The sequence below is a fragment of the Pristiophorus japonicus genome, chromosome 9 (assembly GCF_044704955.1).
Source record: "Pristiophorus japonicus isolate sPriJap1 chromosome 9, sPriJap1.hap1, whole genome shotgun sequence".
In the NCBI taxonomy this organism is placed as follows: Eukaryota; Metazoa; Chordata; class Chondrichthyes; family Pristiophoridae; genus Pristiophorus; species Pristiophorus japonicus.
In genome coordinates, this window is record NC_091985.1 from 60,940,883 (window position 1) to 61,085,061 (window position 144,179).

Below are 144,179 nucleotides of genomic sequence, written 5' to 3' on the forward strand. Positions count from 1 at the left end.
AATTTATCCTGACTCTCTGCTTTCTGTTCGCCAGCCAATTCTCTATCCATGCTAATACATTTTCTCTGACTCCATGTACCTTTATCTTCTGCAGTAACCTTTTGTGTGGCACCTTATCGAATGCCTTTTGGAAATCTAAATACACCACATCCATCGGTACACCTCTATCCACCATGCTCGTTATATCCTCAAAGAATTCCAGTAAATTAGTTAAACATGATTTCCTCTTCATGAATCCATGTTGCGCCTGCTTGATTGCACTATTCCTATCTAGATGTCCCGCTATTTCTTCCTTAATGATAGCTTCAAGCATTTTCCCCACTACAGATGTTAAACTAACCTGCCTTTTGTCTGCCCCTTTTTTTAAACAGAGGCGTTACATTAGCTGCTTTCCAATCCGCTGGTACCTCCCCAGAGTCCAGAGAATTTTGGTAGATTATAACGAATGCATCTGCTATAACTTCTGCCATCTCTTTTAATACCCTGGGATGCATTTCATCAGGACCAGGGGACTTGTCTGCCTTGAGATCCATTAGCCTGTCCAGCACTACCCCTCTAGTGACAGTGATTGTCTCAAAGTCCTCCCTTCCCACATTCTCGTGACCAGCAATTTTTGGCATCGTTTTTGTGTCTTTCACTGTGAAGACCAAAGCAAAATAATTGTTTAAGGTCTCAGCCATTTCCACATTTCCCATTATTAAATCCCCCTTCTCATCTTCTAAGGGACCAACATTTACTTTAGTCAGTCTTTTCCATTTTATAGATCGGGAAAAGCTTTTACTGTCTGTTTTTATGTTTTGCACAAGTTTACTTTCGTAATCTATCTTTCCTTTCTTTATTGCTTTCTTAGTCATTCTTTGCTGTTGTTTAAAATTTTCCCAATCTTCTAGTTTCTCACTAACCTTGGCCACCTTATACGCATTGGTTTTTAATTTGATACTTTCCTTTATTTCCTTGGTTATCCACGGCTGGTTATCCCTTCTCTTACCGCCCTTCTTTTTCACTGGAATATATTTTTGAGCACTATGAAAGAGCTCCTTAAAAGTCCTCCACTGTTCCTCAATTGTGCCACCATTTAGTCTGTGTTCCCAGTCTACTTTAGCCAACTCTGCCCTCATCCCACTGTAGTCCCCTTTGTTTAAGCATAGTACGCTCATTTGAGACACTACTTCCTCACCCTCAATCTGTATTACAAATTCAACCATACTGTGATCACTCATTCCGAGAGGATCTTTTACTAGAAGATCGTTTATTATTCCTGTCTCATTACACAGGACCAGATCTAAGATAGCTTGCTCCCTTGTAGGTTCTATAACATACTGTTCTAAGAAACAATCCCGTATGCATTCAATGAATTCCTCCTCAAGGCTACCCCATGCAATTTGATTTGATCAATCGATATGTAGGTTAAAATCCATGATTACTGCCGTTCCTTTTTCACATGCCTCCATTATTCCCTTGATTATTGTCCGCCCCACCGTGAAGTTATTATTTGGGGGCCTATGAACTACGCCCACCAGTGACTTTTTCCCCTGTGTGTGCTGTGGTGATCCAAGATGAACGTCTCCCTGCCCTTTTTGGGTAGCACTATGCAGTTACCCCACAACAGGCAGTCTGCCTGAATGGACAGCTCGTCCTTTCGCTGCTGGAACGGCTTGATTAGCTCTTGCATTTCCTGGTGGTGACTATGCTACAGGAAGATCAAGGCATGAAATTGTGTAATTGATGGTGTAGGTCGCAGGTCGCGTTGTTCCAGGAAATTCTGGGCCAGATGCACCCGGGTGGAGGTATCGATGTTGGCATGTAGGAGTGAGAAAGCAAGTGATGTGGGGGTGGATTTGAGGTGTAGGGGTCAGGTTCATGCTCCAGGGACTGCCCTCTGATTTGGTCCTAATCATCCTCTACCTCATCATTATCATCATCATTGCTGATGAGGAAGCAATTTATTTTCTGCTGCTCCTCCTCCTCCTCCTCTTCATCTTCTTGTCCCTGTATCTCCCATCTCCCATCTGCAGGAAAGGAGGGTACAATGAGTGAGCATTACCCACTTGGGATTAAAGAGGCAGAAAAAGGGCTGGAAGCTTGTGAATACGCGGTGCCATGTGACATTGTGGAAGTTCGGTTAATCATCTGGCACTTTTCCTAATCTGCCGCCATTCAGATAATATTCTGCCTTCATGTTTTTGCCACCAAAGTAGATAACCTCACATTTATCCACATTATACTGCATCTACCATGCATTTGCCCACTCACTTAACCTGTCCAGGTTACCCTGATGCCTCTTAGCATCCTCCTCACAGCTCACACCACCAGCCAGCTTAGTGTCATTTGCAAACTTGGAGATATTACACTCTATTCTTTCATCTAAATCATTGATGTATATTGTAAATAGCTGGGGTCCCAGCACTGAGTCCTGCGTTACCCCACTAGTCACTGCCTGCCATTCTGAAAAGGACCCGTTTATCCCGACTCACTGCTTCCTGTCTGCCAACCAGTTCTCTATCCACATCAACACATTACCCCCAATACAATGTGCTTTAATTTTGCACACCAATCTCTTGTGTAGGAGAGATTGGTGTGCAAAAGCATTTTGAAAGTCAAAATACACCACATCCACTGGTTCTCCCTTGTCCACTCTACTAATTACATCCTCAAAAAATTCTAGAAGATTTGTCAAGCATGATTTCCCTTTCATAAATACATGCTGACTTGGTCCAATCCTGTCACTGCTTTCCAAATGCGCTGCTATTTCATCTTTAATAATTGATTCCAACATTTTCCCCACTACTGATGTCAGGCTTGATATATCCTTATTATACAGTACAAATGCACACGAGGCCCATACTAGAGAGAAGGTCACTCTGTGACCAGTCCTTTATTAGCCAGCACTGAAGTGATGAAGGTGGGTGGAGCTTCCCCTTTTATACCTGAAAGTCCAGGTTAGGAGTGTCTCCCACAAGTTCACCACCTAGTGGTCAGTGTTCTCAAGGTGTACAACTTCGGTCAGTTTATATATGGATTACAATGACAGTTGAATACATGACATCACCTCCCCCCCCAAAGTCTTATTGGGATCACAGGTTAAGTCTCTCTGGTGGTTTACACTCCCTTGTAGAGCACCTGAGTTGGGGCTCCGATTGTTGGGCGCTGGTGAGTGTCTGCTGTTTGCGGTGCCTCAGGCCTGTCCGGACTGCCCACAGTGACTGGGCTCTCCTCCACTTGGTTCCGATGCTCGGTCACCTGTGGTGGAGTGAACACTACATCGTGTTCTTCCTCTGTTTCTTCTATGGGGTTGCTGAACCTCCTTTTTGTTTGATCCACGTGTTTGCGGCAGGTTTGTCCATTGGTAAGTTTAACTACCAGAATCCTCTTCCCCTCTTTGGCAATCACGTGCCTGCGAGCCATTTGGACCCTGCAGCGTAGTTGAGGACAAAGACAGGGTCATTGACAGAAATACATCGCGCCCTCGCATTCCTGTCACTGTAGTCACATTGTGAGCGGCACCTGCTCTCAACAATTTCTTTCATGATGGGGTGTATAAGGGATAACCTGGTTTTGGGCATCCTTTTCATTAGCAGCTCTGCGGCTGGAATCTCTGAGAGTGAGTGTGGTCGGGATCTATTGACCAACAGGAGCCGTGATAAGCGGCTTTGTAGGGAACCCCCTTGGATTCTGAGCATCCCCTGTTTGATTATCTGCACTGCTCGTTCCGCCTGGCCATTTGAGGCCGACTTGAATGGTGCCGTTCTGACATGGTTGATACCATTTCCTGCCATGAAGTCCTGGAATTCAATGCGTGTAAACACACGCCATTGTCGCTGACCAAGACATCCGGTAGACCATGGGCGGCGAATGTTGCCCATGGACTTTCTACCGTGAATTGAGAATGTCACACTCGATCCATTTGCAATAGGCGTCTACTACAACCAAAAACATTTTTCCCATGAAAGGACCTGCGTAGTCCACATGGATGCGTGACCAAGGCTTGGCGGGTCAAGACCAGGGGCTAAGGGGGGCTTCCCTGGGCGCATTGCCCAGCTGGGCACACGTGTTGCACCTGAGAACACAAAGTTCCAGGTCTCCATCTATCCCTGGCCACCAAACGTGTGACCTGGCAATTGCCTTCATCATGACAATGCCCGGGTGCTCATTGTGGAGTTCTCGGATGAACGCCTCTCTGCCCATCTGGGGCATGACTACTCGCTTTCCCCACAGTAGGCAATCGGCCTGAATCGAGAGTTCATCCTTGCGCCTGTGAAATGGTTTATATTCCTCAGGGCATGCCCCGTACGTGGCTACCAGTCCCCATTCAGAACACATTTCTTGACTAAAGACAGTAGCGGGTCTCTATTTGTCCAGACTTTGATCTGACGGGCTGTCACGGGTGAGCATTCGCTTTTGAAAGCTTCAACATGCTCGGTTGTCCCCTCGGTGGTGGCTTGCGGGAGCCTGCTGAGTGCATTGGCGCAGTTTTCAGTGCCCGGTCTGTGCTGAATTATATAGTCATAGGCGGCTATAATGAGTGCCCTCCTCTGTATGCGGGCCGACGCATTTGCATTTATGGCCTTGTTGTCAGCCAAAAGGGACGTTAGGGGTTTGTGATCTGTCTCCAGTTCAAATTTCCTCCCAAACAGATACTGGTGCATTTTTTTTTACTGCAAATACACATGCAAGCGCTTCCTTTTCTACCATCCCGTAGCCTCTTTCTGCCTGGGACAGACTTCTGGAGGCATAAGCTACCGGTTGTAACTGACCCTTGGCATGCTGCAACACACACCCGACCCCATAGGACGATGCATCGCACGTTAAAACAAGTTTCTTACATGGGTCATATAGCGTTAACAGATTGTTGGAGCCGAACAAATAGCGTGCTCTATCAAAAGCCCTTTCCTGGCTGTCCCCCCAGACCCATTCGCGACCTTTGCATAGGAGCACGTGTAGCAGCTCTAACAGCGTGCTCAATTTGGGAAGAAAGTTACCAAAATAGTTCAGGAGCCCCAGGAACGAATGCAGCTCTGTCGTGTCGTGTTACGGGGTCTGGTGCTCTCTGGATCGCTTCCATTTTGGACGCAGTAGGTCTGATCCCGTCTGCTGCTACCCTCATCCCCAGGAATTCTACCTCTGGAGCTAGGAAGACGCACTTCGCCTTTTTCAGTCGCAGACCTACCCGGTCCAGTCTGCGTAACACCTCCTCCAGGTTGTGGAGGTGTTCTTCAGTATCGCAACCCGTGATGAGGATGTCGTCTTGAAATCGACTTGAGGAGACTTTCCATGTTTCGTTGAAAGATCGCGGCGGCCGAGCGAATCCGGAACGGACATCTGTTGTACTCAAACAACCCCTTGTGTGTCGTGATGGTGGTCAGCTTCTTCGACTCACTCGCCAGCTGGTGGGTCATGTAAGCTGAGGTCAGGTCCAATTTTGAAAAAAGTTTGCCACCGGATAGCGTCGCAAAGAGGTCCTCCACTCTCGGTAGCGGGTACTGGTCTTGGAGTGACACCCGATTGATGGTGGCCTTGTAATCACCACGTATCCTAACCGACCCATCCGCCTTGAGCACCGGCACAATCGGGCTTGCCCAGTCACTGAATTCGACTGGTGAGATGATGCCTTCCCTCAGCAGGCGGTCCAATTTGCCATCTATCTTTTCCCGCATCACGTACGGCATCGCTCTGGCCTTGTGGTGTACTGGCCTGGTGTCCGTGTTTATGTGAATCACTACCTTGGTCCCTATGAAAGTGCCAATGCCGGGTTGAAATAGTGAGTCAAATTTATCCAGGACCTGCGAGCATGATATTCGCTCCACAGAAGAAATTGCATTGACATCGCCCTATTTCCAGTTCATGACAGCAAGCCAACTCCTCCCCAGCAGTGCGGGACTGTCCCCCGGGACAATCCAGAGTGGCAACCTCTTCTCCGAATCTTTGTGGGTCACGACTACCGTGGCGCTGCCTAGCACCGGATTGATCTCCTTTGTATATGTCCGTAGCTGTGCGTCAATTGGCAATAATTTTGGCCTCCTGGCCTTGGACGCCCACAACTTGTCGATCTGTTTGATACTCATCAGGGACTGACTGGCCACCGTGTCTAGCTCCATTGATACTGGGATGCCATTGAGGAGTACTTTCATCATTATCGGTGGCGTCCTGGTGTATGAACTGTATATTGGCTCCACATGAACTCGCTGAACTTCAGCTCCAGCGATTGCCCCCAGTGTCCATTTGGCCTCGTAGGGCTTACATCGGGCCCGTCCTCCTCGTACATCAACCTGGTTGCAGGCTTCCTGCACATACGTGCCAAGTGACTGCTGACGTTGCAGTTTCTGCAGGTATATTGCTGATACCTGAAAGCTCTGGCTGGGTGTTTGCCTCCACACCGCCAACATGAGCCATTGTTGGAAACAAAAGGTCCATTATCAGTCGATCATCTCTGACTGTCTCTGTAACTGCCCTTAAACGCACCATTAACAGGCGTTGATGGCCCCATTACTGGCCACATTGTCCCTTGCGATGGCATGAATCACCGTTCAGCTAGTCATTGTCTCTGTTGAATTCCCCCTTTGGGTTCGACTACATGCTCGCGCATATCCAATTGCCCCTGTCTGCCTGGACAACTGTGTGCCGCGTTAACAATGTTGACTCCCTGTCCATTTGCTGCATTTAAACCAAGATTTTTGTCAAACATCATTCTGGTCGCTTCTTCCCCTGAGATAAATGTCTGGGCCATCAAAGCCGCTGTTTCCAGGGTCAAGTCTTTGGTCTCAATCAGTTTCCTGAAAACCCCAGCGTGCCCGATGCCCTCAATAAAAAAGTTTCGCAGCATCTCCGCTCTGCATGCATCTGGGAACTTACATAGGCTCGCCAGTCGCCGGAGGTCTGCCACGAAGTCTGGAACACTTTTCCCTTCTCGCCGCCGGTGCGTGTAAAACCAGTGTCTCGCCATGTGCATGCTGCTAGCCGGTTTAAAGTGTGCCCTGATCAACTTACTGAGCTGTTCGAACGCCTTGTCCGCCGGCTTCTCTGGCACTAGAAGGTCCTTCATCAGGGAGTACGTCCTGGATCTCCAAACCGTCAGGAGATGAGCCCTGCGTTTGTCGGCCGAATCCTGTCCCAGCCATTCCTTAGTGATGAAACTTTGCTGTAGTCTCTCAATAAAATCGTCCCAATCATCACCAACACAGTATCTCTCATCTGTGCTGCTAGTGGCCATGCTCGCATGGTTTAAATCCCAGTTTCTCTTCGCCAATGATATGTCCTTACTATACAGTACAAATGCACACGAGGCCCATACTTGAGAGAAGGTCACTCTGTGACCAGTCCTTTATTAGCCAGCACTGAAGTGATGAAGGTGGGTGGAGCTTACCCTTTTATACCTGAAAGTCCAGGTTAGGAGCGTCTCCCACAAGTTCACCACCTAGTGGTCAGTGTTCTCATGGTGTACAACTTAGATCAGTTTATACATGGATTACAATGACAGTTGAATACACGACAAGGCTAACCGGTCTATAATTCCCCGTTTTCTCTCTCCCTCCTTTTTTAAAAACTGGTGTTACATTAACTACTCTCCAGTCCATAGGAACTGATCCAGAGTCGGAATAACTCCACAAGACTATATTGTAAGCTCAAACTGTTGTGACCTTGGTCTCTTTAATGCAACTCCAGAGTGAGGAAGCAGCATGGTAGACTGCCTTTTATATCTGCTTGCCCAGGGTGTGCAGGTGAACCTTGGGTCTCCCACAGGTGCACCCCCTGGTGGCAAGTCTTACATTTGGTAATGTTTATATACATTACATGATTTCCCCCCCCCCCAATCATAGTCTTAGATACAAGTTATTTACAAGTTGAGGCAATCCGGGGCTCTGCGTTCCCGGGTTGATCGCCTGAGTTGAAGTCCTGACATGGGTGAGTTAGTCAGATCATTGCTGCACTGTGGTGTGGCTGGTCTGATTGGACTGTCAGGCATGGTGGGCTCATCCTCATGGTTGATCACGAGGTCGACTGCTGGTTGGGTGTGTGTGGGTGGATCACTGATGGTAATGTCCTCTTCAAACTGTTCTTGGTTGTCAGTGAACCGTAGTTTGGTCTGATCCAAGTGCTTTCTGCATGTTTGTCCATTCAAAAGTTTGACAACGAACACACTATTCCCCTCCTTGGCTAACACAGTGCCAGCAACTCATTTGGGACCATGACCATAATTAAGAACAACCTCAACCTCGTGGTATATGTTATGCCGGTGACGCCGGGTTTCTACATGATTATTGAGATCCGGGTGGACTAAGGAGAGCCTGGTTTTGAGTGCTCTCTTCATTAACAATTCTGCAGGGGGAACCCTGGTAAGTGAGTAATGTCCGTGTGGTAGCTGAGCAGAATCCGAGATAACCGGGTCTGCAATGAACCGTCCGTCACACGTGTCAAGCTCTACTTGATGATTTGAACTGCCCGTTCCGCTTGACCATTGGATGCGGGCTTAAATGGCGCAGACCTGACATGCTTGATGCCATTGCGGGTCATGAACTCATTGAATTCTGAGCTGGTGAAACACGGTCCATTGTCACTAACAAGGATGTCGGGCAACCCATGGGTGGCGAACATAGCCCGGAGGCTTTCAATGGTAGTAATGGACGTACATGACAACATTATTATACATTCAATCCATTTAGAATAAGCGTCCACTGCTACTAGGATCTTTCCTAGAAAGGGGCCAGCGAAATCTACGTGGACCCTGGACCACGGTTTGGAGGGCCATGACCACAGACTCAGTGGAGCCTCCCTTGGTGCATTGCTCAACTATGAGCAAGTGTTACATTGGTGTACGCATGACTCCAATTCCAAGTCAATGCTGAGCCACCAAACGTGCGACCTGGCGATAGCCTTCATCATGACTATGCCTGGGTGGGTACTGTGAAGGTTGCGTATAAACGGTTCCCTGCCCTTTTTTTGCCAGAACTACTTGATTCCCCCATAGGAGACGATCCGAATGGATGGACATTTTATCCTTGCGTCAGTGGAACGGCTTAATTTCGTCTTGCATTTCCCCTGGAACCGCCGACCAGCTCCTATTGAGGACACAGCTTTTTACTAGTGATAGCACCGGGTCCTGGCTAGTCCAGGTCCTGATCTGGTGAGTCGTGACGGGTGACCCCTTGCTCTCAAAAGCATCCATTACAAGAAGCAAGTCTGCGGGTTGCGCCATTTCCACCCCGGTGGTGGGCAATGGTAGCCGACTGAGGGCATCAGTACAGTTCTCAGCGCCTGGTCTGTGGCGGATTACATAGTCATACGCAGATAACATTAGTGCCCATCTTTGGATGTGAGACGAAGCATTGGTGTTAATACCTTTGCTTTCTGAGAACAGCGAAATGAGCAGCTTGTGGTCAGTTTCGAGCTCGAACCGGAATCCAAATAGTTATTGGTGCATTTTCTTAACCCCGTATACGCATGCTAATGTTTCTTTCTCAACCATACTGTAGGCTCTTTCAGCCTTAGATAAGCTTCTGGACGCATATGCAACCGGTTGCAGTTTGCTTGACACATTGGCTTGCTGTAACACACAACCGACCCTGTACGAAGATGCATCACAAGCTAGTACTAAACGTTTACACGGATCATACAATACAAGTAGCTTGTTAGAACATAGCAGGTTTCTGGCCTTGTTAAAGGCTGTCTCTTGAGATTTACTCCAAACCCAGTCGTCATCTTTGCATAGCAATAAATGCAATGGTTCCAGCAAAGTGCTCAACCCCGGTAGAAAGTTACCAAAATAGTTGAGGAGTCCCAGGAACGAACGCAGCTCCGTCACATTCTGTGGTCTGGGTGCATTCTTGATGGCCTCCGTCTTGGAGTCCGTGGGTCTGATGCCGTCCGCCACAATCTTTCTCCCCAGAAATTCGACCTCTGGCCAGGAAAACACACGGGGCATTTCAGCCTGAGTCCCACTCTGTCCAGTCGCTTGAGAACCTCTTCCAGGTTGTGCAAATGTTCGGTGGTGTTGCGGCCGGTGATCAAGATGTCGTCTTGAAACACCACGGTGCATGGAACCGATTTCAGCAGACTCTCCACGTTCCTCTGGAAGATGGCTGCAGCCGAGCGAATCCCAAAGGGGCATCTGTGGTATATGAACAGTCCTCTGTGTGTGTTGATGCATGTCAATTTTTTCAAAGGTTCAGCCAGCTCCTGTGTCATGTAAGCAGAGGTTAGATCCAGCTTGGTGAACAACTTCACCCCTGCTAGCATTGCGAACAGGTCATCCACTTTGGGTAGTGGGTACTGGTCTTGTAACGAGACTCGGTTGATCGTTACCTTGTAGTCCCCGCAGATTCTGGCCGTCCCATCGCTTTTCAACACCGGAACAATTGGACTGGCCCACTCGTTGAACTCGACTGGCGATATGATCCCCTCTCGTTGAAGTCTGTCCAGCTCAATCTCGACTTTCTCTCGCATCATGTATGGAACCACTCGGGCCTTGTGATGAATGGGTCATGCATCAGGGACTAGATGGATCTGCACTTTGGCGCCTGTGAAGTTGCTTGGCTCGAATAACGATGGGAATTTGTTTAGCACTTGGCCGCACGAGGCATCATCCACCGAAGACAGTGTTTTGATGTCGTCCCAGTTCCATCGGATCTTTCCTAGCCAGCTTCTGCTGAATAGCGTTGGGCCATCACCTGGTACAATCCGTAGTGGCAAATCATGCATAGCTCCATTGTACGATACCTTCACTGCCACATTGCTAATGATTGGTATGAGCTCTTTGGTGTAATTGCGCAGTTTGGTGTTGATCGGGCTTAGTTTTGGCCTTTGTGCCTTGTTGCCCCACAGTTTCTCAAAAGCCTTCTGGCTCATAATTGACTGACTCGACCCGGGAATGCCGTTTAATTTGAATTTTAACATTATCGGAGGGCTTTTGGTAGTGAAGGTGTGTACCCCATACACTTCCTCTTCAGCTTCGGGTTGAGTTGCTTCTCTTACTCGTTCAGCATGATCTGCGCCGGATTGGTCATCTTCTGCTGACTCTGCCACGTGGTGAGTTGCAGCACGTCTGAACATTCGCTGGAGGTGCCCCATTGTTACACAGCCCTTGCACACGTAGTGCTTGAATCGACACTGATGGGCTCGATGGTTACCCCCGCAGCGCCAGCATGGTGTTAATGGATTCGCATTCGCGCCCCACGGTGGACTCTGAGTCATCCTCGGTCTGGCCTCTGCAGGTGTGTAGGCCCTGCTATGTACAGTTCTGCCTGCTGAAGGCATTATTTTATGCACAGTACTTGCCGGTGAGCTTCGATGCTGCAATGATATCTGTTTAGTGTTATCGTTTGTGGACATGAAAGCCTGAGCTATCGTGATGGCCTTGCTCAGATCTAGGGATTCAGCAGACAGCAGTTTGCGAAGAATGACCTCGTGGCCGATTCCAAGCACGATAAAGTCCCGCAACACTTCCCCCAAAAATCCAGTAAATATGCACGGTCCCGCAAGGCGTCTTAGGTCAGCGACATAGCTCGCCACGTCCTGGCCCTTGCAGCGATGGTGCGTATAAAAGTGATACCTGGCCATCAAGATGTTCTTCTTCGGCTTGAGGTGTCCCCGAACCAGCGTGCACAACTCTTCGTATGTCTTCTCCATTGGTTTCGGTGGTGCTAGCAGATTTTTGATGAGGCCATATATCGTTGACCCACAAACTGTAAGGAGAATCGACCTGCGCTTGACCGCGGTTTCTTCCTTTTCCAGCTCATTGGTCACGAAGTACTGGTCAAGACGCTCAACGAAGGCGTCCCAATCATCACCTTCATCAAATCTCTCAAGAACACCAATGGCAGCCATAACCGCGTGAAAGTTCGTGATCTGTTACTCGTCGCCAATTGTTGTGTTCAGAATAACTCCACAAGACTGTATATTGTAAGCTCAAACTGTTGTGACCTTGGTCTCTTTAATGTAACTCCAGAGTGAGTAAGCAGCATGGTAGACTGCCTTTTAAACCTGCTTGCCCAGGGTGTGCAGCTGACCCTTGGGTCTCCCACAGGTGTGCTCCCTGGTGGCAAGTCCTTACACTTTGGTAATGTTTATATACAAAACAAGATATGCAATCAAGCTGTCTGGGCCAAGCAATATTTTCTTTACTTTACCACTGTGCCCCAGCCTGCTGCTGCAATCTTCAGACACAACTGACTTCTAAATGCTGCATTCTAATTTCCATTATCTCAGCAGATTACTCCTGTTTAACATGGGTTTTATACTAATCAGTACTCCAGCAGACATGCAATTGGGCCTGATGTTGGGAGTCCTCACCTCCTGCCCCACCCTGCCCGGTACGGGGCAGGTGGAGTATGACCTGTTGGCCTCATCCAACATGGGGAAGTCTCGCTGTTGCCATGAAAATCACTGCCACTTTGAACGTTTATGCCACCAGCTCATTTCAAGCCACCTCTGCTAACATTTGTCAGATCAGTCAGCTTCATCAAGCAGGTCACAACAGCCTTGCTTAGAGAATGTAGCGAACAATACTAAAGGGTGCAGCATTTGGCTGGGTTCCCAAAAGTGCAGTGCCTTGTTGATGGCAACGATGTAGTTATCAGGACACCTGACAACAACCCCATGGCATAACTGAATTGAAAAGAATTCTATTCCAGCAATGTCTAGGTGGTTTCCAGCTACCACAAAAAATGATACTCCGGCAACAGCCACAATGCTTTTGACTTGGGACAGGAAGAGTGGATGGGTGAGATGCTCAGAGCCCAGGGATAACACTTGCTGCCTTAGCTACTAACAGCAGCCTGGAACCCTCACTCCGAGGAGCACAGAAAGTACAATGAGGTTCACGCTTCCAACCAAATTCTGGTAGAAGCAGCACTTCTGATGTCTGGACAAATCAGTTGAGGAACTACTCTACAGTCCTGAGAAAGTCTCCAAGATCATTCAAGGACCGGTTAAGATTGGCTAACTCAGCACAGACCAGCAGGGATTAAGCCTGGGATATTGCTGATCTGTACGGCACAGTGTCACAGCACACAGTGCATTTACCACCATGCTATCAGGGGAGTCCTAATTATACATTGTCCTAGAGTTCAGCCTCTGTATGTGCGCAGATGCAGGCGTCATCGTATTTACTGAGGCATACGAAAGCATAGGTTAAACATCAGTAAGACAAAGGTCCTTCACCAGTCTGTCCTCGCCGCACAGCACTGACCCCAGTCATCAAGATCCACGCGCGGCCCTGGACAACATGGACCACTTGACCACTTGCACTACCGCCTCCAGTGTGCTAGTGCAACCTTTGGTCATCTGAGGAAAAGAATGTTTGAAGGCCAGGCCCTCAAAACTGCCACCAAGCTCATGGTCCACAGGGCTGTAGTAATACCCGCCCTCCTGTATGGCTCAGAAACATGGACCATGTACAGTAGACACCTCAAGTCGCTGGAGAAATACCACCAACGATGTCGCCGCAAGATCCTACAAATCCCCTGGGAAGACAGACGTACCAACGTTAGCGTCCTCGACCAGGCCAACATCCCCAGCATTGAAGCACTGACCACACTTGATCAGCTCCGCTGGGCAGGCCACATAGTTCGAATGTCAGTCACGAGACTCCCAAAGCAAACGCTCTACTCGGAACTCCTTCACGGCAAACGAGCCAAAGCTGGGCAGTGGAAACGTTACAAGGACACCCTCAAAGCCTCCCGGATAAAGTGCAACATCCCCACTATCACCTGGGAGTCCCTGGCCAAAAAACACCCTAAGTGGAGGAAGTGCATCCGGGAGGGCACTGAGCACCTCAAGTCTCGTCGTCGAGAGCATGCAGAAATCAAGCGCAGGCAGTGGGAAAGAGAGTGCAGCAAACCAGTCTTACCCACCCCTTCTCTCAAAGACTATCTGTCCCACCTGTGACAGAGACTGTGGTTATCGTATTGGACTGTACAGCCACCTAAGAACTCATGTTAAGAGTGGAAGCAAGTCTTCCTCGATTCTGAGGGACTGCCTATGATGATGATGAACTATACATTTGAAATAAAAGCTATCCTCTACTGCACCTCTCCTGTCTTGTTCTTAATGAACTCAAGACAACCATCAAACCAAACCTGGACAATATACTAGATGTTCTTGCAAGTAAGCTTCAAAGGATTTGAAACTTTATCGACAAGTATCTTATTAATATATAAAAAAAGAAATATTTACCATTCAAGGAGAGAACCTGAAGCACTGCAATTTTGTAATTCTTTACATGTATAGAAGATTCAATGGGGAAAGATTTCAGATTATTTTTTGGTCATAAAATATGCCAAAATATTCAGTCAGAAGAATCTCTGACTCCATAATACTGTGAGATTGACTGCAAATTTAGTTTAATTAAGTAGAAGTGACTTTCACGCTTATCTTAGAGAAATTAAATAAAGAGCAGGGAAAGAAAAGATGTGAATGTAATTAAAATTAAAAACCTATTTAACAGTTAGTACAAACTAAAAGCTGCTGAGATCATACACCCACGTCACTAACAAACCATGCACTGATAATTAATATCAGGCATCGAAGGTTTTTCACTGTCTTTAGGGAAATGTAATTTGGATAATTTTGCTACACCACAGTGCCAGGGTGGGGGAGGGGAGCCTTATAAACTGGCTGCGCAGCTTAGAAAATTGTGTTGCCCACAAGTTTGGACCATAGAAACATAGAAACATAGAAAATAGGTGCAGGAGTAGGCCATTCGGCCCTTCGAGCCTGCACCGCCATTCAATGAGTTCATGGCTGAACATGCAACTTCAGTACCCCATTCCTGCTTTCTCGCCATACCCCTTGATCCCCCTAGTAGCAAGGACTACATCTATAGAAATGACTTGGACAAATTTCAACATGCACTGTGGGCACCCGAGGTTCCTCACTGTAGTTTCATAAAATGACCTCACTGTCAATTGTCTTCTTACATTATAAATCTTGATTACATCCATTCCTTGAGTAATGAGTTTGCTTAATCTGCAATTAAATTTGTTCATCTCAAAATAACTTTCTAAACTCCCTTGAGGTTTAGTGGTTAAACATGTCTAACCAATCCTCGTAGCCCTACATAAGAAGCTTCCACAGCCGTATTGTACCAGTTCTGAAGAAGGGCCACATCAGTGTGACATTACACAAATGTTAACCTTTCTCCCTCTTTCAGATGCTTAACTGACTTTTGTTTACATACAGCATTTTCTGTTTTTATTTCAGACTTTGTGTTTTTCTTTTTAATCGTATTCCAATTTATTTACATATCAATCACACAAAACGGTCTTTTCAGCACCAAATAAACTTACTTGTGTTGTTTTTTTGGAGAGGAGGGAGGAAGCTAGAGCTTATATTTACCAAGGTACATGCCACTTCTATGCATCTCCAGCTAGTCAGATATCAGAATGAAACAATCCCAGGTCATGTACAGCACAGACTAGAAAAATAATTGGACCCGAAAATCAACATCTGTCCATACCAGCGTACGTGAGAGCGTGGAGCTGCCAGTGACCTCTGACACTGACCCCACCAATGTATATCGGGTCAAGGGAATGTCACCTTATTTACATAATCTCGCCAGATTCTGAGCTCAGTCTGCAAAATACAGTATAGTGTGACTTTTAGAAGGGGGCTGGAAAATACTGTTAAAAACTTTTCAATCTTCAGGGATCCAGGCCTGGATCCCTGGTGGGCCCAATATGCGCTGGCCTGCAGGTCAGCATCTCTTCTACTCCTGTTTTGCCAGGTCAAGGATAAGGAAACTCCCAGCCTGAGAGTCCCCTCTCCTGGTTATGCCCCAGAGGCTGCTTTGCCAGGAGGTGGGACGTCAAATTAAATATTACAATGAGGCTGGAAGCCTCTATTTTAACCTCCATTTTGTTTTTAACTGCATGTGGACGGTTTTACACAGTTCATAAAACCCGGCAGTTACAGCAAGGCGAGGACTGCTGCAGCCAGGAGGTAAGTGACTTTGAACCTACCTCCTGAATCCAGAGTCCCTACCTAACCCACCCCCCTCCCCCGTGATCAGAGACCCCACTCCACCCCCCCCCCCCCACCACCATGAGGCCTCCGATCACCTTTCCAGACCACCCCCATCCCCATGATCCTCTGCTGACTGGCCCCGAACTTCCTTCCTCACCCCCCACATTCCCCACCCCATCAGCATCAGGCTGGCTATGATGCTCTGGTAGCTGGTCTGAAGTGATCTATTTTCCCCCCCCTGCCACCCCGGTCCCTCGATGTTCCCCGATCTTTCACTGACCACCCCCCCACCACCTCATGTACCAAAGCCGACACTGGCCATCACCCAATCCCTCACTCCTTCCTCTATGCGACCTGATACAGCAGGCCAATCCACCAACCAGCCTCTCCATCTGGCTGGTTGTGGGTGGGAAACCAAGACCTCGTATGCAAATCAGGTCCTGCCGTTAAAGTTGGCAGGGCCTGCTGGGGTTTCCTGACCGTTTCTGGGCCCCCGACCCCAACCTGCCTTCCTTCTTAAAATGCAGCCCAATGCGTGCTGTCCCAATAATATGATTTAACCACAGTCTCAGAAGGACACCCCAACTTCCCAATTACAATACAACTGTTTCACACAATAGTTATCCCCATTATTGGCTTGAGTGAGGCTACCACTTTAACTCCAGTTAGTGCTGAATTATTTACAGTTTAGTGCTGGTTCATCTCCTCAAACGTATTTCTCATAAGACCTTTAAGCTTGAATTTTCCATTATTCAATTATTTTAATGTGGAAAGCAATTAACTAGGCGTTAAATATTGCGAATCAGAAAATCCAGGTTGCACTGTTATCAACAAATGGAATCTTTCATTTAATTAACTATGGTTGTTTTTGAACAAAGAATCCTAGAGGGAAAATGCCAGTATTTAAACCCACTGCATCACCCAGTCTCCATTAACAAAATCATTGTAGAATGATCAAAATTCCATTGAGTTCCAACCATTGTGGTAGTTTTTTTCTTTATGATCTCATTTGTCAATATATTAATATTGAATGATATTTAAAATTATTTCACTCATGAACATGTATTATGTAAAAAGAACTGAAAATTGTATTTCACTTATTCATGATACACAAAATCTAGTTTTATAAAAAGAAAGAGGAAGGATAGACATGCATTAAAGAGCAGAAACACAGCATATGGCATTTGTTTGTACGCCAAAGATTACATTTTTTTCCCTCATATTTATCACCTATGTCACAAAATATCACATTCCAGAATATTTATGAGGTAACAGTACTAAATGGATGCTCAGTCTTGTGCACGGAACATAACACATTGAAAGGGAATCAGTTCTATCCGAGTTGGCACAGATCAATAGTTTAATCAAAACACATGACCTAACTGCCAAGTGTTCTCAACGATGTGACACCGTACTGTGGAGAAATACACTTTGAAACATTGCATCTTGGGGTGACCACTCCTATCATATCCTCAAGAAATCTTGAAGCACTTCACAGCTAATAAACTCCTCTTGAAGAGTAGTCAATACAAAGAAAAAGATTAAATGTAATTAATGTTCAGGTCGCCTCTGAACATAACATCTCATCCTCTTGTAATGCATGGTCCTCCCCTGAAAACGTAGTAGAAGAGAAGCGAATCTGAAATTGCCAGAGCACATACTGATACTCACATCTGGTTGCAGTGCATAGTGGGTGTGATGATATGAAAATACATCATGCAGAGACAATAGCTGAAAGGATTTGTCTGGGGAGCAGCATTCAAGCACATGAGGGGAAGCGAGCTACTGTGATGAGTACCTGCTTCACAATGGGCATTTATGGGAAGCATTTTAAGTAGGTGGGAAGCATTTTAGGTAGGTGGGAAGTACCTGTACATGCCATGCATACTCAAAACTTACATTATAAAATAATGCTGGAAACTTCTACCTCAGCAGACATGGTGAGATCATTAAAAATATTGTGGCACTGCAGTGGTGGCATTGGCAGTGATATTCGTTCCAACATCCTGCTGCACAGTCTAAGTAGCGAAAGTGGGTCTTCCTCCTCTGGTGCACTTGCAAGATCACCATTGATCCGTAAGCCATGGCACCCTGCCACTAATGCAATTACTTGTTAACATAGTTGAAAATATTGATCTTTTATCTTTGCAATCAGAAACAGTTGTGGCCCTTTAAACATGGTTTCCCATCCTGACATGGATGAGCTTCAAATAACAGGCATTACTAATGCCTTGAGCCTCATCATACTATTTTAAATTGTGATGATTTTAGAAGGAGAGGAAGAGTGAGAGCTCTAATCATCATGCTAAATTTACACCACCCACTACACACCTGAATGAAGGCCCCAGACAAAATCAAAGCAAATGTTTCACTCAAAAGGCCACAAAATAGTTGGGAAGGAGTCCACCACCATGAGGTTGGGACTAGTCAGGTCCGCAATATGATGAAATATTTGTGGATGGGAATCCCAGAGGTATGGGTTTCCCAGAGGTCCTACTGAATTTAACAGCAGGACCTGTTTTAAACGATCTCAATAGGTTTGCCACCCAACAGCCAGGCAGATTCACAGGCTGATGGGCTGACAGGCTGGAAAGCAGCCAGGGAACAGACGGCAGATAAGTCCGACATCGCGGCTGGGGGGGGGAATCAAACATCAGGGGAGGATCGAGTATCATGAGAGGGTGGGTTGGGGGTCGGACGATCGCAGGGCGTTTAAAAGGCAAACTTGATGGGCTGGGGAGAAAACATTCTACCTCTCCTAGCCCACAAGCAGTGCAACAAAGGCATTTGCCTGATGGATCCAAACTTTCTTATCTTTCATCTACCAGGGGTTCCCGAGTACCGAAAAACTGGTCTGAAGAAGTGCAAAATAAAATATTCGTTAAAATAGAGGCATGCAGCCACCTTAAAATAGTTTACTGACCAACTCGTCTCCTGAGAGTCAATCGGTCGCCCACCCCCAACCCACCTCTATTAATACCAAAAGTTGGTGAATTGGGGTTGGGCTTCCCATTTTTTTATCACTGTGACTATTTGCACTATGTTTATTTTGCGCTTGCATCCTCTGGACTCTGCCCCCGATGCCTCTCGTGCATGTGCAGACTCCTCGGACCCAAAACCGGAAGTGGCACCCTGACGAGTCCGCAAGGAGTCCGCTGCTGAAATATTTTCTGCCGCTGGGTTTGCTTCCAGCCTTTGCATTATTGCGGCCTTCTGTGGGAGAGAAAACATCGAAGGTAGTGGGAGAGAAAGAGAGAGACGGGGGTGGGGGAGCGGGGCGAGAGAGTGAGACGGGGAGGAGAGAGAGAGACACAGAGGAGGGTGGAGAGAGAGAGGGGGGAGAGAGAAAGAGAGCTAGACAGGGGGGAAGAGAGGAGGTGGGGGAAAGAGAGGGGGAAGTGGGAGAGGGGATCGGAGGGGAGAGGGGGAACTCAGGGAAGATGTATCATGTTCTTCCAACCCGGTTTCTCGGAAAGTTCGGTGCATGTTGGAGTGGATGAAATCTGGAAGTCACAACACTATCACTATTCACTTCATACCCAATGAACCTGTCAACAATCCGTGACCCACAAACAATGCCTCATCTATGGCGTGGGGGAAGGGGGTTGATTAAGGTTAGGATCTTGGGCTGGGGAGGCATGCACTTGGGCTGGGGTCAGGTCAGGAACTTGGAAGGCTTTTGCTGGGTTGGGGAGCTCTATTCTCTCTAGATTCTGAAGTCAGAATGGCTCAAATTACACTTTGCAAAGTCACTCACAACTTGGGCTGGGCGGTTCCAATTACATAGTCCAGAGAAACTTCTGGAAATGGCTTATTCTCCAAGGGGACCAATCAGAAATCAAGTCATGTGATTTTCATGTCCTTTTTTTATTTTTAACCTCCATCCGCCCCGAGTGGAGGTTAAATTTACTTCCAAAGATTCACAATCATGGTTATTTTTTTGTCAAAATTACTGCAGAGTTGTAACAGTGACATTAAAATGCTGTTTTCTCTAACTCTTTAATAGCTCATGGATAGAATCTCACAAGCAATTAAAGGCCATTAGGAAGTGTCATGTATCTCACATTACTGTATATAACTGTATCTTACCATGCTATACATGATTGTAACTGGATATGACCTGTAACACTAAGCATATCTTACCACCAGGGGGTGCACTTGCAGGAGACACTCCATACCTGTCCCACTGAGGTATATAAAGGGAGGTCTCAGGCAAGTGCAGCACTGGAGAGCTGTGAATTAAAGTTGTAGGTCCTGAGTGACCTTGACTTCAGCATGTGTCTTGTGTAAGTCAGTACATTAGAGTCAGGACTTAACAGTGGCGGGATCACAGAATCCACAGAATGGTTACCAACAGCTCAGATGAGAAATACAATGCTGGAGACAATTGGGATGACTTTATAGAAAGGCTCCAGCAAAGCTTTGTGACCAAAGACTGGCTGGGCAATGATAAGGCAGACAAGAGAAGAGCCCATCTCTTGACCAGCTGTGGCTCGAAAACATACGCTTTAATGAAAGACCTGCTGGCACCCGAGAAACCAGCAAGCAAGTAATTTGAGGAGTTGAGCACACTGGTGAGAGACCACCTGAAGCCAGCGAGCAGCCTACACATGGCCAGACACAGGTTCTACAACTACAGACGCTGTGTGGGCCAAAGCATACCCGACTTCGTGGCGGAACTTCGGAGGCTGGCTAGTTCATGTGAGTTCCCCGATGAACTAAGGAGAGACGTACTGAGAGACTTTTTCATTGAAGGAATAGGCCACGCTGGCCTATTCCGAAAGCATATAGAGACTAAGAACTTGACTCTAGAAGCAGCAGCACTGGTCGCACAGACGTTCTTGGCAGGCGAAGAAGAAACGAGGCTGATCTATACTTCGGGTACAACAACCAATGAGGCATCGGAACAAGGGGTTCACATTGTGAAACAAACCGCTACCCCCACACACAGACAAAGGCAGGAGAGCAGGCCTTCAACAGCAGACAGTGGCGCCAGAAGCCATCAAAATCAAGGGCCACATGAACGGCCGATCACACCTCATCAACGCACAATGCGAGCAATCAACAACAGATTGAGAGAAGCTCAAGAGAGATCAGCCAGACGCAGCTCATCCTTCGGAAACAATGGAAACGGTCTGTGTTGGAGTTGTGGGGGAAGGCACTCAACCAGGGTGTGTCGATTTCAGCATGCCGTTTGCAGAAACTGCAACTACACAGGGCATCTGGCTCGCATGTGCAGAAAAACAGCAGCTCAGCTGGTATACGAATCGGAAGGGTCGGAAAGCGGACCAGAAGACAGTTGGAACAGTGCACGGGACGCCGAGGTACAGAGGGTTAACACGATCAATATCCACTGTTCTTACACCAAGACGCCTCCAATTATGATGAGGGTTCTACTCAACGGGATACCCGTCAACATGGAACTGGACTTGGGGGCCAGTCAATCCCTCATGAGCGTTCAACAATTTGAACAGCTGTGGCCGCACAAAAGCAACAGACCAAAACTCACAAAGATCGACACCAAACTAAGGACCTATATTAAAGAAATCGTCCCAGTCCTTGGCAGCGCCATGCTCTCGGTCACACACAAAGGGATGGTGAACCGACTTTCCCTGTGGATTGTCCCCAGGGATCTCCCAGCCCTGTTGGGGAGAAGCTGGTTAGCAGAACTTAATTGGAAATGGGATGATGTTCACGCCATGTCGTCAGAGGAACGGACCTCCTGCTCAACAGTTCTAAACCGTTTTGAATATCTCTTTCAGCCAGGTGTGGGCACCTTCAAAGGGGCTAAAGTTAGAATCTACATCACACAGAATGCCAGACTGGTCCATCACAAGGCTAGAGCTGTGCCTTATGTGATGAGGGAAAAGATTGAAAACGAAATGGACCGACTTCTGCGCGGAGGCATAATTTCTCCCGTGGAATTCAGCGACTGGGCAAGCCCCATCGTCCCCGTCATGAAGCCTGATGGATCCGTGCGAATCTGTGGGGATTACAAGTCTACCATAAACAGAGTCTCCCTACAGGACCAATACCCGCTGCCCAGAGCGGAGTACCTATTTGCCATGTTGGCTGGAGGAAAACTTTTCTCGAAACTTGACCTCACATCTGCGTATATGACGCAAGAACTGACCGAAGAGTCTAAGCTACTCACCACCATCAACACACATCGAGGCCTTTTTGTGTACAATCGATGCCCATTCGGCATTAGGTCGGCAGCTGCTATATTCCAGCGCAACATGGAGAGTCTGCTCAAGTCCATCCCGGGGGCAGTTGTGTTTCAAGATGACATACTCATCACGGGCAGGGACACCGACTCTTATCTCCGCAATCTTGAGGAAGTACTAAGTCAATTGGAACGGGTAAGCCTAAGAGTTAAGAAATCCAAGTGTCTGCTTCTCGCGCCTGAGGTTGAATTTTTGGCAGAAGGATTGCCGCTGAAGGAATCTGCCCAACCAAATCCAAAACTGAAGCGATTCGCCTGGCACCCAGGCCCCGGAATGTCTCGGAACTACGCGCCTTTCTCGGGCTACTCAATTATTTTGGGAACTTTATGCAGAACTTGAGCCGCTGCTGGAGCCTCTCCATGTGCTACTCAGTCAGGGGTGCGATTGGTTTTGGGAGGACGCCCAAGAACGCGCCTTCAATAAGGCACGCAACCTTCTATGTTCCAAGAGTGTTTTAGCCTTTTTGACCCAGGTAAAAAGTTAATCCTTAAGTGTGATGCATCAGCGTGCGGGGTCAATGATGCGGGTAAATTGCAGCCCGTTGCTTATGCCTCCAGGTCTCTTTCGCGGGCGGAGCGCGGGTACGGTGTCAAAAAGATGCACCAATACCTTTTCGAGGCCAAGTTTGCGTTAGAAACCGACCACAAACCCTCACGTCCCTACTATCTGAGTGCAAGGCAATCAACGCCAACGCCTCGGCGTGCATTTAGCGGTGGGCACTCATGCTGGCAGCTTACGACTACACAATAAGGCACAGACCAGGCACAGACAACTGTGCCGATGCGCTTAGCAGGCTACCCCTGGCGACCACAGAAGGGTCCGACGAACAGGACTGTGAGATGGTCATGGCAATCAATGCCTTTGAATTCACAGATTCCGCCCATGACAGCTCGCCAAATCAGAGCCTGGACGACCAGCGACCCCACGTTATCTCTAGTTAAAAGATACGTTTTAACCGGTGACTGGGCAGAGGCTCGCGATGCCTGCCCAGAGGAGGTCAAACCCTTCCATAGGCGCATGCATGAACTCTCACTACAGGCAGACTGCCTGATGTGGGGCAGCTGAGTAGTTATGCCCTTACGAGGCAGGGAGGCGTTTGTCCGGGAGCTCCATCGCGAGCACCTCGGGATTGTCCTTATGAAGGCCATAGCCAGATCTCATGTCTGGTGGCCTGGCATTGACGCGGACTTGGAGCTCTGCGTCCGTCGGTGCACCATTTGTGCCCAACTCAGTAATGCCCCCAGGGAGGCCCCCCTAAGCCACTGGCCCTGGCCCACCAAACCGTGGTCACGGGTGCATGTCGACTATGCAGGCCCATTCATGGGCAAAATGTTCCTCGTAGTCGTTGATGCATTTTCAAAGTGGATCGAATGCACCATTTTAAACTCGAGCACCACCGAGAGCCTTAGAACCAGGTTTGCAACGCACGGCATTCCTGACATATTGGTCAATGATAATGGTCCGTGCTTCACCAGCGCAGAATTTCACGATTTTATAGTTGACCACGGTATAAATCACGTTAAGACGGCATCTTTCAAGCCGGCCTCCAATGGCCAGGTAGAGCGAGCAGTGCAGATCATTAAACAAGGTATGCTCAGAATCCAAGGTCCCACGCTGCAGAGCTGCCTTTCTCGACTGCTGCTGGCATACAGATCTCATCCACATTCGTTGACTGGGGTTCCCCCCGCACAACTATTGATGAAATGAACCTTAAAGACATGCATGAAATTGTTGAGGCTAAGCGTCAAAAGCTAACTGAGTACCATGACTGAAATTCGAGGGGGAGGTGGAATGAGATAGGGGACAAAGTGTTTGTGTTAAACTATGGCCGGGGTCCCAAATGGCTTGCAGGGACAGTGATAGACAAAGGGGGAAACAGGCTACTGGTTGTACAAATGGACAATGGCCAAACCTGCCGGAGGCATGTAGACCAAGTAAAGAGTAGATTCCCTGATAACACTGAAGAACCAGAGGCAGACTACAATGTGGAACTCACACCACACCTGGTGGACAAACAGATGGAACAACCTGAGGAAAGGGCAGTCTCAACAGACTGCCCAGGCGAGATACCAGCAATCATACCGAACGAAACAGACAGCCCAGGCGAGATACCAGCAATCACACTGAACAAAACACAGGCACCAAGGCAAACAACTGAACCACAACTAAAACGCTCCACGCGAGAGCGCAGACCACCTGAGAGACTGAATTTATAAAGGCAATAAGACCTTGGGGGAGGGTAATGTCATGTATCTCACATTACTGTATATAACTGTATCTTACCATGCTATGCATGATTGTAACTGGATATGACCTGTAACAATAAGCATACCTTACCACCAGGGGTGCACTTGCAGGAGACACTCCATACCTGTCCCACTGAGGTATATAAAGGAAGGTCTCAGGCAAGTGCAGCACTGGAGAGCTGTGAATTAAAGGTGCAGGTCCTGAGTGACCTTGACTTAAGCATGTGTCTCGTGTAAGTCAGTACATTTGAGTCAGGACTTAACAGGAAGCATTCATAATGACCTTTGTAGGACTTTTAAATTCCCCTGTTCTTTAACTTGTCCAACAGTTCATAGAGTTCGGACCCATGGAACAGACAACTCAAGACAAAGATTTCTGGAATAAGTTTCCGTTACTTAAAAATCAACAAGCCGTTACAAGTAAGCTCACACAAGAATATTTATTAAAAATAAGCATGCACAGGCTACAACCCACATCTTATTCTTCCATGTACAGGCCACGATCTTCACTCTGTATTCTAAGTCATCATCATAGGCAGTCCCTCGAAATGAAGATGACTTGCTTCCACGCCAAAAAAGGATGAATTCACAGGTGTTTCACTGAAGGACCTAATATTCCAGGTCCTGAACTACATCCTGAAGGATGGAAGATGCCTGTGCGTGGATTTTTTTAACGTGTGATGGCCGTTGAACACCAGCCACCACACGGGCTTGACAGAGCTAGGTCTTGGTCCAGTGGCAAGGGTTATCCAAGACAACTGGAGACCTGCTCTGCTGCACGGACCTAGTGCGCACACATATCGCAGTGTGGGCTGGCCCATGCTGTCCCTGGGCCCCTGGCCCCAAACTCATGCCTCTCCTGGGCCTCGATCACATCCCTCCACAGTCTCTTGACACTCCTGCTGTATCTGCCCACGCTCCAATCACCGACCTAGACCTTGATGATGTCACTCTTCTCTGCCATCGCCCTCCTGCACCAGTTCGCGCTGCTCCCTGAGGTGGCATGCCTCCACGCTGCCCACAGCTGCCACACCTCCGCTCCTTTTATGGCCCTGACCTGCTGCTGGTGTTCTCACACAGGTCGGGGATTCCATGCTGCTCCCGGCCGCCGCACCTCCACTCATTTTTTAAAAAAATTCTAAGTATGCATGCACAGGCTACAAACTGCACAAGAAACTCAAGCGATTATAAGCAAAACACATGCTTACTAACACCAGCAAGTGGTCAGTTTGGCAGTGACTAGTACCTGGCAACTGACCAAGTTGCTGCCTGCAGCCCCGAGTGTCTTTTGGCAGCACTTTTTATAACCCAAAACCTGGCAGCCCACCCACTGCGTGCATGTCTCAAGCTGTTGTTTTCTCTCTCTGTGCCCTTATCTGTTTTGTCAGGGGCCTCAAAGGCTGGATACTTCATGTCTGCAGATATTCCTGTTCTTGTAATGATTCAATAGTCTGTTCTTAGTCAACTCTCAAGGTCTGCTTTCCTTATCTGTGATTAACGGCTTGCAATCACAGCACTTTTATTCTTACAAAGTTCTCTCAGCAATCAGTCTCTTGCATGCTATTACATAAAATTTGGGTCAACTTTTAAGTTTGGTCAAGTTACAGCAAACTTTTATAGTGAATGATGTATTCTTACACCTTTGAGGGTGCACACATGAGCTCTGCCGCCCCATATGTCACAGTGATGTGAGCAAGCAGAGCAATCACAGATCGCACACCCAACACCCCAGAAATGCTGTTAGCATTCCACCAGTAACTGCACAGTAAAGTCAGCATTTCAGGCAGAAATCATGCAAGCCACGATTTCGATATATACATTATTGTGGTGGAGGAAACATTTGATTCCACACTTTCCAGTTCTGAAAGTCAATTGCAGAAAGCATGCAAAGGCTCTGCTTGGTCCCAATTGTTTTATTGCAGGAATTTGTATTTTTGATTTTAGCAGAAGTAAACAAGGGATAATGGAATAAAAGATTAAGGGGCCAAACTTGGTGAAGGTCAAGTTCCGCCCAAGTGCCACCCAAAAACCCGCCGATGGCCGCCAAGAGATCAGGTGGCACTTTGGGCGGGAAATTGATGAAAAATCATTTAAAAATTGGGCAGGCGGCAGACGGGCAACATACGCCGTCAAACTGGGTGGGAGCGGGCGGGAGCTCCCAATCTTGCCGCCGAAGTGCCACTGAGGATGAAGTCGGACCCATGGAGGGTCAAAGGTGTTCAAATAAAAATGATTGGAAGAAAATAATTATCCCGAAGACCTTCAGGGGAACCCTTTAAGGTAAGTTGCTGTGAAAAAAAAAATTAAAAAGTTCACTAACCTTTTTTTTTCAGTTTTTTAAATTTACCTTGGGGTTTAGAACAGCCTCCTTGTGGTGGTTCTTCCCCCTGCTGGTGCCGACTCCCGCCCGCACTAATCTGGCATCTCAGCGGGCACTTGCACCACTTGGCCATCCACTGACATCAGCGGGTGCTTCCTGGCGGTTCTCCCCTCCCACCCGCTCCAGCCCAAGTGGAAACTGGCACTAGGTGCAATCCGGAGAGGAATGTCGGTGGATCTCGGTGGCAGTCGACGGCACTGGGTGGTAAGGCCATCCATTTCGGTCCCTAAGAGTGCTCGTAATCCAGAATGCATTTTTGGTTGTTAAAATAGGCACACTATGAACTGATAAATCAGATAGTATTACTTAAGCATACTTTGCCCTTCCACCGTGCTAATCCAAGCACACTGTTGCAGTTGTTTTACAGCCCTATTAAACCACACACCCAGCATTAGTGAGCTGTGCCCATTCATGCAGCAACAACTCAAATAGCCCATACCTGATGCTTTATTTTTTATTCATTCATGGGATGTGGGCGTCGCTGGCAAGGCCAGCATTTAATGCCCATCCCTAATTGCCCTTGAGAAGGTGGTGATGAGGCTCTTTCTTGAACCGCTGCAGTCCATGTGGTGAAGGTACTGCCACAGTGCTGTTCGGGAGGGAGTTCCAGGATTTTGACCCAGCGATGACGAAGGGATGGTGATATATTTCCAAGTTACGATGGTGTGTGACTTGGAGGGGAACTTGTAGGTGATGGTGTTCCCATGCGCCTGCTGCCATGTCCTTCTGATGGTAAAAGTCGTGGGTTTGGAAGATGCTGCCGAAGAAGCCTTGGCAAGTTGCTGCAGTGCATCTTGTATATGGTACACACTGCAGCCACGGTGTGCTGGTGGTGGAGGGAGTGAATGTTTAAGGTGGTGGATGGAGTGCCAATGAACCGGGCTGTTTTGGCCTGGATAGTGTCGAGCTTCTTGAGTTTTGTTGGAGCTGCACTCATCGAGGTAAGTGGAGAGTATTCTATCACACTCCTGAATTGTGCCTTGTAGATGGTGGAAAGGCTTTGGAGAGTCAGGAGGTGAGACACCTGCCACAGAATACCCAGCCTCTGTTCTGCTCTTGTAGCCACAGTATTTATGCGGTTGGTCCAGTTAAGTTTCTCGTCAATGATGATCCCCCCAGGAACTTAATGGTGGGGGATTCAGCGATGGTAATGCCATTGAATGTCAAGGGGTGGTGGTTAGAATTTCGCTTGTCACTTTTATGGCGCCAATGTTACTTGCCATTTATCAACCCAAGCCTGAATGTTGTCCAGGTCTTGTTACATGTGGGCATGGACTGCTTCATTATCTGAGGAGTTGTGAATGGAACTGAACGTTACAAGCTGAGAGTGCTTTGTAGCGCAAAGTCAGCGGATTGCACTACAGGCACATGTTGTGCCCAAACAGCAGCAGTCCCGTGCCAACTGTGATGGCGGGGGGGAGGGGGGGGAAGGAGGTGAAATTGGTCTTCGGGCGTTTGCACAAAACGAACAATAGCAAGCTGGCAGCTTGTTTTACAACCAGCGGATTTTCTTTTCCATTGAAGCCAATCGAAAAGTAAATCGGGCAAGCTGCAAAATGGGCTGCCAATTTATTATCGCCCTTATTGCACTGCTGTCGAAAACAAGTTAACCCCTGAAGAGTGCTTATTAATTATATAAAGATACTATGTAACTATCAAAACTATCTCATGCATTAACTTTATCATCTCAACGCGAAAGAAAGGGATCACTAAATATGTCAGGACATTTAAAATGCATTTCATTCAAATTCTCACAACGAACAGTGAATGCATTTTATAGAATTTTCATGTTAGAAATATGTTGACAAAACAAATTGGGCCAAGTACATAAAAATAAAATACTGCAGATGCTGAAATTCTGAAGTAAAAACAGAAAATGCTGGAAATACTTAGTAGGTCAGGCAGCACCTGTGGAGAGATTAACAGAGTTAATGTTAACTGTTTCTCTCTCCAAAGATGCTGCCTGCGTGAGTATTTCCAGTATTTTCTGTTTCTGTTTGGGTCACATATATGCTGGATTCATAGCTGCAGTTGCCATTAAGTTCCTATAGATGCTGCTACTGAGAGCAGTGCTGTTTGAAAGCTGTGTAGAACCAGCACCAGGAAGTCAGTGGTATCGCTGCTGCTTGTCACGTTTATATTAAGCTTCGAATACAATATTTGAATAAAAAGGATTGTGAGCTATAATGGCTAACTAGTTTAAGTGGACTAAGTATAGATTTTACAAACTACTGCTAAATGCTAAACATTCTGTCAATGAACGCTTCTTTGTCTGCATTCTCAGTGTTTTAAAATCACTACTACTTGACTATCTCACCTTGCATCCAACTCTTCCAGCCTTACCGCTGTCAAGTACGATGAGTCAGACACACACACACACACTGGTATTACAACAAGAAAAAAACTAAAGTTTCTGCAACATTACATTGAATGTGTTATATATGTAAAATTGTATTTACTCTGTACAGTCACCAGAGGGCTGATCCCTTGGAGTCCCAAGGGATCCCATAATCCCTTGGGAGCATAGGTATTTAAGGAGGCCTCACAGGTTGGAGAGGCACTCTGGAGACCTGCACTAAAAGACTACGGTCGCACTTTACTTTGAGCTCACAGTGTTCAGTCTGACTCTCTCTCCATACATAACAACTGGCAACGAGATACAGATAAGCGAACCCAAAGATGCAGAGAACAGTGGGCATCCTGGAGAAATTCTCGGAGGGAGATGATTGGGAAACTTTTGTGGAGCGAATCGACCAATATTTCTTGGCCAACGAGCTAGATGGGGAAGAGAATGCTGCTAAACAAAGGGCGATCCTCCTCACCATCTGTGGGGCATCAATGTGTGAAGAATCTGCTTTCTCCAGCAAAACCCACGGAGAAATCGTACGATGATTTGTGCACACTGGTCCAAGAGCATTTGAACCTGAAAGAAAGCGTTCTGATGGCGCGATATCGGTTCTACACCTACAAAAGCTCTGAAGGCCAGGAAGTGGCGAGTTATGTCGCCGAGCTAAGACGCCTTGTAGGACATTGCAAATTTGAAGGACATTTGGAGCACATGCTCAGAGACTTTTTCGTACTTGGCATTGACCACGAAACCATACTTCGCAAACTTTTGACTGTAGAGACCCCAAACTTGAGTAAGGCCATAGCGATAGCCCAGGCGTTCATTGCCACCAGTGACAATATGAAGCAAATCTCTCAGCACACAAGTGCTGGTACAAGTACTGTGAACAAAGTGATGTTGTTTTCGAATCGTAACGTACAGGGCAGGTCACACACACCTGCAGCTACACATCCGCAGATGTCTCAGAGTCCACCATCAAGGGTGATGAATGAAAGGCCATTAACACCTTGTTGGTGCTGCGGGGGTAATCATCGTTTCCATTCATGCCAATTCAAAGGGTATTTTTGCAAAGGTTGTGGAACAATGGGACACCTCCAACGTATGTGCAGGCGAGCTACTAATCCTATTAAACCTGCAAACCACCATGTTGCAGAGGAGGACAGATCCACGGAGGACCACGACGAACTAGAGCTTCAAACCGAGGAGGCAGAGGTACATGGGGTGCACACATTCACCATGAATTGTCCCCCGATAAAGCTGAATGTTGAACTAAATGGACTCCCGGTGTCAATGGAACTGGACACAGGCGCGAGCCAGTCCACCATGGGCAAAAAGACTTTCGAAAGACTGTGGTGCCACAAGGCCTCAAGGCCAGTCTTAACTCCAATTCGTACGAAACTAAGAACTTACACGAAAGAACTGATTCCCGTAATTGGCAGTGCTACCGTAAAGGTCTCTTACGATGGAGCGGTGCATAAGCTACCACTCTGGGTGGTACCCGGTGATGGTCCCACGCTGCTCGGCAAGAGCTGGCTGGGAAAGATACGCTGGAACTGGGACGATGTCCGAGCACTATCGCCCGCTGACGACACTTCGTGTGCCCAGGCCTTAAACAAGTTCCCTTCGCTGTTCGAACCAAACATTGGGAAATTCCAAGGAACAAAAGTGAAGATCCACCTAATTCCGGGGGCGTGACCCATCCATCACAAGGCAAGAGCAGTACCGTACATGATGAGAGAAAGGGTAGAGATCGAGCTAGACCGGCTGCAACGAGAGGGCAAAATTTCACCGATCGAATTCAACGGGTGGGCCAGCCCGATTGTTCCTGTCCTCAAGGGAGACGGCACCGTCAGAATCTGTGGCGATTACAAAGTAACTATCAATCGTTTCTCCCTGCAGGACCAATACCCACAACCAAAGGCCGACGACCTCTTTGCATCGCTGGCGGGAGGAAAGACGTTCACGAAGCTGGATCTGACTTCAGCCTACATGACGCAGGAACTGGAGAAATCATCAAAGGCCTCACCTGCATCAACACACACAAAGGTCTTTTTATTTATAACAGATGCCCATTTGGAATTCGATCAGCAGCGGCGATATTCCAGAGAAACATGGAAAGTTTACTGAAGTCGGTCCCGCACACCGTGGTCTTCCAGGACGACATCTTGGTTACAGATCGGAACACAGCCGAGCATCTGCAGAACCTTGAGGAGGTTCTTAGTTGACTCAACCACATGGGGCTCAGGTTAAAATGCTCAAAGTGCATTTTCCTGGTGCCTGAAGTGGAGTTCTTGGGAAGGAATATTGCGGCAGACGGCATCCGGCCCACCAACGGAGGCAATCGAGAACGCACCGAGGCCACAGAACGTGATGGAGCTGCGGTCGTTTCTGGGACTCCTGAACTGCTTTAGTAACTTCTTGCCGGGTCTCAGCACACTGTTAGAACCACTGCATGTCTTACTATCGAAAGGGGACGAATGGGTTTGGAGCAGAATCCAAGAAAATGCCTTTGTAAAAGCGAGAAAATTGTTATGCTCAAACAAGTCGCTTGTGTTGTATGATCCATGTAAGCGTTTGGTACTAGCATGTGATGCGTCGTCATATGGCGTCGGGTGTATATTGCAACAAGCTAATGATTTCAGGAAACTGCAACCGGTTGCTTATGCATCCAGGAGTCTGTCTAAGGCTGAGAGAGCCTACAGCATGATTGAGAAAGAAGCATTAGCGTGTGTCTATTGGGTAAAGAGAATGCATCAATACCTGTTTGGGCTAAAATTCGAATTGGAAACTGACCACAAGCCACTCATATCCCTGTTTTCCGAGAGTAAAGGGATAAATACCAAAGCACACATCCAGAGATGGGCGCTCACATTGTCTGCATACAACTACGCCTTCTGCCACAGGCCAGGCACAGAAAACTGTGCCGATGCTCTCAGCAGACTGCCATTGCCCACCACAGGGGTGGAAATGGCGCAGCCCGCAGATCTAGCCATGGTTATGGAAGCATTTGAGAGTGAGCAATCACTCGTCACTGCCTGGCAGATCAAAACCTGGACAAGTCAGGGCCCCTTATTATCTCTAGTCAAAAGCTGTGTGCTTCACGGGAGCTGGTCCAGTGTCCCAGTGGAAATGCAGGAAGAGATAAAGTCGTTCCAGCGGCGCAAAGAAGAAATGTCTATACAGGCAGAGTGCCTTCTGTGGGGCAATCATGTAGTGGTTCCCAAGAAGGGCAGAGACACCTTCATCAATGACCTCTACAGTACCCACCCACGCATCGTAATGATGAAAGCGATAGCCAGATCCTATGTCTGGTGGCCCGGAATCGTTGCGGACTTAGAGTTCTGCGTTCACAGATGTAATACATGCTCGCAGTTAAGCAATGTACCCAGGGAGGCGCTGCTAAGTTTATGGTCTTGACCCTCCAAACCGTGGTCTAGGGTACACGTCGACTGTGCAGGCCCGTTTTTGGGTAAAATGTTCCTTATGGTTGTAGATGCCTACTCCAAGTGGATTGAATGTGAGATAATGTCGGCCAGCACGTCCACTGCCACTACTGAAAGTCTGCAGGCCATGTTTGCCACACACGACCTACCCGATGTCCTGGTGAGTGACAACGGGCCATGTTTTATCAGTGTTGAGTTCAAAGAATTCATGGCCCGTTACAGGATCAAACATGTCACATCTGTCCCATTTAAACCAGCGTCCAATGGTCAGGCAGAGCGAGCAGTGCAAACCATCAAGCAAGGCTTGAAGAGGGTAACTGAAGGCTCGCTGCAGACTCACCTATCCTGAGTCCTGCTTAGCTACCGCACGAGACCCCACTCGCTCACTGTGATCCCACCGGCTGAACTGCTCATGAAAAGAGCACTTAAGACAAGGCTCTCATTAGTTCACCCTGATCTACATGAACAGGTAGAAAGCAGGCGGCTTCATACCATGATAACACAAGTGTGTCACGCGAGATTGAAATCAATGATCCTGTATTTGTATTGAATTATGGGTAAGATCCCAAGTGGCTTCCCGACACTGTCGTGGCCAAAGAGGGGAGCAGGGTGTTTCGGGTCAAACTTTCAAATGGACTCATTCACCGGAAACACTTGACCAAATCAAACTCAGATTTATGGACTATCCTGAGCAATCCACCTTGGACCCTACCTTTTTTGATCCCCCAACATACACACCAGTGGCAACCGGTACCACGGTTGACCACGAAGCATAACCCATCATCCACAGCAGCCCAGCAGGACCCAACACACCAGGAAGCCCAGCAAGGGCAGCTGCACAGCAGCCCAGCGAGGGCCCAACAAATGATTCAACAATACCAGCTTTCACACCGAGACGATCAACCAGGGCAAGAAGGGCCCCAGATCGACTCACATTGTAAATAGTTACACGATTGGCTTGGAGGGGGGGGGGGAGTGTTGTTATATATTTAAACTTGTATTTACTCTGTACAGCCACCAGAGGGCTTACCCCCTGGAGTCCCAAGGGATTCCATAATCCCTTGGGAGCACAGATATTTAAGGAGGCCTCATAAGTTGGAGAGGCACTCTGGAGACCTGCAATAAAAGACTAAAGTCACACTTTACTTTGAGCTCACAGCGTTCAGCCTGACTCCTTCTCCATACATAACAAAATGTTTCAAAGTATTTGGGCCATCGACTTAAAGCTGTCAAATTCTCCAGTAAATATCTATTAAAGGCTTTATTTTCTTCAAGAATTGTAACTGTACTAAGTAAAATAATGGGCTATAGATGAACAAGTCCCCTGGACCTGATGGCTTACATTCCAGGGTCTCAAGAGAAGTGGTTGCAGAGATAGTGAATGCCTTAGTTGTAATCTACCAAAATTCCCTGGATTCTGGGGCGGTCCCAGCAGATCAGAAAACTACAAATGTAACACACCTATTTAAAAAAGGAGGCAGACAAAATGCAGGAAACTATAGACCAGTTAGCCTAACATCTGTCGTTGGGAAAATGCTGGAGTCCATTAATAAGGAAGCAGTAGCAGGACATTTGGAAAAGCATGATTGAATCAAGCAGAGTCAGCATAGTTTTATGAAAGGGAAATCATGTTTGACAAATTTGTTGGAGTTCTTTGAGAATGTAACAATCAGAATGGATAAGAGGGAACCAGTGGATGTGGTGTATTTGGATTTCCAGAAGGCATTCGATAAGGTGCCACATAAGAGGTTACTGTACAAGATAAAAGTTCATGGGGTTGGGGATAATATATTAGCATAGATAAAGGATTGGTTAACTAACAGAAAACAGAGAGTCAGGATAAATGGGTAATATTCCGGTTGACAAACAGTGACTAGTGGGGTGCCGCAGGGATCGATGCTGGGTCTTCAACTACTTACAATCTATATTAATGACTTGGATGAAGGGACCGAGTGTAATGTAGCCAAGTTTGCTGATCATACAAAGATGGGTGGGAAAGCAACTTGTGAGGAGGACATAAAAAATCTGCAAAGGGATATAGACAGGCTTTAGTGAGTAGGGAAAACATTTGGCAGATGGAGTATAATGTTGGAAAATGTGAGGTTATCCACTTTGGCAGAAATAATAGAAAAGCAAATTATAATTTGAATGGATAAAAATTGCAAAGTGCTGCAGTACAGAGAGACCTGGGGGTCCTTGTGCATGAAACAACAAAAGGTTAGTGTCATGTATGTACTTTTGGGATCACTAGCCACTAGATGGCATCACTGTTGGAGGCCATTGGGCTGCATGCACGTGTGTGCAGCCCAAGTATATTATTTGTATATTAGTCACTTTGGGCCTTCATAAAGCAGAGCCAAGGTTATACCTCTTGGAGTTAATCAGTACTCAGTCCAACAGTTATTGCATACACAACATTTGGCGACGAGGATGGGATCAACCACGAGGTGATCCTGCTTAAACTACTGGCGGTGGAGATGTTGGACTTGAACAGGGCCCTCACGATCGCTCAGTCATGCGTGATGATGGATAGAAGTCTAAAGCAGATATCAATGCAAAACCAAAACTCGGCAAGTACTATAAATGTAATTGATTTGGCGTTCGGCAGAGCGGCATATGGCAGGGCCTACCCGACTACATACGCGAAACCTGTGGCTGCCCAAAGTCCGCCAGCGGGAATGCATCCAATTTCTCCGCGTTGACGTTGTGGGGGAAATCACCGGCACCAGCAGTGCTGATTTAAGCAATATAGTTGCAAAGGTTGTCTGAGAGTGGGGCAATTCCAGCGCAAGTGTCCGCAGATGAGCAAGCCTGCTGCAACACACCATGTGGAGGATGATGGTCAGACTGGCACGGATCCGGATACGCAATCTGAGATACCAAAGGAGGAAGTGTATGGACTGTACTCGTTCCTAACTAAGAGCAAACCGATAATGATCAACGTGAAATTTTAATGGGGTGTCGGTATCGATGGAACTGGACACAAGGGCGAGTCAATCGATAATGAACCAGAAGGCATTCGACAAGCTGTGGGATACTAAGGCTGTGAGGCCCAGGCTGAGTCCAGTCAATGCCAAGTTGCGCATGTACACCAAAGATCTCCATATATGATGAGGGAGCAGGTCGAAATCGAAATGGACAGACTCCAACATGAAGGGATCATATCACCGGTTGAATTTAATGAATGGGCCAGCCCCATTGTTCCTGTGCTGAAAAGTGATGACACAGTCAGAATCTGTGGAGATTACAAGGCTACGATCAACAGGGTTTCGAAACAGGAGCAGTACCCATTACCGAAGGCTGATGTTTGCAATGCTCGCCGGGGGGAAGTCGTTCACCAAACTGGACTTGACGTCGGCCTGCATGACACAGGAGCTGGTCGAGACGTCAAAGAGACTTATGTGCATTATATAGAAACATAGAAAATAGGTGCAGGAGTAGGCTATTCGGCCCTTCAAGCCTGCACCACAATTCAATAAGATCATGGCTGATCATTCACCTCAGTACATCTGTCCTGCTTTCTCGCCATACCCCTTGATCCCTTTAGCCGTCAGGGCCATATCTAACTCCCTCTTGAATATATCCAATGAACTGGCATCAGCAACTCTCTGCGGTAGAGAATTCCACGGGTTCACAACTCTCCGAGTGAAAAATTTTCTCCTCATCTCAGTCCTAAATGGCTTACCACTTATCCTTAGACTGTGTTCCCTGGTTCTGGACTTCCCCAACATCGGGAACATTCTTCCTGCATCTAACCTGTCCAGTCCTGTCAGAATTTTATATGTTTCTATGAGATCCCCTCTCATCCTTCTAAACTCCAGTGAATACAGGCCCAGTCGATCCAGTCTCTCCTCATATGTCAGTCCTGCCATCCAAATCAGTCTGGTGAACCGTCGCTGCACTCCCTCAATAGCAAGAATGTCCTTCCTCAGATTAGGAGACCAAAACTGAACACAATATTCCAGGTGAGGCCTCACCAAGACCCTGTACAACTGCAGTGAGACCTCCCTGCTTCTATACTCAAATCCCCAAGCTATGAAAGCCAACATACCATTTGCCTTCTTCATCGCCTGCTGTACCTGCATGCCAACTTTCAATGACTGATGTACCATGACACCCAGGTCTCGTTGCACCTCCCCTTTTCCTAATCTGCCACCATTCAGATAATATTCTGCCTTCGTTTTTTTGCCACCAAAGTGGATAACCTCACATTTATCCACATTATACTGCGTCTGCCATGCATTTGCCCACTCACCAACCTGTCCAAGTCATCCTGCAGCCTCTTAGCATCCTCCTCACAGCTCACACCACCACCCAGCTTAGTGTCATCTGCAAACTTGGAGATATTACACTTAATTCCTTCATCCAAATCATTGATGTATATTTTAAATAGGTGGGGTCCCAGCACTGAGCCCTGCGGCACCCCATTAGTCACTGCCTGCCATTCTGAAAAGGACCCGTTAATCCCGACTCTCTGCTTCCTGTCTGCTAACTAGTTCTCTATCCACGTCAGTACATTACCCCCAATACCATGTACTTTAATTTTGCACACCAATCTCTTGTGTGGGACCTTGTCAAAAGCCTTTTGGAAATCCAAATACACCACATCCACTGGTTCTTCCTTGTCCACTCTACTCGTTATATCCTCAAAAAATTCCAGGAGATTTGTCAAGCATGATTTCCCTTTCATAAATCCATGCTGACTTGGACCGATCCTGTCACTGCTTTCCAAATGCGCTGCTATTTCATCTTTAATAATTGATTCCAACATTTTCCCCACTACTGATGTCAGGCTAACCGGTCTATAATTACCAGTTTTCTCTCTCCCTCCTTTTTTAAAAAGTGGGGTTACATTAGCTACCCTCCAGTCCATCGGAACTGATCCAGAGTCGATAGACTGTTGGAAAATGATCACCAATGCATCCACTATTTCTAGGGCCACTTCCTTAAGTACTCTGGGACGCAGACTACCAGGCACCAGAGATTTATCAGCCTTCGATCCCATCAATTTCCCTAACACAATTTCCTGCCTAATAAGGATTTCCTTCAGTTCCTCCTTCTCACTAGACCCTCGGTCCCCTAGTATTTCCGGAAGGTTATTTGTGTCTTCCTTCGTGAAGACAGAACCAAAATATTTGTTCAATTGGTCTGCCATTTCTTTGTTCCCCATTGTAACTTCACCTGAATCTGATTGCAAAGGACCTACATTTGTCTTCACTAATCTTTTTCTCTTTACATATCTATAGAAGCTTTTGCAGTCAGATTTTATGGTCCCAGCAAGCTTCCTCTCGTAATCTATTTTCCCTCTCCTAATTAAATACTTTGTCCTTCTCTGCTGGATTCTAAATTTCTCCCAGTCCTCAGGTTTGCTGCTTTTTCTGGCCAATTTATATGCCTCTTCCTTGGATTTAACACTATCCTTAATTTCCCTTGTTAGCCACAGTTGAGCCACCTTCCCCGTTTTATTTTTACTCCAGACAAGGATGTACAAAAATGTTTGCCATTGCCTATCCACCGTCAACCCTTTAAGTATCATTCGCTAGCCTATTCTAGCCAATTCACGTCTTATACCATCGAAGTTATCTTTCCTCAAGTTCAGGACCCTAGTCTCTGAATTAACTGTGTCACTCTCCATCTTAATAAAGAATTCTATCTTTTATGGTCACTCTTCCCCAAGGGGCCTCGCACAACAAGATTGATAAATAGTCCTTTCTCATTACACATCACCCAGTCTAGGATGGGCAGTCTCTAGTTGGTTCCTCGAGATATTGTCTGGAAAACCATCTCTAATACTCTTCTACCGTATTGCTATCAGTTTGAGTAGCCCAATCTATATGTAGATTAAAGTCACCCATGATAACTGCTGTACCTCTATTGCATGCATCCCTAATTTCTTGTTTGATGCTGTCCCCAACCTCACTACTACTGTTTGATGGTCTGTACATAACTCCCACTAGCGTTTTCTGCCCTTTGGTATTCCGCATAATATGCATAAGGACTGTTTATTTATCACAGGTGCCCTTTTGGAATTCGCTCGGCTGCAGCAATATTTCAGAGGATCTACTGATGTCCGTTCCCAGAACCATTGTGTTCCAAGATGACATCCTGATCCCAGATCGTGACTCCGAGGAACAATCTGGAAGAGGTTCTACATTGTCTGGACAAAGTGGGACTCAGACTGAAATGCTCAAAGTGCGTCTTCATGGCACCAGAGGTCGAATTCCTGGGGAGGAAAATTACTGTTGACGGCATCAGGCTCACGGATTCAAAAACCAAGGCCATCAAGAATGCACCCAAGCCACAGAATGTGACGGAGCTGAGTTTGTTCCTGGGCCTACTCAACTGCTTCGGTAACTTCCTACCTAAATTGAGCACCTTATTAGAACCACTGCACATGCTGCGAAGAAAAAGCGACAACTGGGCGTGGGGTACATCTCAAGACTGAGCTTTTGAGAACGCCACTAATCTGCTTTGCTCTAACAAGCTGCTGGTACAGTATGACCTATGTAAACGTTTAGTATTGGCCTGTGATGCTTCATCATATGGAATTGGTTGCATACGCCAACAAGCTAATGAGTCAGGTAAATTTCAACCAGTCGCGTATGCTTCAAAAGTTTGTCTAAAGCAGAAAGAGCCGACAGCATGGTAGAGAAAAAAGCACTAGCCTGTGTGTATGGGGTTAAAACGATGCATCAGTCAGTACCTGTTTGGTCTTCGGTTTGAACTGGAGACAGATCACAAGCCGCTCATTTCACTGTTCTCTAAAAACAAAGGTATCAATACCAATGCTTCATCCCGCATCCAGAGGTGGGCACTGACATTATCCGCTTAAGATTATGTCATTCGCTATAGACCTGGCACCGAGAATTGTGCGCATGCATTGAGCCACACCGGAGGTGGAAACGCCACAACCGGCAGACCTATTGTTAGTTATGGATGCTTTTGAGATTGAAGGAACCCCTGTCACGGCTCAACAAGTTAAGACCTGAATCAGCCAGGACCCGATTTTATTGGAGGTGAAGTGTTGTATCCTCAAAGGTTATTGGTCTGCCATACCCAAGCAAATGTGCGAGGAGACCAAACCTTACATTCGTCGCAAAGACAAACCGTCTATTCAGTCAGATTGTATACTGTGGGACAATCGTGTGGTTACGCCCAAGAAAGGGAGAGAGAAATTTGTACGTGAGCTACATAGCACACATCCCGGCATTGAAACGATGAAAGCCATCGCCAGGTCTCATGTATGGTAGCCAGAATTGACTCTGAGCTGGAATCATGTGTGCATCAGCGTGCATGCAGCTCAGCAAAGCACCAGCGGAATCGCCGCTGAGTCTGTGGTCATGGCCGACCAAATCATAGTCCAGGATCCATATAGACTTTACAGATCCCTTCCTGGGAAAGATGTTTTTAGTTGTGGTGGATGCATATTCAAAGTGGATAGCGTGTATAATCATGTCATCCAGCACATCCACAGCTACCATTGAGAATCTCAGTGTCATGTTTGCGACACATGATCTGCCTGACATCGTTGTTAGTGACAATGGATTGCGCTTCACCAGTCAGGAGTTTCAACATGTAAGGTCAGCACCATTCAAACCTGCGTACAATGGGCAAACAGAACGTGCTGTCCAAATCTTAAGCAGAATATTAAGCGAGTAACCCAAGGGTCACTGCAGACCCGCCTGCCATGCATACTGCTTAGTTACAGGACAAGACCACACATGCTTACCGGCTCTCGCCTGCTGAACTAATGATGAAGAGAGGTCTTAAGAACAAGCTGACTTGAATAATCATGTTGAATATAGAAGACAAAGTCAGCAAGGGCATCACGATCGCGCAGCTGTGTCACGCGATATTTCTGTAAATGATCCTGTATATGTTCTGAATTATGGTCAGGGTCCCAAGTGGATCGCTGGTACTGTCATGGCCAAGGAGGGCAACAGAGTATTTATTGTCAAGCTCAAAAATGGACAAACGTGCAGGAAACATATGGATCAGACAAAGCTGTGGCACACAGACGAACTGAAACTGTCGGAGGAAGAGACAATCGACGACCAACCAACCTACCCCCAGTCATCAGAGGACTCAGTGGTCATCAGTGAATTGGGACTTTCAATCACTGACATGTTCAATGAAAATGGACTTTCAATCCCTGACATGGCCATTGCCACTCCCACCAGGTCAGCCACCCAGCCACCAGTCACAACATACTCTGAACATTCACCCAAGGCTGGAGTTGAACTGAGACGGTCAACCCGGGAGCGTAAAATACCGGACCATCTCAATTTGTAAAAGACTGTGTTAATATCTCAGAGGGGGGTATTGTTATGTATGTACTTTTGGGATCACGAGCCACTAGATGGCGTCACTGTTGGAGGGCATTGGGCTCCCCAAGTATAAAAGGACAGCCATTTTGTATATTAGTCGTTTTGGGCCTTAATAAAGCAGAGCCAAGGTAATACCTCTTGGAGTTAAACAGTACTTAGTCTAACAATTATTGCATACACAACAGTTAGTATGCAGGTACAGTAAGTAATCAGGAAGGCAAATGGAATGTTGGCCTTTATTGAAAGAGGGATAGAGTATAAAAGCAGAGAAGTCCTGTACAGGGTATTCGTGAGGCCACACCTGGAGTACTGCTTCCAGTTTTGGTCTCCGTATTTAAGGAAGGATATACTTGCATTGGAGGCTGTTTAGAGAAGGTTCACTAGGTTGATACTGGAGACGAGGGGGTTGACTTATGAGGATAGGTTGAGTAGGTTGGGCCTAAACACATTGGAGTTCACAAGAACGAGAGGTGATCATATTGAAACTTATAAGATAAAGAGGGGGCTTGACAAGGTGGATGCAATGTGGATATTTCCACTCATAGGGGAAACTAAAACTAGGGGATGTCATGTATCCTGCATGGTTACTGTTTGTACTATTACAAGGTGTGCCACCAGAGGGCACCGCAGTGGGGGACTTGTAGGTTACCTGCACAGGTAAGCCAGGCCTAGTATAAAAGGCAATCCACCAGGTGCGATCCTCGTTCAGGAGTTATCAATAAAGGACTAAGGTCACTACAGTTCAAGTACAACACATTGCCTTGTGGAGTCATTATCAGAACATCTAAAGACATAACAATTGGCGACAAGATTACGGACTTTCACGCAAAAATGGCTACCCTTGGTACATTGCAGCAGTTTGCCGATGGTGATGATTGGGACACCTTTGTGGAGAGGCTCGACTATTTCTTCACAGCAAACGACCTGGCAGGCAACAACCAGGCCACACTGTCTGATAAGCGCAGAGCTATCCTGCTAACCAGTTGTGGGCCCACTGTCTATGGTCTCGTCAGGGACTTGCTGGCACAAGCGAAGACAATGACTAAGATGTACGAGGAGCTTGTAACGCTGATCCAAGAACAACTCAAGCCCAAAGAGAGCATCCTCACAGCCAGACACCGGTTTTACACCCACCGACAGCCCGAAAGACAGGAAATCGCGAAATATGCTGTAGACCTCAGGAGGCTGGCGGCACCGTGTGATTTCGGCGACCACCTCACTGAAGCGCTGCAGAATATCTTTGTCATTGGAATCGGCCATGAGGACCTTCTTCAAAAGCTACTGTCTGCAGATACCACAGTCACACTGCAGAAGGCCATCTCTGTGAGCTAGGCATTCATGACCTCGACCTGCGGCTTTAGGCAGATAACTCATCCTCAGGACTCAAACCCGGCAAGTACTGTGCACAGAGTGGTGCCTTTTAGAGGCTGGACTGTAGAACGTGAATATCCTCAGGGAAGAGAGAACAGGCCCCCGAGTCCCTTAACTCAGAGTCCGCCGAGGGGGGCTAACCGAGCAGCAGAGGGAATCACAGAGCTCACCAGTGCCGCTTTAAAGACTGTGTGTAAAGGCTGCAGCACAAAGGGCCACCTCCAGCGAATGTGTAAAATAAATATGACTCATTATGTTGATGAAGAGTCTGAAGATGACCATGAATCCAGCGCGAATTATGAAACGATAGTCAGAGAGGCAGCTCAACCCCAAGATAAGGTCTATGGCATGTTTACCTGCACCACCGAGTGTTCCCCGAGGATGGAAGTCGAGATAAATGGCGTTTCAGTCTTCATGGAAGTGGACACGGGGGCGAGCCAGTAAGTAATGAATCAAGAAGCCTTTGAGAGGCTATGGGACAATCAAGCTGAACGACCCAAGTTGGTCCCGGTTCAGGCAAAGCTGCGCACCTACACCAATGAACTTATCCCAGTCGTTGGTAGTGCGGATGTAAAGGTACTCCATGATGGCGCGGTGCACAAGTTACCTCTGTGGATTGTTGCAGGTGATGGACCAAAGCTACTCGGAAGAAGGTGGATGGAGAAGATTCATTGGAGCTGGGAAGATTTCATCCCGCCAGCGATCGACGTCCTCCGCGCTGAGAGGCAAAGCAAGCCCTCACCTGAGGGTGGACCCGGCACCAGAGAGCAGACCAGCACAGCACCCGAGGCACAGACCGCTCAGCACGACTGTGTGGAGATGATCCAGCTGAGACGATCCGAACGTACCTTCCAGGCTCCAGTGGCAGGACTCCGGAAGAAGAAAATCGGCTCCAAAGGCGACTTCCCAGCTTCGGTGGCAGAACCCGGGGAGAAGAGGATCACCGCAGTCGACATCGTGGATGGAGGAAAGATGGCGCCCAAACCACGAGGTGATGCGCTGAAGAAAAAGATGATGGTGGCCAGACCACGAGGTGCAGCGCTGATGGAGCAACATGTGGCACCAAATGGAGAAGAGGATTGGGATAAAAATAGCAAGGGTCTCTTAAAAGAGGCCTGCAACCCACCACACTTGAAGGGACAGTTCCACATTCTCAATCAATGTAAGAGCAACTATGAGTTAGATGTAAAATGTGCAATTGATGATCAGAATTGTGTGCATGCAATAAACAAAGAAAAGTCTCAATATAATAGCAACTGTGAGTTAGATGTAAAATGTGTAATTGATGATCAGAGCTGTGTATATGCAATAAGCAAAGAAAAGTCGCGCGATCACGATCGGAGCTACAGGTTATTTACAATGAGTAATGAAACGTTGCGCGATGTAGGATTTCAATGACATTCAATCAATGCAGCGGGGAGACACCCATCGGGAGCACACAGGTCCAGCGAGCTACCCTGGGACCAGAATTATGCACCATGGAGTGTGGCCACAAACAGCCAATACATACAAGCTGCAGAGCAAGCGATCTCAGGAGGGCAACGGCACCAGTTTCGATACCCTGCTCCTGATCGGCTCCACCTTTCAGACACCCGATGGCACTAACCGCCATGAGCCTGAAAGAGCAAACTGTGCTAAGGCGCAGCCCCCAGACCTTATCGCCACCAAGGCCACACCCGGGAACGAAGGGTCACCAGCAACAGTTCTCCCAAATGGGACTGGGACCAACCAGGATCCCAAACCAAATAACGCCCAGGCAAGCGAGTCAGCAGTTCCCTGTGCACTGCTAGACAACTGCTCCTCAGGGAGCAGCAGCGACCTGGGACGCAAGGAGAAGACAGGGAGGTCACAGGCATCTGTGAACCTGCCTGATGCTAGGAGCAAAGGCAAAAGCCCCGAGAACACTGGCAGCACTGGGCACCGCACCACCATCAGACTACCTGGACACCATCCAGCAGTCCTGGCACTAGTTTGTCCTCACGCACCGGCGCTGACCCCAGCACTGACTCCAAGAATATTCCAAGCATGTATCACGAAAGCAACTTTGTAAGTGCAAATTTTGTTTTTGGACTTGAATGTATATGAATGTAATGAGCCAACGGCACCATCTGTATGTGGGGACGGGAGCGGGTGGGGGTTGCAGAGAATGGACTGGTCATGGACACACAAACAGAAAGCACTCTACTGCCAACGAAACACCACTCACTCATCCAAGATGGAAACGACCCACCAAGGGTCAATCAGATAGAGCTAAGCCCAGAGCACAGTCAATGCAGAGGCGATTTGCACTGAAGGCTTGGGGGAGAGTGATGTCATATATCCTACATGGTTACTGTTTGTACTATTACAAGGTGTGCCACCAGAGGGCACCGCAATGGGAGACTTGTAGATTACCTGTACAGGTGTGCCAGTCCTAGTATAAAAGGCAGGCCACCAGGTGTGATCCTCACTCTGGAGTTATCAATAAAGGACTAAGGTCACAACAGTTCAAGTACAACATATTGCCTCGTGGAGTCATTATCAGAGCATCTAAAAACATAACAGGGGACATAGTCTTAGAATAAGGGGCCACCCATTTAAAACTGAGATGAGGAGAAATTCCTTCTCCCAGAGGGTTGTAAATCAATGGAATTTTCTGCCCCAGAAAGCTGTAGAGGCTGGGTCATTGAATATATTTAAGGTGGAGATAGATTTTTGAGCGATAAGGGAGTAAAGGGTTATGGGGAATGTGATATATTCACAGAGCACAAGCACACACAGCTTCTAACATGGCAGGTAGCTCTCGGAAGCCTCCAGAACATGCTGCTTCTGTTTAATTATTAACTCTGTAGTTGCAGTACACAATACGTCCACATCCACAGTGTGGAGCTACAAACATCACAAGCTTACAGACATTACACTTCTCCCTCCTTAATGAAGAAGTTATTATAAAAAACATCATACATAACTTGCATGTTTATACATAACACAGGATATAGACTTATTTTTTTTTCCATATTTACAAATTTAACTTAACCACTTATTTTCTGTTTCGAAGAGGATAAGCCGGCTGGTGGGAAGCGGATGGAATCAGATCAGCCATTTATTTTATACCCCGCCTGATTTTACTTTCCATTAAAGTCAATGGAACAGCGTGTAAAATGGGCGCTCGACCAAATTTAGCCTCTGAAAAATAGTACTGAGCTTTTCCTAATAAAAAAGAGGTCAATAGAAAAGGAGTACAGTACTACATAGGAATATAGGGCTAGATTTTCCATTATTTTTGCATGCTTTATCGCCCACTTAACGTCCATTTTAATGCTGAAATCAGGTGTAATGCCCATATATCGCCCATTTAGCCACAAAATGGAAAGTAACGCCCATTTCTCGTTACTTATTGCCGAGCGTTACTTTCAGGATGTACGTAACGCCGATAAAAAATAATACCGCCCGCCCACTTTTTTGGAGCGGAAAGATCAGAATGGGCGAAACCAATGATCATAATATTGCCCAACGTTACTTTCGGCACGTAATTAACGCCAAGATTTAATAATACAGTGTGGCCACTGTTTTTTGTCATAAAGATCACATTTGATGAAACTAACGCCCAGAAAATCACCCACCCTTACTTTCGGCACCTCGCACACATTTCGCCGACAATATCGCTCGCCGAAAAAAAATGCTGTGAAAAAGTTGAACTAACCAGAACTAATCACAGCGGTATGGGGACGCCATTTTCTAAATCGCAGGTCGCATCATTTAAAAGGCTGCTCTGCTTCAACTTCGGGGGAGTTTTGATGTACTCTGGAGGTCTTTTAAGGTGATATGAACACCTGAACAAACATCTTTTCATACTGTGGACGATTGGAATTTACTTTAGGTGTCTTAATGGGGACATTTATTGGTTGTGAAGAATCGGTATTATACTGATAGTTATTAGAATGGGGCCAACCATTTCTCAGCCTGTCTTGATGACAACGCAGATGCTGCAGACTAGAGATTGCAGAAGATATATTCAACAGCATGATATGCCCAATCTAAGATGTGCCAAACTGATGAGAAGAATGAGACCATACACCCCCCGCAATTACAGGGATAAGCGATCTTACCTCAACTTGTCCGACACCACCTGCCTTAGGAAACTATGCTTCCACAAAGAGGTTATCAGTGAGATATGCCAGCTCATCAGGGCAGATCTGCAGCCTACCAGCACCATCAGGACCGCACTGTCCGTCGAGGTCAAGGTGACCATGACACTTTCGTTCTTCGCATCCAGTTCCTTTCAGGCCTCCGCTGGTGACATTTGTGCTATATCTCAGCATACCACACATTGCTGCACTGAAGCCCTTTATGCACGTAGGATGGACTTTATGAGCTTTCCTATGACCACGGAGGCTCAGACTGAGAGGGCTCTAGGATTCCACCAAATTGCTAACTTCCCCAAGGTGCAGGGAGCAATAGACTGTATACACATCACCATGCGGGCACCTTTTCAGGATGCAGAGGTTTTTCCGAACCAAAAAGGATTTCACTCCCTGAAGGTGCAATTCGTTGTCGACCACAACGGGATAATTATGGCAGAGAGCACTGTATCTGACATGTTTACCAGTCAGCCACAAGGACAATGCTGGATGCTTGGTGACAAACAATATGGCCTCGCCACCTGGCTGATGATGGCCCCCTGCATGACACCCACACCGAGGCCGAGAAGCAATACAACGAGAGTCACAGAGCCACACGCAATGTGGTCCAGAATACCATTGGTGTGCTTAAGCAGTGCTTTAGATGCTTGGACCACTCAGGAGGGGAGCTCCAATACCATCCTGATCAGGTAGCTCAATTTGTGGTCGTATGCTCCATGCTGCACAACTTGGCTATCAGAAGGGGACAAGAATTGCTAGAAGGGACTAACGGTCCACCTCAGGAGAGAGAGGAAGTGGAGGACGAGGAAGTGGACACTGACATCGGGCCAGACAATCAGGCTGACTATGCAACCATGCCCACACCCCCCCTCCAGACCGCAGGAAAGGGCCCGTGGTGGCTACATAGCTGCAAGACTCTTACGTCAGCAGCTCATAAATAAGCACTTTGCTTTCAATAACGTTGCTGGTATTTACAAAGTTGCAACACTGCTGTGTCTGCAGCTCATACATCAATGGTGGGTATCATCTTGGTGCCAGTTAAAGTTTAAGTTGATTCAAGTTAAGTTTTATTATGCCTTTTCATGTTAAGGAATCAGCAGTGTGTAACAATGCAGCTATCTGAGACAATGCACAACAAGGTTATGTAAAATAAAAAAACATTTAACCCGATCATTTGTCTGAAATCATAAGTATAACCACCCCCACCCACACCCCACCCCACAACATATTTATAACATTGACATCAATCAAATGGTCAACATTTCCAGCAACACAGAACACAAATGCAAACCAACAAGGTCGCCCCCTCCCCCCGTACCCCAGACCTTACAACAAATTTGATACACAAAGATGGAAATATTACAAAGCCATCAGCTGCGGACATGCACCGCACTTTCCTTTCCCCCCCTTCTTCTCCCCACCTCTACCCCTTCCACTCCTGACTCCACGCCGCCTGGCCGAGGTGCTCCTCAGGCGCTGCGTCATTGGGGGGGGGGGGAATGAAGGCAGAGCTAGTGGCTGCACAGATACGGGAGAGGAGGGTCCCGAGGTGGGAACCTTCTCCGAGCCAGAAGCATGATATTCCCCCTGGCTTGCATATGTCGTTGACATTGGGGTGCAGCACCTTGGGGTGCAATGCCATGCTCCGGGACCGCTGGGAGGCCTCTGCCACCAGTGTTCCTGGCTATCGCCTCCAGGGCCTCTGCCATCCGTGGAACATACTCCATCATGGTGCCGGAAATGCTGGCCAGCTGTTGGGATATGCCTCCCAATGTCTGGAGGATCTGCTGACCTATGTCGTCGCTCTGATCTGCCGCTCGTGGAGCAGACCTGCCCTGTATAGAAACCGCAGGGTCGGCGCCGTCCTGGGGACACCTGGGGTGCCCTCTGGCGAGGTGCTTGGGCCCGGTACCTCCACAGTGGAGATGTGAATGACCGCAGAAACACTAGATGGCGTTGGGGTCGAATGCATTATGGAGCCTGGCAATGTAGTCTCCTCAATGTAGTGATCTGGGGAGAACGGACCAACAAGCGAGAATCGGTGCCCCTCAGCACCAGATGGAGGATCATGCGGCAAGTCCGGCCCCGTGCCCTCAGCTACTGGGTTTGGTGGTCTTGCCTGGGGACGCGCTGTTGGCCGAGCTGCAAAACACAAATGAGATTATTAGAGGAGAAGGGAGTGCTAGGGTCACAAGGTGATTACAGCGCTACACACAGCATATGCATAACAAAAGCACCACCGCTATCAAAATCATCACAGACATCGCATTTCATGACCATCAACACATTCTGTATTGCAATGATTCTCATGAGGCCAGCATTATTTAGAGAACACCTTTAGCAATCATCTATCATATATTATTGGTCGGATATGAGTGGGTGTGGCATCTATTGACTTTACATCACGCACTGGTGTATACTTTACTCACGTGGCATCACTTCAGGATCTGCAGCTGCTTCCGTGGCCAACTGGGGATGAGTCCCCACTAGTGCTAGCATCCGCTCCTCGATATTGGATATTGGTGATGTTGATGATGACTGGTGACCCCTCACTTATTCACCTCTGCTCGGCCCTATTCTTTGAAACCTTCTTCTGTAAAAGGTAACAACAGGACGACATGGCATAAGATCATTGCATGATATCATTGTAGGCACTGTCACAGAGACTGATACAACACATAAGCGACAGATGTAATCATCATTATTATGATGATTATCATTCTTTATCTAAAGACGTACACCGTGAATGCAGGTTTTGAGTACAACCTTCCCGGTAAAAGTGAAAGACCTCACATTTGATTTTAATCACTCATTACACTTACAAATCAAATTATATAAATATATAAGTACATGTAAATAAATGTAATAATTACTCTTGCGGATCCGATAAGGTTGTTCCATCACTTGCGGTACTGGTTGCCCTCATGCACCTCGTTGGTCGACGACGAGACCACCTCGGCTATCTCGGCCCATATCCTCTGGTAGGCCTTTGGGGTGGGCTTCCCATGCCCTCCCTATGTCAATTCACCCCAGCATGACTCGACCTCCTGCATGAGGGAGGCATTTGCCTTGTCCAAGAATCTCCTCGCTCTCTTTCATCCTCCCAATTGTTCCTCTCCCAGCTTACTGCTCTCACCAGTGCCAGTCTCCACAGCGTGCTGTGTTGCCTCCTCCATTCCCTCCATTGTAGGCACCAAATTCGGGAAATATCTTGCTGGTAACAGTTAACTTTTTGCTCATAATTCTGTATTAAGGTCGAAATTCTCCCTCCTACCTCCCAAAACAGCCAAACAAGAACCCACACCACACCCACCACACGCCTTCACTCCCTCTCTGCTCGCTCTCTCTCTGTCTCCTCTTATGCGCGTGTAATGATGACCCTGAGCTCCTGAAACGCGGGAAACTAGTGTTGCCAGGCCATTGTTAAGGACGGTGACACTTTACGGCAGAAGGTCAGAAAAAATGTACGTAAACGCCCATTTCAGACTGCTCGCGGTAACGCCCATTTTAAAAAATGCAAAGTAAGGGTTTTGACAATGGGCGATAATCCGGGGTCTATAGATATGTGAAGAGAAAAAGATTAGGTCCCTTTCAGTCAGATTCAGGTGAATTTATAATGGGGAACAAAGAAATGGCGGACCAGTTAAACAAATACCTAGGTTCTGTCTTCACGAAGGAAGACACAAATAACCTTCCAGAAAGACAGAGGGTCTAGTGAGAAGGAGGAACTGAAGGATATCCTTATAAAGCTGGAAATTGTGTTAGAGAAATTGATGGGATTGAAGGCTGATAAATCCCTGGGGCCTGATAGTCTGCATCCCAGAGTACTTAAGGAAGTGGCCCTAGAAATAGTGGATGCATTGGTGATCATTTTCCAACAGTCTATCGACTCTGGATCAGTTCCGATGGACTGGAGGGTAGCTAATGTAACACCATTTTTTAAAAAGGGAGGGAAAGAGAAAACAGTGAATTATAGACCGGTTAATCTGACATCAGTAGTGGGGAAAATGTTGGAATCAATTATTAAAGATGAAATAGCAGTACATTTGGAAAGCAGGATCAGTCCAAGTCAGCATGGATTTATGATCGGGAAATCATGCTTGACAAATCTTCTGGAATTTTTTGAGGATGTAACTAGTAGAGTGGACAAGGGAGAACCAGTGGATGCGGTGTATTTGGACTTTCAAAAGGCTTTTTACAAGGTCCCACACAAGAGATTGGTGTGCAAAATCAAAGCACATGGTATTGGGGGTAATGTACTGATGTGGATAGAGAACTGATTGGCAGACAGGAAGCAGAGAGTCGGGATAAACGGGTCCTTTTCAGAATGGCAGGTAGTGACTAGTGGAGTGCCGCAGGGCTCAGTGCTGGGACCCCAGCTCTTTACAATATACATTAATGATTTAGATGAAGGAATTGAGAGTAATATCTCCAAGTTTGCAGATGACACTAAACTGGGTGGCGGTGTGAGCTGTGAGGAGGATTCTAAAAGGCTGCAGAGTGACTTGGACAGGTTAGGTGAGTGGGCAAATGCATGACAGATGCAGTATAATGTGGATAAATGTGAGGTTATCCACTTCGGTGGCAAAAACACGAAGACAGAATATTATCTGAATGGCGGCAGATTAAGAAAGGGGGAGGTGCAACGAGACTTGGGTGTCATGGTTCATCAGTCATTGAAAGTTGGCATGCAGGTACAGCAGGCGATGAAGAAGGCAAATGGTATGTTGACCTTCATAGCTAGAGGATTTGAGTATCGGAGCAGGGAGGTCTTACTGCAGTTGTAGAGGCATTGATGAGGCCTCACCTGGAATATTGTGTTCAGTTTTGACCTCCTAATCTGAGAAAGGACATTCTTGCTATAGAGGGAGTGCAGCGAAGGTTCACCAGACTGATTCCCGGGATGGCGGGACTGACATATGAGGAGAGACTCTATCAACTGGGCCTTTACACACTGGAGTTTAGAAGAGTGGGAGGGGATCTCATAAAAACTTATAAGATTCTGACGGGACGGGACAGGTTAGATGCGGGAAGAATGTTCCCGATGATGGGAAGTCCAGAACCAGGGGACACAGCCTTAGGATAAGGAGTAGGCCAATTAGGACTGAGATGAGGAGAAACTTCTTCACTCAGAGAATTGTTACCCTGTGGAATTCCCTATCGCAGAGAGTTGTTGATGCCAGTTCATTGGAGATATTCAAGAGGGAGTTAGATATGGCCCTTACGGCTAAAGGGATCAAGGGGTATGCAGAGAAAGCAGGAAAGGGGTACTGAGGGAATGATCAGCCATGATATTGAATGGTGGTGCAGGCTCAAAGGGCCGAATGGCCTATTCCTGCACCTATTTTCTATGTTTCTATGTTTCTATGTCTCAAAATCCATATTTACCACCCATGCTGGAAATAATGCCCATTGTTGGCTGATTTGCACAAAAGTGGAACGTCTAGCCCTATAGAGTGTAGAGAAAGGTTAGAGTGCAGGGAAGTGAAATTAGGTAATCAAAGGGATTAAGGAGACCAAAAAAAGGAAGAAAAACTACAGTTCGTGGAAATACACTGCTGGTCAGTCAGCAACTGTAAAAAGAAAAAAAAACAGGTTGTGATGTTTTGGATGATTCCTTTATCCTTTATCTTTTGTTCATCAGAATAGATAAATGAGACAGATGAGATGCCAGGAACACATGACAATAGACACTCAACTGTGGCAATCTGAAGAAAGAATGAAAAAATAGATTAGGCACAAGATGGAAGGGCACGATGAGAAGGAGTGCAGGTGAGGACTGGGGGAACTGAGAAGGAAGCAAATGCTTTAGTGAAAGGGAATGAGCTCACAAGTGTTGGTCAGATGGTAAATGACTATGGTGCCTTCTATTCTATGGCTGAGGTTGCTGAAGGACACAAGCAGGTCATACAAGATAATGAGGGGGTTAGACAAGGTGGATTCAGAGAGGATATTTCCACTCATAGAGGAAACTAAAACTAGGGGACATAGTCTCCGCCCATTCAAAACTGAGATGAGGAGGAATGTCTTCTCTCAGAGGGTTGTAAATCTATAGAATTCTGTGCCCCAGATTGCTGTGGAGGCTGGGTCATTGAATATATTTAAGGCAGAGATGGACAGATTTTTGAGCGATAAGGGAATAAAGGGTTATGGGGAGCAGTCAGGGAAGTGGAGTTGAGTCCATGATCAGATCAGCCATGATCTTATTAAATGGCGGAGCAGGCTCGAGGGGCCAAATGGCCTACTCCTGCTCCTATTTCTTATGTTCTTATGCAGGTCATAACAACTGCGACTTGGTGAAGAGAAATGAATTCATAGCTTTCTAGAGCTCCAAGCACTTATCTCTAAAACAGCCATAAGTTTGTCCAGTGAAAGTGACTAACTGCTTTTTCTGTATGATACAATAAATTATGGAGTGAGCCTTTGGCTTCGTGCTGGTATTCCTGTCTCTGAGTCAGAAGGGGAAGAGTTCAATCCCCAATCCAGACAACATTCATAGAGAGATTAGAATATGGTTTCTGAATACTGAGTTGACATCCAGTGGGTTACCATGTCAAAATGGAGTGGCCACTGCTCAGTGGTAGTATTCCCACTGCTGTGTCAGAAAGGTTGGGTTCAGGCCTCATTCCAGACAGATCCGGCAAGCGGAAAACGCCAGGGGGGTACTTGTATCTTCTTCTTCTTAAGCAGTACCTCGGAGTCCAGGATGACTTGCTTCTGCACTAATATGAGTTCTCAGGTGACTGATTAGTCCAATGCAGGACCTACAGTCTCTGTCGCAGGTGCGGCAGTCGATGGTTGAAGAGACGGATGGGTGGGGTGTTGGGCTGTCCTGGCTCCTTTCGCTGTTTGCAGCGAAGTGATTCAAGGTATTCGCTGCCTTCCCGGATGCTTCTCCTCCATTGTGAGTGGTTTTGGGCCAGGGATTCCCAGGTGTCAGTGGGGATGTTGCATATTTTCAAGGAGGCTTTGAGAGTGTCCTTGAAGTGTTTCTTTTGCCCTCCTGGGACTCGTTTGCCGTGTCAGAGCTCTGAGTAGGGCGCTTGTTTTGGGAGTCTCGTATCGGACATGCGGACGATGTGGCCAATCCATCGGAGCTGATTGAGCGTGGTCAATGCTTCGATGCTGGGGATCTTGGTCTGAGAGAGAACACTGACATTGGTACTGCTATCCTGCCAATGGATTTGTAGGATCTTGCGGCGGCAACATTGGTGGTGCTTCTCTGGTGCTTTGATGTGCCTCTTGCGTATAGGAGGGCAGGTATCTATTGTGTTCCTAACACAGATGAGGCTGCATACAGGGAGGTTAAAGTAGCAGTGACCTCAGTCTTTAATAAGACACTCCAGAGTGAGGAACAGGCCTTAGGGGCCGGCTTATATACAGTGTTCCCAAGGGATGCTGGGATCCCTTGAGACTTCAGTGGATGAGCTTCCTGGTGGCGGAACATGGGAGTGCATGCTTTACAGATACACAACAGTATCACCCACTCCAGACAGATCCGACAAGCAGAGACTGCCAGCGGGGTACTTGCATCTAATGGAGGTGGGGGACGCCCATCGTAAGATGGGTCGCTTTAGAATACCGCCTCCCAGGGGGGCTGCAACGAAGACTAAAGATAAAAACCGTTGAGCAAGGCAACAGAAACCACCTCAGCTACTCTCCCCTAGTAAGTAGCTCAATAATCTTGTGTGTGAGTCTCGAGTTAGGACCTGCCCAAGGCAGAATGCGATGAATGGATAGACAATAAATATTAGATGTTACTCCTGCCTGTTGAAGTATCAAGGAATCTACTGTTTGGTTAGGAAACATCTCATTATATGGTGCCAGGAAATTCCTTGGATTTTCTCCTGATTAGCTGCCGTAACTTCGGCGAAAATCCCATTTACGCATCTATCTGGGGTTTCCCCTGGTCTTCCACCGAAGTTACAACGGCCGATCGGAAGAAGTCCCGAGGAAATTCCCGGTACAGCTGTTTTCCCAATATGTGCCAACTATGCAATTCAGAGTTCATGCACAGCTTGGCAAACTTCAATGTAGCAATGCCACCATTTTGTATTTGGACCTGAAAGATGCGGAAGCGGAATGTAAAAGCCTGAATAGCAGCCACGGTAAGGCCTGTAAATAGAAACAACTGGTACGTAAATGCAAAGTACTTTTCTCCTGGGTTGTAGGCCTCAGTGCCTGGGAGAGCAACCCTTAATTCTGGGAGATTCCCAAACAATCCAGGAGGGTTGGCAACCTTATTTAATGATGCAGGAGTGACAGCATTACAACTCCCGCAGTTTTCCATTCACTGCCATTCAGAAAAGAGAAACATTCAGAGATAATGGGTGTTAGAGATAGCCGCAAGCTCTAACAGGTACTACATTCTGACCAGATTAAAAACTCATTTGTCCTTCCAACATTGGCAAATTCTTTACTGATGTAGATCTCTCACACACTACAACTGGCGTACTCCTGCTGAACTGGTAATAAAGTATGAGCAGAGGAATTATTTTCAGCTTATTGAAGCCTCACTTAGCCAATGTGGTGGAAGCAATACAAATGGAAGCAAAGCAAGAATGGCATTGCAACTTGTGTACAACGAGGTAGGGGATATTGTCATCAGGTGGCTTGTAATCTGAGAGGAAGCATTGTGGCAGGTACTTGGACAAATATTTGTTGAAATAATAAAAACCTTACTGTTGCTATTCGTGGCTGTTGTCTGATTTGAAGTAGCCCTCAGAATTATTACTGAGATAATAACACTTTCCATAACAGAAACAAATATTTTACAAAATGAAGATGCCGGTATTAATACAAGGATAACAGATGTGATCACTATGGGGGAGAAATTCAGGAACACCTCGTTTGGGGTGCTAACTTTTGAAAGTTGAAAAAATTAGTGGCAAGCACGAATGCTTTTCAGCTTTAAAAAAAATTTGGTGTTTGTACTCCAGGAAGGAAGTAGAGTGCTCAATCAAACGCTCCACTTCCTTCCTGGAGAACTAAAGGACGCAGGCTGGGCGGAAGTGGTGCAATTCTGCACAATGGGCCGAGCAGCGTTGCCGCATTCCAAGGCTCCTTCCCTCCCTTAAAAGGAAAGGCCATTGTTGCAGGGTCTGCATTGGGACCAATGAGCTGGTCCCCGATGGCAGCCATGATCCAGCTCAATCCAAATCTGTCTATCTCCACCTTAAATATATTCAATGACCCAGTCTCCACAGCTCTCTGGGGCAGAGAATTCCACAGATTCACGTTCCTCTGAGAGAAGACATTTTTCCTAATTTCTGTTTTAAATGGACGACTCCTTATTCTGAAACTATGCCCCATCTTCTCTTCTCTGCATCTACCCTGTCGAGCTCCCTCAGAATCTTATACGTTCCAATAAGATCACCTCTCAGTCTTCTAAACTGCAATGAATTCAGGCCCAACCTTTCTTCATATGACAACCCCATCATCTCAGGAATCAACCTCGTGAACCTTCTCTGAACTGCTTCCAATGCAAGTATGTCCCTCCTTAAATAAGGTGACCAAAACTGTACACAGTACTCTAGGTGTGGCCTCACTAATAACCTGTATAGTTGTAGCAGGACTTCTCTGCTTTTATACTCTATCCCCCTTGCAATAAAGGCCAACATTCCATTTGCCTTCCTGATTACTTGCTGTACCTGCATATTAACTTTTTGTGTTTCATGTACAAGGATCCCCAGATCCCTCTATACCACAGCATTTTGTAATCTCTCCCCATTTAAATAATAATTTGCTTTTTAATTTTTTCTACCAAAATGGAAAAGCCCGACGATGTTGCAGGGGATGGAACCGAAGTTCGGGTCCGGGACGCTACCGGGGCGACGTACATGGCAATGATGTCACGATCTCTGTGCAAAGGAGATGGGGACACAATGTCGTACCGCTGCTGCAAACCTCTCGTTGAAGATTGCGGGAGTCGTTCACCAGCACATATGTCATGAAGATGATTTTGCGTTTGTTTCATACTCATGAACATCTCACATTGCGTTTCAGTGAATTCCAAAGAAAATCCATGTTGTTTCTCTGGCACGTATTTTCATTCAGTGTTGTTACCCATTGAATTGTTCCAGTTTAGGAGCTAAAATAATAAAATTGCTGATAATTAACATTTGTTATGGATTCCCAGTAATCCGCAATTGTATCCACAGTATGGGTGTGAGGTCAATTAACTGGAATGTTTCATGTTTATAGGAATTATGTTGCAATGAATCATAAAAACAAATTTTAAGGCTTCAAAATGAAAAATTATATCAATAGTTTCTTGTTGTTTGGCCAAACAGAATGTTTACAGTCTCCGCCCAACAATTGTTACATAAGAAAACACAAAATAATAAAGGAAGGACAGTTGCCACAAGTCTCTAGTCTATCAGGTTTTACATGTTCACTTTCAGACATTTATTGGAAACTTCATCCTGATCACTATCTAGTGAGCTATGGTCATGGGAAACAGAATGACACCAAAGGACAGTATTGAGGTAAACATGTTGCTGCAACATATACTGCTTACTGGTAGGAAAATAAAATAGTTGCACTTTATTTTAACTTTGCTCAGGGATTACATTTCTTATACGGCAGAATAAGGTAGCAGCAGATGTGCATGCATTGTAGTTGAAGGGTGGATAATTTTGGTGGACACACTGTTTATTGGGCCACTACATTGAAAAAAATGGACAAGACTGATTATACATTACGCAGCTTAGGCACATAGGTAAATGTGCCATCCTGAGGCATTGATAAGAACATAAGAAATAGCAACAGGAGTAGGCCATACGGCCCTTTCAGCCCGCTCCGTCATTCAATAAGATCATGGCTGATCTGATCATGGACTTAGCTCCACTTCCCCACCTGCTCTCCATAACCCTTTATCGTTTAAGAAACTGTTTATTTCTGTCTTAAATTTATTTAATGCATTCGCTTTGCTTGGCTTTATCATATATTTCTTTAGCCTTGTCCTCATTATACTCCTCTGTCAATAATGGTGGCTGGGCCACCTTGTCCCACCTTGCATCCTCCATAAACTTGAACTCATCCAAAACTTTGCTGCCTGTATCCTAACTCTCACCAAGTCCTATTCACCTATCATCACTGTGCTTCCTGACCTACATTGTCTCCCGATCTAGCAACACCTCGATTTTCAAATTCTCATTCTTGTTTTAAATCCCCTCCATGCCCTCGCCCCCTTCCCACCTCTGTAACCTCCTCCAGTCCTACAACCCTCCAATATCTCCGCACTCCTTCAATTCTGACCTGTCGCACATCTCGGGTTTTCTTCGCTTCACCATTGGTGGCCGTGCCTTTAGCTGCTGGGTCCTAAACTCTAGAGTTCTCTCCCTAAGTCTCTTTGCCTCTCTCTCCTACTTTAAGACGCTTCTTAAAACCTACCTCTTTGACCAAGTTTTTGGTCGCCTGTCCTAATATCTCCAGGATATAGTCAATGTATTCACTGAGGCATATGAAAGCATGGGCCTTACGCTTAACATCTGTAAGACAAAGGTCCTCCACCAGCCTGTCCCCACCGCACAGCACTGCCCTCCAATCATCAAGATTCACGGCGCGGCCCTTGACAACGTGGACCATTTCCCATATCTCGGGAGCCCCTTATCAACAAAGGCAGACATTGATGCAGAGATTCAACATCGCCTCCAGTGCGCCAGTGCAGCCTTCGGCCGTCTGAGGAAAAGAGTGTTTGAAGACCAGGCCCTCAAATCTACCACCAAGTTCATGGTCTACAGGGCTGTAGCAATACCTGCCCTCCTCTATGGATCTGTGGCATGGACGATGTATAGAAGGCACCTCAAGTCGCTGGAGATATATCACCAATGATGTCGCCGCAAGATCCTGCAAATCACCTGGGAGGACAGGCGTACCAACATCAGTGTCCTCATCCATGCTAACATCCCCAGTATTGAAGCACTGACCACACTCGATCAGCTTCACTGGGCAGGCCACATAGTTCACATGCCAGATACGAGACTCCATAAGCAAAAGCTTTATGCAGAGCTCCTTCATGGTAAACGAGCCAAAGGTGGGCAGCGGAAATGTTACAAGGACACCCTCAAAGCCTCCCTGGTAAAGTGCGACATCACCACTGACACATGGGAGACCTTGGCCAAAGACCACCCGAGGTGGAGAAAGTGCATCCGGGAGGGCGTTGAGCTCTTCGAGTCTCAACGCAAAGAGCGTGAAGAGGTCAAGCGCAGGCAGCGGAAGGAGCGCGCGGCAAATCAGCCCCACCCATCCCTTCTCTCGACGAACATCTGTCCCACCTATACTAGGGTCTGTGGCTCTCGTATTGGACTGTTCAGCAATCAAAGAACTCACTTTGGGAGTGGAAGCAAGTTTTCCTCGATTCCGAGGGACTGCCTATGATGATGATGATGATTATGTGGCTCAGTGTGAAATTTTGTTTGATAATCACTCCTGTGAAGTGTCTTGAGACACTTTACATAGAAATATAGAAAATAGGTGCAGGAGTAGGCCATTCAGCCCTTCTAGCCTGCACCGCCATTCAATGAGTTCATGGCTGAACATGCACTTCAGTGCCCCCTTCCTGCTTTCTCGCCATACCCCTTGATCCCCCCGAGTAGTAAGGACTTCATCTAACTCCCTTTTGAATATACTTAGTGAATTGGCCTCAACTACTTTCTGTGGTAGAGAATTCCACAGGTTTACCACTCTCTGGGTGAAGAAGTTTCTCCTCATCTCTGTCCTAAATGGCTTACCCCTTATCCTTAGACTGTGACCCCTGGTTCTGGACTTCCCCAACATTGGGAACATTCTTCCTGCATCTAACCTGTCTAAACCCATCAGAATTTTAAACGTTTCTATGAGATCCCCTCTCATTCTTCTGAACTCCAGTGAATACAAGCCCAGTTGATCCAGTCTTTCTTGATAGGTCAGTCCCGCCATCCCGGGAATCAGTCTGGTGAACCTTCGCTGCACTCCCTCAATAGCAAGAATGTCCTTCCTCAAGTTAGGAGACCAAAACTGTACACAATACTCCAGGTGTGCCCTCACCAAGGCCCTGTACAACTGTAGCAACACCTCCCTGCCCCTGTACTCAAATCCCCTCGCTATGAAGGCCAACATGCCATTTGCTTTCTTAACCGCCTGCTGTACCTGCATGCCAACCTTCAATGACTGATGTACCATGACACCCAGGTCTCGTTGCACCTCCCCTACATTAAAGATGCTATATAAATGCAAGCTCCATGGTAGCTCCTCCCTGTAAGGTGAGGTTGTGTAAAATGAAGTACATGACTATGATTTGGAAACCTTACTATGCTATACTGCAGGACACCCTGATCTGTTCAAGATTCTGAATCTGTTTTAACAGCTGTATGATCCACAATAATTCTGACAGAGGCAATATCTCAAATATATCATCTTTCTGCTCTTATTTGTGGCTGGTTCAAGGAAGTTAGCAGCCAGAATTTTTTTTTTATTAATTCACAGAATGTAGGCGCCACTGGCAAGTCCAACAATTATCGCCCATCCCTAACTGCCCTTGAGAAGGTGGTGGTGAACCACCATTTCAGAGGGCAGTTAAGAGTCAATCACATTGCTGTGGATCTGGAGCCAGACCAGGTAAGGATGGCACATTTCCTTTCCAGTAATTTCATTGTCGCTATTACTGATACTAGCTTTTTATTCCAAATTAATTAACTTGAATTTAAATTCCCCAGCTGCCATGGGGGGATTTGAACTCATGACTCCGGATCATTAGTCCAGGCCTCTGGATTACTTGTCCAGTAACATGGGGCTCAATTGTGCGCAAGCCCATTTTCTAGCATATTGCCAGAGTTATGCATGTTTTTCGAGGCCAGAAATGCCCCGGAAATATTTTGCCAAAGTTTCCCCTATCTATAATTCAAATTTGGCGCCGCACAGCGTGTCCAGTTGCCTCGGGGGGTGGAGCCTGCTGTCTGCGCTGAAAAAATAATGTCACACCTTCTGCGCATGCACGACAAAAAAAGGTTACGTTTTTGACGTTGTTGCAATGGATGCGCAGTACAGCTCCGAGTTGGCAATCGGCCATTTTTAAAGAGCCAGTTGTGTGTGTGAGAAGGAGTGCTGTGTGAGAGCATTGGAAAAAGCAGATCGGCAGCAATACAAGATGCAACACGGTGCAAGGACCAAAAATTTCTTGCAGGATGAAGTGAAGGCACTAGTTATTGTGATTGAGACCAGATGGCAGGAGCTGGACACCAGCAGAGGTTACACAAAAGTTCCACTCAAAGAAATGAAGAAACGCAGGAACCAAGTTGCAGAAGATTACTGCACAATGGTGACCACCCCGAGGTCTGGAGGCCAGTGCAAAAAGAAGTAGCAGGACCTTGGTCAAGTAGTTAGTGTCAGTAATATTTTCATTTATTCAATGCAATTGCAATTGTAAATGTTACCAGCTGTATATGTCCCACCCAGCAGAAAGACACCCTCTCTAAAAAGTTATGTTTTCATTTTTGCAGAGGAAAGTGGCACACAACAAACGAGAAAGAACTCGAACAGGAGGAGGCCCGGCAAATCTGCACCCACTGACACCCTTGGAAGAGAGGGTCGCTGCTTTGATGGGTCCTGCCTGGAGAAAAGCAACCATCACTGCACAAGTTGGGCCTACACTCGAGAGAGAGAGGGTAAGTCCTGCAAATTCCACAGTCTTGCTTTGCTAAGTATTAAGCACTGCGCAGGCTAGCCATGCTTTGGTTCATGGGGATGTCTCCGCCAGCTACGCTTCAGTTGATGCAATGTGCTATCATTCATCATGGTCCTTCAAATGAGCCTGATGCCTGCGCTGTGTGAGCCTACTTATGCCACCCTGCCCTCTCTTCTGCTGCTAACCATTTGTCTGTTCTGTTATATTTTGCAGAACTTGAGGCCGACCCTGATGATGTAGAAGGAAATTCAGACGAGGAACAGCTTGAACGAGATAACATCTTCGAATCCAACCCTCCAGACCAAGAACATGGGGGTGAGGGGGAGGGGGAGGGGATGGAGCTGGATGAAGTCCCCACTGTTTACTGACTTTGGAGGAGGTGCCGCATCATTGCGATGACAGCCCCTTCTGTGACTAGTGCTGGTGGGACATTTCATGGTTTCCAAATGTCCGAGGCTGCAGGTCCCAGTGATGGGGTGCAGCAGATCACACCCAGGGCCCACCTTCTGAGACTGCGGGTCCCAGTGGAGGGGTGTGAGCCACACCCGTGGGGAGTGTCATGTATGTAACCAGCATACCACTGTAAACCTTATACATTGTAACCCTCATGTAGCCACTACATACTGTATATACTTACTAGAAATGCACACCTTGACCACAGGGGGTGTACTTGTGGGAGACACTCCTTACCTGGAGATTCAGGTATATAAGGGGCAGTCCCTCGCAGGGCCAGTACTCTTTGGTCCCGGTAATAAAGGTGAAGACTGGGACGATTTTGTGGAGAGACTCCAGCAGACCTTTGTCACGAAGGACTGGCTGGGAGAGGATGCGGCTGACAAGCGGAGGGCGCATCTACTAACAAGCTGCGGGACAAAAACGTATGCGCTGATGAAGGACCTGCTCGCACCCCACAAACCGTCCGACAAGTCTTTTGAAGAGCTCAGCCAGCTGATCAGTGAACACTTAAAACTGGTGAGCAGCGTACACATGGCCGGCACCGGTTCTACACACATCGACGTCGGGAAGGGCAAAACATCTCGGACTTCGTGGCAGACTTGTGGCGCTTGGCCAGCTTCTGTAAGTTCTCAGACGCCTGCAGGGGGGAGATGTTAAGGGATTTTTTCATTGAGGGCATTAGCCATGCCGGGATCTTCAGGAAGCTCATAGAGACCAAGGATTTAACTCTAGAAGGGGCAGCATTGATAGCTCAAACTTTCATAGTGGGGGAAGAAGAGACCAAGTTAATTTACACGCGTAGTCCTGGGTCCAACGTGGCGACGGACCAAGGAATTAACGTGATAAACGCAGCTCAAGATCTCGCAGTCAGGCAAAGGCATTTTGAAACTGCAGCAGTCAGACAAAGGCATTTTGTAACTGCCCAAGCTGAAGCCGACTCTAAGGTGGGCCCCCGACAGGGACAATGGAGAGGGGAGCGGCAATTCACGCCATCAAGAGGACCATTAACACCCACCATCAGAGTGTTTAGAAACAATCAAGGGAACAATCAGAGAGGAATGCCTGCTAACAGTCCTTTTGTGAACAACGATCTCAGCCAATGCTGGAGATGCGGGGGCAGACATTATGCGAAAAGCTGCAAATTCCAGCAGTTCGTCTGGAGGAATTGTAATGCCAGAGGACATTTGGCTAGGGTTTGCAAACAGCCAGTAGCGAGGTTAATCTATGAAACAGAGGAATCAGGCGAGGGGCTTGCAGTGCAGGACAATGCCTGGGGTAAAGCCATGGATTCTGAAGTTTAGCGGGTTCATGTGGCTGACGGCCACAGCTCATACACCAAAACGCCACCCATGATGATGAAAGTTTTATTGAATGGCATCCCGGTGCGCATGGAGCTGGACACGGGAGTTAGCTAGTCCTTCATGAGTGCACAACAATTTGAGAAACTATGGCCACACAAAGCTAGCAGGCCCAAACTGGAACGAATTAATACGCAGCTACGGACGTACACCCAAGAGATCATTCCAGTGCTAGGCAGTGCAAATGTGGTGGTAATACACAATGGGTCACAGAACCAGCTGCCACTCTGGATTGTTCCGGGAAATGGCCCAGCGCTTTTGGGAAGGAGCTGGCTAGCTGAGATGAACTGGAAATGGGGGGATGCGCACGCCATTTCATCTGTGGAGCGAAGGACCTTTTTGCCATGTTGGCAGGTGGCAAGCTGTTCATTATATTGAACCTCACTTCGGCCTACATGACTCAGGAACTGGCTGAAGAATCCAAGCTTCTGACCACCATCACGACGCACAAGAGTTTATTCATCTGCAACAGGTGTCCTTTTGGCATCCGTTCGGCGGCCTCCATCTTCCAGAGGAACATGGAAAGCTTGCTGAAATCCATTCCCGGCACAATCGTATTCCAGGATGACATCCTTATAACGGGTCGAGACACCGAGGAACACCTCCACAACCTGGAGGAGGTGCTACGCCGACTGGACTGGGTAGGCCTGCGGCTGAAGAAGGCTAAGTGTGTGTTTTTGGCCACAGAGGTCGAGTTTTTGAGCAGGAGGGTTGCCGCAGACGGGATCCAGCCCACCGAATCCAAAACGGAGGCGATCCGTCGTGCGCCCCGGCCCAGCAACACATCGGAGTTGCGATCGTTCCTGGGACTTTTGAACTATTTCGGGAACTTCCTGCTGAACTTAAGTACATTATTGGAGCTGTTACACGTGCTCCTGCGTAGGGGTTGTGAATGGTTTTGGGGGGACTGTCAAGAACGGGCTTTCAACAGGGCGCGGAACCTGCTTTGTTCGAACAAACTGTTAACGTTGTATGACCCCTGTTAAAAACTAGTTTTAACATGCAATGCATCATCATACGGGGTTGGGTGTGTGTTGCAGCAGGATAATGGAGACGAACAACTCCAACCGGTGGCTTATGCCTCCAGGTCGTTCTCCCAGGCAGAGCGTGAGTATGGCATGGTCGAAAAGGAAGCACTCGCTTGCGTTTATGGTGTGAAAAAAATGCACCAATAGCTTTTCGGCAGACCGTTCAAGTTAGAAACGGACCACAAGCCGTTAACTTCTCTGTTGTCTGACAGCAAGGCAGTCAATGCAAATGCGTCAGCTCGCATACAGCGATGGGCTCTCACGCTGGCTGCGTATGACTACACCATACGGCACCGGCCAGGCACCGAAAATTGCGCTGACGCACTCAGCAGGCTTCCCCTGGCCAGCACCGAGGGGGCGGCGGAGCAAAGCACTGAGATGGTCATGGCCATTGAGGCTTTTGACACCGCAGGCTGCCCCATCACAGCCCGCCAGATCAAACTCTGGACCAACAGGGACCCCCTCCTATCCATGATAAAGAAATGTGTCCTGACGGGGGATTGGGCGCCCGCATACGGGGCATGCCCCGAGGAGGTCAGACCGTTTCAGAGACGGATGGATGAGCTCTCCATCCAAGCCGACTGCCTGCTATGGGGCAGCCGAGTGGTCATGCCCCAGAAGGGGAGGGAAGCATTCATCAGGGAACTCCACAGCGAGCACCCTGGCATCGTGTAAATGAAGGCCATTGCCCAGTCACATGTATGGTGGCCGGGGATTGACTCAGACCTGGAACACTGGGCTCGCAGGTGCACGACATGTGCCCGCTCAGCCCGTGGCCCTGGCCCACCAAGCCTTGGTCACACATTCACGTGGAGTATGCGGGCCCGTTCATGGGAAAAATGTTCTTGATAATTGTCGATGCATACTCAAAATGAATCGAGTGCATCATATTAAACTCGTGCACGACATCCATCACCGTAGAGAGCCTGCGCACGGTTTTCGCGACCCACGGCTTCTGGTCAGCGACAATGGCCCGTGTTTCACCAGCCATCAATTCCAGGAGTTTATGTCGGATAATGGCATCAAACATGTCCAGACAGCGCTGTTCAAGCCGGCTTACAATGGCCAGGCAGAACGTGCGGTCCAAGTCATAAAGCAAGGCATGCTCCGCATCCAAGGACCCTCTCTGCAGTACCGCCTATCGCGCCTCCTGCTGGTCTATAGGTCCCAGCCGCACTCGCTCGCGGGAATTCCGCCAGCAGAACTCCTCATGAAACGTACGCTCAAAACGCGACTGTCCCTCATCCACCCAACCCTGGCAGACATTGTTGAGGGCAAGCGCCAGTCCCAAACCGAGTGCCATGATCGTAACTCAAGGGAGAGGTGTATAGAAATGGATGATCCGGAATTTGTACTTAACCATGCATTGGGACCCAAGTGGCTGGAGAGCACCGTAATTGGCAAAGAGGGAAACAGGATCATAGTGGTCAGACTCAATAATGGGCAGATATGCCGCAAACACTTGGACCAAGCAAAGAAAAGGTTCAGCACAGACACCGATGAACATGAAGAAGAGCATGAGATATCAATCACACCACTGCCAGTGGATGAGCAACAAGGACAATCACCAGCATGCACAGTCCCTGCGGCCAGCCCGGACAGGCCGGAATCACCTCAGGTGACAGAAACGCATGACAAGGCTCTGCCACCAGAGCTTCAACTGCGGCGCTCCACGAGAGAGCGTCGACCACCTGGTAGACTTAACCTTTGAGTCAAAAAGACATGAGGGGGGAGGTGATGTCATGTATGTAACCAGCATACTACTGTAAACCTTATACAATTGTAACCCTCATGTAACCACTACATACTGTACATACTTGCTAGAAATGCACACCTTGACCACAGGGGGTGTACTTGTGGGAGACACTCCTTACCTGGAGATTCAGGTATACAAGGGGAGGTGCCTCGCAGGGCCAGCACTCCTTGGTCCCGGTAATAAAGGTGAAGGTCACAGAGTGACTGTGTCTGCAGTTCGTGCCTCATGTGATTATATTTAAGAGTTAAGGACTCAACAGGGAGGAGGGAAGGAGAACTTGACCGCGCTCTCCTGAGGTGCAGGATCTAACTGATGTGGTTCAGATGATGGCAATGAGTGGGTAGAGCACTGACCATACGCAATCACTCCTGGACACCATCAGTGGGGTAGGTGACAAGGTAGCGGGACCGTCGGGAGAAGTAACAGCAATCTCACTAGAAATGGGAACGATGTCAGTGACCATGAGGGAGAAAATTTCACAGGTAGCTGATGCGCTATCAGTGAACATCAGGGAGGGAATGTCAGAGATGGTGCAAACACTATCAGTGGACATGAGGAAGGGAATGTCACAGGTCGTTGAGACACTGTCAGGGCGCATGGGGGACGGCATGTTGGAGTTAGCTGTTGCAATAAGGGAACATGCCCAGACCCTGCGCCCATTGACAGAATCAACTGCCACTCCCACTCCAATCCTCACACCAGCCTCTGAAGAACCTCAAGCCGGGCCCTCCACATTGCCGCTTGACGCAGCTCCCCCCATCCCCACCCCCCGGGTGCGCACTACCCGAGATGTTAGAAAGAATAAGCTTGGTGCCAACCCCAGAAACACTGTACCACCACCTGCAGGCAGGGGGTGGTGGAGTCATCAAGACCAAGCGCAGCGGGCGGCCTTAGAGTAAGGTGGAGGAGAGATGGGTGCAGCCTTTCTTTGCTGCTGCTGCTATTGTTGTTATTAGTATTATTACTGTTGTAACTGATGTTGTCAAATTTAAAATTATGTAAATTTACACGTTTATTAGTAAATGATCTTAAAGTTTTTAAGTGCTCTTAAAGTTTGTATGTGATCATAACTAAAAACTTTAAACTTTGATACAAGAATAATTTTATTAAAGTAAATTTAAGTACAAACTGTTAAAATTTTGATTAAAATATATTTTACATTAAAACTGAATCTTTTCCATTATTTGTTTGATTATTAAAACTTCTCCTCTCTCTCTCCCCACCCCCCCACCCCGCCCCATAACAATTGCAGTCCTGTGACTTCTCCCCTTCTCTTCCCCCGCCACACCCCCCACACCGTTCTCCCAAACTCATTGCAGTCTTCAGAAGCTTTCCTATCGGCACCTCGCTCCCCGGGAGCCTTCAGATCGGTCGGCACCTTCCTCTCTCTCTCCCACCACCCCCCATACCCCCGCCCCCCCAGGCTTGTTTTCCAGCCGAGCCCCAAGCCCCTGTGTCTGGGCGCGGCGGCCGATTCTGCCAGCCAATGGTACGACCCTCCAGCCCTACTTGAAGACATTCGGTGGTGGCATGTGAGTAAGAAAAAAAATGAAAACTTCTGAAATCCCAAAAACTTCCATTTACTACATTGACAGGTTAAAAAAAGTTGAACTTTATTATTGATTTTAAGAGTGTTCTTGACTCCCTCCAAAATCTTCGATTAAAAACAATGGCGTCTTTCAGCGCCGATTTATCAATGTGCGCTGCTTTCTGCTAACTCATTAGAAGGTTTTTCTGGGGTGGCCAGATACGCCGACCTCGGAGGAAAAATCTTTGGCCAAACTGCGAAAAATTATGAACACCGGCGCAGACATGAGGGAACGCACCCTATTACATCAAAAAAAACTCACCTAGAAAAATTGTAACTAACTCAGTTGCGCCGGCACAGATCGCAGGGGGAAACTTGAAAAAAAATACACTAGAAAAAACGGCGCGCACCAAAAAAACGGCGTCAATGACCCGGGAAAATTGTGCCCATGACCACTATGCTACTGTACCCCAGGAGGGTATCAATAGTCCATCCATCCTGTCTCCCTAAAGGTGAAATAAAATGAAAGGGCTGTGACTGTTATAAGGTTAACAGCATAAATTGTGTTGCATTCTTCGATGTCTATGATTACAGACATCTTGCACATTAATTGATCAAAGTCCCTTACTTTTAATGATGCTATAAAGTTGGTCGCAGGAGTGAAAGAAACATGCAAATACAGGAAATCTTTTTTAAAAAACTGCTATCTGTGGGATTTTCAAAGCTTACAGTTTTTATAGCCACCAAAATCAATTTTATAGATTCAGGCGACTGCTTTTCCAAGTGTTGTAACTGAAAATATATCATGAAATTCTCTATAATCTATAATCTATGATGCCCTGCACTTTCAGAAAGCCTGCCACTAAATCCAAATGTTGGGACCTTTAGTGCTGCTGCCTTTCCTCTGGTAAATAACGTTCCTGCCACCAGCTTCATCCACTGATGCACAGAGGACAGAATTATTGGGCAGATACTGCCAGTGGTAGCTTGGAATTTTCCAGTAATATAGGAATTCAAGGTTGTCAGCACTTTCATGGCTCATGTTCATGCTCAATGCTGTTTGAAAGTCTGACTCAAAGTGTTGTGTATGGAGAAAGAGTCAGACTGAACACTGTGAGCTCAAAGTAAAGTGTGACCTTAGTCTTTTATTGCAGGTCTCCAGAGTGCCTCTCCAACCTGTGAACCCTTCTTAAATACCTGTGCTCCTAAGGGATTATGGGATCTCTTGGGATTCCGGGGAATGAGCCCTCTTGCGGCTGTACAGAGTAAATACAAGTCCACATATATAACAACATTCCCCCCCAAAGTCAATAGTGTAACTATTTACAATGTGAGTCGATCTGGGGCCCTTCTTGCCCGAGTTGATCGTCTCGGTGTGAAAGCTAGTGTTGTTGAATCATTTGTTGGGCCCTCGCTGGGCTGCTGTGCAGCTGGCCTTGCTGGGCTGCCTGGTGTGTTGGGCCCTGCAGGGCTACTGTGGAAGATGAATTCTGCTTCGTGGTCAACCATGGTGCCGGTTGCCACTGGTGTGTATGTTGGTGGATCAAAAAAGGTAGAGTCCAAGGTGGGTTGCTCAGGAGAGTCTGTGAATCTGAGTTTGATTTGGTCCAAGTGTTTCCGGTGAATGAGTCCATTTGAAAGTTTGACCCGAAACACCCTGCTCCCCTCTTTGGCCACGACAGTGACGGGAAGCCACTTGGGACCTTGTCCATAATTTAATACAAATACAGGATCATTGATTTCAATCTCGCGTGACACATTTGCGCTATCAAGGTATGTACTTTGTTGAAGCCGCCTGCTCTCTACCTGTTCATGTAGAGCAGGGTGAACTAACAAGAGCCTTGTCTTAAGTACTCTTTTCATGAGCAGTTCAGCAGGCGGGATCCCAGTGAGTGAGTGTGGTCTCGTGCGGTAGCTAAGCAGGACTCGGGATAGGCGAGTCTACAGTGAGCCTTCAGCTACTCTCTTCAAGCCTTGCTTGATGGTTTGCACCATTCTCTCTGCCTGACCATTGGACACTGGTTTAAACGGGGCAGATGTGACATGTTTGATCCCTTTACGGGTCATGAATTCTTTGAACTCAGCACTGGTAAAACATGGCCCGTTGTCGCTCACCAGGACATTGGGTAAACCGTGTGTGGCAAACATGGACCGCAGGCTTTCAGTGGTGGCAGTGGACGTCCTAGCCGACATTATCTCACATTCAATCCACTTGGAGTACATGTCTACAACCACAAGGAACATTTTACCCAAGAACGGGCCTGCATAGTCGACGTGTACCCTAGACCACGGTTTGGAGGGCCGAGACCATAAACTTAGCGGCGCCTCCCTGGGTACATCTGTGAATGCAGAACTCTAAGTCCGCATTGATACTGGGCCACCACACGTGGGATCTGGCTATCACTTTCATCATTACGATGCCTGGGTGGGTACTGTGGAGGTCATTGATGAAGGTGTCTCTGACCTTCTTGGGGCCCACTACTCGATTGCCCCACAGAAGGTAGTCTCTGCCTGTATAGATATTTCATCTTTGCGCCGCTGGAACAGCTTTATCTCTTCCTGCATTTCCACTAGGACACTGGACAAGCTCCCGTGAAGCACACAGCTTTTGACTAGAGATAATAAGGGGTCCTGACTCGTCCAGGTTTTGATCTGCCAGGCAGTGATGGGTGATTGCTCACTCTCAAATGCTTCCATAACCGTGGCTAGATCTGCGGGCTGTGCCATTTCCACCCCTGTGGTGAGCAATGGGAGCCTGCTGAGAGCATCGGCGCAGTTTTCTGTGCCTGGCCTGTGGTGGATGGCGTAGTTGTATGCGGACAACGTGAGCGCCCATCTTTAGATGCGGGCCGATGCGTTGGTATTTATCCCTTTACTCTCGGAAAACAGGGATATAAATGGCTTATGGTCAGTTACCAATTCAAATTTTAGCCCAAACAGTTATTGATGCATTTTCTTTACCCCGTAGACACACACTAACGCTTCTTTTTTAATCATGCTGTAGGCTCTCTCGGCCTTAGACAGACACCTGGATGCATAAGCAACTGGTTGCAGTTTCCCGAAATCCTTAGCTTGTTGCAATACACACCCGACACCATATGACGACGCATCCACGCTAGTACCAAACGCTTACATGGATCATACAACACAAGCAATTTGTTTGGGCATAACAATTTTCTCGCTTTTACAAAGGCATTTTCTTGGCTTTTGCCCCAAACCCATTCATCCCCTTTTCATAGTAAGACATGTAGTGGTTCCAGCAGGGTGCTCGGACCCGGTAAAAGGTTACCAAAGTAGTTCAAGAGTCCCAGAAACGACCGCAACTCCATCACGTTCTGTGGCCTCGGTGCGTTCTCGATTGCCTCCGTCTTCACGTTGGTGGGCCTGATGCCGTCCGCCGCAATCCTCCTTCCCAGGAACTCCACTTCAGGTGCCAGGAAAATGCACTTCGATCGTTTTAACCTGAGCCCCACATGGTTGAATCGACTAAGAACCTCCTCCAGGTTCTGCAGGTGCTCAACTGTGTTCCGACCTGTGACCAAGATGTCGTCCTGGAAGACCACGGTGTGCGGGACTGACTTCAGTAAACTTTCCATGTTTCTCTGGAATATTGCCACCACTGATGATTCCAAACGGGCATCTGTTATAAACAAAAAGACCTTTGTGCGTGTTGATGCAGGTGAGGGCCTTCGATGATTCCTCCAGTTCCTGCATCATGTAGGCTGAAGTCAGATCCAGCTTCGTGAATGTCTTTCCTCCCACCAGCGTTGCAAAGATGTCGTCAGCCTTTGGTAGTGGATATTGGTCCTGCAGGGATAAACGATTGATAGTTACTTTGTAATCGCCACAGATTCTGACGGTGCCGTCTCCCTTGAGGACTGGGACAATAAGATTGGCCCACTCCCTGAACTCGATTGGTGAAATGATGCCCTCTCGTTGCAGCCTGTCTAGCTCGATCTCTACCCTTTCTCGCATCATGTACGGTACTGCTCTCGCCTTGTGATGGATGGGTCACGCCCCCAGAATTAGGTGGATCTGCACTTTTGCTCCTTGGAATTTCCCAATGCCTGGTTCGAATGGCAAAGGAAATTTGTTTAAGACCGTCAGCGGGCGATAGCGCTCAGACGTCGTCCCAGTTCCAGCATACCTTTCCCAGCCAGCACCTGACGAGCAGCGTGGGACCATTGCCCGGTACCACCGAGAGTGGTAGCCTGTGCACCGCTCCATCGTAGGAGACCTGTACGGTACCATTGCCGATTACAGGAATCAGTTCTTTAGTGTAAATTCTTAGTCCCGTGCGAACTGGATTTAAGACTGGCCTTGAGGCCTTGTTGTACCACAGACTTTCGAAAGTCTTTTTGCCCATGATGGACTGGCTCGCGCCCCTGTCCAGCTCCATTGACACTGGGAGTCAATTTAATTCAACATTCAGCATTATCGGGGGACAAATCATGGTGAATGTGTGCACCCCATGTACCTCTGCCTCCTCTATCTGAGGCTCTGGTTCGTAGTGATGCTCCGTGGATCTGTCCTCCTCTGCAACGTGGTGGTTTGCAGGTTTAACAGGCTTAGCAGCTCGCCTGCACACTCGTTGGAGGTGTCCCATTGTTCCACAGCCCTTGCAAACGTATCCTTTGAATCGGCATGAATAGAAACGATGATCACCCCCGCAGCGCCAACAAGGTGTTAATGGACTTGCATTCATCACCCTTTTTGGTGGACTCTGAGACATCTGCGGACGTGTAGCTGCAGGTATGTGTGACCTGCCCTGTACGTTACGATTTGAACACAACATCACTTTGTTCACAGTACTTGTAGCAGCACTTGTGTGCTGAGAGATTTGCTTTGTATTGTCACTGGTGGCAATGAACGCCTAGGCTATCGCTATGGCCTTACTCAAGGTTGGGGTCTCTACAGTCAAAAGCTTGCGAAGTATGGTTTCGTGGCCAATGCCAAGTACGAAAAAGTCTCTGAGCATGTGCTTCAAATGTCTTTCAAATTCACAATGTCCTGCAAGGCGTCCCAACTCAGCGACATAACTCACCACTTACTGGCCTTCAGATCTTTTGTAGGTGTAGAACCGGTACCTCGCCATCAGAACGCTTTCCTTCGGGTTCAAATGCTCTCGGACCAGTGTGCACAACCCATCGTACGATTTCTCCATCGGTTTCGCTGGAGTGAGCAGATTCTTCATGAGGCCATACGTTGGTGCCCCACAGACAGGAGGAGGATCGCTCTGCGTTTGGCAGTGCTCTCTTCCCCATCTAGCTCGTTGGCCACGAAGTATTGGTCGAGTCACTCCACAAAAGTTTCCCAATCATCATTCCGAAAATTTCTCCAGGATGCCCACTGTTCTCTGCATCTTTGGGTTCGCTATCTGTATCTCGTCGCCAGTTGTTATGTATGGAGAAAGAGTCAGACTGAACACTGTGAACTTAAAGTAAAGTGTGACCTTAGTCTTTTAGTGCAGGTCTCCAGAGTGCCTCTCCAACCTGTGAAGCCTTCTTAAATACCTGTGCTCTCAAGGGATTATGGGATCCCTTGGGACTCCGGGGAATGAGCCCTCTGATGGCTATACAGAGTAAATACAAGTCCACATATATAACACAAAGAAGTGACATAATTCAGATACTGCCTCACTCGTGAAGCATAAGTGGCAAAGGTCAATCTCCTCTTATGTATCTAGGTGGCTTTGCCTTGGTTATAGCCCATCTACTAAAGTTGGGTATGGCAGCTCTGATATAATCACACATTCCTCTGATTCCTTCTTGGAAACTCCTCTTCCTCCTCCAAATTTAAAATGGCTATCACTACTCAATTTGGAGGTCTGTGACCATAGGCACCAAAGCATGCAACTTAATACTCTGTTAACCCTATAATAGTCGCAATGCTTTAATTTTATCCCGTCGTTATTAGAAGGAGAATAGAAACATCGAAACATAGAAAATAAGTGCAGGAGTAGGCCATTCAGCCCTTCGAGCCTGCACTGCCATTCAATAAGATCATGGCTGATCGCCCACCCCAGCATCTCCCCCCCATGCCCCCTCCACACACCCCCGACCCCCTCCAGCCGCAAGGACCACATCCAACTCCCTCCCGAACACATCCAACGAACTGGCATCAGCAACTGTCCGTGGCAGGGAACCCCACAGGCCAACAACTCCACGAGTGAAGAAGTATCTCCCAGTCCCAGCCCCAAGCAGCCCACCCCCCATCCCAAGAGCGTGCCCCCCCCCCCACCCCGGCTCCGGACCCACCCAACACCGGGAACACTCCCCCCACACCCAATCCGCCCCGTCCCGTCAGAATCCTTCCCAAATGCCGGCCACCCCGGAGCCACGCCCCCACGACGCCAACCACACCACATCCACCAACCGCCATCTGCGCAGTCAACCCGTCCACCCCACTCTGAACACTCCCCGCACCGGGGCACAGAGCCCCCAGGCCCGCCCCTCCAACACACTTCGCCCTCCTAGACCTTCGCTGCAATGTGGCCCCTCCTGTCCCCCGCCCTGGGTTTCTACGCGCCCCACCTCCACCACTCTCCCCTCCATCCCCCGCCCCCGTCTCCCCTCATTTTCCCTCTGCATCCCCGCAAAGGCTCCCATCTTGGGGGCGGTAACCTTCTGGGGCCAGGAATTTTAGCCCCCAGCGTGGAAGTCCTGCTCCCGCCGCAGAATTGGCCTTACCACCCCTCAATGGAAGCGGAGTGCAATTTCCCACACTCCACTTCCTTTGGGGGCAGTTACCGGGGCACGACTGGATGGTCCTGTGACAGTTGGAACTGGTGCTCTCCACTCTCCCGTCCCGCGACAGTTGGAACGGATGCCCTATACTCTCTCTCTCCTGCGACAGTTGGAACTGGCGCCCTCCACCCTCTCCTGGTGGACATGTTCCTCGTTACATTTATTTTTTACTCCCATGAGAACCATTTTGAAATTGACCGGCAACAAGTTTACTGCTGGTACTATTGGCACTACCAATGCAAGTTGCTTTTTATGTTTAAAAGTGAAAATATTTTGCAGTGGGTTAAGAAATATAAAAAATTGAACATGAATTAATCATCACAACTACAGAGACTGCAATATAAAACCATTCAGCGCATTTAGTCTCAGACCAAGACAATCCACCCACAATGGACTTCACCCTACACCTTCAATTTTCTGAGAGGAAACCCTACATGAACAAATGCTCAAGCAAAACTGCAAAATGTCCATCCACCCTCAGCAGTTGAACGTTTTTTGTATTCCTGTCATTGCACGCTGTATCCTGTGTCTATTTAATTGTTTTAGCTGCAAACAAACTGGGATATTTAATAGTGTTTTAAGGTGTTAATTGTTAATTAGATGGCATATATCAATTTGGTGTTAATTATATTCAGGTTGTGGGTATTAATTGGGGACTTTCTTGTGTTCATATTTATGGGAAAAGGCTCGGGAAAGTGGAATAAAACTTATCTTGGGGGTGGGGAGAGGGGGAATGTAATGTAATGTGTGTCTCTGTAAATACTGAAGACTAGACTCTAGTAATCTGTCCGTACTACTTGGCTACCCAACTTTTACATTAATTACATCAAATTTAAATTTGCTTAACAAAGGCCCGGAATTTGCAGTCAGCGACAAAGCAAAGGCATTTGCCACTGGCCCCGAAGACAGCTGCCCGAGAAGTTTGCCCTTTTCGACGCGTAAGTGATTTCAGCGCAGTATAGTGCGAAATACCTAACGTGATCTGCTGTGACCTCAAGCTGTCTAAGCAGCCTATCACATCGCAGAATTCTCACAGATGGGGAAGCAGGAAATGAGAACCTGCTGTTTAAAAATTTTAGAGAGCAAAACAAAGATTGGTGCTCTTGCATGGGGATAAGGTAGAACCTGAAATATCATGAACAAACTTAAAAAATATATCTTTTTTTTTAAAGTTTCTTAAAAATTGTGATATTTATCATTTTGACACTCCACAAAATTAAAATTAGTTTTTCATGGCCATAACGTTTGCTTAGAAGTTGAGTATATTCAAGGCTGAGATAGATAGATTTTTGGACTCTAGGGGAATCAAGGGATATGTGGATGGGGCGGGAAAGTGAAGTTTAGGTCGAAGATCTCTCATGATCTTACTGAATGGCAGAGCAGGCTTGAAGGGCTGTATGGCTGTACTCCTGCTCCTAATTCTTATGTTCTTATGTTCTTATAAAACCCATCTTACACCTAATCCAACAAGGCCTAATATTTATGGGGTATTTAACAGCGATATTACTGAGGAAAAGCCCAAGTTTTCGTCAGTTTCATTGATTTCACTGATTGCCTGCTATAGGAGGGGGGGCCAGCGTAGCCAGTGTCGGGGCAGTGAATGACTGACCCCGACTTCAGGATTTTCACGTTTAGATGCACATGCTCTATATCCTGAAGTTGCACCCAGTTTCAGAGGGGTAATGACAACGAATGCTGTTAGTTCACCTTATTTACGCACCACAAATTCCGGCCCATTTTGCCCAAATCTATGAATCCATACACTGTTTTATATTCTATATAATATATGATCAGAACATCTGATTCAAAGGCTCATATAACACATCAGTTTGCTCCCAAATGCCAGAAATACCATCAGATGCACGATCATATTACGAACACTTGTACAGAATTCATCGGCATTGTTATTACTGTAGAATTGTAATACCGAGAGAAATCCTACTCATATGTCTGTAAGCTATAAAGTCTTTGACCTCATTCTGTTTCTCAATTAAATCTATTGTTTTATACAGTTGCTGCAGGGCAGGTAATGACAATGGATGGTGCAGCAGAAATCATTTATACACAGATATTTTAAGTACAATTCCTACAAATTGTGCCGAACCATCCAGTCAGACTGCAGTGAAAATGTAAATGAGTTGCAAGATTTAATATTTCTATTAGGAAATACTTCTCAGCAGTTTGTTCTATGATTTCTTAATCCTGACTTTGTGTTGTCAACATAATTATTTCTCGGATTAATCTTGAGTTCTTGTCCTGTTATCCGCTGATTCTTAAAAGGCAGCCTCTCCAGGGATCTCCACTTAATAACAATGTCACACTTTTTATCGTCTAAGGTCAACAGCCCATTTTGATGCAGTTGCCTTGAACTCAGTTAAATTTACTTTAATGTGAATCATTAAACGCTACGTGCTTGATCAAGTGGAAACCCATTTTTCAAACATCCCAGTCTGACTTAGTATCAGTCCTGTGATACCTAGACTTTGTAGCTTACATTGGGACCTGATTTGTGTACCCAGTAGCCAGGTTGTAATTTAACTGACCTCATGTTCATCATCATTCGGTTTGCAATCTGTTAGCCCTTAGGCAAAAATGAATTGCTGAAATCAAATTGGCCCAGGTCTAACTTGAAAGCTATAACTGGGGAACAGCTGATCCTTATTTTTCAAACCATAACATTTTTGATGCATTCATGTTCATACAATTAATAATGGTAGTTCGAAAAATTATCTGCAACCTCGTAAAACTAGATGGTAATTTGAAAACTTGGGTGAAATTTAATTAACTGATGTCAATATTTATACTAAAAAAAATCATAATGGACAGTGGATCTATACTGAAATAGAACCACTAATACGTCTAAACTGTTTGCCTTACAGGCCAAATTATGTACCACATCAAATTTTAATCATATTAATATTAATCTGTAACATATCTTATGATCTCACCTTCATGGTTTTTTTTTGGACACAGTGCCACAGTTCAGAATAGATGCCAATATGTAAAAAGGCTGCTGGCTTTCATAAGCTACATTGAACCTACTGCTGCTATATCTTCTGAGACTAGTCTTCATCAACAAATTCTAATCAATCTCAGATAAAAGTTACCAACAGATCAAGACAAAATCAACACTTATTAATGCTGCACAACTTCTACATATGTTACCCAAGCCTCTTACACAGCTACAAAGACAATTTGTGTTTCTAAAGCCCTCCAGCACATAATCTTCATGAGAGGTACTTCTGATTAAAAACATATAATACAAAAGCAAAACATTGCGGATGCTGGAAATCTGAAATAAAAGCAGAAAATGCTGGAAGTAAGAATACAAGAACATAAGAATAAGAAACAGGTGTAGGCCATTCTGCCCCTCGAGCCTGCTCTGCCATTCAATAACTCAATTTTCCTGCACTATCCCCATATCCCTTGATTCCCTTAATATTCAAAATTCTATCGGTCTCTGTCTTGAATATACTCAAGACTGTGCCTCCACAGCCCTCTAGTGTAGAGAATTCCAAAGATTCATCACCCGCTGAGTGAAGAAATTTCTCCTCATCTCAGTCCTAAATGGCCGACCCCTTATTCAGAGACTGTGATCCCTGGGTCTATATTCCTCAGCCAGAGACAACATCCTCCCTGCATCTACCTTGTCAAGCCTGGTAAGAATGTTGTATATTTCAATGAGATCACCTCTCATTCTTCTAAACTCTAGAGAATATCAGACCTTTAGATTAATGATGATGAAAAGATTGGCCCTTCATGTTTCATAACCATAATAATCATAAAAAGCAAAATATTGCGGATGTTGGAAATCTGAAATAAAAAAGAAAATGCTGGAAATACTCAGCAGGCAGCATCTGTGGAGATAGAAACTGTTGCGTATACAATAACTGTTAAACTGAGTACTGTTTAACTCCAAGAGGTATGACCTTGGTTCTGCTTTATTAAGGCCCAAAGTGACTAATATACAAAATGACTGGCCTTTTATACTTGGGCTGCACACATGTGCGTGGCCTCCAACAGTGACGCCATCTAGTGACTAGTGATTCCAAAAGTACACACATGACAATACCCCCCCTCTGAGATATTAACACAATCTTTTACAAATTGAGATGGTCCGTTGTTTTACGTTCCCGGGTTGGCCGTCTCAGTTCAACTCCAGCCTTGGGTGAGTGTTCAGAGTCTGTTGTGACTGGTGGCTGGGTGGCTGACCTGGTGAGAGTGGCAATGGCCATGTTAGGGATTGAAAGTCCATTTTCATTGAACATGTCAGTGATTGAAATTCCTAATTCATTGATGACCACTGAGTTCTCTGATGACTGGGGATAGGTTGTTTGGTCATCGATTGTCTCTTCCTCCGACTCTTCCGGTTCGTCTGTGTGCTGCAGCTTTGTCTGATCCATATGTTTCCTGCATGTTTGCCCATTTTTGAGCTTGACAATAAACACTCTGTTGCCCTCCTTGGCCATGACAGTACCAGTGATCCACTTGGGACCCTGACCATAATTCAGAACATATGCAGGATCATTTACAGAAATATCACATGACACAGCTGCGCGATCATGATACCCTTGCTGACTTAGTCTTCTATATTCAACATGATTATTCAAGTCAGGGTGTACAAGAGATTGCTTGGTCTTAAGACCTGTCTTCATCATTAGTTCAGCAGGCGAGACCCCGGTAAGCATGTGTGGTCTTGTCCTATAACTAAGCAGTATGCATGGCAGGCGGGTCTGCAGTGACCCTTGGGTTACTTGCTTCCTACTCTGCTTTATGATTTGGACAGCACATTCTGCTTGCCCATTGGATGCAGGTTTGAACGGTGCTGACCTTACATGTTTGACACCATTGAGTTTCATGAACTCTTGAAACTCCTGACTGGTGAAGCAGAATCGCTAACAATGATATCAGGCAGACCATGTGTCGCGAACATGACATTGAGATTCTCAATGATTGCTGGTGGAAAGGTTACTGCAGAAGATAAAGGTACGCGGAGTCAGAGGAAATGTATTAGCATGGATAGAGAATTGGCTGGCTAACAGAAAACAGAGAGTTGGGATAAATGGGTCCTTTTCAGGTTGGAAATCGGTGGTTAATGGTGTGCCACAGGGGTCGGTGCTGGGACCACAACTGTTTACAATATACATAGATGACCTGGAAGAGGGGACAGAGTGTAGTGTAACAAAATTTGCAGCTGACACAAAGATTACTACGAAAGCGAGTTGTGTAGAGGACACAGAGAGGCTGCAAAGAGATTTAGATAGGTTAAGCGAATGGGCTAAGGTTTGGCAGATGGAATACATAGTCGGAAAATGTGAGGTCATGCACCTTGGAAAAAAAAACAGTAAAAGGGAATATTATTTGAATGGGGAGAAATTACAACATGCTGCGGTGCAGAGGGACCTGGGGTCCTTGTGCATGAATCCCAAAAAGTTAGTTTGCAGGTGCAGCAGGTAATCAGGAAGGCGAATGGAATGTTGGCCTTCATTGCGAGAGGGATGGAATACAAAAGCAGGGAGGTTCTGCTGCAATTGTACAGGGTATTGGTGAGGCCGCACCTGGAGTACTGCGTGCAGTTTTGGTCACCTTACTTAAGGAAGGATATACTAGCTTTGGAGGGGGCACAGAGACGATTCACTAGGCTGATTCCGGAGATGAGGGGGTTACCTTATGATGATAGATTGAGTAGACTGGGTCTTTACTCGTTGGAGTTCAGAAGGATGAGGGGTGATCTTATAGAAACATTTAAAATAATGAAAGGGATAGACAAGATAGAGGCAGAGAGGTTGTTTCCACTGGTCGGGGAGACTAGAACTAGGGGGCACAGCCTCAAAATACGGGGGAACCAATTTAAAACTGAGTTGAGAAGGAATTTCTTTTCCCAGAGGGTTGTGAATCTGTGGAATTCTCTGTCCAGGGAAGCAGTTGAGGCTAGTTCATTGAATGTATTCAAATCACAGATAGATAGATTTTTAACCGCCATTCAACAAGATCATGGCTGATCTGGCCGAGGACTCAGCTCCACTTACCCGCCCGCTCCCCATAACCCTTAATTCCCTTATAGAATTCTGTATTTACCAGTAATTAAACTTACCCCAATTAGCACAACTGTTTACCCATTCACTCCCCAATAAAAACAAAAATCCCAATTATAATCAAAACGTTAAAAGATCATAGGACCGATTTTAACTACAGTGCCTCACTTTCTTTCCACCAGTGAGAGTTGTGAATTTGTGAACCTGTGGAATTCTCTGCCACAGAAAGTTGTTGAGTCCAGTTTGCTTATTCAAAAGGGAGTTAGATGTGGCCCTTACGGCTAAAGGGATCAAGGAGTATGGAGAGAAGGCAGGGTTGGGGCAGGGCAGGTTGTCTGATCAGCCATGATCATATTGAATGGCGGTGCAGGCTCGAAGGGCCGAATGGCCTACACCTGCACCTATTTTCTATGTTTCTATGTTTCTATGAGCTGCTGGTTCTGGGAGGACTGGAAATCAGCCAACTCCTACTGAGCCTGTGGGAGGAGGGGTTGGGGGAGCCAATCCCGGGGATGGTGAGGAGGGAGTCTCGGACGGGTCTGCAGGAGCCCGAATATTTTATGTGTAGTCCTGCTTCTGGTCCCAGCAAAAGAGAAAGTAGTTATTTCCTGGACTATTTTGTGAGCGTTCTCCAGCAATCTCTTTAAGGATTTCTGGTTCGGCTGCTCACCGCAAATGGGTGGAGCTTGCGCAGCTCCAGAGTCGTCCATTCATATCTCCATCCCACTCTACGTACTCTATAGTATCCCAATTTGCATTATTTAATGAGAATCCATCTGATTTAGGTGTGCACCTGGGTTGCCCTTGGAAAGGTCTCGGACTAAATGGCAGCGGCTGGGATGGGAGCAGGATGGGGCGGTTGACCCATTACAGGAATAGTACTGTCATGTTAGGACTTCTACCATCCCATTTCTGCCTCACAGTCTGAATTAAGATCTGCCGTCAGAATTTCAGTCCAGAGTTATTTAACTCTTCTTCCCTAAATGTCAGAGGAATCTGTTTTTTTTAAATGAAACGGTCATGGCATTTTTAATGTTTGAGTCCTGGTAATTTAGTTTGGGGAAAAAGATAGCCTCATGTTATATAAACATAAGAACATAAGAAATAGGAACAGGAGTAAGCCATACAGCCCCTCGAGCCTGCTCCGCCATTCAATAAGATCATGGCTGATCTGATCATGGACTCAGCTCCACTTCCCCGCCCGCTCCCGATAACCCCTTATCCCCTTATCGTTTAAGAAACTGTCTATTTCTGTCTTAAATTTATTCAATGTTCCAGCTTCCACAGCTCTCTGAGGCAGCGAATTCCACAAATTTACAACCCTCTGAGAGAAGAAATTTCTTCTCATCTCAGTTTTAAATGGGTGGCCCCTTATTCTAAGATCACGCCCTCCATTTCTAGTCTCCCCCATCAGTGGAAACATCCTCTCTGCATCCACCTTGTCAAGCCCTCTCATAAGCTTAAACGTTTCGATAAGATCACTTCTCATTCTTAGATGTCTGTTTGAGCAGTTAGTCTTGGGTTAGTAGTATGCAGCCTCACAGTGAGTTTATATCTATCAGTCGCTGTTGGTTTGGTGGGAAAAGGGTACGGCGCTCGTGATGAATATGTTCCAAACCCTGTTGTCGGGGAGGGGTGGTGGGAGGAAAGAGTCTTGCGTTGATGTCCGCGCCACCCACCCCCCCTCCATACATCCCTTTGTGTTAATGTTAATGGGCTCAATTTTCCCCAGTGATTTGCGCCGTTTTTTTGGAGCAGGCCGCTTTTTTTGGCCAAAGTTATAAAACCACAGTTTCCCCGATCAATTTGCACCAGCGTAACTCAGTTAGTTACGATTTTTTTAGGTTAGTTTTTTTTCAGCCAAAGGGGGCTGTCACCTGCGCCAATTCTGGCCATTTAGGCAGGTTTGGCCAGCTCAGAGTTATTCCAGTTCTTCTTAGGCCGGCGCGTGTGGCCTCTATAGAAAAACCTTCTGGAGAGTTAAAGAAATTGGCACATGTAAGAAAATTGGCGCAGGTAAGTGCAGCTGGCCGAGAGAGAGAGAGAGAGAGAGAGAGAGAGAGAGAGAGATTTTTCTGGTTCCCATGGCAGCCCGATCTTTTTGGCGCAGATCAAGGTTTCACCCCCAAAACTAAAGGACAGGTTAGGTTGCGCCAAAAGGAAGAAATCCAACAGGGAAACTTAGAACATTTTTTTTTGGTGTATTTGGGCCCCAAAAAAACAGGTGTAACTCTTCAAGTACGCCAAAAAAAAGCTTTGGGGAAAATTGAGCCCATTTTGAGAGAGTATGCAGTCATGGTCCAACTCATTACCCAAGGTGCTTTGTACTGGTGAGACTGGACCTTTTAAGCAGCATGCTAGCTGTCTTGGCATCAATCGACTGGGCAACCCACACAGATGTATTCAGAATGCCAGGCTTAGTGGAGCACTCATTATCGTCGCCACTAAGTGAAAGGACCCAGATTGAATACTTCCTCTCTGCTGAAATTAAGAGACAACTGAAATTTTTCTGATTCATAAAAGCTTAGCAGACTCAACAATCCAAGTATAATAATTACATCGAAATTAGCATAGAAAAAGGCTGTTCGGCCCAAATAATCTGTGCTGGCGTTTATACTCCACATGGGTCTCCTTCCATTCCATCAGCTCAGCCTTCACCCTTTCAGCATATCTTTCTATTCCCATTGCTCCCATGCACTCATCTAATTTCCTTTTGAAAACATCAAAGCTATTTGCCTCAACCACTTCCTGTGATAGTGAGTTCCACATTCTAACCACCCTCTTGAGTCAAGAAATGTCTCCTTATTTCCCGATTGGATTTATTAGTAACTATCTTGTATTCATGGCCCTTAGTTTTGGATTTTCTCACAAGTGGAACCATTCTCTCCACATCTACCCTGTCCAACCCAGTTATAATTTTAAAGACCTCTATCATGTCTCCTTTAGGCCTTCTCTTTTCTCAAAAGAAAAGCCGCAACCTGTTCAATCTTTACCGATAGCTGTAATCTCTTGGTTCTGGTACCACCCTTTTCAATCATTTTTGCACTTTCTCCAGTGCTTCTATATCCTTTTTATAATATGGAGACCAGGGACTACAAACTCCACTTTTTTTGCATGCTTAACGCCCACTTAGCACCCATTTTACCGCTGAAATGACATATAAAGCCCAGATATCGCCCATTTAGCCCCAAAATGGAAACTGACGGGCATTTTTTGGAAACTTATCACTGAGCGTTACTTTCCCCATGTGCTTAACGGCAGGAAAAAAATAATACCGCCCGCCCACTTTTTTGGGGCGGCATCATCAGAAGGGGCGAAATCAACGGCCATAATATCAGCCAGCATTAATTTCCGCATTGATTTAACGCCGAGATTCAATAATACCACCGACCCACTTTTTTTTGTTGTAAAGAGCATATTTACCGAAACTAGCGACCATGAGATCGCGCAGTGTCACTTTCACCACCTCGCACACATATCGCCCACAATATCGCTCACCCAAAAAAACACCGAGAAAAAGTGGAACTAACCGGAACTAATCACAGCGTTATGGATGCCATGTTCTAAATCACATGTTGCATCCTTTAAAAGGCTGCTTTGCTTCAACCTCGAGGGAGTTCGGGTGAACTCTGGAGGTCTTTAGAGTTGAGGTGAACATCTCTACAAACATCTTGACCATACTGAGACTGATTGGAATTTCGTAGGTGTCTTCATCGGGACATTCATTGTTTGTGACCAATCGGTGGAAAACAGAGAACTACTGCAATGGGGCCTGTCCTTTCTCACCCTCTCTATATGACTAATTACATGCAGCAGACTCGAGATGGCTGAAGGAACACTCCACTGCATTATGTACCCAATGTAAGATGTGCCAGACTGATGAGGAGGACCAGACGTTACACCCCCAGCAAGTACAGGGAGAAGCAGTCTTACCTCGACTTGCCCGACACCGCCTGCCTTCGGAGACTGCGCTTCCACAAGGAGGTTATCACTGAGGTATGCCAGCCGATAAGGGCAGATCTGCAGCCTGCCAGCACCATCAGTACTGCACTGTCCATTGAGGTCAAAGTCACCGTGGCACTGTCCTTCTACGCCTCAGGTTCTTTTCAGGTCACAGCTGGAGACATTTGTGGATTTTCTCAGCATGCCACACATAGACAGGTCATTGAAGCCCTGTACTCATGCAGGAGGGACTTGATCAGCTTCCCTATGACCAGGGAGGCACAGAGTGAGACGGCTCTAGGATTCTCCAGAATTGCAAACTTATCCAAGGTGCAGGGAGCAATAGACTGTACGCACATCGCGAAGCGGGCACCTTTTCAGGATGCAGAGGTTTTCAGGAACCGCAAGGGATTCCACTCCCTGAATGTGCAACTGGTTGTCGACCACCAGCAAATTATACTGACAGTGAATGCTCAATTTCTGGGCAGCATCCATGATGCTCACATCCTGCGTGAGAGCACTGTATCTGATTTGTTTAACAATCAGCCACAAGGTCAATGCTGGATACTTGGTGACAAAGGATATAGCCTCGCAACCTGGCTGATGACCCACCTGCGTGACACCCACACCGAAGCCGAGAGGCGATACAACGAGAGCCACAGAGCTACTCGCAATATCGTGGAGAAAACCATTGGAGTGCTGAAGCAGCACTTTAGATGCCTGGACCACTCACGAGGCAAGGTCCAATACCACCCTGAGCAGGTAGCTCAATTCCTGGTGGTGTGCTCCTTGCTGCACAACTTGAATATCAGGAGGGGACAAGAATTGCCTGATGAGTCTGACAGTCCACCTCACCAGAGAGAGGAAGAGGAGGATGAGGAGGCGGATGCAGACATCAGTCCAGACAATCAGACTGACGCTGAAGCCATGCCTCCGCCCCCCCCTGTAGACCGCATGAAAGGGCCCATGGTGGCATGATAGCTGCAAGAGCCTTACGTCAGGAGCTCATCAATGATCGCTTTGCCTGAAAGAACGTTGATGTTATTTACAAGGCTGACACATTGCTGGGTGTGCAGGTGATACTTCAATGGTGGGCATCACCTTGCTACCAGTTAAAGTTTAAGTTGATTGAAGTTAAGTGTCATTATACACTTTGATGTTAAGGAATCACCAGCGTGTAACGGTGCAGCTGACTGAACCAATGCGCGACAAGGTTTTGTTAAATAAAAAACATTTAAACTGAACGTTAGTCTGAAATGATCGGTATTTCTGTAAAAACCACCTCTTTCCCCCCCCCCCGCCACCCCCACCTTCTTCTCACCACCTCCACCCCTTCCCCTTCCCCTCCTGACTCCAAGCTACCTGGCCGAGGAGCTCCTCAGGCGATGCTTCATTGGTGGGAAAATGATGGCTGCTTGGACACGGGAGAGGACGGTCCCAAGGTGGGAATGTGCTCCGAGCCAGAAGCAAGATGTTGCTGCTGGCTCTCATGTGTGATTGGCAATAGGGGTGCGGCACCTTGGGGTGCAGTGCCGCGCTCCGGGACCACTGGGAGCCCTCTGCCACCAATATTCCTGGCTACCAGCTCCAGGGTCTCCACCATCCCTTCCATGTTATATCTTAATTGTTGGACAAAAACTCGGTGCCAACTATGTTCTTGGTGCTTAGTAGGCTTTTTGCTGCTGGTGAATCTCCCTCGTGCCTCCTTCAACAGCCAAACAAGCACACACCACAGCCAAACACGCCTTCAGTCCTTCTGAGCTCCCTCTCTCTCTGTCTCCTCTTCTGCGCATGACCCTTGACCTCCTGAATCACAGAAATCAAGCGTTGCCATGCCGTTGCTAAGGATGATGACTTTACGGCAGAAGGTCAGCGAGATTTAACGCTACTACCCATTTCATATCGTTCGCGGTAACGCCCAATTTAAAAATTAGAGACTAGGTGTTTTGATAATGGGTGAGAAGCCGGTGATCTGAAAACCCTTTTTTACTGCTCACGCCGGAAATAATGCCCATTTTTGGGCGATAAGCACAAAAGTGTAAAATCTAGCCCCAGAAGTGTGCACAGCAGCCTGACCAGGGTCCCATACAATTTTAAGATAACTTCACCACTTTTGAATTTTGCAGCCCGGGAAATAAATCCCAGTGCTTTTTAATTGCTTTGCTGACCTGCAATGCTGCTTTTAGAAACACATAGAAACACATAGAAAATAGGTGCAGGAGTAGGCCATTCAGCCCTTCGAGCCTGCACCGCCATTCAGTGAGTTCATGGCTGAACATGCAACTTCAGTACCCCATTCCTGATTTCTCGCCATACCCCTTGATCTCCCTAGTAGTAAGGACTACATCTAACTCCCTTTTGAATATATTTAGTGAATTGGCCTCAACAACTTTCTGTGGTAGAGAATTTCACAGGTTCACCACTCTCTGGGTGAAGAAGTTTCTCCTCATCTCGGTCCTAAATGGCTTACCCCTTATCCTTAGACTGTGACCCCTGGTTCTGGACTTCCTCAACATTGGGAACATTCTTCCTGCATCTAACCTGTCTAACCCCGTCAGAATTTTAAACGTTTCTATGAGGTCCCCTCTCATTCTTCTGAACTCCAGTGAATACAAGCCCAGTTGATCCAGTCTTTCTTGATATGTCAGTCCCGCCATCCCGGGAATCAGTCTGGTGAACCTTCGCTGCACTCCCTCAATAGCAAGAATGTCCTTCCTCAGGTTAGGAGACCAAAACTGTACACAATGCTCCAGGTGTGGCCTCACCAAGACCCTGTACAACTGTAGTAACACCTTCCTGCCCCTGTACTCAAATCCCCTCGCTATGAAGGCCAACATGCCATTTGCTTTCTTAACCGCCTGCTGTACCTGCATGCCAACCTTCAATGACTGATGTACCATGAAACCCATGTCTCGTTGCACCTCCCCTTTTCCTAATCTGTCACCATTCAGATAATAGTCTGTCTCTCTGTTTTTACCACCAAAGTGGATAACCTCACATTTATCCACATTATACATCATTCGCCATGCATTTGCCCACTCACCTAACCTATCCAAGTCACTCTGCAGCCTCATAGCATCCTCCTCGCAGCTCACACTGCCACCCAACTTAGTGCCATCCGCAAATTTGGAGATACTGTATTTAATCCCCTAGTCTAAATCATTAATGTATATTGTAAACAGCTGGGGTCCCACCACTGAGCCCTGTGGCACTCCACTAGTCACTGCCTGCCATTCTGAAAAGGACCCATTTATCCCGATTCTCTGCTTCCTGTCTGCCAATCAGTTCTCTATCCACACTAGTACATTATCCCCAATACCATGTGGTTTGATTTTGCACACCAATCTCTTATGTGGGACCTTGTCAAAGACCTTTTGAAAGTCCAAATACACCACATCCACTGGTTCTCCCTTGTCCACTCTGCTAGTTACATCCTCAAAAAACTCCAGAAGATTTGTCAAGCATGATTTTCCTTTCATAAATCCACGCTGACTTGGACCGATCCTGTCACTGCTTTCCAAATGCGCTGCTATGACATCCTTAATAATTGATTCCATCATTTTACCCACTACCGATGTCAAGCTGATTTAATGATTTGTTCACCTGCATCCGTCGATCCCTTTGCTCTTCTACCCCATTCAGTCACTTATTTTCTAAGGTGCAGGTAATGTTTCTATTTTTCCTATCAAAGTGCAACACCTCACATTTATTTATGTTAAAGTTACTTTACCACTTAACTACCCAGTCTGCAAGTGTTCTAATGCTTTCTTGCATTATGTTGCATTCTTCCTCAGTGTTATCTTTGACAAATATCTGTAAATTAATTTAAGAGAATGTTTATGAATGAAACATATAAGATTCTGAGATAGCTGAACAGGGTAGATGCAGAGAGGATGTTCCCCCTCGTGGGAAAATCTAGAACTAGGGGACATAGTTTCAGAATAAGGGGTCGCCATTTAAAACAGAGATGAGGAATTTCTTCTCTCAGAGCGTCGTGAATCTTTGGAATTCTCTACCCAAGAGAGCAATGGAGGCTGGGTCATTGAATATATTTAAGGTGGAGATAGACAGATTTTTGAATGATAAGGGAGTCAAGGGTTATGGGGAGTGGGCAGGGAAGTAGAGTTGAGGCCAAAATCAAATCAGCCATGATCTTACTGAATGGCGGAGCCAAATGGCCTACTCCTGCTCCTATTTTTTATGTTCTTATGTTTATGTACCACCTTAACACTGCCATTAGATATCCTTTTGTTAATACTGTATCTTTTAAGTATCAATGTGTTAGCACTACATTAAATATTAGTGTATCATTGATTCACAGCAAAAGCCTTAGAAAGTATTGCATTAGTGCACAGTATTTCCTTTCCACGGAACCTGTTTATATAACGGTGGCCTGTTGTCTGGAGTATACCAAGTTTCCTCTAGGGGGATTTTTGAATGGGATTTATCGAGATATATTTTCAACTTTTTTAAAATAAAAATGAGCTACATTAATTGCATATTGCCTAAGGTGATGATGCTAGAACTTATGCCCATATGACGTATCTCAGTTTTCTAGTAAAAGCAGGTAAGAGATTAATAGTATAAAAATAATACTTCAAATGCTATAAAATAATTATGTACTCTCATTAGACCAAACTGAAAGCTCATTTTTTATGACTGTGAAGTAAACCGAGCAAACCAAATTAGAAGCAAGTTATTATAGACTTTAGACACGCGGGAAAGGGACATTTTTACCCGTACTCTTCCAGAGCTGTGTTCAAGAAGTTTACTTACATCACTCTCTTTTTGGAAAATCATGAACACTATGTAACGTCTTCAATCTTTGAGATATTTCCCGCATCATTTTAAATAAAGTTTACTATGTATTATTAGAAAGAATGTGTCTCAAGAGATCTTTCTTTCAACCAGATGGCACAATTCAAATAATGTTCTCATAAATATAGAATAAAAGGAAAAGGAGGTGGGGTAGCATTGCTGGTTAAAGAGGAGATTAATGCAATAGTTAGAATGGACATTAGCTTGGATGATGTGGAATCTATATGGGTGGAACTGCAGAACACAAAAGGGCAAAAAAGCATTAGTGGGAGTTGTGTATAGACCTCCAAATAGTAGTAGTGATGTTGGGGAGGGCATCAAACAGGAAATTAGGGGTGCATGCAATAAGGGTGCAGCAGTTATAATGGGTGACTTTAATATGTACATAGATTGGGCTAACCAAACTGGAAGCAATACGGTGGAGGAGGATTTCCTGGAGTGCATAAGGGATGGTTTTCTAGACCAATATGTCGAGGAACCAACCAGGGGGGAGGCCATCTTAGACTGGGTGTTGTGTAATGAGAGAGGATTAATTAGCAATCCCGTTGTGTGAGGCCCCTTGGGGAAGAGTGACCATAATATGGTGGAATTCTGCATTAGGATGGAGAATGAAACAGTTAATTCAGAGACCATGGTTCAGAACTTAAAGAGAGGTAACTTTGAAGGTATGAGGCGTGAATTGGCTAGGATTGATTGGCGAATGATACTTAAGGGGTTGACTGTGGATGGGCAATGGCAGACATTTAGAGACCGCATGGATGAACAACAACAATTGTACATTCCTGTCTGTCGTAAAAATAAAAAAGGGAAGGTGGCTCAACCGTGGCTATCAAGGGAAATCAGGGATAGTATTAAAGCCAAGGAAGTGGCATACAAATTGGCCAGAAATAGCAGTGAACCCGGAGACTGGGAGAAATTTAGAACTCAGCAGAGGAGGACAAAGGATTTGATTAGGGCAGGGAAAATGGAGTACAAGAAGAAGCTTGCAGGGAACATTAAGACGGATTGCAAAAGTTTCTATAGATATGTAAAGAGAAAAAGGTTAGTAAAGACAAATGTAGGTCCCCTGCAGTCAGAGTCAGGGGAAGTGATAACGGGGAACAAAGAAATGTCGGACCAATTGAACAAGTACTTTGGTTCGGTATTCACTAAGGAGGACACTAACAACCTTCTAGATATAAGAGGGGTCAGAGGGTCTAGTAAGGAGGAGGAACTGAGGGAAATCCTTATTAGTCAGGAAATTGTGTTGGGGAAATTAATGGGATTGAAGACTGATAAATCCCCAGGGCCTGATGGACTGCATCCCAGAGTACTTAAGGAGGTGGCCTTGGAAATAGCGGATGCATTGACAGTCATTTTCCAACATTCCATTGACTCTGGATCAGTTCCTATGGAGTGGAGGGTAGCCAATGTAACTCCACTTTTTAAAAAAGGAGGGAGAGAGAAAACAGGGAATTATAGACCGGTCAGCCTGACATCGGTAGTGGGTAAGATGATGGAATCAATTATTAAGGATGTCATAGTAGCGCATTTGGAAAGAGGTGACATGATAGGTCCAAGTCAGTATGGATTTGTGAAAGGGAAATCATGCTTGACAAATCTTCTAGAATTTTTTGAGGATGTTTCCAGTAGAGTGGACAAGGGAGAACCAGTTGATGTGGTATATTTGGACTTTCAGAAGGCTTTCGACAAGGTCCCACACAAGAGATTAATATGCAAAGTTAAAGCACATGGGATTTGGAGTCGTGTGCTGACATGGATTGAGAACTGGTTGTCAGACAGGAAGCAAAGAGTAGGAGTAAATGGGTACTTTTCAGAATGGCAGGCGGTGACTAGTGGGGTACCGCAAGGTTCTGTGCTGGGGCCCCAGCTGTTTACACTGTACATTAATGATTTAGACGAGGGGATTAAATGTAGTATCTCCAAATTTGCGGATGACACTAAGTTTAGACAGGTTAGATGCAGGAAGAATGTTCCCAATGTTGGGGAATTCCAGAACCAGGGGTCACAGTCTAAGGATAAGGGGTAAGCCATTTAGGACCGAGATGAGGAGAAACTTCTTCACCCAGAGAGTGGTGAACCTGTGGAATTCTCTACCACAGAAAGTTGTTGAGGTCAATTCACTAAATATATTCAAAAAGGAGTTAGATGTAGTCCATACTACTAAGGGGATCAAGGGGTATGGTGAGAAAGCAGGAATGGGGTACTGAAGTTACATGTTCAGCCATGAACTCATTGAATGGCGGTGCAGGCTAGAAGGGCCAAATGGCCTACTCCTGCACCTATTTTCTGTGTTTCTATGTTTCTATAACAGCTGTGAAGAAGAAGAAAGGAAAACCAACCCTTAAGTGTCCACCAACATAAATGATTTACATGCAGTTTCTGATAATCACCAGATTTTCTTAACTGGACACCAGTGAAAACTATTGGAGAAGGGCCGCTGATACACAGAAGAGTAATTGCATTGTTGGCACATATCAAACATTAACTATTACTGGTTAAATGAAATGTTCTCTGCTGTTCTGGATGAGCAGATTTTGCTAAGCATTAAGAATTTTTGTTTGCACAACACAACAATGGTATTAAACTCTCTAATGTCATCTGATCTGGCGTGTTTATCCAGAAGGTGTAACACCAAAAGACACATTCAAAAAGGACACATGGATGGTTCCAATCCCAATGAAAGTGCAAATGTAAAGCTCAATTAAGACATGCCTAGAACTGATATTAATCACCGACATCATTACAAAAGGAATCGTTGGAGGCATAGAATCAAATTTTGTTGCTGTGAGAGAGGTAGGACCCATAAGAAAAATGGGCCCTTACCGAGATGTTCTCCCTTCACTTTTCCCTCAGCCTCCGCACTGAGCAACTTCTGATCCTGCATAATTTCAAGTTACACCTCCAGTTGCCTAGCCACTTCTCTTCTGACTTCACTACTTTCCATGGATCATTCTCTCCCCAATTCCATCACACCTTCGTATAAAGTCTTCCAGCTATATTGTCCGTCACCCCCTCGACCACATTATCTCTGTCTGCAGCCAAAGTTTTGATCAGTGACAACACTATCATTGAACACTTCCTTGTCTCCATGACAACTCACATCCCCTTATCCTCCTCCAATCCCACTATTCCCACCATCTACCCAAGGATCTTACTCTCCCCAGTTCCATCACAAATTTTTGATGAGATAACAGAGAGGCTTGATGATGGCAATACGTTTGATGTGGTGTACATGAACTTCCAAAAGATGTTTGATCAAGTGCCATATAATAGGCTTGCTAGCAAAGTTGAAGCCCATGGAATAAAAGGGACAGTGGCAGCATGGATACGAAATTGGCGAAGTGGCAGGAAACAGAGAGTAGTGGTGAACGGTTGTTTATCGGACTGGACGAAGATATACAGTGATGTTCCCCAGGGGTTGGTACTAGCACCACTGCTTTTCTTGATATATATTAATGACTTTGACTTGGGTGTACAGGGCACAATTTCAAAATTTGCAGTTAACACAAAACTTGGAAGTATAGTGAACAGTGAGGAGGATAGTGATAGACTTCAAGAGGATAGAGACAGGCTGGTGAAGTGGGTGGACACATGTTAAATGAAATTTAACGCAGAAAGCTGCGAAGTGATATGTTTTGGTCGGAAGAATGAGGAGAGGTAATATAAATTAAAGGGTACAATTCTAAAGGGGTTGCAGGAACAGAGAGACCTCGGGCTATATGTGCACAAATAGTCGAAGGTGGCGGGGCAGGTTAAGAAAGTGGTTAAAAAAGCATACAGGATTTTGGGCTACATAAATAGAGGCATAAGAGTACATAAATAGAGGCAAGAAGGTTATGATAAACTGGTTCGGCCTCAACTGGAATACTGTGTCCAATTCTGGGCACCGTACTTTATGAAGGATGTTAAGTCCTTAGAAAGGCTGCAGGAAAGATTTACAAGAATGTTTCCAGGGATGAGGGACTTCAGTTTTGTGGATGGACTGGAGAAGCTGGGATTGTTCTCCTTAGAGCAGAGAAGGTTGAGAGGAGATTTGATAGAGGTGTTCAAAATCATGAGGGGTCTAGACAGAGTAGATAGAGAGAAACTGTTCCCATTGGTGGAAGGGTTGAGAGAACCAGAGGACACAGATTTAAGGTGATTGGCAGAAGCTCCAAAGACGACATGAGGGAAAACATTTTTACGCAGCAAGTGGTTATGATCTGAAATGCACTATCTGAAAGGATGGTGGAGGAAGACTCAATCATGGCTTTCAAAGGGAATTGGATAAGTACCTGAAGGAAAAAAAATTGCAGGGCTATGGGTAAAGGGCAGGGGCGTGGGTCTAGCTGAAGTGCTGCTGGCACGGGTTTGATGGGCCGAATGGCCTCCTTCTGTGCTGTAACCTTTCTATGATTCTATGAATCTCACTTTTCTCATATTCCGCACCTTCCACCTTTCTTGACATTTGTGCCACTGTTGACCTGCTTGACTGTTCCTTGGCTTCTGCCTTCAATGCCCTTGTTTCCATCAAATGAATCACCGTCTCCCACCACTGTCACTTAACCAGTTTAGCTTAAGTCAGAGGATACAAAATGAGGGTAACTTGTGTACAACACGCCTATCGTGAATAGCTAAACCTGGCTTGAACACGTAAACCATTATCGTGCTTCACTGTCCTCAGCCAAAATACTGTTACTTTAGGATAATTTTTATTCCACAACCAACTGCCTCCTTAAGTCCTTCTCCCCCTCTCATCCTTCCCCATATTGTCACATTCAGAATACATCTTCAGTCTCCTCCTCTTCCTTATCTAGATGCTGCCCCTCAACAACATTATCCACCAGCATGGATTAACTTTCACATACACACTAATGATACCAGCTCTATCTCTCCATTACTTCTCTCAACACTTCGACTGCCTTTGGCATCCAGATGAGTTACAATTTCCTCCAGCTCAACATTAGAAAATGTAAGCATCGGCGTAAACATCGACACAGACCTCAGGATTTTGAACTTTAAATTTTGGACATTGCTTTTCTATATTTCATTTACTGCAGAAGAGCTGACAGCATGACTGGGACAGGCCTAGACATGTTCCACAGGAATACACATCAGGTGGGCGGGGATAGTCTGGGATGGGTCAATGGCTGAAAGCAGGAACCTCATCACAGGTAGATGGCTGATGGAGGACCCTTTTGTCATGTAATGGGAACTCATCAGTGAGAGATCAGGTAAACTGGTCAGTGCTCAAGCTATCATCCTGGAATGAGATAGCCCCGGAGCGCGGGAACCTCCGGACAAAGGAAGCTATCGGCCATCCAGACTCGTTGGAGCCTTTATCCCCAGGAAGAGCCCAGTAACAAAGGCACAGGCCGAAGGTGTGATTCATGCTCTTTAGTTGGACTGCCTCGGGCAAAGGACTGGTTTTTGGCACGAGGATTCAGCAAGCATTTTCCAGGTATACCAGAAATGCAGTTTGCTGCCATATATCTCCCTCTCTCCTCTTCTATGCTTGCTTGCTTCATTCAATGCATTCAAGGAGCGAGCAGTCCATCTGAGACAGAGAGAAGATACCATCATCTGCAAGCAAAGAGAGCCTCGCTATTTTGGCTGGGAAGCTGACCTTGAGACTGGACTTGGAAACCATAGATTGAAACGGAACCAGAAGATATGCCTCATCGGGAGAAGCAGCAAGTAAGCCAAAGGGGTAACTGGTGAGCATTATCCCAGCCCATACATCCTTTAGACTACTGCATAGTGTGAAGGGGTGTCGTGTGTCCCAACCAAGCCTTAAGTGTTTAGTGGGGAGGTTTCTGCAATGATCATAGGCGTACACACAGTCCGTTGGACAGATTCGGTGGTGCCCTATTGATCCAAGCAGGGGTGTTTTAGTCGTGGGTACTTCGCGATAGGGGTCTGTTCAGATGGGCCAGTGTTGTGTGTTGTACTGTGTTGGTTTTACGTCACCAAGGTGTGTTTCACTAGAAGCAGGTGTGTGCTTTAACTTGAATAAAAGCATTGTGATGGTTGAGACCGAAAGATCTGTCTATAACTGAGTATTCTGTTCACTACTATAATTCCTGGGTCTAGAACTGTTGTAAGGGGGATGATTCAAAACCACCAAGGGCAAAACCACTTACAAAAAACATTTGGTCCCACTAGGAACTCCATTACCTTGTCACCAAGTCCATTTGCTTCCATGGTCCCTCTCTCAAGTTGAATCAGATTGTTTACAGTTTTGGCATCTTGTTCAAACCTGAGCTAATCTATAATCCCACATTTTATTATTTCCTAAAACATTCCATGCTTCAGAAACAGTGTAAAATAAATATCTCCTCACCTATCTCTTCACTCTCTTGTTAATGAGACCCACTTCATGTTCTTTCAATCCCTTTCACACTCAAGTCCTGCCCACGCAACTTCCCTGTTTGTTCAAATTTCAAGACTAGCCATCGTTGTCACTAGCTCAGCAATGTATCAATTTTTAAAAATATTTTCTTTAACATTACTAAGAAAAACAAGTTGTCACGATAATTCCATATTACATGGAGTTGCTCACTTTCTGGAATTGGTGGACAATCACAGTGGAGAAGAAATCTCAAATTAATAGCTAACTCATAAATTTGCCACTTGCCAGGATTTTCCTACCCATATGGAAATCAGAAGTGAAACACAGGGGGTAGATTTTCATCTTTACCGCCTGGTCATTAAATATCACCTGGGTAAAGCACTTCGAGGAAAATGAGGAGGTGAGGATTGCACGCCTGTTATAGAGACCAGCTTATTTTCCTTTAATTAATTTAAATAGAAGGAAAAGCAGGTAGGCTCTGTTACTGGGGTGCAAAACTTACTGTCAGATTGTCCTTGCTGTGCTCCACTCAAGGGATGCCTAATGCCCAGATGGTAAAGATGAAAATCTACCCCATTGCTTTCTTCGCAACTTTGGAGATGTGATACCATTATACGAGTTGGCAACCTGCACAGCTGTTCTCAAAATCACAGACTTGGTGGAGCATTAATGGAGGAGATCACACTGAATTGCCAACTTCGTTAAATTACTGACCCAACTCCACTGCTATGGGGGGAGGGGGGGGAAACAACCAAAAGATAAGAACCTTTGCACAGGGGAGAATTGGAGCAAGAGGGTCTTCATCAGGCAATCGCTGTGTACCTTCTCATGCCTAGATGAAGAACACCATTGCTGGACATCTAGCAGTAGGTCACATACATGCAATCATGTGTAGACCAGCGAAGCTGTAGCGAGGAAATAGAACATGTATAAGATTTTATATCTTCAGAAACAGGCAAATTTGATGAGTTAAAATGAGGGGTTTTATTTTAATCCTGTTACAAATGCAATACTTTCCATTGTATCTATGTACAGGTTGGACCTCTCTGGTCCAGGACACTCTGGTCCAGAAACATCTATGGTTCGGCATTAGTCTCGGTTTCCCGCGCTTCCTGTCTCTGTGTGCAGTGAGGTAACCAGGCCGGGCAAAGAAAGGGATTTCTGGAAATCCATTCATGAATACTTATTGAAAATATGTTTTATGATGAATATAACTTCTTGCAAGTTATCATATCGGCACTCGTTAGTTTAGCACATGAATAAAAGCAGATGCATTGATAACATTCATCATGCAGGGTGCAGTAGACTGCAGTGTCCCTGCTCAAGATCACAAAAGGTTAATTAAGTTTCTGAAGAGGAGCTTTGTTGTGCAACATTTTTCTGTGTTGCATTTTGACATCTGGAACATGCATTTACTGCAGTGGTTTTCAGACATTAATTAAGGTCAAGAATGATTTCAGGGAAAGGTCGAAAGGATTAAAGTGATAATAAATTCATTTATGAGATGCTGTTCCTGAGCATTCTTATTTATATGCAAATCATGGCACAGTATTTGACAGCAGAAACTCAATGATGACCTGAGCCATAATATAAACATCATCTGTACTTTATAATCGCCATTTAATTTATGATTGACATTTATGCACTCCTAGATTTAACTGCACAAGATGATTGTATAACTGCATAACTAAATCATAAACTTAATGATTTACCATTTGGCACATTCAATACTCAATCAATATATCAGCCAAGAAATCCCAGTCGAGCTCTTCCCGCAGGCAATCGACTGAAAAATTTAAAAAGATGCACACCTACTTGTTCCTGTTGTGCCCACTCAAACTTCCGATCCTGAGGCCTTCACTCTCTACACATCGGAGCGCGTGCACATTTCGACGTCCGTATGCTGGAGTTGGAGTCTCATGGCTCTGGATAGTCAAGCAAGGTACAATATTTTCTCATTCATAATAATAGGAACTCTTTAAGTTGGAGTTCCCATTATTATGAATGAGAAGCCCCCCCAAACACACAAAACACTGATAAAAAAATAGAAAAATACACTACATATTTAAGATTCATTTAAATTAAAGTTCTTATAAAATAAAATATTTTCCCGACTTTTTAAAGTTTTTTTAATTATGCCTTAAAATAAACTTACCTTAATGGGGAGGATTTTTAACAATAAAATATGTTTTCATATGTGTTTATTTAATTTAATTTTAATGTTTATGTATGTTTTTAAACACTTGCATCTGTAAAAGTAGGCTATACGCCTACTTTTTCAGGCGCAAGATTATTAAGGACATTTGCTGGGCAAGATATGCATTACTATCGCAAATCTTTCCCTGCAAGTGTCCTCGCTCCTGATATGCGCGAGATCTGTCAAACCAGAAACTTGACAGATCAGAAAAGACGGTTTTCAGCGCATGCGCATTGCGCACTGAAAACCAGCTTTTCCGATGCCTTCCCGGGTCCGTAGAAACTTCGTACGGACCTGGGACTTTGGAATTTCAGGCCCCATTGTTTTCACAAGATAGTTTACACCATTAGAGGGCTATGCTCATTAACTCCCCAGTCTCATGTGAAAATGTAATATGCAAAGAATTGTTGATATTTTAGTGGAAAATAAATTGTTTTTGATTGCTCAGGATTGGATAATTTCCATCTCAACAGGTTGTAAAAATACAAGTACTGAATCTTAAGTTCCTTCTTTGCCAGTCAGTTGAGAAATGTTATTTTAATGACCAGTTTATAACACTGTTCACAACCACTGCAGCCATAGGGAAAACAGATCAATACTTTTGTTTGAACTGCCAAGGATGAATATATACTCAATGCCTGCTTGCACTAAAAAACTATGGCCATCAATGAGAATGGCTGTACACTCCAACATTAACCAAAAAAAAAGCAACCACCCAAAAAGCAACCACCCTATCCCTCCCTAGAAGATCAAGGAAAATTAAAACACCCTCATAGGTTTTATTTTTTATTTTTGGAATAATGAAATAAGTTGGGAACTGTAGCATAGTGGTTATATTATCGGACTAGTAATCCAGAGGCCTGGACTAATAATCCAGAGACGTGAGTTCAAATCCCGCCATGGCAGCTGGGGAATTTAAATTCAGTTAATTAATAAATCTGGAATTAAAAAGCTAGTGTCAGTAATGTTGACCATGAAACTACCGGATTGTCGGAAAAACCCAACTGGTTCACTAATGTCCTTCGAGGAAGAAAATTCTGGCCTATATGTGACTCCAGACCCACAGCAATGTGGTTGAATCTTAACTGCCCTCTGAAATGGCCTAGCAAGCCACTCAGTTGTAGCAAACCGTTACACTGAAACATAATAAGAATAATACTGGACGGATCATCCGGCTTCGGACACAACAACAGCACACCTAACCCAGTCAACCCTGCAAAAGTCCTCCTCACTAACATCTGAAGACATGTGCCAAAATTGGGAGAGCTGTCCCACAGACCAGTCAAGCAACAGCCTGACATAGTCATACTAACAGAATTATACCATTCTGCCAATGTCCCGGACTCCTCCATGAGTATGTCCTGACATACCACAGATGGTGGCACAGTGGTATACAGTTGGGAGGGAGTGGCCCTGGGAGTTCTAAACATTGACTCCGGACCCCATGAAGTCTCATGGCATCAGGTCCAGCATGGGCAAGGAAACCTCCTGCTGATTACCACCTACCGCCCTCCCTCAGCTGATGAATCAGTACTCCTCCATGTTGAACACCACTTGGAAAAAGTACTGAGGGTAGCAAGGGAACAGAATATACTCTGGATGGGGAACTTCAATGTCCATCACCAAGAGCACCACTAGTGACCAAGCAGGCCGAGTCCTGAAGGACATATCTGCCAGGCTGGGCCTGCAGCAGGTGGTGAGAGAACCAACAAAAGGGAAATACTGACTTGACTTCATCCTCATCAATCTACCTGTTGCAGATGCATCTGTCCATGACAGCATTGGTAGCAGTGACCACCGCACAGTCATTGGGGAGACAAAGTCCCGTCTTCACACTGAGGACACCATCCATCATGCTGTGTAGCACTACAACTGTGCTAAATGGGATAGATTCAGAACAGGTCAAGCAGTTCAAAACTGGGCGTCCATGAGGCACTGTGGGCCATTAGCAACAGCAGAATTGTATTCCACCACAATCTGTAACCTCATGACCCGGCATATCCCTCACTCTATCATTACAATCAAGCCAGGGGACTAACCCTGGTTCAATGAGGAGTGCAGAAGAGCATGCCAGGAGCAGCACTAGGTATACCTAAAAATGAGGTGCCAACCTGGGGAAACTGCAACACTGGACTACATACATGCTAAGCAGCGGAAGCAGCATGGTATAGACAGGGCTAAGCGATCCCCCAATCAACGAATCAGATCAATGCTCTGCAGTCCTGCCACATTCAGTCATATATGGTGGTGGACAATTAAACAACTAACAGGAGGAGGAGACTCCATAAATATCCCCATCCTCAATGATGGCGGAGCCCAGCACACGAATGCTTAAGACAAGGCTGAAGCATTTACAACCATCTTCAGCCAAAAATGCCGAGTGGATGATCCATATCGGCCCCCTCCTGAGGTCCCCACTATCAAAGAAGCCGGTCTTCAGCCAATTCAATTCACTCCACATGATATCAAGAAACAGCTGAGCGCACTGGATACAGCAAAGGCTATGGGCCCAGACAATACCCCGGCTGTCGTGCTGAAGACTTGTGCTCCAGAACTAGCCACGTCTCTAGCCAACCTGTTCCAGTACAGCTACAATACTATCATCTACTTGACAATATGGAAAACTATGTCCAGCTATGTCCTGTCCACAAAAAACAGGACCAATCCAATCTGGCCAATTACCGGCCCATCAGTCTACTCTCAATCATCAGCAAAGTGATGGGAGGTGTCATCGACAATGCTATCAGGCGGCACTTACTCACCAATAACCTGCTCACCGATGCTCAGTCTGGATTCTGCTAGAACCACTCGGCTCCAGACCTCATTACAGCCTTGGTTCAAACAAAGACAAAAGAGCTGAATACCTGAGGTGAGGCAAGAGTGACTGCCCTTGACATCAAGGCAGCATTTTACTGAATGTGACATCAAAGCGCCCTAGTAAAACTGAAGTCAATGGGAATCAAGGGAAAGACTCTCCACTGGCTGGAGTCATACCTAGCACAAAGGAAGATGGTTGTAGTTGTTGGAGGCCAATCATCTCAGCCCCAGGACATCACTGCAGGAGTTCCTCAGAGCAGTGTCCTAGGCCCAGCCATCTTCAGCTGCTTTATCAATGACCAACCCTCCATCATAAGGTCAGAAGTGAGAATGTTTGCCAATGGTTCCACAATGTTAGCATCCATTCGCAACTCCTCAGATAATGAAACAGTTTATGCCGGCATGCAGCAAGACCAGGATGACATTCAGGCTTGGGCTGAAAAGTGGCAAGTAACATTTGTGCCAATCAAGTGTCAGGCAATGACTATCTGTAACAAGAGAGCATCTTACCATCTCCCCTTGACATTCAACGGCGTTACCATTGCCAAATCCTGGGGGGTCACCATTGACCAGAAACATAACTGGACCAGCCACATAAATACCGTGGCAACAAGAGCAGGTCAGAGGCTGGGTATTCTGAGGAGAGTGTCTCACTTCCTAACTCCCCAAAGCCTTTCCATCATCTACAAGGCACAAGTCAGGGGTGTAATGGAATACTCTCCATTTGCCTGGCTGAGTACAGCTCCAACAGCTTCCAGGACAAAGCAACTCGCTTGATTGGCACCTCATTCACCACTTTAAACATTCACTCCCTCCACCACGGTGCCCTTTGGCTGCAGTGTGTACCATCTACAAGATTCATTGCAGCAACTCGCCAATGCTTCTTCGATAGCTCCTCCCAACCCCGCAACATCTACCACCTAGAAGGATAAGGGCAGCAGGTGTGTGGAAACACATCACCTCCAAATTCTCCTCTAAGTCACACACCATCCAGACTTGGAAGTATATCGCTGTTCCTTCATCATTGCTGGGTCAAAATCGTGGAACCTCCTCCCTAATTCCACAGTGTGATACCTTCACCACACTGACTGCAATGGTTCAAGAATGTGGCTCACCACCACCTTCTCAAGAGCAATTAGGGATAGGCAATAAATGCTGGCCTTGCCAGCAACGCCCACAACCTGTGAACAAATAAAAAAAGTTATATTTTTTGTGAACAACAGTTTTGGATTGAGGGTGACTAATACTGATTTTTCAGGACTGGGTCTATTGAATGGACATAGCGAAGGCAATACAAATAACAGGAGGCAATAGAAATAACTAACTCAATCATGTTGCCTTTTGTAAATGTCATTTTTTTGGAGGAACCTGATAAACATTGATCACAGCAAACCACAACAGTTTGTAGGTAAGTATTCTGTTTTGTGGAGAGTAACTTTAGTTTTGAAGCCTGTAAAATTTGTTGCGGTCCTCCCTCTACAACTCTAGAGAAACCAAATACATTTGCAGAGAACTGCTGGAACTTCAACACCATGAGAAATTGAATATTCCTCAACTACTCCCACAGTCCAATCTTACTGGGCGATACAGATGCATTCTCAATTGTTGGAATTGGACACTCTCTTGGGATAAAAATAAATATGAAAACTTACTTTTTAATGGCAGCTATATTTTTGTCGCAGTGGTTTTGTCCACAGACAGCAGCTAAAGAATTACCCAGCCCTCGCATACAATGTTGCTGGGAGGTCAGTGCTAAGATATGGAAAATTGTTACGTGCATATGAACAGGACAAAATGCATATGATCATATTTAAACAGCCACATATTTTGATATCCCTCTGAAGATGTGCAGTATCAGTGTTTCGTCTGTTGAAAGTTAATCTGAACCTTAAATTAGGTCAAACTCAGCCTTTGTCAATGGGCTTGAAATGGTTCAAGGTTCAGATTTAAATTTGCTTTACATGTCAAATATGTACAAACTAAAATGATAAGCATTAATACAGGGGCCTAAATTGGTCAATGTTCTGCTCGCATTCGCCTAGGTCCCGCTGCAAATGTCGGTTTTCTGGGCGATTCCTCCAGAAACACCCATCTGCCGTCGAGGTTCCGCCCGGTGGAAGATTGGTGGAGAAGTGTTCGGCCGATGTCAGATCGTGCCGCCCGCCCATGCCAGATGTTGGAAAAGTGTAATTTTCATCAGTTATGCTGGCCTCCGGTCGACCTGCCACCCGCCAGAAGGACCGTTCGGTAAAAGCAGGTCTGACCTGGACGGCATTCGGCCAGCAGTGAGATCGGGAGGGAGGGAGGGAGGGAGGGAGGGAGAGGTGGACAGCAGTCGGGCAGCACGGAGAACGGGAGGCTGGTGATCTGCTGGCAGTCGGGCAGCATGGGGAATGGGTGGGAGGGAGTGCTGGAGGCCATCACATCACGGCAACCGGGCAGATGCTGCACCATTATGAGCGGGACTGCTGGAAAAAAGTTAGATGCATGTTGCATTACTTTCTTGCTGATGGTGATGTTTAAATTGGATGTCATAAAAGTGACTGAAATGTATCTAGGCTGGTGGAGGCTTGCCACGACCATCCAGGGTGAGTTTGTTGTACCTGCACTCCACCTTCGTCACTAGCTCCTCCAATTCCTGAACCACGGAGCTCTGCGTCTGGTTTTGTCTGTCTTCATTGAAGATTTCTGGCCACTCATCCTCAATGATGAGAGGAATGGCTGCAGAAGAGTTTGTGGGTTTAAATTTCTCACACTGCCCCCTCTGCAACTCAGACTGCCCCCTCTCCAATGCCAACCCTCTGCTCTCTAAACTCCAACTCTCACCTCTCCCCTCTCACACTCACAGATGGGATAACGTGCTCTCCTTTTATGCACGCGCGCTGTTCCCCAATCAGCCTCAAAGGGCCATGAAAGGACTACACATCGGATCAAGAAAACTACAAAAACACCAAAACGCGAAATCTTGCGCATGCGCAGTGGAGGCCCTCCGAAGATCCCCGAGTGGAGAGGCCTCCAACTGACACACAGTAGTGACGTCGGCCGCCGAGTCCCACTCCCGCCCATTCCCGGCCGCCGACTGCTGCCGACTGCCGCTCCCACTGCCACCCACACAACGGAGCCGAAAATGGCTCACGACAGGACCCAGCGGCAACGGGCGACAAAAACGGACCTTCCGCCCAGGGGCTGCCGAGAAATGGGCAGGACATAGCCGGGACCAAATTCGGGCCCTCAGTGTAGAGCACTTAGATCCAGCGATCTAATAATTGCATCGGCTGCAGCACATAGCTTAAAATTATATTACAATGTAGAAACTACAGACCGTACAGTTCTTAGTAGAGCAGTAGCTTCTTTCTCCCAGACTGCAATGGAAATGAATCAGAAACTGAGCATTTATTTCCTACAGATGAGGATTCTTAATAATAGAGTGATCATTAACTTGGGTGGGAGAAATGATCGGATTGAATCTCTTGGAAATTTCAATTTCTGTCAAACAGATGATAATGAACTTAAAAATTAATTCAATCGGGCTTATAATATTCTTTTATTTTAAAAGTGGTTTCTATTCCTGAAATTGGATGACAACTCTATCAATCATCTTCAGGGTTATAATTTAAAGGATGTACAGTTCAAGTCTGCACTATAAACATTCCATAGCAGCTCAGTTATAAAAATTCCATGGCTGAAATTATTTTGTTTGGAAATATAAAGGAGGAGATTATAATCTGAGTTGTAAGCATTAAGACCCTCCTAGTCACTATTGTCAACAGGTTATAGATACCACATGTGCATAATTGCAACATTTTCCTCAAATCAGTGTCTTAAGATAAGCAATCAGAAGTTAATCACTAATGTTCAAGCCAACTGATGCAACCAGGCTATTTAATGCATATGCTGGCATCAGCAAAGCCACAAAATGGTTGCTGTGTCAAAATCCTGGAACTCCCTCCCTAGCAGCGCTGTGGGAGTACCTTCATCATATGGAATGTAGCGATTCCAGAAGGTGGCTCACCACTACCTTCTCCAGAGCAACTAGGGATAGGCAATAAATGCTGGCCTTGCCAGCGATGTTCACATCCCGTGAATGAATGGCTTGTCATTTGGTGTGTGAGAAGGGTAAATGGATTGCCTGTGATAAATATTGTTCCCCATCTGGCTATACCTCCTCTTTCATACTGATCAACATTTCAGTGATGTTGAAATGTTTTTTTCTGAATCGTACCGGGGCTATATGAGTTTCTAATCACTGCAACTTGATTGGAAAACAGTGTGTTTTTTCCAGAGACCAAGAGACTGATTTCCGGTTCACAAGGTGATAAACTGTTCTAATCATGACTCTATGCTGATTAGTTCACTGTTTGTAACCAGGAGCTGCTTAGAGGAAATTGCACTATTGCAATGTTCATTATTTGCTATGTGTGACCAATTCCAACATTAAAGCACCCAATACCTGAAAATTGACCAGAGGATTGTTAATGTTTACAAAATATTTACGCAAAGCAAATAGTTCTAACTAAGTTTTTGTAAATGTCTATTCAGCTGGCAAACTACATTAGATAGTAATGAGGGTAATAAATTAATTGTATATAGCTGTAATAATTTTCTAGTTGTTAGGTGTAAATGATGTCTATTCTTCCCATTTACATCTGCCATGTCTTCTTTCTCTCCCATGTCTCTCTTTAAACTGATGTTGTATATAAGTTGGGCTCTCCTGGACCTATAACTTTTTCTGCAATGCTCAGTCCCATTTGGTACTTATTCTTCTCGGGGTCCTTGGAACATTAATCATGTAGAGACTACCCGACTGCTATCAGTTGTGAAATTGCAAATATGGTCTCCTTGGTATAGGTTGTATTTTTGATGATTCTGTAAGTGTATTCAGAATAATGTCCAACTGAAATATAATGTACAATGATTCATATCTTTGGACTCCAATTCGCCATTCAATTACATTGATCAATGACGCCTCCCTTCGTGGTTGTAGCTTTTATCACTCTGAGTGAGCAAGGTAATAAAAATAGATTTTCATCATACTTGCTGACATTAAATTAAAGCCTGAATTGAGTCTAACTATAATCCAAGTTATGTCTCAAGAGTTGCTGGCAGACCAAAACTAATGAGGTCCACCTACCCCCATAATTGACTTAATTGCTGTTGTAGAGCAACTCGCATTAACATTTTAACACTCTGTTAAGCCCATGTGGGGAAAATGCAAATCATCTTTTTATGCCAAATCACACTTTCTTTGGGTGTGGAATTAAAATTATTACCAGCCCGTATATTTTTTATATCCAGTAATATCATACATGGCCTTGTAAATAGCTGTATATAAAATTATTGTTAATAAGTATAATTATGTTTATTTACACTATGGTGGATGAATTCAAGATAGTCATCTATTGATTTTAATTAAGGCATTACAGTGGTTGACTAAAATGATTGAAGTTTTCAATGCATCACTGATTTGTCAAAAAGATTTAATGTAGCAAGATTGTAGACAAGTGAAAAAATACTGACCTATTCTTTTTGATCAGAGACACAAGCTCTTGATCCACAACTCATTTGTGGCTCTATTCACAGCTTTCATAAGAAATTTGGTAAATATTTGATCTCTTCTGCTTATTATGATTCATGGAAGATTTTTGAGATGAACAATTAGGATAAATAGTTTCACTGGTTCCAATTATATACAAGAGCCACATGTCTCATGAGCTATGGATTTGCATATATTATATGATCTCCCACAGCAAATCATGGAATGGTCTCTCTCTTACCTGTATCTGTTGTCTTCATTTTCTGTCTTCCCTGTCTCTCCTCTTCACTTCTGTCTCTTTCCTTTCTCTTCTGCTTCTCCCTCGCTCACTCTTTTTGCTTCTATTTCTTTCATCTTCTGCTTCTTTCTCTGTCTTTTTCTTCTTTCCTTTCAGGAGGGAGATGGTCGGTGGCCACGTATGATAGAGTGGAGGAAGAAGCCACCAATGGTTACAGGCTGCATTTAGGGTGGGGACTGTGGTAAAATGTAGCTCGTAGTGGCACCTTTCTTAGCCTCTCCACCATCACTCATACTTCCTCTCCTCACTCCCATCATATAATTTACCCCTTCACATTTCTAATACCCTCTCCCGCTCTTATCAATCATCTCACTACCATCAGTATACCTACCTCTTCCCTTTGAAATAGCTGTACAACCCCCGTATCCTCTCCTTTTCCTTGCTCTGCTATCACTCAATCCATCCTTAATCTTCAATCTACTGACCCATTTCCACTTGTACCCCAAGAGCAGGTGCTGATGGGAAGAGGCCCCCTCACAGCCAACCTGTTTCCTGTTTCCTTCCACCTGCACCCCCCACCCCCCCACCTACTACCACTGCCCCCCGCCCTCCCCCCATCCTCCTCCTTCCCTATATAGTTCCTTTAGAGGCTTTGTTTGATTTCAAAATGTAAATTAATTGTTTTTTTAAGGGAGAACAAATTAGAATGAGGAAAGACTCTCTCCCTCTAGTTGTGTGTCTCTCTCTTATATATCTGCCTGCCTTTCTCTCAGAGAGCTTTTTGAATAATTTATGATGAAAAGATACATATGAATATGATACATTTGGAAATACGAGGAGGGAGACCCTGGGGCACAAATGCATAAACTGGATTTCTCCTGCACTTCCGATGAAGCTGAAGCAGCTTCGAGGAACCAAAACCCATGACCTACTACAACTGAAGCAAATCTGACATCTAAAACAGGGGCACAGTGGCATGCAAAAACAAGGCATCTGTGACCTCAGTAAGTTGGCAGTAAACTGCAAGCTGTTACTTGTTAAATCTCCTGCAGTTGCCTTGTGGTAAAAACACATGAGTGCTGTGGTCACTTTTACCACCACTATCAGAGTGGTGCTGATATTTCTCTCTCACGTGTCGCTGGCAAAGTCGACATTTATTGCCCATCCCTAGTTGCCTTAACTGAATAGCTTGATAGGCCGCTTCTCCGGAACACATATAGGCCAGACTGGGTAAGGATGTCAGGCTTCTCCCTGCCCTAGCCCTAAACTCGCATCTTTCTCTAGTTTATCTCTGATCTCTCCTCTTGACCTCTCCACGCTCATCTTGTCCATGAGACCCACTTCCTGCTCCCTTGACCCTATTCCCACTAAACTGCTGACCACCCAACTTCCTTCTTTGGCTTCTATGTTAGCCGACATTGTTAACGGTTATCTCTCCTCAGGTACTGTCTCTCTCTCCTTTAAATTTGCGGTTATCACCCCTCTCCTCAAAAAAACAACCCTTGACCCCACTGTGCTTGCTAGCTACCACCCCCATCTCGAAACTTCCTTTCTTCTCCAAAGTCCTTGAACGGGTTGTCACCTCCCAAATCCGTGCCCATTTTTCCTGGAACTCCATGTTTGAATCTCTTCAATCTGTTTTCCGCCAATGACATCCTCTGTGACTGTGACAAAGGTAAACTATCCCTCCTCATCCTCCTCGACCTGTCAGCAGCCTTTGACACAGTTGACCACTTCATCCTCCTCCAACACCTGCCGACCATCGACCAGGTGGGTGGGACTCCACTCGCTTAGTTCCATTCTTATCTATTTAATCGTAGCCAGAAAATCACCTGCAATGGCTTCTCATCCCACTCCCGCATTGTTACCTCTGGTGTCCCCCAACAATCTATCCTTGGCCCCTTCCTATTTCTCATCTATCTGCTGCCCTTGGCGATATCATCCGAAAACACAAAGCCAGTTTCCACATGTATGCTGACGACACGCAGCTCTGCCTCTCCACCACTTCTCTCGACTCCTCCATGGTATCTAAATTGTCACACTGCTTGTCTGACATCCAGTACTGGATGAGCAGAAATTTTCTCCAATTAAATATTGGGAAGAGCAAAGTCATTGTCTTTGGTCCCCGCCACAGACTGCATTCCCTAGCCATTGACTCTATCCCTCACCCTAGCATCTATCTGAGGCTAAACCAGACTGTTCATAACCTAGCCGTCATATTTCACCCTGAAATGAGCTTCCGGCCACATAACAGTGGCATAACTAAAACTGCCTATTTCCACCTCCATAACATTGCCTGTCTCCACCCCTGCCTCAGCTCCTCTGTTGCTGAAACCCTCATCCATGCCTTTGTTACCTCTAGACTTGACTACTCCAATGCACTCCTGGCTGGCCTCCCACATTCTACCCTATGTAAACTTGAGGACATCCAAAACTCGGCAGCCCGTGTCCTAACTCGCACCAAGTCACAATCACCCATCACCCCTGTGCTCGCTGACCTACATTGGCTCCCGGTTAAGCAACGTCTCAATTTCAAAATTCTCATCCTTGTTTACAAATCCTTCCGTAACGCTGTAATCTCTTTCAGCCTCACAACCCCACGAGATGTCTGCGCTCCTCAAATTCTGACCTCTTCAGCATCCCTGATTATAACTGCTCAACCATCCATGGCTGTGCCTTCAGCTGGTTGGGCCCTAAGCTCTGGAACTCCCTCCCTAAACCTCTCTGCCTCTCTACCTCTCTTTTCTCCTTTAAGATGCTCCTTAAAACCTACCTCTTTGATCAAGCTTTTGGTCATCTGCAATAATTTCTTCTTATGTGGCTCGGTGTCAAATGTATCTGTTTTGCCTTACAACACTGCTGTGAAGCACCTTGGGACATTTTACAACGTTAAAGGCTATATAAATCAAAGTTGTTGTTGTTGTTGTTGTTGTTTCCTTCCCTGAAAGGTACTAGTGAACCATTTGAGTTTGTATGGTAATCCAACAGCTTCATGGTCACGTTTACTGATACCAGTCTTTTAATTCTAGATTTTAAAAAACATAATTTATGGTGGTATTTGAACTCACATTTTCTGGATTATTAGTTCAGGCCTCGAGATCACTAGCCCAGTAACATAAATACTATATGTTAACATGTTTCTGGCTCTGCTCTGGCGTGACCTCTACTGACTCTCTCCTTTGCTTTAACAACACATTTATTACATACTATTACATTGTACTTACTGCACAGAAAATGGCCATTAGGCCCAACAGGTCTATGCCAGTGTTTATGCTCCACACGGGTCTCCTTCCACCTTCCTTATCTGGCTACCCCTTAAATGCATCTATACTATTCACTATCGCTTCTCGGCCTTTTGGCTAAGATCATGCGTAACTGACCTGACAGGGGAGTAACCATGACCCCAACGTGGTTCTCCCTGGATCAGGAAGGTGATTCTCCTATGCTTTTTGGAAATAGGAGGTGGGTGGGGTGGTTTGACCCATCCACCTCCACGGAGGTGTGTGGGGGGCCTGACCCATCCACCTCCATGGCACAAACCTGGTATTGCAGTACTTCCAGGAACGGTGCTTGGGCTCTAGGCCTTTTGGCTAAGAGCATTAGCGCAGGGTGATCCTTGATGTGTGCAAGGTGACCTCTGGCGTTTGTGATCTGACAAAGAATTGGAAAGATTGGCTACGGAAAAAAAAATTCATCTCAACTATTCCATGTGCTAGCAGTTTCCACATTCTAACCACCCTCTGAGTAAAGTAAAATTTATAATGGCAGTCATTAATGCAATGTGGACTTGAAGATAAGCATGAGAAAATTTACATATTTGCCTTTAAATGTTCTTAACAATTCAATAAACCATTAAAGCTACGTCTGTATATTAACATCTGTTGAATTGGATTACTCTTCAAGGGAATTATAAGGGCATAGGCCAAAATTTGAAAAGGTTCCATTGCTGCTAATGCACAAAAATTCTGCATGTTAACACACCTCAAAAGAGGAATTCACCCCCAGATAATTGTCAAAACAATAAAACCACAAATATTCGAATACCTAAAGTGAATTTGTGGAAATAATGAAATTAGATGTGGGATTTTAACTAGCAACGTAATATATTTTATCAACTGTAACTCAGTTCTTATTTTTTATAATAAAGTCATAATAAAATAATATTAATCATGGGATAGTGCAGTGCTGTAATAGAAACATAGAAAATAGGTGCAGGAGTAAGCCATTCGGCCCTTCGAGCCTGCACCACCATTCAACAAGATCATGGCTGATCACCCACCCCAGCACCTCCCCCCCACGCCTCTCCACACCCCCCGAGACCCCAGCCGCAAGGAGCACATCCAACTCCCTCCCGAACACATCCAATGAACTGGCATCAACAACTCTCCGCGGCAGGGAACCCCACAGGCCAACAACTCCCCGAGTGAAGAAGTCTCTCCCAATCCCAGCCCCAAACAGCCCACCCCCCATCCCAAGAGCATGCCACCCCCTGGCTCCGGACCCACCCAACACCGGGAACACTCCCCCCGCACCCAACCCGCCCCGTCCCGTCAGAATCCTTCCCAAATTCCGAACACCCCCGGATGTCGAGCCCCCAGCTCCGGCCACCCCAGAGCCACGCCCCCGGCGACGCCAACCACACCACATCCACCAACCGCCATCTGCGCAGTCAACCCGTCCACCCCACTCTGAACACTCCCCGCACCGAGGCACAGAGCCCCCAGGCCCACCTGTAGTGTATATGAACTCGCGCCTCTCCTGGGCCCTGATCACGTCTCTCGTCGCTCCTTCGCCCCGACCTCGCCGCTCCTGCTGTACCTGCCCACGCTCCAATCACCGACCTGGACCTTGGTGACGTCCCTTTTCACTGCCGTCGCTCTCCTGCTCCAGCACGTGCTGCTCCCTGGAGTGGTATGCCGCCACGCTGCTCCTTCCGCTCCCCGGCCTGCTCCGATGGTGCTCACAGGCCGGGGGCTGCGCAGACTGCTGGGCCAGGCCACCACATTGCTTCCCCCACTCCCCAGAAGATGCCAGGGCCCAGGGGCAGCACGGGCCAGCCCACACTGCCATATGTGTGCACACTAGGTCCGTACAGCAGAGTGGTCTCCAGTCGTCTTGGTTAATCCTTGCTACAGGACCAAGACCTAGCTCTGTCAAGCCCGTGTGGTGGTTGGTGCGCAACGGTCACCACACGTTAAAAAAATTCACGCACAGGCATTTTCCACCCTTCAAAATTTAGTTCGGGATCTGGAATTTTAGGCCCTTCATTGAAACACCTGTGAAATTTTTGACATGGAAGCAAGTCATCCTCGGTTCGAGGGACCGCCTATGATGATGATGAGTGTATATGAACACAGACACGTGCATCCATGGAGTGTTGGGACACAAAATGCATACCTCCACCCTCTCTGGGTTCTTGATCTCAGCTGTGCTACTTTGGAGAGGTGGCAAGTGAAAGCCAGGTGCTTCCATCAGGGAGGGGAAAGCAGAGCAAAAATCCTTGTTGGACCTCGTTTATAATACTCCTAACAACCAGTGCAAGAGCGGGTTAGCCAAAGACTGAGCAACATGATTCCCACGCATGCTTCCTCTCAGTTACTGCCAAGATCAGAAAGGAGAAAAAAAATTTTTTTTTTAAAGCATCCTCAAAAGGAAAAAAATTACATTAAAACATTTTAACCTATTATTTTATTAACATTATTGTATTGACAAGTCCATATTGGTGCAATACTTAAGGAAATAAGAATACTTAAACATATTTTGAGCCATTTAATCAACAATACATTCCAAATTGATTAGTTAATCAATCTTGCATATAAATGGGCTGATAATAGTATGTCTGGCAGCTAGTCTTTCAATCCACTTCAAAAGCATTGGACACTTCAACTATAAAAAGTGGTACACCATTATGGGGTTTAAATGTAATACAAAAATGACATGAAACAAGAAGCCAGATGTTTGAAATGCCTTGAGAGAGATCACATTCAAAGTTAAAACACAACGAGGAAATCCAGCTGTAGCTAAGCTTGATTCGTCTTAATCTTTTGAGATGCCGGACCATCTGCTTAACTTTAGTTTGTACCATTTATATGATAAAAAAGGAAGTAAAATAAATTTGAATCCATAGAGAGAAACATTTCAGCATCCTTCCTTCTGCCTCTTCTCATTCACAACTGGCCAAAGCTTGTTAAAAATAGCAATGTTAAGCATTGAATCTAGGCAGGACGTTACTTTTATGGAGCCCAGGTGGTGGGGGCGGGGGAGAGGTTAGCAGTTCTGCCAATTTGGATTTTTCACCCTCTCTTAAATATATCTCGTCGTCCTTCCCAATACAACGCAACTGTGCCCTTTTTGTGCATGGAAAATATTTTATCCCTCCCATACCTTATCTCGCGTAAAAGAGCAAAGAGATCCAGGGATATAGGTGAACAAATCATTAAAAGAAGCATCGCGGTCAGCAAAGCAATTAAACATGCTAACAAAGCACTGGGATTCATTTCTAGGCGTGTAGGACTCAAAAGTAGTGAAGGTATATTAAACTTGTATAGAACTCTGGTCCTATAAGAGCATGGGCCAAAATTAGAAAAAGTTCCATTACTGCTAATGTTTGAAATGCTTTGAAAGTACTGTCTCCATACTATAAAGAGGACATAGAAGCAGTAGAGAAAGTGCAAAAATATTTACAAGGATGGTACCAGAGCTGAGAGATTACAGCTATCAGGAAAGATTGAACAGGTTGGGACTTGTTTTCTTTAGAAAATAGAAGACTTAGAGGAGACCTGATAGAGGTCTTTAAAATGATGAATAGGTTGAACACGGTAGGTGTGGAGAGAATGGCTCCACTTGTGGAAGAATCCAAAACTAGGGGCCATAAATACGAGATAGTTACTAATAAAACCAATAGGGAAATAAGGAGAAATTTCTTGACTCAAAAGAGTGGTTAGAATGTGGAACTCACTAGCATAGAAAGTAATTGAGGCAAATAGCTTAGATTCTTTCAAAAGGAAATTAGACGAGTGCATGAGAGAAAAGGGAATAGAAAGATGTGCTGAAAGGCTGAGATGAGGTTGATGAAATGGGAGGAGACCCATATGGAGTATAAACACCAACACAGATTAGTTGTGCTGAATGGCCTGTTCCTGTGCTTTATATTCTATATTCTATGTAACAAGGGGACATAGGGCCCGAGCTTCGTGGAACCTAAGTTCCACCCAAGTGCCACCCAAAGGACCGCTGAGAGACCTGACTGTACTTTGGGCAGGAGTTTCATTGAAAAGTCCTGGAATGACCGCCCGGCGGCAAAAAAACGACGTACGCCGTGAATCTGGGCAGCAGCAGGCGGGAGCTCCAAATCTCGACGGCCGAGGATTGAGGGAGGGGGGAAATGATAAAAATAAAAAGTTACACGAAAAAAAAACTGGAAAATCTTCAAGGGACCCCATCCACCTAAATTGCTGTAAAAAAAAATGAATAAAAGAAGTTTACTAACCTTTTTCTGCAGCTCTTCATACTTACCGCTGAGGTTAAACCTGCTTCCACGCAACGGTCCTTCCCCCTGCTACCGCGGACTCCCGCCCGGAACAAATTGGCAGCTCGGCGGGCAGGAGGACACTTAGGCGCGTTGCGCGTTGGCAGACGTCAGTGGGCGGTTCCCAGCGGTCTTCCCTCCCCGCCGTCGGGAGGCCTCCATGAAATTGGCACCGAGGAGAGACCACCCAGAAAACTCGACGGCAGCGGGCGGTAATGGGCGGTGAGTCCACCAAGTTTGGGGCCATTGACTCCGAATTACTACTTGATGACCAAAGGTGGAAATTAGAAGAATTGGTTTTCACGATAAGTTATTAGAACATGGAATACTTTACCACAAGCGACTACAGAAGCAGAGACTATGACGTGATTTAAAATAGAACTAGGTAAGTATTTGCAAAGAATCATAGATTCATAAAAACTTACAGCGCAGAAGGAGGCCTTTTGGCCCGTCGTTCCTGTGCTGGCTCTTTGAAAGAGCAGTCATACTTAGTCCCATATCCCCTCTTTTTGTCCATAACCCTGTAAGTTCCTCATCCTCAAGTATCTGTCCCACTCCCTTTCAAAATGGTTTATGGAATCAGCTTCCACCACCTTTTCAGGTCGAGCATTCCGGATCCTGACAACTCTCTGAATGAAAACATTTCGCCTCATCTCCCCCTAGACCTTTTTACAATGATTTTGAATCTATGACCTCTAGTTATTGACCCACTCGCCAAAGGGAATATTTTTTCCCTATTTACTATATCAAAACCTCTCATCTTGAAAACCCTCTATTCGGTCACTGCTTAACTTTCTCTATTGCAAGGAGAACAGTCCTAACTTTTCCAACTTCTCCTCATAACTCAAGTCCCTTATCTCTGGTAATATCCGGGTAAATGTCCTCTGTACTCTTTCTAAGGCTTTTACATCTTTCCTGGAGTGGTGCCCAGAAATGTCCACAATCCTCCAGCTGAGGCCTAACTAGTGATTTAGAAAGTTCTAGCATAATTTCCTTGCTTTTACATTCTATTCTTCTATATATAAACCCAAGTCACCCAAATGCTTTTTTAACCACCTTATCAACTTACCCTGCCCCCTTTAAGGATTTGTGTATTTGAACACCGAGTTCATCTACACTTTTAAAAAATGTGCCATTATTCGTATGCTGTCTTTCCATATTAGTCCTCCTAAAATGCATCACTTCACACTTCTCTGCATTGAACTCCAACTGCCAAGCTTCTGCCCTTTTCACCATCCTGTCTATGTTATCCTGAAGCCTATAACTATCCTCATCATGATCTACTTTGTCAAGTTTTGTATCATCTGCAAACTTTATAATGCTGCTCCCTACACCCGAGTCTAGGTTGTTGAAAAAATTGCAGAGTAATGGACCTGACCCAACAAACCTGACTGAAAAGGAAGAATATGAAAGGATATAGGAATAGGCTAGAGAAATAGATTAGGTATTGCTTCATGTGCGGTAATTGCTGATTCTATGAGATCTGAATAGCAATGCAATGACATCAATATGCACTTTGTTTAGAAAGTGGTAAAATGCACTTTACATAACAACAACCCCTTTGTTAAAAAATGAACTGTCTTCAAACCCTGGCTCTAGACCCAAACCAGAAATATATTTTCTCATTGTAATCAAATATTGTGAATGTCAACCGTAAAGTTGACATATAGGGCCCAAGTTTCCACATGATTTGCGCCTGATTTTTAGGAGCAACTGTTGGAGAACGGACTATCTTAGAAATCGCAATTCTCCACATTTTTTTTTCTGCAGTTCTAGTCAGGTAGAACAGTTCTACTTTGGAACAGAATTTTTTCTTCAAAAGGGGGCGTGTCCGGCCACTGACGCCTGATTTCAAAGTTTCCACAGTGAAAACGTACTCCAAACTAACTTAGAATGGAGCAAGTGAAGATTTTTGTAGAACTGAAAAAACCTGTTCTACACATTAAAAAATCAGGCGCAGGTTACAAATTAGGCGTCCAGAACGAGGTGGGGGGGGAAGGGAACTCATTAAATTCTACAATCAATCCTTATTTATACTTCTACAAATATTATACAAATAAATCCAACCTGAATAAACATTTATAAGCAAAGAAAAGATTAAATAAACCATCTTCCAACCTGTGTGAAAGTGCTTCAGCCATCGTTCGAAGGAAACCGCCGTTTGTTGCCGCGCAGGGGAGGGAGGGGAAGGAGACAGCGGCTTGTTGCCGCGCAGGGGAGGGGGGGGAAGGAGACAGCGGCTTGTTGCCGCGCAGGGGAGGGAGGGGAAGGAGACAGCGGCTTGTTGCCGCGGAGGGGAGGCAGGGGGAGGAAACCGCCGTTTGTTGCCGTGGAGGGGAGGGAGGGGAAGGAGACAGTGAGAAGAGTAGCCTCAGTGCTGATGGCAATGTGATTTTATTAAAAAATTTTCAAAAATTAAACAGCTACAAAGAACTACAAAAATGGCCGAGTGCCAATGTTTTTTTTCACACTGAGCATGCGCGAACGCTCCAATGCGCACACGCAGCGTTGCCGGCAGGAAAAAAACTAATTTAAATAGTACCCGCCCCCTCCCACTTACAAAATCGGCGCGAGTGTAGGCTCCGCCCCCCTGGGCGCCGCGCCAAACAGACAAGGAGCTGCAAAGCGCTCGAGAATAGCGCGTTTTTTTTCTGGCGCCGTTTTAGGCGCGAAAAACGGGCGCCCAGCTCGGAGGGGCACCCGTTTTTTATCCTGTGGAAACTTGGGTCCTTAAAGTCTACTTAGCAACAACATAGACGATTATGGAACCTTTCCAAAATATATACATAAAATATAGCAGATGTGCCTTACTATCAATTAAATTTGTTCAAATTCACATTATAAGCAAGGAACAATTATTGGCACCAAGAACACTTTGGTGACTTCCGCAAGTACAATTATAATTGTAGTAAGCGCAACTACAGTAATTAAAACTCTAGTTAAACTGATGTAGAATTATGACTATTTAATTAAAACTTCATTTATGATGACTTCACATAATGATAATTTAAAATATTGAGTGAATCTGCAAAATGTAAAGATATCGCACCGTGTGCTTTTGGAGATTAGGTCATGAATGCAACATGTTTATACTAGTAGTTTTAAGAATGCATCAATATGATCAATACATTTTGCAATGGCTGCCTCTTCGGGGACACTGCCAATTTGCTATGAATCTGCTGCATTCAATAAGAAATAAGACATGTCAAAAATGACATCCTTTTTGCCAATTCACAGATACCCTGCGATTAGAGTGCCAGTAAATGGAGCTCTTTGCGTGCATGTAAGCACATTTGCACAGAGCTCTACTTTACCTGACCAAAGAGCAATGTGATAACTGGTAGAACATAAGAACATAAGAAATAGGAGCAGGAGTAGGCCAATTGACCCCTCGAGCCTGCTCCGCCATTTGTGTAGTTCGGGAGGAGGAGCAGCAGTGGCAGTCGGGAGATCGAGGCCGAAGGTAAAACAAAGAAGTAAAAAGAAATTGAAGCGTGCTGTCACAGCCAAGCTTTTTTCTTTATCTTTTTCTTTTCTTATCAGTAAGAAACCTTTGGCATTATGGTCAAATTAAGTTAATTTAAGAGTCAAGTCATGGCAGGAGAGCCCAGACCCATGTCATGCTCCTCCTGTGCTATGTGGGAAATCAGGGACGCTTCCAGTGTCCCTGACTACTTTGTGTGCAGGAAGTGTATCCAGCTGCAGCTCCTGACACACTGCATTGCGGCACTGGAGCTGCGCATGGATTCACTCTGGAGCATCCGCGAAGCTGAGGATGTCGTGAATAGCACGTTCAGTGAGTTAGTCACATCGCAGGTAAAGGTTACAAAGGCAGATAGGGAATGGGTGACCATCAGGCGGAATAGTGGAAGGAAGGTAGTGCAGGGATCCCCTGCGGTCATCTCCTCCAAAACAGATATACCGTTTTGGGTAATGTTGGGGGAGGTGGCCCATCAGGGGAAGGCAGTAGCAGCCAAGTTCATGGCACCATGGGTGGCTCTGCTGCACAGGAAGGCAGGAAAAAGAGTGGAAGAGGAAAAGGCCTGGACCGTAGATACCAGCTTGCGTCCTTCTTGTCAACTGTCCAAACACGCTGATCTTCCCTCTTCAAAGTGGCTCTTCTTTATACAAAATCCAACTTGCAATATCTTGAAACAGAATTCCTGTTGCCCTCATGTGAACACGATGGCAGTATTAAATGTGTGAATGTCTCTAGCAGAAACACTCGGTGCTAATTGTCCCTCACTTAGGGTCATTGTCCATGATTAACTTGACCATAGCCTGTCTGCATGATAAGGTCTTTCTGACAATACAACCTTCCCAAGGTGATTGCATATGTAGATGTTGGTTTCTAGTAGCATTCATATTCAAATGGTTCATGGATCTGGCCCATTGTCTGGGCCGACACTGATACCAGCCTTTTAACAATGCAATCCCTTAAAGTCAACAAATATGTGAATGATCTTGTATCTTTTCCAAACAGAAAACATTTATATAGCAATCTGTGCCATTGTGGATTGTCCAGTCTCTTGAGAGTTTGTGGTTTTCAGCTGCAATGTCTGAATTAACCCCTTACTGCCCAGTTCCTTTTGCGGACTGTAATGCAGTTCTGAGTTTTTATATTTCATAGTCCAATTTTTAGCATTTGGGGGGCGGGGTGAATGGATCCTATACAAGCGACGATGAAGGAATGGCGATATATTCAGGATGGTGTGTGACTTGGAGGTGAGTTTGGAGGTGGTGGTGTGCCTATGCGCCTGCAGCCCTTGACAATCCAGGTGATGGAGGACGTGGGTTTTGGAGGTACTGATGAAGAAGCCTTGTCGAGTTGCTGCAGTGCATCTTGTCGATTCTACACACTGCAGCACTTTGCACCAGTGGTGGAGGATGTGAATGTTTAAGGTGGTGTATAGGTGCCAATCAAGCCAGCTGCTTTGTCTTGGATGGTTTCAAGCTGCTTGAGTGTTGTTGGGACTGCACTCATCCAGGCAAGTGGAAAGTATTTCATCACACTCCTGACTTGTGCCTTGTAGATTGTGGAAAGGCTTTGGGGAGCCTGGAGGCAAGTCACTTGCCACAGCTTTTGATCTGCTCTTGTAGCCACAGTATTTATGTGGCTGGTCCAGTTAAGTTTCTGGTCAATGGTGACCCCCAGGATATTGCTGTTGGGGGATTCGACAATGGTAATGCTATTGAATGGCAAATGGAGGTGGTTTGCCTCTCTCTTGTTAGAGATGGTCATTGCCTGGCACGAATGTGGTGTGAATGTTACTCCCCACTTATCAAGTCTGAAAGTTGTCCAGGTCTTGCTGCATGTGGACACAAACTGCTTCATTATCTGAGGAGTTGAGAATTGAACTGAACACTGTGCAATCATCAGTGATAAGCCCCGCTTCTGAACTTATGATGGAGGGAAGGTCTTTGATGAAGCAGCTGAAGATGGTTGGGCCTAGTACACTGCCCCGAGGAACTCCTGCAGTGATCATAGAATCATAGAAATTTACAGCATGGTGGAAGCCACTTCAGCCCATCGTGTCCGTGCCAGCTGACAAAGAGCTATCCAGCCTAATCCCATTTTCCAGTTCTGGGTCCGTAGCCCTGTAGTTTACGGCACTTCAAGTGCACATTCAAGTACTTTTTAAATGTTGTGAGGGTTTCTGCCTCTACCAACCTTTCAGGCAGTTAGTTTCAGACCCCCACCAACTTCTGGGTGAAAAGATTTCCCCTCAAATCCCCTCTAAACCTACCCCCAATTACTTTAAATCTATGTTCCCTGTTTGTTGACCAATCTGGTAAATGAAATAGGTCCTTCTTATCCACTCTACCTAGGCCTCTCATAATTGCATACTCCTCAATAAGGTCCTTCCTCAGCTTGATTCAATCAAGCAGAGTCAGCGTGGTTTTATGAAAGGAAAATCATGTTTGACAAATTTTTCGGAGTTCTTTGAGGATGTAACGAGCAGGGTGGATAAGGGGGAACCAGTGGATGTGGTGTATTTAGATTTCCAGAAGGCATTCGATAAGGTGCCACATAAAAGGTTACTGCACAAGATAAAAGCTCACCGAGTTGGGGGTAATATATTAGCATGGATAGAGGATTGGCTAACTAACAGAAAACAGAGAGTCGGGATAAATGGGTAATTTTCCAGTTGGCAAACAGTGACTAGTGGGGTGCCCAAGGGATCGGTGCTGGGTCCTCAACTATTTACAATCTATATTAATGACTTGGATGAAGGGACAAAGTATAATGTACTGGTGCAAGGGTCAAGGATGTCTTGGAGCGGGTGCAGGACATTCTGAAAAAGGAGGGTGCACAGCCAGTTGTCGTTGTACACATAGGTACCAACGATATAGGTAAAAAAAACGGGATGAGGTCCTGCGAGACGAATTTAGGGAGCTAGGAGCTAAATTAAAAAGTAGGACCTGAAAAGTAGTAATCTCAGGATTGCTACCAGTGCCACGTTCTAGTCAGAGTAGGAATCGCAGGATAGCTCAGATGAATTTGTGGCTTGAGGAGTGGTGCAGAAGGGAGCGATTCAAATTCCTGGGACATTGGAACCGGTTCTGGGGGAGGTGGGACCAGTACAAACCGGACGGTCTGCACCTGGGCAGGACCGGAACCAATGTCCTAGGGGGAGTGTTTGCTCGTGCTGTTGGGGAGGAATTAAACTAATATGGCAGGGGGATGGGAACCTATGCAGGGAGGCAGAGGGAAACAAAAGGGAGACAAAGGCAAAAGATAGAAAGGAGAATAGTAAAAATGGAGGGCAGAAAATCCCAAGGCAAAAAACAAAAAGGGCCACATTACAGCAAAATTCTAAAGGGACAAGGTGTGTTAAAAAGACAAGCCTGAAGGCTCTGTGTCTTAATGCAAGGAGTATCCGTAATAAGGTGGATGAATTAACTGTGCAAATAGATGTTAACAGATATGATGTGATTGGGATTACAGAGACGTGGCTCCAGGATGATCAGGGCTGGGAACTCAACATCCAAGGGTATTCAACATTCAGGAAGGATAGAATAAAAGGAAAAGGAGGTGGGGTAGCATTGTTGGTTAAAGAGGAGGTTAATGCAATAGTTAGGAAGGACATTAGCTTGGATGATGTGGAGTCTATATGAGTAGAGCTGCAGAACACCAAAGGGCAAAAGACGTTAGTGGGAGTTGTGTACAGACCTCCAAACAGTAGTAGTGATGTTGGGGCGGGCATCAAACAGGAAATTAGGGGTGCATGCAATAAAGGTGCAGCAGTTATCAAAGATGACTTTAATATGCATATAGATTGGGCTAGCCAAACTGGAAGCAATACGGTGGAGAAGGATTTCCTGGAGTGCATAAGGGATTGTTTTCTCGACCAATATGTCGAGGAACCAACTAGGGGAGAGGCCATCTTAGACTGGGTGTTGTGTAATGAGAGAGGATCAATTAGCAATCTCGTTGTGCGAGGCCCTTTGGGGAAGAGTGACCATAATATGGTGGAATTCTACATTAGGATGGAGAATGAAACTGTTAATTCAGAGACCATGGTCCAGGACTTAAAGAAGGGTAACTTTGAAGGTATGAGGCATGAATTGGCTAGGACAGATTGGCGAATGATACTTAAGGGGTTGACAGTGGATGGGCAATGGCAGACATTTAGAGACCGCATGGATGAACTATAACAATTGTACATCCCTGTATGGTGTAAAAATAAAAAAGGGAAGGTGGCTCAACCGTGGCTATCAAGGGAAATCAGGGATAGTATTAAAGCCAAGGAAGTGGTGGCATACAAATTGGGCAGAAATAGCAGCAAACCCGGGGACTGGGAGAAATTTAGAACTCAGCAGAGGAGGACAAAGGAATTGAATAGGGCAGGGAAAATAGAGTACAAGAGGAAGCTTGCAGGGAACATTAAGACAGAATGCAAAAGCTTCTATAGATATGTAAAGAGTAAAAGGTTAGTAAAGACAAACATAGGTCCCCTGCAGTCAGAATCAGGGGAAGTCATAACGGGGAACAAAGAAATGGCAGACCAATTGAACAAGTACTTTGGTTCGGTATTCACTAAGGAGGACACAAACAACCTTCCGGATATAAAAGGGGTCAGTGGATCTAGTAAGAAGGAGGAACTGAGGGAAATCCTTATTAGTCGGGAAATTGTGATGGGGAAATTGATGGGATTGAAGGCCGATAAATCCCCAGGGCCTGATGGACTGCATCCCAGAGTACTTAAGGAGGTGGCCTTGGAAATAGCGGATGCATTGACAGTCATTTTCCAACATTCCATAGACTCTGGATCAGTTCCTATGGAGTGGAGGGTAGCCAATGTAACCCCACTTTTTAAAAAAGGAGGGAGAGAGAAAACAGGGAATTATAGACAGGTCAGCCTGTGGGTAAAATGATGGAATCAATTATTAAGGATGTCATAGCAGCACATTTGGAAAGAGGTGACATGATAGATCCAAGTCAGCATGGATTTGTGAAAGGGAAAACATGCTTGACAAATCTTCTGGAATTTTTTGAGGATGTTTCCAGTAGAGTGGACAAGGGAGAACCAGTTGATGTGGTGTATTTGGACTTTCAGAAGGCTTTCGACAAGGTCCCAGAGATTAATGTGCAAAGTTAAAGCACATGGGATTGGGGGTAGTGTGCTGATGTGATTGAGAACTGGTTGGCAGACAGGAAGCAAAGAATAGGAGTAAATGGGTACTTTTCAGAATGGCAGGCCGTGACTAATGGGGCACCTCAAGGTTCTGTGCTGGGGCCCCAGCTGTTTACATTGTACATTAATGATTTAGACAAGGGGATTAAATGTAATATCTCCAAATTTGCAGCTGACACTAAGTTGGGTGGCAGTGTGAGCTGCGAGGAGGATGCTATGAGGCTGCAGAGTGACTTGAATAGGTTAGGTGAGTGGGAAAATGCATGTCAGATGAAGTATAATGTGGATAAATGTGAGGTTATCCACTTTGGTGGTAAAAACAGAGAGACAGACTATTATCTGAATGGTGACAGATTAGGAAAAGGGGAGGTGCAACGAGACCTGGTTGTCATGGTACATCAGTCATTGAAGGTTGGCATGCAGGTACAGCAGGCGGTGAAGAAAGCAAATGGCATGTTGGCCTTCATAACGAGGGGATTTGAGTACAGTGGCAGGGAGGTGTTACTACAGTTGTACAGGGCCTTGGTGAGGCCACACCTAGAGTATTGTGTACAGTTTTGGTCTCCTAACATGAGGAAGGACATTCTTGCTATTGAGGGAGTGCAGCGAAGGTTCACCAGACTGATTCCCGGGATGGCGATACTGCCGTATCAAGAAAGACTGGATCAACTGGGCTTGTATTCACTGGAGTTCAGAAGAATGAGAGGGGACCTCATAGAAACATTTAAAATTCTGATGGGTTTAGACAGGTTAGATGCAGGAAGAATGTTCCCAATGTTGGGGAAGTCCAGAACCAGGGGTCACAGTCTAAGGATAAGGGGTAAGCCATTTAGGACCGAGATGAGGAGAAACTTCTTCACCCAGAGAGTGGTGAACCTGTGGAATTCTCTACCACAGAAAGTTGTTGAGGCCAATTCACTAAATATATTTAAAAAGGAATTAGATAGTGTCCTTACTACTAGGGGGATCAAGGGGTATGGCGAGAAAGCAGGAATGGGGTACTGAAGTTGCATGTTCAGCCATGAATTCATTGAATGGCGGTGCAGGCTCGAAGGGCCGAATGGCCTACTCCTGCACCTATTTTCTATGTTTCTATGTTTCTATGTAGCCAAGTTTGCTGATGATACAAAGATGGGTGGGAAAGCAAATTGTGAGGAAGATACAAAAAATCTGCAAAGGGATATAGACAGGCTAAGTGAGTGGGCAAAAATTTTGCAGATGGAGTATAATGTGGGAACTTGTGAGGTTATCCACTTTGGAAGAAATAATAGAAAAGCAAATTATAATTTAAATGGAGAAAAATTGCAAAGTGCTGCAGTACAGAGAGACTTGGAGGTCCTTGTGCCTGAAACACAAAAAGTTAGTATGCAGGTACAGCAATAATTAGGAAGGCAAATGGAATGTTGGTCTTTATTGCAAGGGGGGATAGAGTGTAAAAGCAGAGAAGTCCTGCTACAATTGTACAGGGCATTGGTGAGGCCACACCTAGAGTACTGCATACAGTTTTGGTCTCCGTATTTACGGAAGAATATACTTGAATTGGAGGCAGTTCAGAGAAGGTTCACTTGGTTGATTCCAGAGATGATGGGGTTGACTTATGAGGATAGGTTGAGTAGGTTAGGCCTCTACTCATTGGAGTTCAGAAGAATGAGCCGTGATCTTATAGAAACATAGGGCTAGACTTTCGGCTTCATTGTCGGCGATTTTCTCGCCGTTATAGCTGGTTTTCCGCCCGGCGAGAGTTTCCACATAAGTTTTTGCCTTGATATCGCCCACTTCTGAAGCCACCCGCCAGGACCAAACCTCCCACGTGCAACGCCAAGAACAACCACCAGGGCGTAAGTTTGGCCTCGACCACCGACGACCAGGTTGCCAAGAGACACGCCCTGTAAAAGCTGCTTTTACAGGCCGGTAAGGGGGTCCCTGCAAAGTAAGGTAAGTTAAAGGTTCTTTAATTTTTATTTTTTTATTTAACATGGTGATTAGGTTTAAAACTGTCTTTGGAATGCTTTGTACGTTGTTTTTTTTTAATGAAAATTTTTTTTTTTTTTACTTTTCCCCCCTTCCTAGACCCAACCGCAGCCTCGGACTAAATTTTAGTACTTACCATTCATTCCAGTAACGACCATGATGCTAACTTTCAACTTACCCGCCGAGAAAACCGTCGACAATGAGTGTGCAACACCCATTTTCATGCCGGGTGATTTGTTTTACTTACTTTAAACTTTAAAATGGAAATTCTCGCTGGTTTTTTTCGCCGAACATTAGCGGTGCTTCTCAGCGGGCAATCGGGCATTGAGGGCCTTTAGGGAAAGTCTAGCCTATAAGATAATGAGGGGGCCCGACAGGATGGATGCAGAGAGGATATTTCCACTCATAGGGGAAACTAAAACTAGGGGACATAGTCTTAGAATAAGGGGCCGCCCATTTAAAACTGAGATGAGGAGAAATTTCTCCTTTCAGAAGGTTGTAAATCTATGGAATTCTCTGCCCCAGAGAGCTGTGGAGGCTGGGTCATTGAATATATTTAAGGAGGAGATAGATAGATTTTTGAACGATAAGGGAGTAAGGGGTTATTGGGAACGGGCAGGGAAGTGGAATTGAGGCCAAGATCAGATCAGCCATGATCTTACTGAATGGCGGAGCAGGCTCGAGGGGTCAAATGGCCTTCTCCTGCTCCTATTTTTTATGTTCTTATGTTCTTTTGTTCTCAGCCTCCTCTGTTCCAAAGAAAACAAATCCAGCCTATCCAATCTTTCCTCATAGTTAAAATTCTCCAGTCCAGGAAACATCCTCGAAAATCTCCTCTGTACCCTCTCTGGTGCAATCACATTCTTCCTGTAATGTAGTGACCAGAACTGCCACAGTACTCTAGCTGTGGCCTAACAAGTGTTTTATACAGTTTAAGCATAACCTTCCTGCTCTTATATTCTATGCCTCGGATAATAAAGGCAAGTATTCCATATGCCTTCTTAACCACCTTATCTGCCTGGCCTGCTACCTTCAGGGATCTGTGGACATGCACTCTAAAGTCCCTTTGTTCCTCTACATTTCTCAGTGTCCTAATATTTAATGTGTATTCCCTTGCTTTGTTAACCCTCCCCAAATTCATTATCTCACACTTCTCCGGATTGAATTCCATTTGCCACTGTTCTGCCCACCTCATCAGTTGATTGATATCTTCCTGCAATCCGCAACTTTCTTCATCGTTATCAACCACACGGCCTATTTTTGTATCATCTGCAAACCCCAGTGGAAACATCCTTCCAGTCACAAAAACACCCATGAACCATTACCCTTTGCTTCCTGCCTCTGAGCCAATTTTGGATCCAACTTGCCACTTTGCCCTGGATCCCATGGGCTTTTACTTTCGTGACCAGTCTGCCATGTGGGACCTTATCAAGAGCCTTGCTAAAATCTATATAGTACATCAAATGCATTACACTCATCGACCCTTCTTGTTACCTCCTCAAAAAACTCAATCAAATTAGTCAGACACGACCTTCCCTTAACAAATTCATGCTGACTGTCCTTGATTAATCCATGTCTTTCCAAATGAAGATTGATCCTGTCACTCAGAATTTTTTCCAATAATTTTCCCACCACCGAGGTTAGGCTGACTGCACTGTAATTACTCGGTCTATCCCTTTCTCCCTTTTTAAAGAAAGGTACAACATTAGCAGTCCTCCAGTACCGCACCTGTCGTCAGAGAGGATTGGAAAATGATGGTCATAGCCTCTGCTATTTCCTCTATTTCTTAACAACCTGGGATACATTTCATCTGGGGCTGGGGATTTATCAAAGCTGTTAAACAACTTAATACTTTCTCTCTCACAATGTTTATTTCATCTAATATTTCATACTCCTCCTCCCTGATTGCAATGTCTGCATCGCCCCTCTCTTTTGTGAAAACAGACGCAAAGTATTCATTGAGAACCATACCCACACTGTCCGCCTCCACATACAGACTAACTTCATAGTCTCTAATAGGTCCTACTCTTTCTTTAGTTATCCTCTTGCTCTTAATATATTTATAAACATATTTGGGTTTTCCTTGATTTTACTTGCCATAACATTTTCATGCTCTCTCTTTGCTTTCCTAACTTCCTTTTTAATTTCACCCCGGCACTTTCTATACTCCTCTAGAGTTTCTGCAGTATTGAACCCTTGGTATCTGTCATAAGCCTCTCTTTTTTTCTTTATCCTACCCTGTATGTCCCTTGACATCCAGGTGTCTCTAGATTTGTTAGTCCCACCCTATTTCTTTCAGGGAACATACTTGTTCTGAACCCTCAGAATCTCCTCCTTGAATGTCTCCCACTGCTCTGACACTGATTTACCTTCAAGTAGCTGTTTCCAGTCCACTTTGGCTAAATCCCATCTCAGTTTAGCAAAATTGGCTTTTCCCCAATTGAGAACTTTTATTCCTGGTCTATCTTTGTCCTTTTCTATAACTACCCTAAATCTAACTGAATTATGATCACTAGCACCAAAATGCTCTCCCATTGATACTCCTTCCACCTGCCCAGCTTCATTCCCTAAAACTTAGTCCAGAACCGCCCCTCCTTTGTTGGGCTTGCCACATACTGCCTAAAAAAGCTTTCCTGAATGCATTTTAGGAATTCCGCACCCTCTATACCTTTCACACTAATTTTATCCCAGTTAAAATTAGGGTAGCTGAAATCCCCAACTATTATTGCCCTATAATTTTTGCACTTCTCAGAAATTTGCCTATTTATTTGCTCTTCTATCTCTCGCTGACAGTTTGGGGGTCTATAGTACATTCCTAGCAGTGTGATCGCCCATTTTTTTGTTCTTCAATTCAACCCAGATGGCCTCATTTGATGATCCATCTAACATATCATCCCTCCTCATAGCTGTGATTGTTTTTTAAATCAATACTCTGACTTCCTTCCTTGTTTACCCCTTCTCTATCCCGTTTGAAACCAGGAATGTTGAGATGCCATAGCTGCCCTTCTTTCAGCCATGCCTCAGTAATAGCTATAATATCATACTCCCAAGTGTTTATCTGTGCTCTCAGCTCATCTGCCTTTTTCCCTATACTCCTTGCATTGTAGTGTATATCACTGCCAAACTACTTGTTGTCTATTTTCAAGCCCTTGTTTCCTCTGTCTTCCAAATTCACTTTCTACTTTTCTGCTTTCCAATTCCAGCTTTGCTTCTCTCCCTTCTGAATCTATTTTCAAGTTCCCATCCCCCTGCCATGCTAGTTTAAACTCTCCCCAACAACACACACAAACCTCCTGCAAGAATACTGCTCCCGGCTTTGTTGAGGTGCAACCCGTCCGGCTTGTACAGGTCCCACCTCCCCCAGAAATGGTCCCAATGTCTCAGGAATCTAAAGCCCTCCCTCCTGCACCATCTCTCCAGCCACACATTCATCTGTTCTATCCTCTTATATCTGTACTCACTAGCACGTGCCACCAGGAGTAATCTGGAGATTACTACCTTTGAGGTCCTGTTTTTTAACCTCTCTCCTAGCTCCCTAAAATCTGCATGCAGGACCTCATCCCTCTTTCTACCTATGGCATTGGTACCGATATGGACCACAACCTCTGGTTGTTCACCCTCTCCCCCCCCGAATGTCCTGCAGCTGCTTGATGACACACTTGACCCTGGCACCAGGGTGGCAAAATACAATCCTGGAGTCACGCCTGCGGCCACAGAAATGCCTATCTGCTCCCCTAACTATCGAATCCCCTACCATTATTGCTCTTCCACTCTTCTTCCTCCCCCCAGAGGGACAATCGTCCCATCAGTACTCAGAACAGAACACTGGTTGGAGAGCAAGATGCACTCAGGGGACTCCTGTACTACTTGCCTGGTCCTCCTCTTCTGTCTGGCGGTCACCCATTCCCTCTCTGCCTGCACACTCTTAAGCTGCAGAATGCCCACCTTTAGAAAAGTAATATCGACGAAGTTCTCAGCTTTGCAGATGCACCGCAGTGACTCCATCTGCCGTTCAAGCTCCGAAACCCGGAGCTCGAGTTGCTGTAGCTGGTGACACTTCCTGCACATGTGGGCATCCAGGCTACATGAAACATCCAGGACTTTCCACATGGCACAGGATGTGCACTCCATAGGACTGAGCTGCCCTGCCATGCCTCTATTTATTTGACTATGAACTAAACTATGAACTGTGAACTATTCGACTATGAAATAAACTTAAAACTAGAAGACAAAAACACTCACTGGCTACTCACCAATCAGATGTTTCCCTTGAGCTGAAGTCACTCTGACATCACCCTTTTGATTGTTGCTTCTGTTGAGTTGCTCCCGCTCACCGCGTCCTTTTATCCCGCTCCTCTGCTGCTCTGCTCCACCTCCACTCAAGTCCGCCGAATTGTGTTTTATTTAACTAATTTGGTTTTTAAGTTTTGAAATATCCCTCAATTATCTATTTATAGTTTTAATCTATATGCACAGCTCTTAATTTAAACCAATGCCCTAGTTTTTGAGAAAAAGAGAGAAATACTAACCAACCAATCACTTACCTGCTTTGCTGTGACATCACACTTTGATTTATTTTCCCTCACTGGTCCGTTCGTGCTTGCTCCTGTCTAAAGACTGACTAATGACTATCCTCGTTTAGGGGTGGAGAGTGTGATGTAAGTAAATGTGATCTTTTTGTGTGTGAGCTGGTTCCAAGACGTAGGGCTGGATGTTAGGCTTTTATGTTTTTGGGGCGATAATGGTGGTGGGGCGGGAAAGTTAGCAGCTGGGAATAGTTTGTGCCTTAGTAGATAAGTTTGGGCATCTGGGCCCTGCTTCAGGGCGTGTAGCACTAAGGGAGGCGTAGGGATGGGAAACTCCCGAGCTAAAAAGCCGGCCCGAGAGCGCTCCGAGAGACATCTGGGGATGGGGGAGGGGGTAGGCGGCACCTAAAAAACACACAAAAACATTCCCAAAACATTGTCTATACCACCATAACACAAATCGCTAAAAAGATTAAAAGAAAAAAACGATCACACTTACCGTAGGAGTCCATTACTCGGTCTTTGCCGATGGGATGGTTGGACCTCTCTGATTTTCCAGGCGGTCATTGCAGGGCGCACATTAGAGCAGACGGGTCGGGCAGGAACTCAAACTCGTGCCAGTGTCGCAACCGGGGCGTTGCACACCCGGCACAGCTCTTCCAGGTGCTGCTGCTCTGAGCCGCCGCAAAACTGGACCTGAGGATCGCTGCGAGACGCAGAAGACCACACCGCCACCATTGCCGCTGCTCCGGGATAAAAAACGGAGCTCAGAAGACTGGAAAATCCAGCCCATACTGTCCACAACTTTGCTGATCCTGTCCTTTTCATTGGTAGAGGTCACAAGAAGCGGGGTGTAGTTGAAGTAATCTTGGAGAGTTGCTACAATGCAACCTTTAGATAGTACATACTGCAACCACAGTGCGCTCTTGGTGGATATTGAGCCCAGTGGCAGGAATACCAAGTTTCTTCAGTATTATTGCAGCTGCACCCATCCAAGTGAGTAGTGTGTATTCCATAACACTCCTGACTTGAGCCTTGTAGATGACTGAAAGTAACCCTCTCATCACAGAGCACCCAGCCTCTGCCTTCCTGTTGACACCAAGATGTTGATATGACTGGTTAAGTTAAGCTTCCGGTCAAAGATGTTGACTGTGATGGACTCAGCAATGGTGTTGCTGTTGAACATCAAGGGGAGATGGCTGGGATTTCCCTTGTTTACGATGGTCATTCACTAAAACTTATGTGGCTAGAATATTACATTCCTCTTGTCCATTAAACATGGTAATGGATTTCTACCCATATCAGATGCCCAGCTGACCAAATTCCACTATTTATACATACATCAGGATAGAGTACAAAATAAATAAATGTGCTTCTAATTTCAACAAAAGAACAACTTCAGCATCCAGCTTTTATTTTTTACAGCTTCAAAATAATTCTGCACATTATCACAAATAACATTTATTTTTAGAGTTTACCTTGTGTTCATTCTGTCATAAGATTGTGACATTAGTAACTTGCCAAAGCAGGTACCCAGGGCTATTTAGCAGAACTGATTAATAATAGATAACAGGCAAGCAGTGAGTGCGAGCCAGTGCGAAAGGATCTTTTATGCTGAACTATGTATGTACCAGCACTTTAAAATTTATGAATGTTTGTATTCTTCAAGCCAAGACAGGCAGTTCTTGTATTTGTTTTTTGCTTTCTGCACAAAATAACATATCACAATACTATCTTGACAGGTTGAAAATAAAGTGACCCCATGTAATTTGCCTAAAATATGTTCTCAGAAGAGCATCCCTATTAATTGTACCAGTCTGCTACATCCCACGTAACACACTGACAGCCCTTATAGTTGCATAAGTAGGAATTCCAATTTACTCCTCATTGTATTATCCTTTTACCAACCCTGTCCCACCGCACAAGTATTAAGGCAATGCAAGTTTTCGCGCTACTCCATTACAACAGATAGTACAGCAGCTGTCTTCCAACCAGATGGTTATGGATTTGAATCTCACAGCTGCCAATCATTGAGACTCCCTTGCCACTCTTATAATCAGTTCTTCACCGAGATGCTAGGTGAAGGTTTGTTAACAGGTTTATTCATTGCATTTGATTTAACATCATGTCACTCACACAGCAACACAACTCTAATTATATCATGCATGCAAAACTGAGAGAAGTTACCAGAGAAATATGAGTTCATTTAACTCACGAGTTTGTGCTCAATCCTACAGGATAATTTTTTTACATAAATAATAGAAATAGCCAATGTAAAACAATGGATACCTTACATAAGGCAAGGCTTGGTGGCAGTGTGGGTTAGAATCCTATCCTTTCACTTCTGGAGCTTTGGTTTAAATCTAGCCTAAATAAATGTGATGAAAGTCCTCTCTCTCTGATAACTGTTTAAAAAAAGTAAAATTGGGTCAGACTGTTTCAATGCATTTCCCACTGGGCACTAAATCACAGTGCTAAACGACCCTTAAATCAGCACAAATTGGACAATCTCACTCAAATAGCTTGTAAGAAAAGATGGTGAAAGAAATCGAAATGTCAGACTCCGTTAATACAAAACAAAGGAACATATGGAATTTTCAATGATTCTAAAGATTTACCCATGTAGACTACTCATCGCAGGCCTCTCTCATACCATTTTTCACACCAGTTTTGGTTTCAATTTCTTTGCTGAACAAAGTGAAAAATATAAGTGTTAAGAAAGAAAACATAAGTGGGGAATTTTAATAAATCCCATCCGGTGGGAAACTGACAGGATTGGATCCCACTAGTTTCCTGTTGGCAGGTTGAGTTAAAATTATCCTAATAACTATTTAAAATATTCCACATTTTCACACAAACTGCTTGAGTGAAGTTATCCAATTTATGCTGATTTTAAGGTAGTTTTGTGCAGTGTAGTGGTTTGGGTTAAGGCATATTACTCTGATATTGGAGGAGGAGCTCTGGGTTATAGTTAACTCACTGTATATCTGTATATTTGACCACAAGTGCTAACTGCAGTGATTGTGCAGGGAAGAGGGAACATATTTTTTTTATGTGTAAAAAGCAAATGACTGCAGAAGCTGGTGATCTGAATCAAAGATGCAGGTAACACTCAGAAGGTCAAACAAGTCGACATTTCAGGAGTAGACACTGCTTCAGAGTTCTGTTCAGCATTTTCTACTTTGTGGATCTTTTCTTTCTTAACACATATATTTGTCACCTTGATAAGAAATTAAGAACATAGAAAATGCTGTGCAAGACCTGTGGTAAATATTCTACATAAGCAAATATTCAGAAACGTTCCTACTTTCATTTGATTTGTATTAAAGTGAGGCTATTTTCATCTATCAGTAACCACGATCAAATCAGCTTTTGTATTAGTTTAAGAGTTAAAGAAAGAAGGAAGAACTTGAATTTTTAAATATTGCCTTTCACAACCTCAGGACCTCCCAAAGTGCTTTACAGCCAATGAAGTACTTTTGAAGTGTAGTCACTGTTGTAATGTAGGCAACGTTGCAGCCAATTTATGCACAGCAAGGTCCCACAAACAGAAATGAGTTCATGACCAGATAATGATGTTGTTTGAAGGATAAATATTGGCCAGGACTCCCATGTTCTTCTTCGAAATAGCACCATGGGCTCGTTTACGTCCACCTGAGAGGGCAGACGGGGCCTCGGTTTAACATCTCATTCAAAAGACAGCAGCTCCAACAGTGCAGCACTCCCTCAGTACTGGACTGAAGTGTCAGCCTAGATTTGGTGCTCAAGTATTTGGAGTTTGACTTGAACACATAAGTTCCAACTCCAAGGAGAGAGTGTGACAACTGAACCACAGCTAACACAGTTCCACTGTGAAATTTGATGATTGACTGGAAGCAACTTCAGAAAGCAAATGATTATGCTTTACTTCACATACGATTGTTCAAAATGGCAACTATATGTGAGAACAATGCCACCAATTTTAGGAGACTATCAAGTCCAGTTCACAAATTCACCAATCAGATCGATTCGGACTTGATACCAATTGGTTGCGAATAATCCTTCATTGGATTTAATTAAGTCTTAACACACACATGTTTACAAAGCAGTAAATTATATTGCCCGTTTTCAGCATTGGATAGAGATCGTAACCCTCAGACTCTCTTCCAGCCTCCTGTCCTATTCTCTATAACTTAAAACTGTTTAAACTCAAAGTGGGTGAAATTCGATTAAGCTCAATAATGGGCATGGGGAGCACAAAATGTGATCTGTCCACGTTCAAAGTGGTGCAGGCAGCACGCAAACTTCGTGCTGCCTGCTCATTGACATGATTGGAGCGATGAGCTCATGCTGCTGGTTGGCTTAGGGGGGCAAATAGCGGGTGCTCCACTGGCCAATAAAATTTTGCCTAGGCTCTCTGCACTACTTAAAGGGGAGGTGCTTTGTTGCAAAGCCACCTCATTGTCAATCTGAAGCCATGGCTCAACAGGGAAGAGAGAGGGCAAGGAGGTTCGCTGATGCAGCACTGGAGGCCTTGGTCCTGAAGACGACAGGTCCTCTACCCGCAGAGGCACAGTAGGCCTTCCAGGCAGCACGACAGAAGGCAGTGGGACAAGATAGCAGTGTCACGTGTGTTGCCCCCAGGACCTGGATCCGGTGCCGCAAGAAATTGAATAACCTCAGGCGAGTGAATGCATCTTCAAATGCCATATCCTACCAACTGCACCTAGAGCCTCACCCACATCACTCACCTACCAACGATCTCTATCAATCATGACTCATATCTTCATCTCACCCTCACACATTTACCACAGCTGCAAGCCTCATGCTCGCATCTCACAGCTTGCACACACTGCCAGCTATTCAACCATGACAGGCATATCACCAAAACACATTGCACCACATTCACTGACACACTTCCCTTGCTCTTGCAAGTAAAGGTGGCTCACAACAGACGTGAGCATCAGCAGACTGGCAGAGGGGAAGCCGATCTTCAGAACCTCACTGAGCTGGAGGAGATGGTGCTGGAGATCATTGGAGGAGCCGTCACTGAGGCCGCAACAAGCAGCAAGGTTGAAAGCATTGATGATGATGGGTATGCTCGTAATGAATCCTTCTTCTCACATCTCACTTTCCCCTCATCCCACATTCTCTTCTCACGTACAAGCTTCTGATGGTGTAAGCATACACATCTTGCTTCCCCGCATCCCTCACTCTCCTCACCACAACCCCACCCTAGTGTCTTTCTCCTTTCAGATACACAAGAACTGCCGTCAGCCCAGCCTGGCCTAGCCCCGATGTTGTGGAGGAGAAATTTGAAGGAGAAGAAGAGGCATCGTCACTCGATCTGACATTCCCCAGAATACAAAAGCAAGGAAGTTGTGATGAACCTTTATAAAACACAGGTTCAGCCACAAGTGGAGTACTGTATCCAATTCTGCGCACCACACTTTAAGAAGGATGTGGAGGCCTTAGAGAGGGTACGGCAAATATTTACAAGAATGGATCCAAGGATGAGGGACTTCAGTTACGTGGATAGACTGGAGAAGCTGGGGTTGTTCTCCTCAGATCAAAGAATTTTGAGAGGAGATTTGATAGAGGTGTTCAAAATCATGAGGGGTCTAGACAGAGTAGATGGAGAGAAACTGTTCCCATTGGCAGAAGGGTCGAGAACCAGAGGACACAGATTTAAGGTAATTGGCAGAAGTTCCAAAACCAACATGAGGAAAAACGTATTTACGCCGTGAGAGTTTATGATCTGGAATGCATTGACTGAAAGGATGGTGGCAACACATTCAATTAGATAAGTACCTGAAGGAAAAATATTTGCAGGGCTACGGGAAAGGGACAGTGATTGGAACTCCTACTGTGCTATAATGATTCTATGATTCTATGATTCCTAGGCAATAACTCAGAAAATCGCACTGTGTGTACTTTAGAGGGTAGCATAGAGGCGGGATCTGCACATGGTGAGTCACCGGGCATGGGTGGGCTGCAGCCAGGCCAGGGGGAAAGGGTAGCTCGGATGCCAGCTTCCCAGAGGGCAAATTCGTGCATGAGGTCTGCTGCACAGAACTCAGATGAAGACTTCAATGGGCGGCCTTCAGCAGGAGGGTGATGGGCATGCACACAGAAATGTTTGTTGCAATGGCAAGCCTGCCAGAGAGCCTGTTGGCAGTGTCAAGGAGCATGGAGGAGTCCGGCTCCAACATTGCACAGGGCTTTGCACGGAGCTTGGAACTCACGATTTCCAGGACAGAAATGATGGGTAACTCCATTAGGACATTTGTGGGACACATGATGCTGGGTGCGATGGGCGATGTCATAGTTTCCATTGCAGGAGCGACCCAACGACTGAATACTGTAGTGGAAGCTCAAACTGCTCTCATGGAGGCTCAGTTTGCTACCACACAAGCTCAGACTGATGCCATCATGGCTGGATTTACGAGTCTTGAAAGGGGCTTGCAGGGTCTCACAGCACACCAGTAATCAGTGCTCAAACGGATGGCTAAGAATGCTAAAGTGCCACACTTGTGGAGTGACAGTGGCTCCATGGAGCAAGAACCGGCCGTCCTCTATCAGGATGACAGCAGTCCTACTCCCACCACTGCCACTCCACCAGTGCCCTTGCCATTGCCTGTCAGTCAGCCAGCGCAGACTGCTGCCATCCATGCCAGCATGGTGCAGTCTACAGCTGGGCTTTCTAGGCCCAGAGCTGCATGAGATCGTCCTGCATGGCCATCTGCAGTGCCCCCCAGGGAAACTCAGCAGTCTTCCACCAGCCATGTTGCAGCCACTGAGGTAGCACTGCGTAGGAGTGCAAATCAAAGAGCAAGTTATTATTTAAATGGAGAAAGATTGCAAAGTGCCGCAGTACAGTGGGACCCAGGGGTACTGGTGCATGAAACACAAAAGGATAGTATGCAGGTATAGTAAGGTACAGTAAGTGATCAGGAAGGCCAATGTATCTTGGCCTTTATTGCAAAGGGGATGGAGTATAAAAGCAGGGAAGTCTTGCTGCAGCTATATAAGGTATTGGTGAGGCCACACCTGGAATACTGTGTGCAGTTTTGGTTTCCATATTTACGAAAGGATATACTTGCTTTGGAGGCAGTTCAGAGAAGGATCACTAGGTTGATTCCGGGGATGAGGGGGTTGACTTATGAGGAATGGTTGAGTAGGTTGGGCCTCTACTCATTTAAATTCAGAAAAATGAGAAGTGATCTTATCGAAACATATAAGATTATGAGGGGGCTTGACAAGGTGAATGCAGAGAGGATGTTTCCACTGATGGGGGACCGCCCATTTAAACCAGAGATGAGGAGAAATTTCTTCTCTCAGAGGGTTGTAAGTCTGGGGAATTCGCTGCCTCAGAGAGCTGTGGAAGCTGGGACATTGAATAAATTTACGACAGAAATAGACAGTTTCTTAAATGATAAGGGGATAAGGGGTTATGGGGAACGGGCGGGGAAGTGGAGCTGAGTCCATGATCAGATCAGCCATGATCTTATTGAATGGCAAAGCAGGCTTGAGGGGCCGTATGGCCTACACCTGTTCCTATTTCCTATTTCTTATGTTCTTATGTTTTTATGCATGCTCAGCTGTTCGTGTTTTGGAGAGGGCATTGAATGGAGCGGCGACATTGAAGATGACAGTACGTCAAATCAGCATCGCACACTGATTGACGTCACAATCTGCCTCATTACTATTCTTGTAGTGAGCACAGGCAAATGCTGCACTGCCGACCTGCTCAAACTGGCGGCTCTGCATGATGCGCCAGAATTGGGCAGAAGGAAGGCAGCCACCATTGCATATCAGCCGCCACTAAGCTGCTGAATTTCACAGCTAAATACTTACACCCTGCTAGTCACGTACGCTTGCCTTGTTATTCACAGCTGCCTGCCTCTAATCTTACTTTGCTCAAGACTTTGGAATGCTCGGGGCCTCCCTTATCTCATTGAAACAAGGTCAAGACATTCTGAGCATCTCTCTCACAGGCTTTAAACTATTCTGCGGTGTAAGCATCCTTTACAAAATCAAAATACTGCTGATGCTGGAATCTGAAACAAAAACAGAAAATGCTGGAAATCTCAACGGCTCAGGCAGCACCTGTGGAGAGAAACAGAGTTAACGTTTCAGGTTGATGGCCCTTCATCAGAACTGGCAAAAGTTTGAAATGTAACAGATTCTTCAGGAAGTGCAGGGGCAGTGAAAGGGGGAGAGGAGGAAAGAACAAAAGGGAAGGTCTGTGATAGGGTGGAAGGCAGGAGCGATTTGAGAGACAAAAGGGATGATGGGGTGTGAATGGTGGAATACTTACCAGCTGCCGTGGGAAAGAGAAAAAAATAAAAAGGTGGGGGGATGTGTAAAAAACAAAGGGAGGAAAAGGAACAACACATGGGCAGAGGTTATGGTCTGAAATTGTTGAACTCGATGTTGCGCCCTATCAGTCCTTCCCTTTTGTTCTTTCCGCCCCTCCCCCTTTCGGTGTCCCTTGCACTTCCTAAAGAATCTGTTACATTTCGAACTTTTGCCAGTTTAGATGAAGGGTCATCGACCTGAAACTTGGTTTCTCTCTAACAATGCTGCCTGACCTGCTGAGATTTCCAGTTTTTTCTCATAGCATCCTTTGTTAGCCAGACCCTTCCACATTGTGGAAAGGATCTAACCTGACCATTCCATAGTTTTCCAAGGTATTTCACATTTTTTATAAGCACAAGCCTAAATGCTTATCTAATTTCTATAAGCGTGAGCTGCTATAAGAACACAAGAACATAAGAAATAGGAGCAGGAGTAAACCATTTGGCCCCTCGAGCATGCTCCGCCATTTAATAAGATCATGGCTGATCTGGTTTTGGTCTCAACGCCACTTCCCTGCCTGTTCCCCATAATCCTTGACTCCCCTATCATTCAAAAATCTGTCTATCACCACCTTAAATATATTCAATGACCCAGCTGCCACAGCTCTCTGGGGTGGAGAATTCCAAAGATTCACAACCCTCTGAGAGAAGAAATTCCTCCTCATCTCGATTTTAAATGGGCAACCCCTTATTCTGAAAATATGCCCCCTAGTTATAGATTCCCCCACAAAGGGAAACATCCTCTCTGCATCTACCCTGTCAAGCCACCTCAGAATCTTATATGTCTCAATAAGATCACCTCTCATTCTTCCACATTGCAATGAGTATAGGCCCAACCTGCTCAACCTTTCTTCATAAGATAACCACATCATCTCAGAAATCAACCTAGTGAACCTTCTCTGAACTGCCTCCAATGCAAGTATATCCCTCCTTAAATAAGGAGACCAAAACTATATGCAGTACTCCAGGTCTGGCCTCACCAATGCCCTGTACAGTTGTAGCAGGACTTCCCTACTTTTATACTCCATCCCCTTATAATTGTATGTTAATTACCTAATCTTACACTGAGAATGTCACAATCTTCTATTCATCCCAGGAGCAGTATTAAGGCAGTAAGAGGGCAGTTAGAGAAGAGATGAAAACCCTAAAGGATTCAAACAGAACCAAAACCGAGGATGAGCACAAATCAGTTAATATTCTAAATGGTTCCAATTATTCGCAAGGGAACATTTGACCAATACGCCCTCCTCAAATAGAGCTAATCAAAGTAAAATTAATTACCTGATACAAATACTAGGCAAGCTAAAAGGACTCAAACAAATAAATCATAGGGGGTGGATAGTATTTATTTCAGAGCACTAAAAAAGACTGTGGAGAAGATTTGTGAGGCACTGACAACCATCATGAAGGAATCAGTAGACATTGGGGAAGTACCAGTAGTTTTTCTCTACATTACAACAGTGACTGCACTTCAAAAGTACTTTGTTGCTTGTGAAGCAATTTGGGACATCCTGAAGTCATGAAAGGCGTTATATAAATACAAGTCTTTCTTTCTTTCTTCGATTAGATGCAGGGCAATATAGTGTTCATATTCAAGAAGAGAGATAAAACAAACACAGGTAAATATAGACCCATTAGTCTCACCTCTATTCCATGTAAAATAATGGAATTAACCATCAGGAGTAAACTTGAGGAGTATCTGTATCATAATTACCTTGTAGATAGTAGCCAACTCTTTTACCACTTCCAAAACGCTCAGGGACAGAGGGTCTGGAACTCTACACCTATTATCACAATTTTGGTTGCAGCAATTAAAATTCTAGCATTTCAGTTTTCAGCAATTACTTGCTGGATGTTGAGAACATGGCTGGCCTTCAATGCCCATTTTACATTGAGCAGGCTAAGCATGCAGAGTGAACCATGCTTAAAATTCAGCAAATGAAGCAACAGCTCATTAACATTAAATTGACTACAAAATTGAAGCTTTTGAACATTGTGTGCGAGAGCATATTAAGGCAATCTAAAGGACCAGCTGCACAAGTCGAGCAGCGAGCTGGCAAAATTGGAATTCGTGCTACTTCTCAGTCGTTGCACATCCAAATCATGCCAGCGGGCACAATCACACCAGGTGGAAAATCAGCCCTGTGCTATTTGTTAAAATTATTTAATTTACCAAGTATAAGCAAGTGAAAGAAATTTGTGAGTGCCAGCTATTGCCTACATAACAGCAGTATCTAGTAAAAGCTAATGGGATCCCATAAAATAATTCACAGCTTGATAAATTAATTGGTACAGACATTGTGTTCAATAACTGTGCATTTAATGGACAACTGAGGCTTCCAAGTTACACTGTGGAATACTAGCGTAGAACACTTAAGAGGTAATTTTCTGACTTTGTGCGCCTACTGGGAGTGCATATCAAATGTTAGGTACACACAGTGCATAATGTTTTAAATATTAATTTACATGGTTGGAAAATAATGTGCAGCACATTCCCAAATTTCCCCAATGACAACTCAAAGTCAGAAAATTACCCTTAATGCATTCTTATTAACGAGTGATTTATGAGGCACAGAATGAACAGTTCAGTTAAAGTTTTCAGCCTGAACATTTTACCAATATCATTTGAACCTTGAGACTTGTTGCAGCTTTAAAACACAGTGTCAGTAGTTACTCAGATTGGTAAATCTGAGACCACTGTTGTTCACCATTGATATAAACGATTTGGACTCTTCAATCGGAAATATATTTTCAAAATTTGGAGATGACACCATATTGGGAGGGGTATAGTTAATACAGAGGAGGACTGCGAGAAAATACAGGAAGATATTAATAAACTTGTCGAAAGGCTGTGTAATTGGCAAATTAACTTCAATATAAAAATGTGTGAGGTGGTACATTTTGGTAGGAAGAATAAGGAGGCCACATACTCCTTGGAAAATAAGTGTCTAAATGGAGTAGAGGAGCAGGGGGATCCGGTGGTATAGATACGTTTCGAAAAGACAGGTAGAATGTAAAAGGAGGGGGATAGCCCTGATAATAAAGGATGACACGAGGACAGGAGAGAGAAAAGATCTCGGCTCGGAAGATTAGGAAGTAGAATCAGTATGGGTGGAAGTAAAGAATAACAAGGGGAAGAAAACACTGGTGGGAGTAGTATATAGGCTCCATAACAGTAGCTATACCATTGGACAGAATATTAATCAAGAAATAGTAAAAGCTTGTAACAAAAATAATGCAATTATCATGGGGAACTTTAATCTTCATATAGACTGGACAAATCAAATTTACAAAGGTAGTCTGAAGGACAAGTTCATGGAATGCATTCGGGACAGTTTCCTAGAACAATATGTCATTGAACCAACCAGGGAACCGACTATTTTAGATCTTGTATTGTGTAACGAGACAGGGTTTATTAACAATCGCATAGTAAGGGATCCTCTGTGGCAGAGTGATCATAATATGATAGAATTTCATGTTACATTTGAGAGTTGATATGTAAACTTGTATTTACTCTGTACAGCCACCAGCGGGCTCATCCCCTGGAGTCCTAAGGGATCCCATAATCCTTTGGGAGCACAGGTATTTAAGGAGGCCTCACAGGTTGGAGAGCAACTCTGGAGACCTGCAATAAAAGACTATGGTCACACTTTACTTTAAGCTCACAGTGTTCAGTCTGACTCTTTCTCCATACATAACAACTGGCGACGAGATACAGATAGCGAACCCAAAGATGCAGAGAACAGTAGGCATCCTGGAGAAATTCTCAGAGGGAGATGATTGGGAAACGTTAGCGGAGCGACTAGACCAATGCTTCGTAGCCAACGAGCTAGATGGGAAAGAGAACGCTGCCAAACGAAGGGCGATCCTCCTCACCATCTGTGGGGCGCCAACGTATGGCCTCATGAAGAATCTGCTCACTCCAGCGAAACCCACGGCAAAATCGTACAACGATTTGTGCACACTGGTCCAAGCGCATTTGAACCCGAAGGAAAGCGTTCTGATGGCGAGGTACCGGTTCTACACCTATAAAAGATCTGAAGGCCAGGAAGTGGCAAGTTATGTCACCGAGCTAAGACACCTTGCAAGATATTGCGAATTTGAAGGACATTTGGAGCACATGCTCAGAGACCTTTTTGTGCTTGGCATTGGTCACGAAACCATACTTCGCAAACTTTTGACTGTAGAGACCCCAACTTGAGTAAGGCCATAGCGATAGCCCAGGCATTCATTGCCACCAGTGACAATACGAAGCAAATCTCTCAGCACACAAGTGCTGCAACAAGTACTGTGAACAAAGTGATGTTGTTTTCGAATCATAACGTACAGGGCAGGTCACACATACCTGCAGCCGCACGTCCGCAGATGTCTCAGAGTCCACCATCAAGGGTGATGACTGCAAGGCCATTAACACCTTGTTGGTGCTGCGGGGGTGATCATCGTTTCCATTCATGCCGAATCAAAGGGTACGTTTGCAAGGGCTGTGGAACAATGGGACACCTCCAACGTATGTGCAGACGAGCTGCAAATCCTGCTAGACCTGCAAACCACCATGTTGCAGAGGAGGACAAATTCATGGAGAATCATGACGAACCAGATCCTCAGACCGAGGAGGCAGAGGTACATGGGGTACACACATTCACCACAAATTGTCCCCCGATAATGCTGAATGTTGAACTAAATGCACTTCCGGTATCAATGGAGCTGGACACGGGCGCGAGCCAGTCCATCATGGGCAAAAAGACTTTCGAAAGATTGTGGTGCAACAAGGCCTCAAGGCTAGTCTTAACTCCAGTTCGCACAAAACTAAGAACTTACACAAAATAACTGATTCCTGTAATCAGCAGTGCTACCGTAAAGGTCTCCTACGATGGAGCGGTGCACAAGATACCACTCTGGGCGGTAGCGGCCGATGGTCTCACGCTGCTCGGCAGAAGCAAGCTGGGAAAGATACGCTGGAACTGGGATGACGTCCGAGCGCTCTCGCCCGCTGACGACACTTCATGTGCCCAGCTTGAACAAATTTCCTTCACTGTTTGAACCAGGCATCGGGAAATTACAAGGAGCAAAAGTGTAGATCCACCTAATTCCGGGGGTGCGACCCATCCATCACAAGGCGAGAGCAGTACCGTACATGATGAGAGAAAGGGTAGAGATCGAGCTAGACAGGCTGCAAAGAGAGGGCATAATTTCACCGATCGAGTTCAACGAGTGGGCCAGTCCTATCATCCCAGTCCTCAAGGGAGATGGCACCGTCAGAATCTGTAGCGATCACAAAGTAACTATCAATCATTTCTCCCTGCAGGACCAATACCCACTACCAAAGGCCGACGATCTCTTTGCAATGCTGGCAGTAAGAAAGACATTCACGAAGCTGGATATGACTTCAGCCTACATGGTGCAGGAAATGGCGGAATCATCGAAGGCTCTCACCTGCATCAACACGCACAAAAGTCTTTTTGTTTATAACAGATGCTCGTTTGGAATCCGATCAGCGGCGGTGATATTCCAAAGAAACATGGAAAGCTTACTGAAGTCAGTCCCGCACACCGTGGTCTTCCAGGATGACATCTTGGTCAAAGGTCGGAACACAGTCAAGCATCTGCAGCACCTGGAGGAGGCTCTTAGTCGACTCAACCGCGTGGGGCTCAGGTTAAAACGCTCGAAGTGCGCTTTCCTGGCGACTGAAGTGGAGTTCCTGGGAAGGAGGATTGCAGCGGGCATCAGGCCCACCAACGCGAAGACGGAGGCAATCGAGAATGCACCAAGGCCACTGAATGTGACGGAGCTGCGGTCATTTCTGGGACTCCTGAACTACTTTGGTAACTTCTTACCAGGTCTTAGCACACTGTTACAACCACTGCATGTCTTACAACGGAAAGGGGATGAATGGGTTTGGTGCAAAAGCCAAGAAAATGCCTTTGTAAAAGCGAGAAAATTGTTATGTTCAAACAAATTGCTTGTGTTGTATGATCCATATAAGCGTTTGGTACTAGCGTGTGATGCGTCGTCATATGGCGTCAGGTGTATATTGCAACAAGCTAATGATTTTGGGAAACTGCAACCGGTTGCTTATGCATCCAGGAGTGTGTCTAAGGCTGAGAGCCTACAACATGATTGAGAAAGAAGCATTAGCGTGTGTCTATGGGGTAAAGAAAATGCATCAATACCTGTTTGGGCTAAAATTCAAATTGGAAACCGATCATAAGCCAGTTATATCCCTGTTTTCCGAGAGTAAAGGGCTAAATACCAACGCATTGGCCTGCATCCAGGGATGGGTGCTCACGTTGTCCGCATACAACGCCATCCACCACAGGCCAGGCACAGAAAACTGCGCCGATGCTCTCAGTAGGCTGCCATTGCCCACCACGGGGGTAGAAATGGCGCAGACTGCAGATCTAGCCATGGTTATGGAAGCATTTGAGAGTGAGCAATCACCTGTCACTGCCCGGCAGATCAAAACCTGGACAAGCCAGGACCCCTTATTATCTCTAGTCAAAAGCTGTGTGTTTCATGGGAGCTGATCCAGCGTCCCAGTGGAAATACAGGAAAAGATAAAGCCGTTCCAGCGGCACAAAGAGGAAATGTCTGTACAAGCAGACTGCCTTCTGTGGGACAATCGAGTAATGGCCCCCAAGAAGGACAGAGACAGCTTCCTCAATGACCTCCACAGTACCCACCCAGGCATCGTGATGATGAAAGCAATAGCCAGATCCCATGCGTGATGGCCCGGTATCAATGCAGACTTAGAGTCCTGCGTTCACAGATGTAATCTCGCAGCTAAGCAATGTACCCAGGGAGGCGCCGCTAAGTTTATGGTCTTGGCCCTCCAAACCGTGGTCTAGGGTACACATCGACTATGCAGGCCCGTTCTTAGGAAAAATGTTCCTTGTGGTTGTAGACGCGTGCTCCAAGTGGATTGAATGTGAGATAATGTCAGCTAACACGTCCCCTGCCACCACTGAAAGCTTGCGGGCCATGTTTGCCACACACGGCCTACCCGATGTCCTGGTGAGTGACAACAGGCCATGTTTTACCAGTGCTGAGTTCAAAGAATTCATGACCCGCAACGGGATCAAACATGTCACATCTGCCCCGTTTAAACCAGCGTCCAATGGTCAGGCAGAGAGAGCAGTGCAAACCATCAAGCAAGGCTTGAAGAGGATAACTGAAGGCTCACTGCAGACTCGCCTATCCCGAGTCCTGCTTAGCTACCGCACAAGACCACACTCACTCATTGGGTTCCCACCTGCTGAACTGTTCATGAAAAGAGCACTTAAGACAAGGCTCTCGTTAGTTCACCCTGATC

General features: G+C 45.7%; 1 long non-coding RNA gene and 1 pseudogene across 1 annotated transcript; one reads left to right on the top strand and one right to left on the bottom strand.

Annotated features, from left to right (window-relative positions):
- Positions 1–47,853: 47,853 nt before the first annotated feature.
- Positions 47,854–105,992, bottom strand: LOC139272617 (uncharacterized). The gene is made up of 3 exons (XR_011594910.1): positions 105,871–105,992; positions 48,846–49,009; positions 47,854–48,558 (listed from the first exon to the last, which is right to left on the bottom strand). It is a non-coding gene; the product is annotated as an uncharacterized lncRNA (long non-coding RNA).
- Positions 105,993–109,206: 3,214 nt separating this feature from the next.
- LOC139274287 (U2 spliceosomal RNA) lies at positions 109,207–109,444 on the top strand (annotated as a pseudogene).
- Positions 109,445–144,179: the final 34,735 nt, after the last annotated feature.